General features: G+C 41.8%; 4 protein-coding genes across 6 annotated transcripts; 2 read left to right on the forward strand and 2 right to left on the reverse strand.

Annotated features, from left to right (window-relative positions):
- Positions 1 to 31,891: 31,891 nt before the first annotated feature.
- On the reverse strand, positions 31,892 to 41,774 carry NHLRC3 (NHL repeat containing 3). The gene is made up of 7 exons (XM_055803123.1): positions 41,622 to 41,774; positions 40,350 to 40,502; positions 39,346 to 39,493; positions 38,642 to 38,842; positions 36,746 to 36,837; positions 35,065 to 35,177; positions 31,892 to 34,559 (listed from the first exon to the last, which is right to left on the reverse strand). The coding sequence occupies exons 1-7, from the start codon at positions 41,706 to 41,708 to the stop codon at positions 34,331 to 34,333; spliced, it is 1,023 nt and encodes a 340-aa protein (XP_055659098.1). The 5' UTR covers positions 41,709 to 41,774; the 3' UTR covers positions 31,892 to 34,330.
- A 760-nt stretch (positions 41,775 to 42,534) lies between these two features.
- On the forward strand, positions 42,535 to 64,213 carry PROSER1 (proline and serine rich 1). Of its 2 annotated transcripts, none has more exons than XM_013301457.3 (13): positions 42,535 to 42,671; positions 45,775 to 45,840; positions 46,568 to 46,636; positions 47,087 to 47,181; positions 49,657 to 49,750; positions 50,251 to 50,361; positions 51,060 to 51,143; positions 52,107 to 52,185; positions 54,429 to 54,524; positions 54,646 to 54,690; positions 57,192 to 58,950; positions 59,604 to 59,751; positions 63,895 to 64,213. In XM_013301457.3, the coding sequence occupies exons 1-13, from the start codon at positions 42,627 to 42,629 to the stop codon at positions 63,898 to 63,900; spliced, it is 2,697 nt and encodes an 898-aa protein (XP_013156911.1). In that variant the 5' UTR covers positions 42,535 to 42,626; the 3' UTR covers positions 63,901 to 64,213. The 2 variants fall into 2 exon arrangements, with proteins under 2 accessions (XP_013156911.1, XP_005240286.1); XM_005240229.4 differs by lacking the exon at positions 63,895 to 64,213 and adding an exon at positions 61,096 to 62,777.
- Positions 64,214 to 64,344: 131 nt separating this feature from the next.
- Positions 64,345 to 78,794, forward strand: STOML3 (stomatin like 3). 2 transcript variants are annotated; one of them, XM_005240261.4, is made up of 7 exons: positions 64,345 to 67,477; positions 70,887 to 70,990; positions 71,819 to 71,891; positions 73,135 to 73,217; positions 74,757 to 74,960; positions 75,982 to 76,116; positions 76,266 to 78,794. In XM_005240261.4, the coding sequence occupies exons 1-7, from the start codon at positions 67,426 to 67,428 to the stop codon at positions 76,464 to 76,466; spliced, it is 852 nt and encodes a 283-aa protein (XP_005240318.3). In that variant the 5' UTR covers positions 64,345 to 67,425; the 3' UTR covers positions 76,467 to 78,794. The 2 variants fall into 2 exon arrangements, with proteins under 2 accessions (XP_005240318.3, XP_055659099.1); XM_055803124.1 differs by having other exon boundaries at positions 64,345 to 70,990.
- A 96-nt stretch (positions 78,795 to 78,890) lies between these two features.
- On the reverse strand, positions 78,891 to 121,516 carry LOC101924008 (complement C4; the record flags this gene model as incomplete). The annotated part of the gene is made up of 39 exons (XM_055803121.1): positions 78,891 to 79,230; positions 80,390 to 80,522; positions 83,892 to 83,975; positions 84,728 to 84,820; positions 85,176 to 85,265; positions 86,313 to 86,421; positions 87,458 to 87,532; positions 88,164 to 88,251; positions 89,923 to 90,091; positions 90,860 to 90,953; positions 91,418 to 91,477; positions 92,083 to 92,241; positions 92,687 to 92,853; positions 93,880 to 94,048; positions 94,367 to 94,462; positions 95,554 to 95,710; positions 96,132 to 96,207; positions 97,755 to 97,958; positions 98,983 to 99,063; positions 99,588 to 99,639; positions 100,957 to 101,169; positions 102,226 to 102,365; positions 103,302 to 103,372; positions 103,597 to 103,708; positions 104,619 to 104,828; positions 105,729 to 105,800; positions 106,159 to 106,285; positions 106,718 to 106,867; positions 108,414 to 108,605; positions 110,959 to 111,156; positions 111,908 to 112,075; positions 112,806 to 112,921; positions 114,514 to 114,637; positions 114,822 to 114,927; positions 117,669 to 117,756; positions 118,760 to 118,842; positions 120,089 to 120,174; positions 120,482 to 120,552; positions 121,309 to 121,516. Coding segments are annotated over 39 exons (4,830 nt in total), but the record flags the coding sequence as incomplete, so codon positions are not given.
- Between the last annotated feature and the right edge of the window lie 380 nt (positions 121,517 to 121,896).

The raw sequence follows: 121,896 nt of genomic DNA on the forward strand, positions 1-121,896 counted from the left end.
CCTGACTACCAGGTTTGTAGCCTCTGCCAGGACAGGAGATAGAGTTGTCCCCATCTTCAGTAAAACAAAATCGCTGATACCTAAAATAGTCACAGAGACCATAACTAGGGGACAAGAGATTCTAGCCTCTTAACTGCAGGCTATGGGGCCATACGTTAAAGCATCAAGTCGCGTATTGAAAAAGTGGAATTGTGTTGACCTGTTTTACACCAGGAACTTCTGATCTGTTATGACCCCAGAAAGCAAGACACCCAGACTCTGTAAAATACCATTTAAATGTCTTTTATTAGAGCTAACAGTATAAAGATGTAATTGCCAGTACCAAATGGGAGCTGGCTGTGGGCTCCTCTGTTATCATCACCCGATGAGTCTGTCCTGCACCAAGGGAGGTGTAGGGCATGGCACAGACCTGGGTCTATGCAGGTTCATTGCTATGTGGATCACTGACTCCTCGATGTACAATGGTCTTCCAGTGAGCATCACTACATTCCCCGCCTTGATCCACATACAGTTGAACTTTCTTAAAGTTATTAAATGTTATTGATTTTATCAGTCAACTGTTTGGCTACTAGAGAGATTCTTATATACAACGCGATTCTGTGAAAAATAATACAAGCATAATGACAAGTAAAACAAATACTAGTTGAATGAGTAAGTGCAGAACAGCAACAATTTTATGACTAGGACCACCAAAGATGTCCTGCCATTGGAGTCTACCTCTCACCCCATCTCCCGTAAGACAATGGTTGTGCAGATTTCACCACATAGACCAGTCGCTTGTGTGATGTAGTCAACAAAGAGCTTTGGTGCAGCTGGAGGGTAGGGGCATCTGGCACTTCACGTCTGTTGATACACAGGGAGCGAAAGCAGCAGTGTGGGGATTCACATAGAGGTTCTGCATGAGATATAACAAAGGCATTATTTTTAGCTACAGCTCAGGAGTTTGAGCCACCTCTAGTATCACTAATATAGCCGTTAGTTCTGCGTACTGACCACTGTCTTCCCCCTACCTTGCTTAGCTGGATTATAGGTGGCACCCTTCTACCACCTCTCCCTCTTAAAGTATTGGCTGACCCATCTGTGGACCAGGCATGCTGTCTCTACTCAGAGCCGAGATGTTCATCTGTTGGGGCTTCCTGAGCCCAGGCAGGGGTTAACGGTTCCAGGTGAGATTGAGTTGCATTTGACAGCCCTATATGGGCTATTTTTTCCTGCAAGACACTCATTTTGTGGGAAACTGGCTTTGCCTGCCCATTTTACAGTGTGGAATTGCTGTGCTCTCCATGGATTAGTTTTGCAGCCATGCTTTCTTGTAGTGTTGATGACACTCCCCCATCCCTCTCTAACATCCCGCTTGGTAGGTGCAGTCACCAGGGTCTTGCCAGCATAACAGGACATCCCATGCTTTGGGGACAGGCTGCCCTCCAAGGGCTGTGCCACAGTCCCCTGCCAAGGTGTGGGTCTGTTCCCACCTCCCTGAGGTACCACCAGTGCCCTCTCAGGAGAAGCCAGACTGGACCTGGGACTTCCCAGCACTAGGAATGTCAAAGCAGGCATTTGCCCAGTCAGTGACAGCAAGCCAGGTGCTCACCCCAGCCTCTGACCACTCTGGCAGGGTGACACTGCCGGGAATGACTGCAGCCTGGGGGGGCAGCTGTGCTACAAAGCCAGTAACCCACATTCCCATGCCAGGACCCAGACCCTCTTTATAGGCCAAATAGGACTATTAAAGGCAAATGTCTCCACTGGAGACTCCCTGCTTCTGACAGCTGTTCAATTGTCTGAGAGGAGCAGGACTAAGAGGCAGCCAACAGATAAAACAGTTCGTGCAACAGTGTCTGGGCTCTGCTTCTTTGAGACCTTCTTGAGCTTCTGGGCACTTTGTCTGGGACCTGGCAACTCCTGGGAACCCACAGAGGAACCTGAGGGTGCCTGCTGCTGCCAGGTAGAGGTAAGGACAAGGTAAGGGTGGCTCCAGAAGCTTCCAACAAACTCTGCCAGAGGTCCTTGATGAAGGGGCACCTCCAGCCTATGTTCTAGCTGAACCTCTGAGTAGGGATGGTCAAGCACCCTTTCAGCTGTTGTCAGGCAGAGGCCTGTAGAGGAATGAAGGCAGTGGGTTGATTGACATTGATAATATGCAGCTGTGGCCTTGCTGTGAAGGCAGTGGGTTGACTGACATGGATGATGTGCAGCTGTAGCTCATCCCCACAAAGTGGTTAAATAGCCCTGAGGAGTGTGGGAGAAGGAGGTCAGATGGAGGAGGAGCCTGGAGAAGGAAGAACCTGGATGTAGCAGAGACAAGGAGCAGTGTGGTCTGGCTTCTGGAGGATGGAGAAACAGTACGGACAGTAGAATCTGACCCATGGTAAAGCCTTGCTGCAGCTTGCTAGTTTTGCTTGTGCTGTGACAATTAGTGCCCAGTGTGAGGCAAACTGGCTTGGACTCAAACTACAACATGCAAGGTTGGTGGGGTTTTTATCTGATATTGTTCTGCTGAGGGAGTGACAGAGCAGCTTGGTGGGCACCTGGTGTCCAGGCAAGGTTAACCCACCACACAATGTAGCTTGGTGTACTTACTCCTCAGTGCTCCAAATTATCAACACCAGCCTCTTAATGCATGTTCTTATGACAGAGCCCCGCGGTGCATTAGAACACCCCAGAGCACAATCAAACCTGAGTGGGAAAAACAAGCAATTGTGATTACAGTTTGTATTACAATCAAACCCAAGGATCCTTAAAAGAACCAGCCTATCTCTGTAGCACAACATTGAGTGACAGGGTAATAGTCAGGGGCATGGAGGCTGTACTGAGCCTGACTGGGATGCAGTTAACTTTCTTCACAGCAGCCCCTAGGGCACTGTGCTTCACATTTGTTGCTAAAACACTGTGGGTAACACAGCAATGTTTGGGAATTGCTTGTCCTGGTTTTAGCTGCAATAGAGTTAATATTCTTCTTGGAGGCTAGTGCAGGGTTGTGTTTTGGATTTGGTGTGGGAACAGTGTTGATAAGGCACTGATGTTTTTTGGTTTTACTGGGTAGTGTCTGCACTGGTGTAAGGGCCCTTTCTGAGAAAAGGCTTTGTTCATTGCCTGGGTGCCAGGTGCTAGAGTGATTATGCCATGCCTGTCTGCAGTGAGGGATGTGCCCAAAGCCTCCCACATCTGAAGTGTATCAGGCAAGAAGAGACCTCCTCAGGTGAGCATGGAGGGATTAAATAGTTCAGTGGTGTGTGAACTGGCTGCAAAGGTGCTTTGCTGCATGTAGGCATATTCCTACTTGGTGGATAAGCAATTGTATATAACCAGCACTTAAATATGCAATAAAGGATCGCATTTGGGGTCCGTGCCTTCATATGCCACGTACTGGGTTGAGCACTTTTTAGTTTCTCAGGCCTTGCCAGCAGGAGGGCTGGAGGGACACAGGAAATGGAGGGGACGCAGCTGGGACAGCTGACTCAAACTAGCCAAAGGGATATTTCATACCATGGGATGTCATGCTTGGCATATAAACTGGAGGGCTTGCTGGGGTGGGCCGATCACTGCTCGGGGTCTGGCTGGGCATCGGTCAGCAGGGGGTGAGCAGCTGTGTTGTGTGTCACTTGTTTTCTCTTCTCCCCTTTGGATTTCATTCCTCTGCCCTTCCCCCAGCTTTTCATTATAACTGTTATTGTTATTACTATTCTTTTGGTTTTATTTTATTTCAACTAGTAAATTGTTCTTATCTCAACCCTTGAGGTTTACATTCATTTCTGATTCTCCTCCCCACCTCTCTCGGTGAGGGGGGAGTAAGTGGCTCTGTGGTACTTAATTACTTTCTGGGGTTAAACCATCACCTTGCTGAACAGGGCTTGCATAGTGCCAGGGCTGTCTCTCCAACGACCTCCCATTCCCAAAGACCAGTAGGCTGGGGGTAGGCAAGATGCTGGAATGGGACATAGCCAGTGCAGCTGACCCAAACTGACCAAAGGGATATCCCATTTCATATGATGTCAAGTTCAGCAATAAAAGCTCAGGGAAAGGGGAAGTAAATGGGAATATTTGTGGTTAGAGTATTTGTTTTCCCAAGAAACTGTTATGTGTGCTGAAGCCCTGCTTTCCTGGTAGTAGCTAGACATCTGTCTGCCAATGGGAAGTAATGAATTAATTCCTCAGTTTGCTTTGTTTGCCTGCACAGCTTTAGCTTTCCTTTTTAAACTGTCAACTGACAACAAGGTCTTCAAGTACATCAGCAGCAAAAGGATGACTAGGGAAAATGTGGGCCCACTGCCAAGTGAGGTGGGTGCCTCAGTGGCAAAGGACACAGAAAGCAGAGTTACTGAATGCCTTCTTTGCTTCAGTCATCACCACCAAGGCTGGTCCTCCAGTTTCCCAGATCCTGGAGGCAAGAAAGAAAGTCTGAAGAAAGGAACTTTTCTTTGGTTGAGGAGGATCACATTAGAGATCACTTAAGCAAACTGACACCCACAAATCCACAGGTCCCAATGGGATGCATCTCTGAGTGCTGAGGGAACTGGCAGATGTTATTGCCAATCCACGCTCCATCACCTTTGAAAGGTCATGGAGAACAAGAGAGGTGCCTGAGGAATGGAGCAAAGCCAATGTCACACTAGTCTTTAAAAAGGGCAAGAAGGAGGACCCTGAAAATTACGGGCCAGTCGGACTCACCTCCATCCCTGGGAAGATGAGGGAATAGCTCATCCCAGAGGTCATCTCAAAGCACGTGGAAGAAAAGATCATCAGGAGCTGTCAACATGGATTCACCAAGGGGAAATCATGCCTGACCTATCTGATAGACCTCTGTGATGAAATGGCTGGCTGGGTAGAGGAGGGGAGAGCAGTGGATGTTGTCTACCTTGACCTTAGCAAGGCTTTAGACACTGTCTCCCATAACATCCTTATACTTAAGCTCAGGCAGTGTGGGATAGATGATTAGACAGCAAGGTGGGCTGAGGGCTGGCTGAATGCAGAGCTCCGGGGGCTGTGATCAGAGGCGCAGAGTCCAGCAGGAGGCCTGTAGCCAGCAGTGCTCCCCAGGGGTCAGTGCTGGGTCCAGGCCTGTTCGATTTAGTCATCAATGACCTGGATGAAGGGACAGTGTGTCCCCTCAGCAAGTTGCTGATGCTACAAAACTGGGAGCAGTGGCTGATGCACCAGAAGGCTGCGCTGCCATTCAGTGAGACCTGGACAGGCTGGAAAGCTGGGTGGAGAGGAACCTCATGAAGTTCAACAAAGGCAAGTGTAGGGTCCTACACCTGGGGAGGGAAAACCCCATGCACCAGTACAGGCTGGGGCTGACCTGCTGGAAGGCAGCTCTGCGAAGGACCTGGTAGTTCTGGTGGACAGCAAGTTGCCCTTGAGCCAGCGGTGTGCCCTGGTGGCCAGGAAGGCCAATGAGACCCTGGGGTGCATTAGGAGGAGTGTGGCCAGCAGGTGGAGGGAGGTTCTCCTGCCCCTCTGCTCTGCCCTGGTGAGGCCGCACCTGGAGTGCTGTGTCCAGTGCTGGGCTCCCCAGATAAAGAGAGAACTACTGGAGAGGGTCCAGCGGGGGACTATGAAGGTGATGAAGGGGCTGGAGCATCTCCCTGGTGAGGAAAGGCTGAAAGGGTTGGGCCTGTGTAGCCTGGAGAAGAGAAGTCTGAGAGGGAACCTTATCAATGTCTAAAAATATCTTAAGGATGACTGTCAAGAAGAGGCAGCCAGGCTCTTTTCAGTGGTGTCCAGCAACAACATCAGAATAGAGACAGAAAGGAGAACAATGAACAAAACAATTGCTAATGCTGCAGTGGCTGCTTTATGCACCATAGGAGGCCAGGTGCCCTCTAGGAATCCATCAGAAAACAATATTAATGGAGGGATAGGGTCCACGAGAGGTGATATAAGTGCTTCACCTAGGGGAAGTCAAACACTCCTGAAAGATCAGTATGCTTATTGTAAGCAAATGGGGCATTAGAAAAAGGATTGCCCGAGACTAGGCAAGTTGGTGACGGTTACTTATGTGCAAGCTGATTGACGGGAACCAGGGGAATCTTCCCTAGCAGAGCCCCTGGTAAAAATTCAGCTAGGGAAAAAAGGGAAACCTGTAGAATTTCTAGTAGAAACAGGTGCCACATTTTCACTGCTAAATCGGACCTTATTGCTCAAAAGTGAATGAAATATTAATATCATGGGAGCAACTGGACAGTCTGAGAAAGCTTCCTTTTTGAAACCGTTAAGATTCAAAATTGGGAAGGGTGTGGGGATTCATAAGTTTCTCTACCTGCCTGAGGCTCCTAGACCACTTTTGGAAAGGGATTTACTAGAGCAAGTTTAAAGATGGGGAAACTGAATTTGAAATACCAGAAGAGAACTACATCGAAATTTCAAGTTTGACTCTTATTGAATCCCAAATTAAGGAAGAAGAAATTATACAAGAAATAAAAGACCAGGTATACCCAGGAGTACAGAATGGGTTGTTGTTAAACTTAAAGAAGGAGCATGACCTATTAGGGTAAAGCAATACCCCTTGAAATTGGAAGACAGGCAAGGAGTGAAAGGTATTATAAAAGAATTTATAAAATGTGGGCTATTGATCGAGTGCTCTTTAGATATAACACTCCTATTCTGCCTGTCAATAAGCCTGATGGCAAAACTTATCGATTAGTGCAGGATTTGCGGGCAATAAATCAGATAGTTGAAAACTTGTGTCTGGTAGCGGCAAATCCATATACTCTGCTGACTAGTTTGAAGGAAACCTATGGTTTATTGTATTAGACCTAAAGAATGCATTCTTTTGCCTCACCTTGGCCCCTGAAAACCATAATTTATTTGCCTTTGAATGGGAAAACCTCAATAGAGGATGGAAAGCCCAACTAACCTGGACAGTGTTACCTCAAGGATTTACAAATAACCCCACCATTTTTAGAAATCAATTACTCAAGGAATTTGGAAACCTGAGTGGGGCCTCTGGGAAATGGGATTCTTCTGCAGTATGTGGATGATACTTTGATAGCCACAGAGAAGAATGGAGAGTGTAAGGAATGGACTGTCAGTTTGCTTAATTTTCTTGGACTAGGTAGTTACTAAGTCTCATTACAGAAAGCCCAGATCTTGAAGGAATAAATAATATACCTGGAATTTGTGATTTCTAAGGGACAAAGATGGCTCAGAAACGACTGAAAAGAAGCAGTCTGCAGGGCCCTGGAACTGACCACAGTAAAAGAGCTTTGAACCTTATTGGGAATGACAGGCTGGTGCTGACAGTGGATTTGTAATTATGGACTTTCAGTGAAATCTCTATATGAACTTCTGAAAAAATAACCAGACACAATTAATATGGACTGATGAAGCTAGGAAGGCATTTAAAGAACTGAAACTGGAATTGATGAGGGCCCCAGCTTTAGGCCTGCCTGATATAACAAAGCCCTTATGGTTGTTCTCGTATGAAAGGTGAGGAGTGGCTCTGGGAATTTTGGCTCAGAAGCTGGGCCTTTATGAAGGATCTGTAGTATACTTCTCTAAACAACTGGATGAAGTAAGCAAAGGATGGCCAGGATGTCCTTGGGCAGTGGCCACCGTTGTTCAGATTATTCAGGAAGCTCAAAAATTTGCTCTGCAGCAGATGATTCTGCACACTTCCCACAATGTAACATTTGTTTTGGAGCAAAAAGGGGGACTCTATCTCTCACCATTGAGATTCTTGAAATATCAAGCAGTGTTAATTGAACAGGATGATACAGAAATGGTCACATCTACCCTTATAAGCCCTGCTTCCTTTTTGAGTGATAAACAGGAATTGGAAACTGTTGTGCATGATTGCATAGAAACTACTGAGATTGTGTATGCAAGCAGGCCAGGCTTGAAGAAGGAGCTGCTAGAGGAAGCTGGCCACATGTGGTAATACTGATGGAAGCAGTTTTGTAAAGAATGGAGTTGGCATGGCAGGATATCCTGTGACCACCACAGACCAGCTGGTGGAAGCAAAGTCACTCCCTAAGGGCATATCTGCACAACAGCTGAAATAACTGCTCTAGTGAGAATGTTGGAGCCTGCCGAAGGACGGCGAACAAATATTTGGACAGATTCAAAGTATGCATTTGGTCTAGTCCATGCCCATGGAGCAATTTGGAAAGAACAAGGACTCCTAACTAGTCAAGAGAACGGTATAAAACATGCTGATATAATTTTGCGACTTTTAGATGCTGTACAGCTTCCGTCAGAAGTGGTGATTATGCACTGCAAAGGACGTCAGAAAGGGAAGTGGGAAATAAATAGGCTGATCATGAGGCGAGACAAGGCTGCAGAACGAGGTGAGGTATTAAGTTTAATTCCTGAAAAGTCTTTGCCACTACCTGAGACAATTGGATGTGATGGAGAGGATCAGAAGTTAATTACTGATCTAGGGGTTGAGGTTGGCCCATCAGGATGGGCGGTGTTAAAAGATAACACAATAATTCTTTTTAGGATATTATGGAAACTTCTAAGAATAGAACATGATAAAACCCATTGGGGAACCAAAGCCTTGTATAACTCCCTTATCAAGCAAATAACAGCCAGAAGACTGTATCAAACTATAAAAAACAGTCAAAAAGTGTGAAGTATGCCTAAAGAATAATCCCAAGGTAGAAAAACATGTGAAATTTGGAAGTGTCAGTAAAGGGAATGTTCCAGGTCAAAATTGGCACATAGACTTTTCAGAAGTCCCTAGAAAAGGAGCTTATAGGTATCTGGTGATACTAACTGATACCTTTTCCAGACGGCCTGGAGCTTTCCCTTGCAGAATGAATAAAGCCTGAGAGGTAACAAAAATTTTATTGAAGGAAGTTATCCCCAGATTTTAAGTACCAGAAGTGATTGCTGATAGGGGACCACACTTTGTGTTCAACAAGTTAGTAAATTTTTAGAAATTAATTGGAAATTGCACAAGTCTTATCACCCACAAACAAGTAGGCAGGTGGAGAAAATGAATCATTTAATTAAGATGCAGTTGAGTAAAATTTGCCAGGAAACAGATTTATGATGGGATCAAGCCCTTCCTATTGCACTAATGAGGCTTCAAACCAAACCAAGAACTAAGGAGAAATGGAGTCCTTCTGAAATTGTGTATGGGAGACCATTTCAAACTGTATATCAAGGGTGGGATCTCACCCAAGTGGAAAAAACTGATTTACAGCAATATCTAGTTGCATTAGGTAAAGTATTACAAGAAGTGAACAAACTAGTCATATTTACAAGAGCATGGGATTTAGATTCCTCTGTACATTTGTTTCAACCTGGAGATTTGGCTTACAGTAAAATTATTTCAGGTGATCCTCTTGGAGAAAAGCAGAGCAGCCCTTTTCAAGTTCTGCTTGTGACTTATGCTGCAGTCAGGCTTGAGAACACTGTTTGGACCCACTATTGAAGAATTTAGAAAGCTCCTGGTGGACCATGGAACTCCCAATCTACAGGGCCTACATCTGTAAAGCTGACTCAAAACTGTTAAGATTTTATTGTGTGTTTGCTTCAGTATAGTAATGCCCTTCACTCCCAGTTGGCCCTTGAGAAAAAGGCCAACTACTTCAAATCTCATGTGGTGGTGGCACAAGGAGCCTACGACAAGGCAGCAAGACTATCTTATATGTGCAGCCTTGTCCATGCCCTTATGTGGATGTTTGGTTCACTGTAACTTGTTCTTCATAGACAGCCCTCTCTAAGCATGCAAGCTTGACTCTGGCTCAAGATCCTGTTCAATTTTTCTAGTCTCAGGAACTCAAAGAATAATTAAAGAGACAAAATAAGATGCTAGTTGAGTTTATCATTAAAACAGTAATAACTCAAGACAAACTTTTTGGACTGTCTAGTCAAATTAAAGATGACACTGCCCACCGTTGGTGGGATAACTTTTCAAGATACTTATCCTCTGCACAGAAAAGTTTGGATATCTCAGTACACCCACTTTTGATATTATTAGTGTTGTTATACTAACAGCTGTCAATTGCCTTTCGTGTTATAAGCTAAAGAAGCTGATGGTAAGGATTCGGGCTTTACCTAAGGTAATGAAGTATGATAACTTAGAAACTTTTTATTTACAAAGTGTATTACAAAGACCAAAGTATTTACAAAGCTTAAAGAAAAGGGAGGAATGAAAGAGCTGAGACCACAAGAACAAGGAAAGTGTCAAGTACTACACAGCTGAACAGAAGAGGCTTGGGATGGTTGTGAGATAAGGAGGTGCCTGGATAATCTCACTTTGCACAGATGTGCAGGACCATAAAGGTAAGAAAGTTTCAAGAGAATGGTAACAATGGCTTTGAAGGACATGGTCCACATGATCACAGATCTGAGTTTGTGCAGAAGTAAAGGTCAATCAGTGGGTGCAGTGAAGAAGACTACAAGCCTTCACCTGAAGACCCTGATGACCACCCAAAGACCACTAGGGAAGATGACTGCGCATGCAGATCAGACATTTAAATCTCATGTTTATGTAAATGAGTTATCAGATATCTTGTGAATATGTATAACTTTATGATACATAGTCTCTGAAAGCCTGCCAGATTGTTGGAGCACTTTGGGGCAGCACTGGGAATAGCTCCACCATGTGCTTCCAATAAAGGATGTCTTGCTTAATAACAGTCTTGCTGTTATTGGGTTTTATTATATTGGACTCCTTACCCAGCCGCAGCTAAATTCCCAATTTGGTGAGGAAAGTTAGAAAGCAAGGGGGGTTGGATCCTGCCGATCTTTGTATCACTTTCAGCCCTGACTATTCTGTGATTATAGTGATCCATGAGACTCACTTAGCCTCACTGACTGGGGCAAAGGCACCTTTGCCAGTAGAATGGTTGACCTGGTTAAGGAGGGCTTTAAACTGGGAAAAATGGTGAAAGGACAGACCAACCAGTAGCCCTGAGGGAGTGACGGACAATGTTGACAAGCAAAGGGCCTGGGTAATGTAAACAAAAGGGAACACAAAATCAAGAAAACAGGGTTTAAGTGGGGGCATCTTAATTTGCACTCTTATGTAAGCAAGGAATTGCCTACTAGAGCATAGCTAACAAGTAGCCAACAGATGCAACAGACTCTGGGTTCTGCTCTGGGATCTTCTGGATGTTCTGGGGACAAGGACCAGGGGCATAAAGTAATGCCTAGGAACCCTCTAAGAAACTTCGGGGTGTGCCTAATGCTGCCACATAAGGACAAAGTAAGAAGAGCAAATGTGTGTGCCTGAGGAAGCAGGGGCATCAGTAGCTGGTACAACGCTGTGTTTTGGGTTTAGTATGAGAATAATGCTGATAACGCACTGATGGTTTTACTGGTTGCTAAGTAAAGTTTCTACGAAGTCAAGGACTTTTCAGTTGTTTAGTCTCTGCCAGTGAGAGGCCTGGAGGGGCACAAGAAACTGTGAGGGGACACAGCCAGGACAGCTGACCTGAACTAGCCAAAGGGATATTCCATACCATAGAACAGCATGCTGAGTAGATCTGCTGGGGGAGCTGGCGGGGTTGGTGTATTGCTGCTCAGGCACAGGCTGGGCATCAGAGAGCAATTGTCAGCATCGGTGGTGAGCAATGGTATTGTGCATCACTTCTTGGTTTCTTTTTCTTTCCCTTTGGATTTTAGTTCTCTGCCCTTTTCTCTCCTTTTCAATACAATAGTTGTTGTTTTTTTTATTTCAATTATTAAATTGTTCTTGTCTTAACCTACAAGCTTTACCTTTTTCCTGGTTCTCCACCCTATCCTGCTGGTACTTAGTTGCCAGTGGGGGTTAAACCACCAATGGGCAACAAACAGGAGGAACTGGAAAACTATGTTCCCACCACAGAAACATGGTGGGATGACTTGCACAACTGGAGGGCTGTAATGGATGGCTATAAACTCTTCAGGAGGGATAGGCAAGGAAGGAGAGGCAGTGGGGTACCCCTGCCTGTTAGGGAGGTTTTGACTAGAGCTTGATGGTAGTGATGAAAGGGTCAAGTGATTATGGGTAAGAATCACGGGGAAGGTCAACAAGGCAGAGGTCCATGGTGGGACTCCATTATATATCACCCAACCAGGATGAAAAGGCAGACAAAAGATTCTATAAGCAGCTGGGAGAAGTCTCGCAAGTCTCCCACCTTGTTCTCGTGGGGGACTTCAACTTACCAGATGTCTGCTGAAAATACAATACAGCAAAGAGGAAACCGTCTCAGAGGCTCCTGGAGTCTGTGGAAGGCAACTTCCTGACACAGTGGGTGAGGGACCCAGCTGGGGAAGGCATCCTTCCATGCTGGAGGGATGTCTTCCAGAGGGACCTTGAGAGGTGGGGCCATGTGAACCTTGTGGAGTTCAAGCAGGTCAAGTGTAAGGTCCTGCACATGGGTCAGGGCAACTCCTATCCAACACAGGCTGGGAGGAGAATGAGGAGTATGGATTGAGAGCAGCCCTGAGGAGAAAGAGCTGGGGGGGGCGGGGAGCAGGGGGAAGTGGTGGTGGGCAAAAAGCTCAACATGACCTGGCAATGTGTGCTTGCAGCCCAGCCAGCCAGCCGAATCCTAGGCTGCTTCAAAAGAAGCGTGGCTGGCTGGCTGAGGGAGATATATCTCCCCCTCTACTGGGATCTCGTGAGACCCCACCTGCAGCACTGTGTTCAGCTCTGGAGCCCCCAGAATAAGAAGGACACGGACCTGTGAGTGCAGAGGAGGGCCAGGAAGCTGATCAGAGGGCTGGAGCACCTCTTCATAAAGACAGGCTGAGAGTTGGGGTTGTTCAGCCTGGAGAAGAGAAGGCTCCGGGGAGACCTTGCTGCTGCCTTTAAGGTCCCTTCCAACGCAAACGCTTCGGTGATTCTAGGACCCTGCCAGCCCCCAGTGCGTTCATATTGGTCCGCTCACTCCCGAAGGCGGGTTACAGGCGTTCGGGCCACCCCCGCCCCGCCGCCCGCCGGGCAGCGACCGGTCCCCCCCGCCAGCCCCCGCGCACGACGCGCCGAGCGGAGCCGGTGGGCGCCGGTGCCCCCGCAGTGTGCGCCGTGCGGGCGGGGCCGCCGCTCCACGGCCCGGCTGCGGGCAGAGGGGGTGGCCGGGGCAGCCGCACCTTCCCGGCGGCGGAGGGGTCCCCTTCGCCCCTTCCCCCCGCCTCGGTAAGTCACCGGCCCCCAGCCCCTCCGTACCCCGCCGCCCCGGAACCCCCGATCCGTCTCCCCCCCGCGCCTCCGCGGTGCCCTCCCCGGGCCGTCCCGCTGCCCGCCGCTCTGCGGGGCTGCCCGCGGTGGCTGCGCTTCACGCAGAAGCACACCCAGCGCAGGGCTCCCCCCGGCCTTGCCCTTCCCTGCCCCGTGGGTCCCGGGACACGCCAACGCCTGAGCCGGGGCGAGGAGCCCAGACAAGCCCTCTCTGCTTCCCCGGGCCACTGGGTCGGGCACCTTGCCGCTGCCCCCGGGCACTGCGTGCGGGCACCCAGCCTCCCTCTCCCTCGGGATCCTTCCTCCAGAAAGGCGTTTCCAACCAGGACTTTCCGACTGCAACAAGCGTTTTGCATTAGGAGGTTATCATCCCAGTAAGAATGGCACCCAGATTTTTAAAGTATCATTTAAAAAACCTACTTGTTAGAGCTAACAGTATAAAGAAAGAGAGTGGAATAGTTCATATAACATCCCTTTAGATGCTGGGAACCCCGAGTCGTGCAGGACCGGGCAGGTCTCTCATCCACAAGCGGCGTGTCATGCAGACCCCATCAGTAGAAAGGATTAGTCTATCCTGGTCGTTCCGAGCTCTTATAGGCTTTTCTTACAAGAAAACAACTCTATTCATCATTTCTACTGTCAAACAGAGAGGATGTTCTCATGAGAACTTGTTGCTGCACTGAGACAAAGGCAAGGCCACGCAGGTGTGTAATAGCTGGTGCCGTGTGGGAGCTGCCTGCGGGATCTTCCCTTTCCCCCACCCAGCTGCGTCTGCCCGGCACCGAATGAGATGCGCAGCCCAATGCAGGCCTGAAAGCAAAGCTGTGCGTGCAGCACAGTGCAGACCCGTGCCTCTGCAGTTCACTGTTACCTGGATCACTAATCCTCGACGTGCAATGGTCCTTCAGGCAGGATCACTGCAGGAGACCATAAAAGTAGTCCGAGATCTCCATTCGTCTGGATACATTTTGAAAGAGCCTCACGTTAGGAGCAGTTGTTCTCTGTAGGGGGGGATATAGGTTATTGGTGTGGAGTGTGTTGCTTATGCTGATGAGGCAACAGTCTGCAAGGAGTCCCTACGCTGACATTTTGACAGCATAGATGGATGGATCAATCAAAGTTTTATTATTTAAGAGAAAGGGATTGTAAAGAGAAAAGCTGAATGAAAACCAGTCAGCAAGTTTTAATGTTCAGAATGTTAGCTGGAGCTCTGCTGGAACATGATCGAGACCTGTCATGAAGGAGACTTTGGCCTGCCTTTCTGCATCCAGCTTCGAAATGAAAGAACTGCTGAGTATCTGTCATGCACAGTGTCTTCTCCCAGAGGATCTTAGTTACAAGACATACTTTGATAACAAGATTGCTATAGTCTGACTACTAATTCCACTAAAGTCTATTATAAACTCCAGAATGATACTGAAGTTTATTGAAATTCTCTACTGGCTACATAATAATTGTCTTCATTTATCAACAGCAAAAACATTTCTGTCTTTTAATTTTCTCCTCCATGGATATTCCTTATTTTATTATCCTTACCATTTCACTAGTTGCTTTGTAAAAGTTAATTTCCCTTATGAATAAAGCTATAGGAAAGACTCAGTTGTGTAGTGTTTTGGCTAATTTAAAGCTCCAGTGAGACACTCAGGGTCAACTCACAGGCCTTGCTGCAAAGCAGGCCTCTTTCAGCCCTACTGTTATGCCCCCCACCTCCTCCTGTCCCACAGGACCCTGGGATGCTAGCAGTGACTTACACAAAGCTCTTCTGCCAACACAACAAGCAACCTAATGCCTTTACAAAATCAGAGAAATAAACAGGGAAAGCCAAACAAAACTTTTCATGGGAAGTTCACGAATCAAACTTACTCCATACCGCAACATTCAAAGTCCTTGCTTTTCGAGGACAGCAAGTGTAACCTCTTAGGCCATCAGCATCGTGCTCTAAGGAGGATCCTTTTCACTGTTCTGCTACCCTTGAAGTAAACATGGCAGAAATTGTCATTCCCCTTGTCAGTCAGAAGGACCATCTGGCACTACATTAGAACAGTCTTCTATTAAATTCACCAGCATGCTAATTATAGGATGACTAGTGAATGGTTAAACTGCCAGATGCTATGAAGATATATCACTGTCTTTTTACCTGGTTAGGCAAATGCTTAATTAAGCCTGCAGCTGCTGTGTCTGCTTTACCTGTGAACATATCTGAATTGCATTCACCTGTGGGAAAGATGGAGCGGTTGTCTTTCAAGAAGAAAAGCAGCTTGAATGCAACTTTGCTGAAACATACAGCATGTATGCATATGATTTAATTATGCACGCTGGTAATTTCATCAAAACCAGTTACAGACTGTTCTATTTCAGTTCTCTGGATTGTGCTCCCTGATGCCCAAATAATCTTTTAGTGCCTTTGCAAGCTTTGATAGCTGAGTTGTTTAGAGCAAAGTGACATTAGAAATGGCAGTATACAGCCATGGCTATGTTAGACACCCTGCTACTGCTTCTGATTTTGAAATCCCTGTGTATGTGGAAACATTCTACAGCCTTTTAATTTTCCCCATTCTGAGGAGTCTTTCATTCAGAAAATACTGAAGAGGGTAAGTGACCTTCCAACTTGACACAATAAGCAATGTTGGTCCCAGGGTGTTTAGCATTCCCATGAGGCTGCTGCTTTACTGAAACACTGAAAGACAGAACCCCACAGTTCTCCCAGTTTGGGATGTGGTCAAGGCTGAAGCCCACAGAGGATGATTTTTCCTTTGCATTTGAAAGTGTTTGTATTTTGCTTTACTTAGTATTATAAGGTATAGGGGTCAGATTTGGAACAGTGAGGTTTAGACATCTAGCTAAAGTTTAGCTTCTGTTCAGTCAAGTTTTGATTACCCTTCCCTTTTTTGTGTTAGGAAACAAATTTCAGAAAGGTGCTTTATTCTCATTAGTCTGCCTGGGGTCTTAGAATCCATCCCAAGGCACAGCCATTGAGGTGACCAAAGACACAGGTGGGCAATAAGCCCAGATTCAGCCATAGAGCTCAAGACCTGTGAGTCAAGAGCTTTTTTGGATGGGCAGCATCCTCGACTGGACAGAGCATGTTGCTCTCTGCTGATTGCTGAAGGTGCTTCTTGCAGCTGAAATTGCCTAAACTGTGCTGCATTTTTGCAAACAGCCCTTGGCATGGTTTTGGCCTGGGCCCACAGACACTTTCCCGTTACATCACAGAGCACAGGAGTTATGTCACAGAGCAGTGCCAATAGGCAGACTGGACGTGGCCATGCAATTTGGAGAGTAACGGAATTTAATAGTATGAGCATAGGTCATTTTGTGCCAGTTGACTGTTTTGCCACAGCACTGTCAAAAGTAGAAAGAAATAGGATGCTGGGAGGTTATTTAGCAGATACCAGGGGCACAGGCTTTTGGGAGTTTAGAGCTTCTACAGAGGAAGTCATAGTTTAAATAATTTCACTGATTTTTAAGCCTGCTTTGTTTAATAATTTCTTCTTCCTTTGCAAGCATACTCTTTAGCCAGTTTTCATCACACGTATCTCATTAGACATGTGCAGCCTTCACTTCTGGGCACCAATAATGTGATCCGCATGATGGTTACCTCAGGGGTAGATGCAGTAATATGTCTCATGCAGCTTAACAGCTTAACATGCAGAATATTTGGGAGTATGTGGTAGGTTTCCTCCACCTCTGCCGTCATCACTGGCACGGGGGAACAGTTCATCACACATCTCTGCTGCTTCTTCCTCCTCACACTCCTCCCCTGCCCCAGCGTGGGGTCCCTCCCACAGGAGACAGTCCTCCTCAAACTTCTCCAGCGTGGGTCCTTCCCACGGGCTGCAGTCCTCACACCCTGCCCCAGCCGGGTCCCCCCACGGGTGCCGTCCCTCAGGCACAGCCGGCTCCAGCCTGGGTCCCCCCGGGGTCCCCAGCCCCGCCAGCAAACCTGCCCCAGCCCCGGCTCCTCTCCCCGCGGGGCCACAGGCCCTGCCAGGAGCTGCTCCAGCGTGGGCTGCCCACGGGTCACAGCCTCCCTCGGGCACCCACCTGCTCCGGCGTGGGGCCTCCAGGGGCTGCCGGTGGGGATCTGCTCCTCCGTGGGCCTCCCTGGGCTGAGGGGGACAGCCTGCCTCAGCGTGGGCTTCACCGCGGGCTGGGGGGAACCTCTGCTCCGGGCCTGGAGCCCCCTGCCCCTCCTGCCTGCCATGGCGGCTGCGGGGATGTGCCTCTCGTGCGTTCTCGCTCTTCTCTGGCTGAAGTTGTTGGGGTTTTTCCCCCTTTTCCTAAATATGCTATCCCAGAGGTGCTACCACCATTGCTGATGGGCTCGGCCTTGGCCAGCGGTGGGTCCATCTTGGAGCCGGCTGGCACTGGCTCTGTGGGACATGGGAGAAGCTTCTAGCAGCTTCTGACAGAAGCCACCCCTGTAGTCCCCCCGCTTCCAAAACCTTGCCATTCAAGCCCAACACAGAGTATAAGATATTGGTGTCTCAGGAGCTGTATTCAGTGCTTCACAGTCTGCCTGGAGTTGATAGTGTTTGCCTGGGAAAGCAGAGAGAATATAGCTGTGGTTGTCCCTTGCAATTTTACTTATTCTGCATGTTCATTAATTTGGATTAAGAGTGTCAGGTCCTCTCACACACTCAGTTTTTTGTGCACAGTAAAGTGTTCTGTGGACTGGGCCTGAAACACCAAGAAATGGCCTCTTTTCAGAAGCTCTAGCACCTAGAAACTGGGAAAAACACAGCACTTGCAAAGTGTTACATTTCATGACTCTGGAAATTGTTCCCCTTTTTCTCTTGAAGACATTGAATTTTCTGACTTCCTAGGCACAATGCAAAAGACATTTATGTGAGAATGTTTTCAGCAGAGGCAGAGACATGCTTTCCAGATGAGAATGGAGGTAGATAACTGGCTGACCAAACTGCTGAGGTTTAACTTAATGGTATTTTTGCATAATTTATTATGGCAGGTCCAAAGAGCCTTGGGAACTGATCTTGATTATTTTAAATTTAAATAAATAAATAAATAAGTGATGGATCGTTGAACAAACTGGCACTCAATTTCAGGAGATGAACCTGAGGCACATCAAAGGCAGGTTCTCAGTGCCAGAATCAACTGCAGTTTTACAACTATTTTAAGCTATGCAATTATCTTAAACCACAATGATCCTGCTGGATTTGCAGGGGGAAATTTAGCATCAGACTCGTTACACAAAACAAACAAACAAAATCAGCACTGCATTTTCATATTTACGCAGCACAAGACAGTGCCAGAAATGAATTATCATCTGCATTCAGAAGCACCGCTACTGTGCTGGTTGTCTCATAGATAAATAAAAATGTATAATTGTTAGTCTGAGGAGCTTGTGTCTATACAGCACAACAATGACCTGTAGAGACTGTGACCAGTAAGGTAACTTGGAAGACACTTTGATTGCCTAAAGCAGTGCTGGTTAAGTCAATGTTTTGCCCTGCTGGGGTATGCAGCCCTGCTACTTTCATTCGTAATTGTCCCTATTTTTCCATCCATTCACCCACCTCTAGAGAAAAAGGACCACAAGAGCTAACCCTAAGACAGATAATGGCAGAAAACTGTCCCCAAGGCTAAAAGACAGGAGACAACAACAACAACAATAAAACAGATGGGTGGCAAAAGCACCGGAAGGAAAAAAACAAAACCACAAAGTATAACTTTCCTTTTAAACCAATGGGGAGAGACAGCAGGCAGCAATGCAACAGAGATTAACAATGGCAAATCAGTGAATAACGAAATTGCCATTATATGTCGCTCAACAGCATTGATCATTGTCAGAGAGAGCAGAACTTCTCTGGAGTTTCCTTCCCTCTTATCTGGGCTGGAATCCAGTAGGAGAACAGTCAGGGGCAGCTTTCATTTGGAAGACAATTTATTTATTAGCCAGGCAGAAAATCCTATTTAAAAGAGAGGAATTTCCATGACTGTGCTGCAGTATTCATTTTCAAGTATTCTGTCCAAAAAATTGGGTGTTTTGCATAAGATGAAACCATAATTTTGGATGGGACCTTGAGCAGGAGGTGGGGCATGTGCTGAGTTCCCCAGGAGAACTCCCAGGAGGCACTTTGACTTGAGAGGGAAAAATTCCTTCTGTGTCAGATATATATATATATACATATACATGATCTTCTTTTTTTTTTTTTTCTGGATTAAACTAACAGCATCCGATGGGAATGTCTGCTTCTTGGCAGGGAGTGAATGTATGCAATGTTGGCTATGACTCGTGTCACTCCCTCTCTGTTCATTTGGTAACGGTATTCTGGCTAAAATAAGACACTGACTCCTGGTGTGCTAGTACAGCTAAATAAATGTGGGGCAGGGCATGGTGCTGAGCACTGGCCCCCAGCTCTGCTGATTTTTTTGTTTGCTCATGGGCTGGCATGACCACTCCCATGAGCTTTTCCAAGACAGAGCCCAGGCAGACTTCTGGGTTTTCCCCATCAACTCCTCCCAGAAGACACCATGGCTGAACCTGACCCCCCAACATTCACATATGTCCTCGTGTCACACACTGGTGTGACTAAAACACCTACTCGCAGGTTTATGCCATTCAGAGCAAACCTCGTATTATTTCAGAAAAAGAAAAGAAGATAAAGCTCCCTTCCCCTTCCTTCCCCCTCCCAAAATCATGACTCTTTCACTGGAGGGGCACAAGCAGGGTCTCAAAGGATATCCAGGGAGAGAGTGGGGTGGGAGCGCTACAGAAGGGACATGCTCTGGGCAATCTGTATGTGAGACAGTCCAAGTCACCCAAGGATAGGGACCAAACCCTCTGTTTTGTTATTTTTCATAGTGTAGACATAGCATAGCCTTTTCCATCTAGCCTTCCAACATGAGATACTGGAAATCAGACCCTACTCCAGGTGCCCAAAGAAAAGAGCAAACATTTTCCCACCACAGAGAGCATCGGGTGGGTGTAAATCAGGGCAGCTGCCGGGAGCTGCACATCCCAGGTCAGCACTGGCTCACACTGCTGTGCCTGCCCCTAACCACCTCTGGCAGGAGGGTTTTGCAAGAAAAATAGCTGACAGATCTATGAGACCCTTGCCTGCACAATGTGAAGGATGGATGAGATCTCATCTGGAAGCTCTCACCACTGAGAGGTTTTCTGTGTTGCGACGGAGGGAAGACACAGTCACTCAATATGAGTGATCAGCAGACTTCGTTTATTGTCTCTTACAGTCACCTTTTATGCCTTCTTATAATTAGCTCATACATATTACAAAAGTTAAGCTCATTATTGGTTAGTTGCCTAAATACCAAGCCCACCCCTAGTTTCTCTTCTGTAGTTTTCTGTTCCCACCTGCAACATTCTTTTCCCACCAAAATCTTCCTGTTATTGTGTAACAAGGACAGCCAAAGACAGTGTATTTTGCTTTACTTCAGATAAGCTGAGAGCGATGTGCATTTTTGTCCAGCCAGCTGGACTATGTCTATGTGACCCTTTTCAGCTAGCCAGTTATCCACATTTCTGCATTGTGGCATGTAACATTCATGTGAGCTGAAGGAAGGGTCAGTTCTGCAATGCAGTTGGACCAGACCCTTTTACCTTGAGCACCTTGCAGGGCTACAGCATGGCAGAACCCCTACAAATGTGCACCAACCCCATCGGTTAGGCTCTCCTGATTTGTACCTTCCTTTGCACCAGCATGCTGTCAGTTACTGCATCTCAGCTGCCGGGTGGAAAATTCCAGCCAAAGGGGATGTATCTTCTATAAATTGCTTAATTCAGTCATAAAGCACTCATATGACCATCTCACAAGATATTTTAACTGGAACAAACCCAGCAAGAATAGTCATGTAGAGATTATGAGGTTTTAACTTTGCGGTGCCATGACCTTTTAGCTGATGGGAAAGTGCCCAGAAAGATTTTCTTGGGAATTGATTTTCCTTTTTAACATTTCTAATAGCAGATATGGCTAATAAAGATTAACCTAGGTATCTCTAAAGAAAAATGGCATGCCCCTACTGTGGTTCACTTGCAGGGAAACTGATCCAAATACCTTTCTAGAGCTAAGGACTAAAATAAAAATACAATATGCAAAATAATTACTATAATTCATCAATTTCAGAGAAACAAAGCAGAGCAACAAACAATTATGACAGTAAATTGAATCATAAAATGGCAATACGCCAAGCTGTATATCAGCTGGGTCTTTTTACTTGTCTGTTGGCAAAATAAAGAGGATTAGGGGAATGACTCATCTGTTGATTGGAAAATCTACTTTAAAGTTGCAAGGAAATTTGAACAACATTTAATAACCAATAACTCGCTACACAAAAGCTTCTGTTCACTCACAGCTCTTCTCCCCAGTATGTAAACTGTGGATGCTCTGGAGCAGCAGAAGCAACCCAGCTCTGATTGTCAGTCCCTCATAACCAGGTTGTGTCTGCTTGTGTTTGTTGCAGTCCTAGTGAGTGAGGTCGTATTAGTGACAAGAAAAAAAAAGTGATGTATTTGCATAGGGGGAAATACTGTTTGTGCTGTACTGTCAGTGGCAATTTTATTCCTGGCTGCAGTGCAGTCAGGGTTTTAAACTTTCCTACAAGTTTTGTCTCCTCCTATATGAAGTTTGGATTCCTTCTGTATTGAGTTTGGATTCATAATGCATTTGAAGTTGTGGTTTTAAAACCATCTATGGCCATCAAAGTGATGTAGTAAGGGCAGTGGGCAGATCATGCTGTTCAAACTCAGACTTCAACAGCTCCCCATTACTGGAGCTGCCAGCAGCTCCCTGCCCCACAGGTGGCGTTGGGGGCTTCAAACCAGGCAGGACTTCTGGGCAAAGCCATCAGTGCTGAATGCTTCTGGCAAGCTGCCCGTCCATCATCTCATCTCTACCCTTGGCTCATTCAGCCCAAGCTGCTGCTTCATCTTCATCTCACAGAATCCCAGTGTCACCAGACACCTTAGCAAAACTCAGACTTCGCTCAGCAGTCTGGTGAGGATCTAGGTAACAGGTTTATATACGTGCTATGTGGTTATGCCTCCACTGCGCATAATTGCACTGTGTTGGTGTTTGGCAAGTGCCATCTGGTTTTCATTTTCTTTCACAGTATAATTCAACACCTCCACCCCCACAGATTTACAGTGCGACTGCCTTTCTGCTTTCAAGACAATTTCAGCTACACTGAGTGTGTTTTGATTTATTTTAACTGAACCCAGCAGACACTACCATCAAATCATTCTCCTTTAAATTAAAAGGAATTTGATTTGCAATTTTTAGCAAGATAGGACAACTCATAAAATCTTAACTGGTAAAGTAATAAGATACTAGGAAGACAAAAGGACCAACCGTAAAATAACTGTTCACCGAAATCTAGGAAAATGGAGAAACATCTTAGGCATATTAAAACCCATCAAAGCTATATAAAGCAATAAGAGTAATAGTAAGTAATTAGGTGTAGCATGGAAAACACCTATTGTAGCTCAGTACAGTAGATTGTTTAATGTTCTTGTGATTCAAATCAGTATTTCTGTTTGCAAAAGACTGGACACATCTTTCCTTAAAAGCTATTTTTTTGAATCTGATGCTGTGAGAGGGGACGCTGGCCTGTTCTGCCTGTGTATTTGTGTCCGGGTAAGGTGAGAAAAATAAAATTTAAAGTAAGGAGTAAAAGATAGAACTAATTACAGAAGTAACAAAAATGAGTAACTGTCAAACCAGGAAGAATGTTTTTGTTGTAGGTTCTTGAGACTTCCAGTGAACAGTTTTCTCCCCTCCACTTAAGCACATACACTGGAAACATCATCAGACATAGCTATAAGGAAAACTGTAAAGAGAATAAGATCTGAAGCAGCAGCCCACCTCTGGTGACACAGATTATTTCTTTTCTCAGTAACACCAAAAGCCCACTTTGCATTGTAATTTTATGTGCTCTTCAGCTATGTCTTAGGGTTCACTTTGCACAATGGTTATTCTCATTGAGTGATATTGTGTGCTGAGGTATTGTGAGTTGTGAACAGGATTACCAGGTTAAAGGGACGTCAAAAAACATTACATGCACATACACACATTAAAAACCTTATTAAGTCTACTAACTCAAGCAGGCAAAAGCCTAGGATGTGTCAGAATTAATGCTATCTGTGTTACCCTAAATCTGTCCTTTCCCCACACGCATCATGGCTACAATCTTTAATGCCATGATTGCAAATTTATTTTCTCCCCAGGGGCTCTTGTCTTATTCAGTGTCCTCTGCTGGATGCTCCTCCTTCAGCTCCCCATTCCTCGGACATCTCCAGGCTCACTGCACAGCCAAAACATCCACATATTTTTCACAGGAATAACAAATGGAAATTAGCTTATGCAGAGGACGTGCCCTTTGCTGAATTTAAAGCCATAATTAGTAGGAAGGTATTAGAGCTTCTCCATGTTTTCTAATTTTTCTAAACAAGTGGGGGAAAAATACTTTCCTAGAAGTCACTGATTTCAGCAAAAGATAATGAAAATCTGTTGCATGGATGATTTCAGCCTGGATAGTTTAACTGCAGAGGTTGAAAGCAAAAAACCCCAGTGTCTAACAAAGGCAAATGTTGGAAAGTTTCAGCTTGCTGACACCAATGGTTTTACCTGTCACACAGCTCATATTCTGATAAACCTGCTGTAGTCCCTGGGTATTTCTTCTGTGCTTGGTTGGAGAGGAACAGGATACTAGAGGCTAGTGTCTAACACTGATCCCCAAGTAAGACACCTGCAAAAAACTGGAGGAGAAGTTGTCCAGGAGGGTTGGTGCTGTTTCCTCTCCCCTTCTGTCCTCTTGGGGGGGGTCTGTGGGTGGGTAGGGTTGCTGCAAAGCAAAACCCATCCATGTTGGGCACCTGGAGACTTCTCCAGGCTATGTAGAGGCACCTGTGCTCCCAACGGGTGCAGAAGCAGCAGCCAGCTTCCCCTTTTGTTTCGTTCCTCTGGAAAACAAAAAGTAAGGGACCAATGGAAGGCTCTAGGTCTGCTTTCACCCACTTAAAAAACTAAGGCTAGGCAATTAAACCAACTGCAGCAGCCAAAATAGTCTCATCCCATAACAAGGATGAATCAACCCAACCCCATTTGTCCCACAGTTTCTGGGTTGCCAGTGTTGCTTCAGTTTTAACCTTCATCCCTTCCCCACTGCGTGTGATTATCTATATCAAAGGCTAACAAATTCTCTCTCCTGAATTTTAAAAAAGCAGCAGCATTTGCATTTTGAACACTGAGCCATTCAGGATTCAGCCCATTTAATTATTACGCTTCAGAGGATGCACCCAGTTTTGCCACTCACCCTCACTGAGGTGGCACGGGTAGCGAGGGATGAGCCGTGGGATTACTGGCCGCTCACCCTGCTGGTGTTTATTTAAATATCACCAATTGCATTTCCTGGTTTGGAGCCTAAAATAAACTTCAGGTCTGAAACCAGTATCCCAGGGATAGCTCCATCCTGGTGCTAGCTTTTAAAATGTATGCACCAGTAATCACATTTAATTTGACTAGGCTTGCATAAAGCTTTGTCTAAGAAAAAGGATACATTTCCAGCCTGTCTCATGGACTCATATTCTCATTAAATGCCACTATGGTCTTCTTAAATTTTGAATGCTTTGTTTATTTGGATTCACCTCTAACCACGTTCTAGTGACAAATAATTTTTCCACAACCTAAGAAGTATGTTCACAATAAAACTTTTTAGAAGGTGCTCAGAATTTCCTACTTCTTAATTTTTTCACTGTTTCCATTATCTGTAATGTGCTTATGTCAAACTCTCTTGACAAGGCACAGGCTTTTATCTCATGTATTGTATAGTGCCAAGCACTTTTTTTTTTTCCTTTTGAAATAATTACGGGGTTTGAGATTTTTAGATCAAGCTGCAAATGTTTCTTCTCTGATAAAGATTTGGGTCAAGCAGCTATTATTCCTTTCTTATCCCAGATGAAATTTCCCCCAAGCAGAACAGTGAGAACTGAGGATGTCATAAAATCCATTAAAACTCACACACTGGAATTAACACAATGAGTTAGACTGGTGCAATAACCTATCTTGGGACACCTGAGCTGATCTAATGGATCCCGAACACCAAAATGGACCTCCTTTCGAAAGCAGGGGGATTTCAGGTTAGCTCATTTGTCTTACTGAATATATATTGCTTTTCTTTTACACCAGCCCATTTCCTTGGCAGTGGCCTCCAGGGCAAAGACTGTCTCTGTTGCATGTATGTACAGTGCAAACACAGCAGGGAACTACGGCAGATATTGGGTGGCTTAGGCAGTTTCATTACAGAAGCATTTGTTACCGCTTTTCTCTCCCAGCATGCCTGTGACCCAGACTAGATGAATAAAAATTAAATAAAAATTACATACATATATACAAATGTTAGATTATATACACTGCATCTGCTACATACACCTCTTCTGATAATATTTATCTACATACATATGTGTGTGTGTTTGTGTTCAGGAGCTGCAATACATACAATCCGAAATTTGTTACATGACTTCTGTTTCTCGAGCAAGTTGAGATTTGCTGGGGGAAATTATAACCCTTATTACACCTAGTGAGATAGCTGTTTAAAACAAAATTACACAATTGCATGGTCAAAATCTTGTCTCCCATTTTAAACTGCCACAACCGTGCTAACAAGAAACACTATTCTTCCCTTGCAAATGTTGCCGAGCTTGTGTCTGCAGATCATTATGGGTTTTACGACAGTAGCGTGATTGCTTCCTCTGTTGGAGAAGGAAGGTGGTGCTCAGAGAGGAGCATCTGACTGAAGGGACCAAAGGGCCCTCGAGTTTGGTGCAGAACAGAAAGGGCACAATGAGCAGACGTCATGCATCAGACCTTACAGGACTTGCTCTGCAGAACCGTGCACGTTTCACAGCACCTGGCAGCCTTCCTAGGACTGCCTGGTGGCCAGTCCTGCTTTCGATGTGGCCTCTTCAAGACTGCCAGCAAGTCTGCCTTTTCAGATAAGCTGCATCTTTCTTTGCAACACTTCGTTAAGAAAAGAGACTTTTTTAACATAAGCCATTCCAGTGCTGTCAGGGATTCCTGACTTGCAACCCATTCTCCTCGCCCATGCATTGCTGGGGAGCTGCATAGAGGGATGAAGACTGTGCATTGCTAAAACTGCATGGAGATGGAGATTAGATGATCACCAGAGGTCCCTTCCAACCCTGATGGTTCTGGGATTCTATGAAACAGTGACCAGAAAGCAGCAGGCCAGAGAGAAGATCAGTACCTGCTGGGGGCTGCGTGGCAGCCCTGTGCAGCTGGGTGAGCTCTGGGCGTAGATCCCCATGGGTCAGCTGGGGACAAGGCTGGCTGGCCGTGCCTGCCCCGAGCAGTGGCTGGCAACTCGGCTGCATCCCAGGAGGCGATGGCTGCCGTGTGCACACAGAGATCGCAGGGTATGTAGGCACTGCACTGTACCCCCTGGGGGGGGGGGGTTCCTCGTCACTAGCACACCGGGGTGATCCTCTGCTCCTGGGAGAGCTGGGGTGGGTCTTCCAAATGGTGCTTTGGCAGGGTGGCTGGGTGCCTAAGTGCTTGGAGCAGGGAGGTGGAAGCTCTGTGAAATAGTTATCTGCTATGAGTAACAACAGCTTGACTCTATAAATAGCAACAGCTTAATTAATAAAAGGCATTTGATAAATATTGGCTGTGATCTGTATTTCCTCCTGACTCAATTGCCTATGAGAAAGAAGGAAATCTACATGGAGGTTGAGCAAAATGAAAATCGGGAGCTTTCTGCGGTACCATGCATCCCTGTAAGAACATGGGCCAGCAATTTCAAATTCTTTGAAAGGTGCCACCTTACGAGTTATCCCAAATATTTTTAATGCTTCCAGCTTGTTACCTGATGATACAAACTTTCTTTCTCCTGTTTTTGCCTGGTAGCATCATCCATCACAAAGCCCTGTTAAGAGAACACCCTGGAGGCACATTGTGGCAAGCCTTAGTTATGGTATAATCTCCCACTCTTACAACAGTTTCTACAGTTTTCATTCCTAAAAGCTCTGAAATTAGGCTGGGCATGAAGTAAGATGCTGCAAGACTTATTACAGAGCTAGTGTGGAATACACTAGGTAGAATCTCTCCTTCCTCCTCCCCCTGACCTCCAGGTCTCCTGCTTAATTGTTTAAAGACACATTTCCACTGTAAGATTTATACATGCTGAAGCACATGCCCCTAAAACGATGACACCTTCCTTCCTTTCTCGTTTACAGCATCCCTGTAGAGATAAATATAGGTATTTGCTTGCAGACCAGTCACCCGCTGCTATGAACATTGCAGCTGGGACATAGAAGGAGGCCCCACCTGGGAGCTAACAGTCCTCTCCTGCCAGCTGCACCCATGCACATGAGAATGAAACAGCACAACCATCAGCATCCTGTCTTGGCTGGGAGTTGTTAACACGTTTGAAAGAGCATCTTCATTTTAATTCCAAGATTTTTCAAGCGCTCTGATCTTTGAACAAAAATTAGCCTACGCTTTTGCTACCTCACATTTGTGTCAGACCATGGGTGATGATGTGTTACAGAATAACATAATATTTTTTGCAATTTTGTTACCTGATGGAGTGAATATAGTGATTCTCATCTTTGGGACAGTGGACAGGTGCCACAGGCAGCCAGGGCATGCCCCATGGGAAGAACATCAAAACTGACCAGACTGAAGTAAGGGCAACTCCAGCCTCCTTGCCAAAACTTTCAATTTTCAGCAAGAGCAATGAACTGACTTCATGACGGTAAGTTCTATCCAAAAGGTACCTTCAACACTAAAATCTTAGGATATTTGCAAACTCTTATCTTCTTCTCAAGCTAACTTCTACATAATAGACACTACATGTCTCTGCCCATCTTTATTCTCCACCCACTTCTGCATGCCAGCAGACTGTACATCCTTGCTGAGCTTTGAAGCCAAACTAGTTCAGAGCAGCAGCTATGGGGGAAAAGGCATGTTCCTGCAAATGCCTTAAACGATGAAATGCTGATGATACCAAACATAGTAGCTGGATACTCAAGGACTTCTAAGACTCTTCTTCCCCCTCTCTCTACTATTTCTAATTCCACTGTAGCCTTCCTGAGATTAGAAGGGGGAAGAGCCAGAATTGCCTACAGTATTCAAAACGAACATGCATCAGGAATTCACATAATTACGTTGCAAAGCATTGTTCGATCACCAGGTACTTTCCTAGTGCCGCCCATGACCTCTTTGTTTCCTGACTGCTGCTGAGTTTGGAAGCTGGTATTTTGATAGAACCATCTTCTACAAGCCTGAGATCATTTCCTACATGGCAATATATATCAAAGCTATCACAGTGTGTACATAAAATTAGACTTCTTTTTACTAATCATGCCTGTTTTTATATTTATCAATGTTACATTCTTTTTCCTATTTTATTGCCTAGTCATTCAATTAATGATAGCCTTCTGCAACTCTTTACAGCTTTCATCTACTCTCAAGCCTGAATAGTGTGGTGTTGTCAGTAAATTCTGTCCCTGACTTCCCAAATCCATTTCCAGATCATTTATCAATATACTTAGCAGCACAGAACGAGTTTTTTAAATACTTCATTTATAAACTTTTAATTAGCCTTCCCTAATTATTGCTTCATTCTTATTCCACACAGTTTCTTTACGGACACTTGGCAAGAGATGTTGCTGAAAACCTTTTGAAAATTTAAGCAAACTTTATTATTCAATTCATACTGACATCTATGCTCAGAGATTCTTCCAAAGACCTGTAATAGATTTCATGGTTGTGCATTCAATACATCTACCCTTTCATTAGGGTTTATGTCAATTGGCAAGGTATGGCCATCAGTTCTGTTGGATCTCTACAGGCTCCTCACACATAGGGGTGTGTGTGGAGCGTTTGGTTTGTTTCCTTCTTTCTTTAAACCATATTTGCCACTTTTTCTTTCTTCCAGTACTAAAGTAGTTCTAAGCAAAAGTTCATATTTCAGAAATCTTCTGAAAATACTGAATGACCTTAATGAAATGAACACCTGCTAGCAACTTACCAGTTTGTTTTAATAACCCATTTACTGACACTTCAGTTTGAGCCAGATCTTCCAATTACAATCCTGTCAAAAAACATTACCAGCATGGAAAGTTTGCTAAAGACTTCAACAACAAGCAGAGATAAAAAAACCCTCAGCATCTCTTCTGGTCTATTCTTCCAGAAGGGTTCCTATAACACCTTGACCACCTACTCACCCAAATCCTTCGACAGAATTGTCAAGAGACAGTACTGTACCAAGACCTAGTAGCAGAAATAAATTCAGCCACATCAAGTCATGGGGAGATAGCGTTACTCCAGTATGGCACACAGATAGGTTTAGTGCTGGCAGTTCTAATATCCAGACTTCTGTCACATGGTAAACATTCTTCTGGATTTGTTTGTTTTTAATAAAAAACACTATGAAAACATTTTGAAATTAAAGCCTTATGATTTTTTCACTGCAAGGCAAGTTTTCCAATCTATACAGTTTAGACAAGGAGCAGAGCAAGAGATGACTCAATCATCACAGGCATCATCTATAAACGACTCCATAGGGGATACGAAAAAAAATAATTTCCGTGTTAGGTCTCTAAGCCAGCTGAAAACAGAAAACATGAGGTTGAAGACAAATCAATCCAGACAAACATAAAGTCTTCCCTTTATAACGTTTATTGACTACTAGGAAGGACTAAAATATATAGAGCTTAGTTATTCAGATTTCTTAAACCTTAATTTGTTTGTAGGAGACCCCACCATAGCTCTGACAGAATTCTTACTCCTGATGTAACTGGGTGAAGTTTTTCACCTCTGTATTGCAGATCCAGTTACACAATTATATTTCCTCAGCCTTAACATATGAACTTACAATGTCTATTCAGTATCTCATTTGTCTCAGTGTTGCTTTGCCTTTAATGCAGTAACAAATAGTCCTGTGTGCATAAATTAAAATTCACACTCCTACTTTAAAATTTCATAGAAGCAACTTGACTTTGATGCTTTATGAACACTAAAAGACTGAAATATTTTGAATCATTCACCAGAAGAAAAGTCCACATCAAAACTTTTTTTATGGCAACTGCTGAGAAATACAATTTTTGCAGATGCAATCCCCCAAAAAGTAAAATATAATAATACAAAACTAGGGCAAGGTTTTTAGACAAAGGCTGAGAAAGGAGGGGTAGAACCACATTGGTGAATGAGATTCAGTAAGCTTAGCTCTATTCTCACTCAGGGTCACCTCTGTAGGGAAATATAATGGTATTGCTCTCTTGGTATAATTATGCTGCTACAGTTATATTATTATAAATTATTATGTTTCCAAAGCAACATATCAAGAGTAATTCCATAGCAATCAATGCCACAAGGACTAGAAGAATCAATTCACTCTACCCAGTTGTCTCTGGACAATGAATTACTGGTGCTTTTTTTTCTAGGAAAAACAATGGAAACAAGAGATGGACATAAATCCAGTAGTAACAAGCCAAAATGATTACAACACAATTACCTGCTTATGTTTAAACCAATCTATTTTGAAAAGAGAAGGAAGTCTGGAGCAGTTCATTATCTTTTTTGATTTACTCCAAATGTTCGGAAATTACCAGCTTTTTACATTTGCTAGTATATAGTTACATTATAGTTACACTGAGTATGTCAAGCATCAGCAGGGGTTTGATGCCCTCTTGTGTTTCACACAAGCAACATCAGTGACTGCAAACACCACTTGTGAAGGTTTCTCAGGTTACAAATTAAGAAAGTATCAACTAAAACAACTACCTACCTACTGCTTCAGAAAGGTTAATTACAGTACGAGCAGACCCACAGACATACCTGTGCACCTTCCACTTCAGCTTTTATAAAGACAGTTCAGGCTCACTAAACTGATCTTGCATGGCATAAATCTGATTCTGGTTTCTTTCGTTTTGGCCAGACATATATTGTTAATAAACTTCTGGCTACAACAACACTAAACCCCACCACCAGCCCCACCCCCCAAACACACCACACACAGAGCCCCCAAAAGTATCAAGATGAACTGTATTAATAGATTTTAGAATCAGAAGACTACATGACCTGGTCTTACCTCCTGGGAATGTCGTCCAGTTAACAATCTAGGTACTTACCCAAAGAAAAGCATAAATTAGGAAAAAAAATAATGCACAGTTGGAGATACCAAAACATGGAATATTCCTATTTTATTTACTTAAGATACTTCAGGGATAACTTCTGACACTTAAAAGTTGGCACTTGTTAACTGAAATTAGATTTTTAAGAGATTCTAGCATCACCTTAGGCTTTCTTTCTTGTCTAGTTAACACTGTAGTATGTTACTTTCTTCTTGTGCAAGTACTTCTAACCCATGGAGAAGTTCCTTCTTGATCTTCTAAAAACTAAACAGATTTCTCAGTAAATATTTTCTGAAAAGAAAACCTTATTCTGTATTAAGAAGTGTTTTTCTTGGTTTTAATTTACTTATTAGCATCAAAAGGGTATACAGATTTTTTTTTTTATACTTGGCACTTACAGAACTCACCATCCCGTTTTACTAAGTACTCAAAGGAAAACATGTGACACAAAACATGTGATACAAAAGAGATGGACCACAGAAGTAGTAATGTATAAAGATAATGTGGAATTTAAATTACATTTGAATGCTGGCATCAAAAGTTATTAAATATCTTATCCAAATACTGAGGACCCCATATTTAGAAAAGTAATCCATTGCAATGTTCTGATATTAGTACAGAAATAAAGCACCCAGGCCTTTCATAATGGGAAATTCTCGATTTATTTTATCAAATTATCTTACTATGCAATTTTTCAGAAATCCGTTTCAAGATGATACATAAGAAAACCTTCAGAGAATTAGCAAATTAGTGCACAAATCAATCGTTTTCTGTCTGGTCATAGACACAGAGGTAAAAAGGAGTCTAAGCATTTCATATTAATTAATAATAAGCATCCCTTCTTATCACAGATACCCAAATGTCTAGAGGCAAGGCACATTTTGGCACCATGACCTATTTCAGTAAAGCCAAACAAAACTGAATGAATGCTCCCCATTTCTAGGGGCTGCAAAAGCCCATGCAACCGAGTTGAGAGCAGATCCACACAGCAAACAAAGTTGTAGAAATAACTTATTTGTCAACATCCAAAAGTGCACTACTCCTTTACCGAACACAGAAGCATGCTCCCAGAGAGCTCTGGGTTCTATTTCAAATGGACGTGACAATGGAAAAAATAAATAAGGATAGGATGTGGTGAGGAAGGATGGATATGCCCGAACCCCTTACACCACCCAGATACTGTAACATCATTAACTATATTAAAGTGTAGTATTTTTAAAAAGGAATCCACCTTCTGTAGGTGAGAAATAGCTAAATCGCACACAGAGATCCCTGAGGTAGTGGAGAGCTAGTTAGAAAATCCACACAACACACTGCAAAGCAATGTGGACTTATACCTCCAGGTCTAGAGGAAGTACTGCTACTTTTTCAGGTAATACATATTGCTTACTAGCTCCCATTCAAGACCATGTGAATGATGGATCACGTTTGCTAGCGTATAACTCTGAAGTTCTGATTCTAAGGCTTGCATGAGGGCAGCCAAGTAAGAGCTGCTTTTGTTATCGTGGATGCAGCCAACAACAAAGCATTCACATTTAGTGCATTAATCTCAAATAATGCTGGACTCAGGCATCAGGGTTCACAGCTGAGTTTCCACAACAAATATGAATCTGACTTTTCTGGATAGATTTTTCCACCTGCTGACCCACAAATTTGTGATCATAGGTTGAAACCTGACAAATCAAGAAGCCCTTGCTTTTGGTAACAGTCACTGACATGGATATTTCCCGTCAGAATAATTCTATTTCCCATATTCCCTTTCTAAGGAAGCAGGAAAAGAATTGCTCATCTTCGTTGGTAATTAGCATTAAAATAGTCCACACAGCAGAATTAGCATGTGGAAACAGCAAAAATCCTCCAAAATGTTTTGAAGAGCTAGCAGATAAATATGGAAAGTGGGTCCACAGCTTTCCAGAGGTAATCAGTTATTCACGATCTCATTTCTGTCATGCCATTTTCTCCATCACATTTTCCTATATCCAGTTCCCTCTAAGCTATAGAGTGAATTAACTTAAAATCTTGTAGCTACATGTAAACAAAACAGAATCATTCTGGACTGGGAATGGAAAGAGACAGCATTTTGTAGGACAGAGCTTGGAGATACCTGCTAAGATACAGCATAAGAAACTCTAGACATTAACAGAGTTCATGAAGTCTAAGTTCTGGATAGAAAACAGTTAAAAATTCCCAAGTCAAAACAGATGCACTGCTATTAACTGACAGAGCTTCAATGAAATGTGAAGAAAATCATGTCTCTCCCAGTCCCTAATGGTGATTAAGACTTTCCTAGCAAATTGCAATGAGTTGAACTTCAATATGTTCCACTATAAAATATTATGGAATGGAAAACTCATGCTGATATAAATCAAATCAGGTTAAGAATTGATCTAGTTAAGAATCAGTACTTGGCTGCTGTGCACACACATTTAATTTAGTTTGAAGTGCCTGATATCAATTTAACTTAAGCTTATTACAGACTTTACCACTTTAGCTAGAGCTGAAAACTAAGATTTCAATGCTTATGTCATTAACCACCCAAGGCAGATGCCAGTTGTCAGTACTGACACCACTATTCAGCAGCACCTTACTCAACATCATAATGCATCCCTATATTCAGTGTTGGGCAGCATCAGCACAATGATTTAAAAAAAAAAGTGAAGAAACATTAAAATATGGTGCTCGCCTCCCAGGAAATCATTTATACACTTCTTTCAGGCAGTTCTGACCTTTGTTTAACGCACAGGCTAATTGGAGGTCCCTCAAGAAGACCCTATACATTTAAGAACAGCAGCTGTGTTTGTAAAATTTTATATAATAAAATCAAGATGCATAGGAAAGTCATTTTATAATTGCCAGCAACAAAAGCAAAAGCCACTATAGCATTACTAAAGTTAGTAACAGTTCAAGACCAAGTGCTTTTCCAGGACTGCAGGACAACTAGATTCTTAGCTCTAAAGTACTGCGAGCACAATGTTTCATGCTTGTCTAAGGAAACACAAGCTACAGAAAACTCAAGGAAATGTGGTCATAGGTGTTATATGTCACACAGCTTGTGCCACAGCAGTGGTGGGAAACCATCAACTTATGGGTATGTATTTTTGTACTTGCTGGGCTCCAATCTCCGCAACATAGACTGCTCCACTCTTCATGTCTACATCCACAAGGTGAGGTTTAGTTTCATCTGCCAGCTGGACCGTGTGGATCATAACACAGTCCCCAATAGAGCCAACCGGTGGTGCTGCCAAGATTGCCAACCGGTTGATATTCAGCTGAGCTACAATCAGGTATTTGTAATCGGCAGTAAATCTGTGAAAAACAGAAATACATTTTTGAACTGTGAACTCCATAGGACATCTCAATTTACCACAACCATGCACTTTTAAACAAACAAAACCTCCTTAATATTCAAGTTTTTGAAGGCTACAACAGACTAAATGCAGTGAAGCATTGAAAATTAACCTATAAACCTTGGTCTACATGTTGCTTCCTTGAGACAGATTAAGCTAAGGAAAACTCATTCAAGACAATCTCTCTTCCTCTAAAAGCTGCAACAGTAAGGTCACAAACACACAACTTTAAAATTAAGTTCCCAATCCTACACTCAGATCCACAGGGATCCTTATAAAGCCAGGATTTCCCTGTCAAGATACACCTGTGCATTATCTTTACATATGATTAGGGCCCAGCACCCTATTAGTTACATTCATCAACTCCTTGTCATCAGGCATTAAGTACCAACATTTTAATTCAACAGGAAGAGTACACCTTATTTATGTAATTGCATGCTTCTAGAAGAACTGTTCAACATCACCTGACAGAATAGGGTCCATCTTCTGAAAAACAGTTGTTCCAAGACCCGAGCCATTCCCCCGTGACTTTATCAAAGACTTGGATTCTTTTGTTGTCTCTGTCTGCAACCCATACCTGTTAAGAACAAAAATCATGGCTGTTCACAAACAGAACAAATCAAATGCATTAGTTTCTTCCATAAGCAAAGTATCAGTATCCTGTAGTAAAAGAGAAGTATACCTTGGAAGAATGCACCTCCCCATTCAAAACTATGTAAGTAGATATGCCTTCCAGATATAAAACAAAACAGAGTTAACATACACAAATTATTTTATACTACTTTAACAGAGAAATCATTGCCCCTGCTTCATTTTTGTGTCATATTTAGTAGGATTTTCTTCCCCCACCATGAGGACACATTCCCACCTATTCAATTCTAAAGATACTGGTCTGTCACCCGCTAACTATTTGTTTTATAACAGTAGTCTCATTTCATGATCCAGACCCGACTGCATCTGCAAACACTCTCGATATGCCTAACATTACTATAAACATGAAGCAACTTAAACACTAAGAGCTTTTTCTCAGCATGTTTTGCCTAATCAGTTTTGTGGAGCTTGTCTACGTCCCACCCTGTGCTAACTGGGTTCACAAACAACGCAAGCCAGCAATACCACTAGACAGTTCCAGTGAAGGCATCTCTTGTACTACAATCATTCAAGTTTCAGCTGCTGACGACCCATCAGCCTGGTAAGTAAACTTCATGACTTTTTTGGGATATCACCCAAAAGGGAGCAATAAACAAGCTGACTTGAAATCTTTCACCACTATTTTTAAATGAAACACTACTACAGCATTCTCTTAAGACTCCTTAGGAATTAATTATTTTTAACCTAGGCTGATGATCAACACTATGTTGGCAATAAAATCATAGCCCATCGCAACTGCTGTCTTTGAATGTATATACCCATGGTTACCCTTCAAAATAAAGGAACTGTGTCCCTCCCACCCTCCCTGTTTTGGCAGAGAAGCGATTTTTATATACGCTTCTCCTTCTGGTTCAGACAGCATTAGCAGAATTAGCTCAAACCAGTGATTTCAGACGTTTTAGTCAAGCAATCTTATTTTCCCAGAAACAGACTAAGAAGTGACCACAGAATTCCTCTACAAGGACAGCAGAGGAAAAGCCAGACTACAGTTAACACCTGGGAGAAGTAGACTCTTGAGTGCCTTGAGCTGTAGAAAAAGGACTGATGTCTACAAAAAACGTAGAAAAGGACTGATGTCTACAACCTAGCTAGAGCCTTTACTACCATCTTAAGCTTATTTGGAATTTCCAAATACAAAATTAAATTCCTCTGAAGAAACGTTAAGTGCTTGGGTAGATATTTATTACATAAGATAATTCTCCTGTACTCTCGCAATGGCAACCTGTTAGAAACTGCAGGGGGAACAGTCTGTTGTTGCACAGACACTGACAACGTAACCAGTCAGAACCCTTGCATCAACACTGGAGCCAGCTGCTTCAGTAGGATGTGCAGAATGAAACCTCAGCTCATGACCACTATCACTGCAAACTGCAACCCCCATAAAATCACCCAGATCACAGCTGTTCAATTAAAACAGAAATACAATTTGTTTTGTTCAAATACACATAAACAAGTCTGTTGAAAGATGAAAAAAATTTTCCCTTTATTCTTTACCCGTCCAAAAGGATCCACTGTTACACTGTGAGGAATCTTGAACTGGCCAATGCCGGTCCCGTTTGTTCCAGTCAGCCATATCTCCTTGTAATCTACACAGTGAGCATCATGAAAAATAAAAGTAAAAAAAAAAAAAATCACAGTAAGCAAACAACAAATACAACAGCTTTAAGACATTCCCTTGCACAGTTACTTTGAGTAATTTTAAAGGTGAAATTTCTAAACTCAGATCTTTTAAACACAGTACTCCTGGTACATAAACCCAAGAAATACTGGAATGACTACAGTGAATACTGGATTATTATTAGTGGTTTCAGGATTAAGGCTACAGAAACGTAGCCACTAGTACAAACAGCCATAGTCCAAGGCTCTGTTAAGCACTGTATTAAAAAAAAATGTTGGCTGATTATGATATTATTTTTACTAATTTTTTTTTGGTTGTTTTGGTTTTGTTTTTTTTTTACATTTGTTACCCAGCAGTTTTAACAATTTACCATTTTACAAACTAGATATTAGGAAACCGACCATTTCACAGAATCATTTAGGTCGGAAAAGAGGTTTAAGATCATCGAGTCCAACCATTAACCTAGCAATGCTAAGTCCACAGTGGACTTTCAGTGGATTCTGAGTCATACATGACAAGCTATACCTGGTCTCTGCTTTTCAGTGAAGATGAGACTGTTGGGAATATCCCCATCCCTACTGCACAAAGCAGCTGCCAGCACTCTTTCTGTATATGAAGGAAAATGGTGTGTGGAAGTAAACATGAGGACTGAGAACCTGCTTCAATACCGTCATAACCCACACCAGAAGGCTAGCACCAGAATTCTACCATTGTGTTTGCACCTTAACAGCTAGTTTTCTTACCCTTTCACTCCAGGTATGACCTGACATTCTCCAAGAAAGCAATGGTTCAAGAAATTAATCTGAATCTAGATACAAGGCTTGCTATAGTCTCTCATAAATTCATGACAAAATCATGCTTGGCCAAGTGACACAGACATGTGGTACCACAAATTCGCAGCCAGAAACTAATATTTTCAACTTCTCTGGAAGCTTCACATGAAGTGCAAGCCCAATCTTATGTAAAAAAAGAATGACTTCTCCCTGCAAGGAGGCAGAAGAATCAAACTCGTAGAATGAGATACAGTTCAAAAATTTAAACTACACTCAACTTCCGAAACATAACTAATTTTAGATACGACAAAGAAGAAATGGTAGCTCCTCCACTTTTTCCCAACTGTTGGCATGCACAGACTCCTCACTCACTGCCCTGACCAACACTGATGATTTAACCGAGGAATACGAGCAAGCTAATTAGAATCATGGAATAATTTAAGTACAAAAGATCTCCAGACATCGTCTGGTCCAATTTGCTTCTCAAAGCCGAACTAGACAACAAATCCAGCTCTGAAGTTAGATCAGGTTGCTCATAACTCGTCAAGTTTTGAGTAACTCTAGGAGTGGAGATTCCCACACCATCTCTGGGCAAGCTATTCATTGTCTGATCACCCTCACTGTGAATCTTTCCCTCCAAAAACGGAACTGGAATTCACCCCTCTTGCATCTTTTGCTCAGTGTTCTTCATTCTTGACTGTGCACCTCCAAGAAATGTGTGGTTCTGTCTTCTCTATACTCTCCCATTACAGAAGACGGCAATAAGAATCCCCCTAGCCTTCTCTCTTGAAGACTGAACTAATTCTCTCAGCCTCTTGTCATAAACAATTCGGAGAATTCTCCTGAAGTGACAAGCAACAAAACAGATCTGAGTCAACAAAGCTTTCAAACTAATGTTAAATGACAGCTCTACCTAGTCCTCACTTAAAAGTACTCTCAAGCTGTGTTATTTAACATTGAATTTTCAATGGTCAGCTGTTGCAGTTCATTTTTCCATACCGTTGGACAGTTTGAGCAATCTGTTATTCATTCCTCCGTCTCCATCCACAATGTACAGGTCTCCGCTCTCCTCTACAAAGATCTCTGCTGGTTGATCAAATTGTAGGGGAATCAAACTTGAACCAGCATTACCCGGCGTGCCCAAGATCTGCATAAGTTTACCCGAAGTGCTATATTGTTTCACGGTGTGTCCGTATTTCCCTGAATTAAGGGAAAAAAGTGCAAAAACACCTTAACAAAGCAAAATGTAAGTATTACAACTGATTGAAAAGATTAAAAAAGAAAATCCCCTGATACTCATAAGTGATATTAATAAATCAAATGGACAAAATTCTATAGTGAGAACATGACTATGGGTTAGTAAAACCATAGGCTACAACAGTACTCATCCATTGTGTTAAGGTCACCAAATCTAGGACAGACAGTAAGTTTAGCCAGAAGATTTATTTTTTTTCCTGATATTTCTCCTGGGCAAGGGGGCAGTGCTTACTGAGTTCAGAAGCTATAAGCAGACAGACAGCACACCTCATGAACCTTCAGGGTATTTTCTGCAGCACCTGAAGAAGTTTGTTCATGGTAAGAAAAACTCAAACAATTCTGAGACAGGTTTGTAAGACTTAAATAAATGAGTTGTTTAAAGCAATACCTGCAGTATCAGTGTTTTCTTTCCCACCTAATACTTCTTATATCACCACCATGCATACCTGTTCCAACATCTGTGATCCATACTGAACTATCTGTTGCAGTGTTCAATACAAAGATACCGTGAGGCATTTCAACTGTATTATTCCATGAGTAAAGAAAATAGCCTTCCTCTGAGAATACAAGTACCTTTGGCACATTGTCTCCCCTCTGAAAACGCAAAAAAAGGTCAATTAAGAAAACATATTAAGCAAGTAATTATATTTTTGAAAATTCCTCTTTGTAAAGTTTTTGCAACATTTCATGAATCATTAAGAACCTCCTGAGATTGTCGCTAGTTCTCATTTTTTCCAGTTAGAAAAGGGGAGAGACAGAAGAGTAAGTTCAACAGGCAAAACCTTCCACTCATTCTAGAGTTCCAACTTAAATCATATAACAGTCCAATTTTCAGAGCAGCCAAGTTCCTGCAGTTATCCTGGTCTTCATTTTGAATCATGTTTTTATGTTCTTGCTGAAAAATATGCCATGCATAAAACAGGCATGAAAAACTGTAACTGTACTTGTTAGCTGCATGGCAGTCAAGTACTCATGCTGTGCTTCGTAATTAAATCCCACCACTTTCCATGAAGAGAATGTCTTATTCGTGACCTGGAGATACCAATGCGTGGAACTGGGCAAAGTGAATAATGGAACTCAAATTACAGTAACTGGCCAAAAGAGTTGTGTGGTTTTGATTTCATGGGACAAAGGTTGAAAAAGTGGAAGATTCAGTTGCCCCAGAATCATGTTTTACCTTACAGCTAACAGAAGAAGGTACTGTAACTCAGTTATGTTGGATGACACAGAAATGCAAGGCTTTTAAGAGCACAAACAAGTGTGGTGCCTAAACCGCTTTAAAAAATGGATATAGCAGAGACATCTATACTTACATTTTCATCAGTTTTGATAATAATTATTCACATATATCTATACAGACACACACATATGTATCTTAATCTAAACCAGACACTTTAGAAGCAAAAATACATTAGAGCAACAAGGAAAGAAATATAGTATTCTCGCTCACCTGTCCCACATAGACCAAACCATGAAGAGAGTCAACAGCAACACAAAATGTTTGGCCAGTGAAGTATTCTGGAATTTTAGGCCAGCCTATGTCCAACTTGTACATCTGTTGCTGTTCCTTCCAAGGAGGGAAGTAATCAAATGCTTTTAAAACCTGAAAATACAAAACATACATCCAGTAATCGTTAAATTCCATTATGCTGGCATCAGAAGAACGAGCAATAGAAAGTAACTGTGTACTGAAGCATCATAAATTGATTTATTCGATCAAAATTAAGACGACAGATAAACAGAATAGGCTTGAAGCTAGGGTTTGGGGCTGCAAACGGGAAAATTTCTACAAACTGGAAATTAGCTAATGAAGTCCTTCAGATCGCGGAGCTCTGGAATTAGAAAGCAAAAAACACACCCTGAAATTTCTACATTGAAGTTGCAATTACTATACACAAGCCACACTCTAAAATGAGGAAAACAGTAGAGAAGGTTCCAAACGCAACAGACTCAATAACCTCTTCAAGATGATATGAAAATAAGAAAAAGAAATATCAGTATAAAGGGAAATTATGGGTCAAAAAAGAAAATGAAATTCTGGAAATGGGGAAGTGTAAGCTACCAGGAATGGCAAAACCCTGGGCAATGTATCCGTTGTAAAGGAGAATGGAAAAAAAAAACAACCTTCGGCCTTTCGGTTCTCTTTCCGGCAGCAGAAGGGAAGCTAAGCGCTGAAACAGAAAGATCAGGCTAGATCTAAGGAGCAACAAGCGCTGACCCTGAAGGCGCAAGGCCATTTAACATTTCTGTTAATTGCCTTGCCAGATGTAGGGCTAAGCTGATGCCACAGAACTAGGGACGTCTTAAGAAAGACCAGACAAGCACGAAGGGAAACCGTGAGCACTTAAGCAGGGAGAAAACCCGACAGTAGGGGATGCACAGCTATTCGCCCAGCGGTTCAGTCGCTCCTCTTTCAAGGGGAGCATAAGGCTCGGAACCCCCCGAAACACCGCCACCCCGCGCAGGCACCTGGCTGGAGGGGCAGGCAGGGCACACAGCCAAGCCTCCACCGCGAACGGCGTAAGGAGCCGAGGCGGGACGGCGCCGGGCCGGGCTGGGCCCAGGGAACCCGCCGGCACCCCCCGCCCCTCCGGGCCCCCGAGCACCGGCGGACGCTGCGCCCGCACCACGGCCCCATCCCCGCCGCCCCCGAGCGCGGCCCTGCCGGCACCCCGCCCGCCCCCCGCCTCACGCCCGCCCTCGGGCCGCGGCCACCGCCCACCTGCGAGCCCCAGAGCAGGGCCAGCAGCGCCAGCAGGACGCCGGCCATCACCGGCCACAGCAGCCCCGGCGGCCGCTTCCGCCTCATGCGGGCCGGGACGGGGAGGGGCCGCCGCGCGGGCGGGCCGCGTTGCCATGGCAGCCATGTGACCGACACGCGCCGCCCCCTCCCCACCCCCGCCACCGGAAAGGGGCGGCCTCGCCCTCCCGCCCCGCTTACTGCCAGCGCCGGGCTGCCCGCCGCCGTGCCGGCTCCGAGCCGAGCGGCCCGGCAGGCCAGAGGGGGCGCGGCGGCGCCTGGTGGCAGCTCCCGCCGCTTCGGTGCGACGCTTGAGAGCTGGGAGAGGGGCGCGGCCTCCCCGAGTTCCGCCGCCCCCGCGCAGGCGGCGTTGCGGCCCACCGGCACGGAGGGGGCCTCCGGCGCCGCGCTGTGATGCCGTAGGAGCGCGACGGCGAGGAGGGAGGGCCGGCGGAGCGCGGTACTCTGTCGGTGGCTGCGGGTTGTGCCCTCGCTTTCTGGGCCGCCTCGGCCCGCACCCGCGGCGGCCGCTCGTAAAGCGTCCTCGGCCTCTGCCCGCCGGGATCCCGGGGCGGCGGCGCAGCGAGCGATGGGGTGCGGGGGCGGCCCGCAGGTGGCCGCGGGCCGGCCGGGCCTGGGCGCCGCGTGCTGAGGGGAGCGGCGCTGCGGGGTCGCTGCGCCGAGGGGCTGCGGGGGCCGCCGCCCGCCTGCCGCCGCCCGGGCCCCGGCCCCGCCGCCTTCTTCGCTGGGCAGAGCGGGCGGCGAGCGGCGCCCGCCTGCCTTTGTCTCTTGCCTGGGGTCCGGCATTCTGAGGGCGTCAGCGCTGAACGCCCGGGGGCTGAGAGCATCCTAGGCTGCCTTTCTTCCCCTGCTTCTTCTTTTTTATATATATTTTTTTTTTCTGTATGTTTAAAAATTCTGAGTCTTTGGCCTGGATATTTTTTTTCCCTTCACGTTTAAGTAGCTGCATTGAATGAACTAATAAAGATGGATAAGAAATCATTTGAAACCGTGCTGGATGAAATTAGAAAGGTAACTTCTCGTTTTGCATGTTAGTTTTCACGATTTGATGACAGAATATTTCTTTTGATGAACACACCAGGTCAGGTGTTTTTGTTCTTTAATAATCACTTCAGCGTTCAATAAAGACTAAATTTCACCTGTATGAACTGTAATCCTGTGTTGCTGGTGTATCCTCGATTTTTTTATGTCCGATATTACAGGGTAAAGCTGCTGGGACATGCTTGTTCTCTTTGAGATGTTTGTATTTTCTCAGAAAACTGAGATTGAATGTCCAGACCGCTACCACTGAGCTGGGACCCCGTGCTTGAAGAGCACTCATTTGAAATAAGCACTTGAAGAAATTTTATCACAGCATTTTTATTATCAAGGAGGATGAGGAAGGAAAGCCAAAATAATTAAGTAGCTCTTATTTGGGCGGAGGGGCTGCGTTTGCTTGGCCTGACCGGAGACTGGGACTTTCGGTGCGAGGTATCTGCCTTTCATGTGATGGTTTAGGAGTTAGAGCACACGAATGTGACGCGAGAGGGCTGATTTCAAAGCTGTGCTCTGCTGTCCTTGTTCAAAGCCACATCTCACATTGCTCAGGAGTGTGTGCACACCTTCCTTCGAGGTGTGAAACCCTGGGGTTTGCTGTATGCTCTTGAACTGCGAAGCGGGCTGAGCAAAATACCTGCTATTTGTGGGAAGCCGGGGTACAAACCTGGGCTTCCCGATGTTTGGCATGTCGCTTGTTTCTTCCTGCACAGAGGCCTGCTTTTAACAGGAGAGCTAGACATTAGTGGTTGCAACAGTTCCCCAAATACTGGAAGTAGAAAAGGAGATAGTAAAACCAGAACCTCTGCGATTAATGGTTTCTTACCTTATGTGGGAGGTACAAACCTGGGATGTCACATTTTGCTGTAGTTAAGCAGAGGTGATTTAAGTGTCACAGCAGAACGCGATATATCCTGCTTAAGATGTCCTGGTGTGAAAGTGAAGGGCTTGTTCTGGATAAGATTGCCTTATGGCAGGAAAGGAATCCTTAGCATTTTTCTGATGGGTGTTTTTTGTTACGATGGGTTGTGTAGGTGAAGTAGATTCCTTTATTTCGACTTGGGTGCTACGGAGCTGAGTTTCAGTTCGGCTCCTTTTCAGCATGACATGCAGTGATGGCTGCAGTTGTAGTATTATAATTTTGGAATATATTGAGATACAAACAGCTGCGCTCAAAAGCCTCAGGTTTTTCTATCACAGCTGCACTTTCTGGCATTTTTTAATAAGGTCACGGTCATAAATTCTCCTTTATAAAACAGGTATGTGCCATGCTGCGTGACCAGCTGAAAACATGACAGCCTAAGATATTCAGGGTGTGGACTTCCTTCCCAACCTTAAGAATTTTTATGGAAAATCTGGGGGGCAAAAATCAAGGAACAACTTGCACAACAGTATTTTCCGTGAGAATTGATGGTGGGAGGGAGTAATATTTCAAATATTACTACTGCAGTGCGGCCTTTGAGACTACGCTCTGTGATTACTAAAGACTTCAAACAAAAGGGTATTGACATGTGATTTTAGGCAATTACATTTCCTTATGCTATCTGCCTGTATTCCTGTAAACATAACTTACTGTTGATATAAGGATCAGTGCTGTGCTGTGTTAATACTAGCTGTGCTATTGCAGTATAATGTTCATTTTCCAAATGCTTATTTTGTGTCTTTGTTGCTAGGTCTTTGTTTAAACTTAATTTCTAGCTCATTGGTAGAACCTTGTTTTATTATGTGATTCACAGGTCAGCTGTGTTGGTGTGTTCCATTTTCAGTCCTACAATTAGCAGGAACAATTATTTAGTTGTCTTAATGTGTAGCTTACTTCTATCTTTCCCTGCATATAGTTACAATTATTAACAGTCTGGGGCTTTGTTTGTTTTTCATAAATATACAGAGCAGTGCTTTCTGTTTGTGTTTTTATTATAAACTCATTCAGTTGTTGATTTAAGGATGAAGAGTGACATTTGTTTTGGTAAAGAAGTTGCTATAAGACATAGCAGGCTTTTTTCAGAAATATGTAAAGAGCAGGAAGGGAGAGGAGAAAAAATGAGCATGAAGAGGGAAGTTCTTTTTCCCCTGTGACTTCAACATTTCTGGTAACGTGTCTTAATGAGGTACAGGAAGGAATGGGTTGCAGTGATAGAGAGTTCACGTCTGTCTGTGTGGAAGTGCAAGAACAAAAAGAAAAGAAGGACTAGGGATAGGTTTTTAGGGCTATTGGGAAGAAGATAGAAATGGGTGTGTGGGTGAAGCTGGAGGTGAGTTGAGAAAAAGCATGAGAGCTAGCAATAGTTGGGGGCCTTGGAAATTGGGGAAGACAGGTGTTTGCACTAGTTTGGGGCAGGAATTCAGTTGTTAACCTGTATTTACATCTTGTACCTTTCTCAGTAAGCCGGGTATGAGAAGAGGGAGGAAGCCCTGGGTATTAGATAGCCCACGTGACTATCTAATTTTGTTAAGTTATTAACAAAATTGTCTTGCCATTGATTGAAAAGTGGTGGCCAGTACTGGGTTAAACTACTCTGCTTCCTTTGTTTTGTAGGATTGTGTATTAAGTTTTGAACTGTGGTAAGGTAATGATAAGACTACATCAGCCTCTGGAGGAAGCTTTGTTGTATACTTAATTCTGTCTGTAGAGACTTGTTCTCCAGTCTCTTCATAAATTCACTGAAATAAGGTGCTTTGCTAATTATTTTACAGGGGACATGCAGAGATTGTATGAATCATCAACTGTGTTATCTTGTTTAACGTAAAGTTGATGTAAACCTTCCAAGGCAAAAGGAAGAGGGATGATGGTCTTCTCTCAGTACAGTTTTAAACAAACAAAAAAAAAGAGCAAAATGAAATAAATCAGAAAACGAGTGGTTTTTTTAACAGAAGAATTAAATTGCATTTCTGCTTTTCATTGTACTCTCAATTATCTAAGGAGTATACTGTTACTTTAGAATATTGCAATGTAATTGATGCAAATGTCACTTCATAAGGTCAGATTTTTTTAGATTAATGGATTAGCCTAGCAGATGGTTGTACTATAATTACAATTTTTGAGGGACTAATTATACATCTTTTTTTCTGTATCTTCTAGGCTGTATTGACTGAGTACAAATTAAAAGCTATTGAATATGTTCATGGATACTTCTCTAGTGAACAGGTAAAAGTCAACAGTGTCACGGGTTTAGTGGGAGTTTTTAATTTGTGTATTCAGTAATTCAGAAAGACAGTGTCTGCAGTTATACTGAGGCTAATCATATTAGCTTTTTTATTAACTGAGGAGATCTAAGTTCTCATTATTATATCAGCATGAAACTGTTAAAAAATCTTCCAACTTGTTTTTATTATCAAAATGATTACATTTTCATCCTTGTCATGTGGGGAAAATCGGAAACATTTATTGTGATGGAATTTAGGATTATTTTGCATGTATTTTCTAAACTGGCATGTAGTTAAAAGTATCCAATTTTGATACTATGTAGATTTTTTTCCTGTTTCTTCTGGGTGGTTTTTTTTGTGGATGTTGGGTGAATATACTGTTTGAGATACTGAATGTTCATAAGCTTATTCAGAAAGACTTTTTTTTTTTTAATTCTAATACTGTGGCAATTATTGTGCACATATGCAAATATATAGAGAGGAGTAAGTATCTATTTTTCAATATTTCCATAGAAAAAACTGCATCTCATCACACTGAATTTTTAGGTGCATACTTAGCAATAAAAAGAACAGTAGATGCCTGTAGGCACTGATGATCAAACACTGCAGACAGACGTGGTTTTTAGCAGTATATCACTGTATTCCAGAAATGGAAAGGTCATACTGATGCTGTTAGCGTGATTTTTTTGATATATAAGAAAGATTGATCGGAGGTCTTTCTGTTGCAGGTTGTTGAGTTACTGAGGTACTTCTCCTGGGCTGAACCACAGCTCAAGGCAATAAAGGCTTTACAACATGTAAGTTCTTGTGACATAATTTTGTGGAGTAAGTTTGCCTTCTTAATCTCATTTTAGTTTTGTGATGTCTACTTTTGCAACTGATGGGTCAGTGTACCCTTTTATCTTCATCTCTTTCAGTGGTATGAAAATATAAAACTTCATACGTACAATCAGGGTATCTTTTCTGATTAAAGTACCTTTTACTTTCCTGTGTATCACAAGAATAGATGTAGCCCATTGTAACTATTGTTAACTTCCCTGATTTCTTTGCTTTTGGCAAGTGCTTTTTTGGAATTGCTTGTTCAGAATTTAGCATATAGAGTCTTCTTCCCAGTGGGAGGGAGAGAATATTAAATGGTTACTGAAAAATACATGATATGAAGCTGTTACTGAGTTGCATTGTGAGTTTGAAATAATTGTATTGCCTTATTCTATACACACGTTTTTTCTTTCTTGCATACTTGTCAGAAAATAGTGGCAGTTCCGGCATCGAAAATGGTTAACATTCTCAACTGCTTCACATTCAGTAAAGATAAACTTATTGCACTTGAAATCTTAGCTTCGTAAGTATCTCTCATGTTGCACTTCCTTAACTTGTATTGTTTTTACCAGTGTTTGAGTATATAAAACCTAAGATACTTCCAGAAGGAAGCACTGCGGCCAGTTAAGGTAAAGCACAAATCCATTATTGATGGGGCTGTAAAGAGAGGAATTAGAAGTAGACATTGTGGAAAATTCCATAGGTCATCTGAATCTTGAACATGCTGCTGTGTGGGCTTCTGCCTCTTGGAAAACTGCCACTTTGGCAGTGTTTTTACAGTGTTTTTCAGATCTTGTAGAGAATGAAGAGGGCCTTATATTTTTGCTCACTGAAATGTAAAAGGCTTGAGACCAGAGTATTCTGAGAATTGATCCTTTTGCATTTGAAAAGCCTTCTAAATATTAGATATGTAAAAATGAGATAAGTAGGTAGTTCTCTTAAATTGACGTACTTGATTTACACATCTAATGTCTGTAAAAGATGTATAGATATTCTAAATTTATGTTTACACGAAAGATTGTTTGTTTTACTAAACACAGCTGCTTAAAAATGCCATTTACATACATTTATATTGGAACTTTTCTGTCTGGTTTAGGGCTATGTGAAGTGTTCTGTTTTGGGTTGGGTTTTTTTTGCATTGAGTATGTCTGCCTTGCCTATGAATTATTATTACAGACTTATATTACAGCCAGCTTGAACATTTTGCAGCATATAAATTCATGACATATCTGTAAAACACGTAAGACTGAAGATATAGACATGATCTTGCTTTTTGAGTTGAGCTTTAAGAAACTGTATGAATGCTCTTTCAGACCAAAACAAAACAGGGTGGCTGTTGTGGTTTAACCCCAGCCAGAGACGAAGTAACACGCAGCTGCTTGCTTGCCTGCTCCCTCCCCCAAGGGATGGGGAGGAGAATCGGAAGGGAATGCAAAACTCAAAACCAATTTAATTATGACAATAAAATAAAATAGGAGAAGGGAAAAAAACCCAAACCAATGATGATACTGCTACTACTACTAATAATAACAGCAGCAACAATTATAATTAAAAGGAGGGAGAAGGAGAGAGGAATAACATCCAAAGGGAAGGGAGAAAAAGCAAGTGATGCAAAATACAATTGCTCACCACCTGCTGACTGATGTGCAGCAGTGATTGGGAGGCCCCGGCCAACTCTCTCTGATGTATATACTGAGGATGGTGTTCTATGGTACAGGATACCCCTTTGGCTACATTGGGTGAACTGTCCTGGCTGTGTCCCCTCCCAATTTCTTGTGCCCCTCCAGCCCTCTCACTGGCAAGGCCTGAGAAACTGAAAAGTCCTTGACTTAGTATAAACATTACCTGGCAACAACTAAAACCATCTGTTATCAACACTGTTCTGACACCAAATCTGAAACACAGCACTGCACCAGCTACTGAGAAGATTAACTCTTAATGCAGCTGAAACCAGGACAGCCTAAAGGAAGTTCAGCGGCCCATTAAACTAACCAGTTCTGCTTCTTGAAATGAGAATTGGAGCTCATAGACTCTTCAGTTGCTACACTTCGGCTGGTGTGGGGGCAAAGTGTGGTAACTTCTGTAGCTGTTGAATTTCTACAGTGCAAGAGCATAAGGGAGTCATGGTATAGAAATACTAACCCAAATCTGTGTACTACTTTGCTAATCAAAACTAGAGAACAAAGCTGAAAGATCATTCACATTTTAATACCATTCTTTGAGGCATTTTTCATGTCTTCATTCAACATTCTGCTGATTCCATTTCTTCTAGTATCCTCCTATGAGAAGTCCTCCTTTTTGGGATTATATTATTTTCAGCAGTTTGGATGGGGCAGGTAGTGTTTGACAGCAGTAAAGGTACTGTGGTCAAGGTTTTGGAAAAGGCAGGTAGAATCAGGCATTAGGGTCCTTGTACTTGCACATTTTGTTGTTGTCTTTGGTGTGTCTAGTGTTATTTTTGGGAGGGGAGCAAGGAGAAAGAAGGGTACTTTTTAGAACTATGTGAGAGGTTTCACTAGCTCTGCAGAGCATGGAGAGAATTGTCAGGAGTTCAATTAATCTTTTTCGTTCTAGAGCAAATAAGATGAAAATTTGTTTCTCTGCCAGTCTAGAAAGAAACAAGGGCAAACTGAGTAGCTGCAGGTTTTCTGCTGTGCTCGGAATTGTGTGCTAGTATCAAATTAAAGCTTTCTAGTGAACTGTTGTGATGCAAAATTAATTTTGTCAACATAGTAATTTTTGCCATAAAGTTTAGCCGTCATTGTCCATTGTTCTGTATTGGTACTTAATTCTAATATCATGCTTTATTTACAGGTATGAAGTTAATATTTAAGCCTGGGGGGTTTACTTTAATAATAATAATAGTATTATATGAACTAATAATGTTTTTTTAATGTACTGTTGGGTACTGGCTGAGTGTTGATCACTTTTCAGTAGTGCATTGTTTCTAATAGCATATAGAATGGCAGTAATCATCTGTCAATGTCTTTATTTATAGCAACATTGTTGATGCTCAGAATTATCGCCTTATTGAAGATCTGTTCAGAATTAATATGTCAGAGAAGAAAAGATGCAGAAGAATTCTTGAACAGGTAGTCAAGATACTCCTAGTGTCCTTGATTCTGTCAAATACAGTATTGTTTCCATTCTTATGGTCGTTATGGGGTCAGGACTTACCATGAAGACTTCTGGAAACTACTGGTGGAAGACAGAAAGAAGCAGCTGCAATAAGTGCTATGTGTAATACATGTGCAAAAAAAAGAAAAGTTTGTTAGGCATTGGGATCATATGGAAAAGGGTACAGGATTGCACCCGATGCTGAAAAAACCAGTAAATTTGTTTTGGAGAATACCAAGTGCTTAACCCCAAATTCAGTAGAATCAGAGGTGATCTGAACAGGGTTATTCAAAACATAGGTGACTTTGGCAGAACCTCATGCTGTTTGGACTATTTGGGAAGAAGCTTTGAGACAGAGCTCTGAATTGTTCCACGTAGGTTGATTCATGCAGTCTAAATGTTACGAAATAGTAATTAATTTCTTTAAAGCATTGAATTTGATAGCAAATAATGTCCTTTCTTGATTATTTTGCAGGCTTCAAAAACGGGCTGTAAGGCTCCTCATGCTATGATATCATCCTGTGGCATGATTCCTGGCAACCCTTATCCCAAGGGCAAACCAAGCCGCATAAATGGAATTTTCCCAGTAAGCATGATCCTATGGTATTGCTTTTCACAGCATCCTTGATTTAGGATACATTATAGTATAACCAAAACCAGGATTCATATATATAGAAGGAGGAGTGGAATTAAAATCAATGGGTTTTTTGTATTCACTCATTCCACATTTGTAGGGAACTTGCATTATTTCTATTTCCCCATTCTTTCTGTGTTGCTTCGAGTAAAAATTACTGCATAAATAAGACATTGTTCATATAAGGAAAACATTGTAAACTCCAGCAATATTTGGCAGAAATAGGAGAGGTGTAAAAAACCTTACTGGTAGGTTGATGAGATGAACTAATATGGTCACTACAGTACACTACTGCTAATCCTAGAGTAATTCTTGAACAAACATGTTAAGTATTTCCTGTGAACACTTAAGGGATTGCAAAATGTAAGTTATCATGTCCACAAATCAAAATGCAGAATTCTAATTATGTCAGAAACACGGACTGTTTAATATGTGTCTCTTTAGAAAAGCTCAGTGTTATAAATTAAGCTATTGGAATGCTCTTACGTAAAGTTTTACAAGTCTAGAACACAGTTTCTTTTTCCCAAGAAAAATCACTTTCAGAATATTCAAAAGCTTGAATGTAGTTTAGAAAAAAAAAAATCAAATATGTCAGAAATTCTATAGCAAGATTCCCTTCTAAATTAACAGTTTAATTTTCTGTGTTTCAGGGAACCCCTATCAAAAAGGACACAGAAGAATGTACGAATGAAGGAAAGGGAATAGCAGCTCGTATACTCGGACCATCCAAACCAGTATGTCTAATAAATGAATGAATAATTGAAACTTAAAAATAAATAAATAATACAATCACTAGCCAGTTCATACTAGCCAACTTCGATACAAAATGTTGGTTTGTTGCGAGAAGATGGTACAGCAGCAATTTAAACAAAGCTTAACTTCTGTAATGGAAGATAATATGACCTAGTATTTTTTTATTTAACTTGAAAAGAAGCTGTAATTTATATATCTGGGGGATAGGATTCTCTAGTGGATACAGTGTGTGTGCATTTGAAGGCAGAATTTAAATTGCAGTAGCAGAAGAGCAAACTAAAAGCATTTTTGGTAGTCCATGATGAGCTAGTGGCAGTTTTAGATACCAATATATGCAATTTTTTATTACAGTCTGAGGGTTTCCCACATGAACAATCAAAGATGCCTGCATCTTGGAAACTTGAATTACAGCAGTGCCTTAGAAGGAGGTTCTTGTTTCTTAACAACACAGCTGATCTGTATTTCAAGATTTTTAAGCATATGGGACAAACTTTCAATGGACCTGATAACACTTTGAAATATTGCCCAGATGTTGTATTTTCACTTTTATTATGAGATATTTCTCACTAAGATGTATTATTGTAAAGGGACAGGTATTTTCCTAACTCTTTGTTAGTTTTAAATGTGCTAAATCTTTAAAATGAGAAGTCACTCCAAGACTGCACAGTGTGAAAACTACAAGGCAGGAAGAAGTTCCCTTTCCCACCTCTGTTCAGTATTAAATCAAAATCTGAAGTTGTGCTGGTGATGTTTGTTTCATTCTTTTCAGAAAGAATGAAATATTTTCAGTCACTATTACAGATATTATGAAACAGTTTGCTCTAGCATAATTTTCCGGTGAAGAACAGCTGTCTGTACTAGTATCTGAATGTTAGCCTTTTGTCTGAGGAACATTAGGTAATGCTTTCACTATTGCTTCTTCCGTTTGTTTTTTGTTTATTTAGGCTCCATCAACCTACAATCCACACAAACCAGTTCCATACCCCATCCCACCATGTCGGCCACATGCAACTATTGCACCAAGTAAGGCTTCTATGTGTTTTTGCTTGATGCTATTGTTTCATCCATTTGCCTTTTAATTAAAAAGTGTCAAGTGTCAGTTTCACTGACCATGAACATATCTGGAATTGGCTTGTGCTCCCTAAGCCTGCTCTGGGTACTGGTTTCTACCTTTTCCTGTCATGACTGCAAGAGTTGATAAAAAGAGGAATTTATTGACTTCTTTTTCCAACATTCATCATAAGGAAAATTCACAATCCTGTTCTGATGACAGACTATTTCTTTTATGGGAGGCATTGTGCATGTTAGACAAGACTAGGGCTGTGTCATTGTTGTAATGTTTGACCAAGGTTTGGGTTGAGAAGTCTGTTGACTTGTTGCTGTTGTACCAAACTTAGGATATGGTCAGGCACAGACCTGCATTTGGGTGGAAATACGTAGGAACCATAATCTGTTCCTCAGTTGAAGGGGTAATCTGTTTCTTAGTTGCCTTCAGCTTTACTTTCTCTCCATCACTATGGAGAGAAAATAGTTTCCTAAAAGAAAAGTTTAAACATGTAGATTTCAGGCTCAGAAGGAACATAGTGATTACCTTTTCCTGTGTTTGGTGGTCTGACTGTTCCTATCCTTGTGCCTTAGGTAACATTGAGTCTTTCTTCATAAACTCCTTTCTCTTTGCTCTGCTGTGCATCAGTTATTTGATTCCAGGCATTGTTGGAAGGGAGCAAGGCAGTTGCCATTTCGTTGGAAGAAGCTGGAGTACTAATGTAGTCAGACTCTGGTCTTTCTGAGCAGCAACTGAAAGCTTTTTCTAATTGTGCAATTCTGTACTGCAAAACAAGGAGGGCTCTGTTTAGGAGGCTTGCTTCTCACTGATGTTAGGGGTTTCGGGGAGTTTTTAAGGTATTTGATAAGAAAGCATGGTAGAGCTCTTAGTGCATGTTGATGGGTGAGTCATCTAACCACCTTGATGCCTGCAAGTCTCTTTATAGTCAGTTCAGAAAAATGGGCACTATTGGTGGCTAAAGTAAGTCTGAAGATTTGCGCTTTAGAAATTACTTGCTCCCCAGAAAAACATACAGGAAATTTGCAGGCTAGCCCAAATTTATATTATACAAATCCTATCCAAAGTAAGTTAGGACGCAAAATTTGTCCTGTGACTGGATGTAATTATGAGTTCATTTTAGGATATGAAACAGCTTTTGAGGTTTAAAGGCCTTATTAGGCTGCATGTTTCTTTAACAAACTTGTGACAACGGAACTCATAATTGATAATATATATTTACATATATAAAAATGTGTTTAATGAGATTGCAGATGCTGACCTAAACTATTGAATGTGATTGTTTTCGAGTGATGGTCAGAATGATGTTTTGTTTTCAGCCACTTATATGTGTTGGTTTAACATTTCCTGGGTGACACAATGATTGATTTTCAGCCAAGAGTTGTCATGCAAGAAATCTTAACATTAGGTAGAACTATTATGAAAGTGTGAAATCAGAAAGGAGTTGTTTATGACAAATTACTGCACTTTAAGTATTGTTCAAGTGCTACCTTTTCCCATGAAATGTAAATTCTTATGCTCTTAGAATATTCATTCAGGACCACTGTGAAGTGTATATATGTTCCTGTGATTTCAATTCTGTGCTTCACCAGAACTGTATACTACAGCAATACAACAGTTTGAGTTGCCTCAAAGAATAAGGAAGGAAAATGGTGGGGTTTTATGTGTCAAGTAAAATAAGTATTTTATATTAAAATAATTTGCTAACCCACTTGAATTTCTTATCAGTTAAAGAAATATTGAAGAATGATAGGCTAAGTATTAGAGATTTTTTTCTCTGAATTTTCTGACTAGTGTTAGAGGGCTGGTTTTGGTCTTTTGTTTGTCAAGGCTTTAATGTTAAAGGGAGAGTTGCAACAGCCTTTAAGTTAGGAATAGAAAAAAACCAAAAAACACTGCAGACACTCTGAATCACTCTTCTCCTTTGAGTTTTTCAGGCAAAATGGAACTGAAAGCAATTGAAAGCTGACTTTTTCAGTCTTTTTCAAGAGAACTACCCTTACTAAAATTTGGATCACAATGCACGCCATTCAGGCAGACATAGGCAAAAGTCAGCATCCAGCCTGGATGATTAACTGATCTGGCTTTTTGGTGAAGGAATGTCTTACAATCTTGGAAATGTTCTTTTAAAGGAAAGGACACCGGTTCATTTAGATACAGTTTCTTCTGACAACTGAGATTTGTATTGCATTTGTTATTTTAGGTGCTTACAACAATGCTGGCTTAGTTCCAATGGCTAATGTCATAGCTCCAGGCTTACCAGCTCCTCCGCCATACACTGCTAATCAAGTGGTATCAGGTAAAGCATGCATACCTTTAAGAATGTTGATGGCGTTTTTTCTAATTCATTGTTGTGAATGGATCATTCACTGATGGAGTTTGATTTGCTTTTAAATAACAAGCTGTTATTCCGTGTTTAGAAAATGAGGACCTTTCTGGCCAGGCAAAACCTTCCCAAAATCAAGGTAAATTGCAAATCCACAGGGGGATTTTTTGTGTTGATTGTATCTTTGTTACTTGTTTAGAAAATGTAAAGAACTCAATTGTTTAGTGCGATTTTCATAAGCCTCTAAGTATTTAACTGCTGTTGGAATAGGACCCCTTGAGAGTGGAGGAAAAAATCATCTCAGGCATTTGGCACTTAGAAGCATTGAAATATTAAAATTCAGCCTGTTGGGTTAGCTCACTAAAGTTTTAACACCTTCAGCATATAAGTGTGTGAGAAATCATGTAAAAAACTAAAAATACGCTTTGCAATGTAGTGCACTGAAACACTTCAGTAATATCTTTTCAGTTAAAACTCTGGACATCTATTTGAAAACTCATTTGCATTTCAATTTCATATATTAGTTGCAATGGGAAGCTAGGAATACAGGAGAGACGGGTTATTATTGTTTGTTTAAATCCGTGTGTAGGGTGTCTTATCCCAGACTTGCATCCAACTATGTCTGCCTGCACTTTTGTCTTACCCTTTAAAATCCAGTTCTTTTTTCAGAAGAGAGAGTTGTGATTTATTTTTTTGTTGTCTCTATTTGTATGGTACTTCATATGCTTTGTACACTTCTTAGTACAAAATAATATTAATCCCATTATGAGCTATGTGTACAAAGACTTCTGTAATACTTTGTTAGGTTTGACAAATAGCAACTGAGAATCTACTGACCTTTTGAGTCAGGCATATTAACAAATACCCAAAACAGATAAAATGACTGTGATAAGTTTAGCTCCTCTAAATATTTCTAGTACTAAAAAAGTTAAGTTTTGTTTTTTCTCCTTGAGGCCCAGGGATGGTTCTACAGAAATGCTGCTGTTTCAAAGAATCACTTTATCCGTATATACCCCTTTTAGTGTGCATGTACTTACAAGGTAGTTTATGTAGTTAAATGAATACAGTGTAAGAAATAACATCTCTTAGGAGGAGAAATTCAGTAACAGCCCTGGGCTCTATTGCAGCTGTATTTCTCTGGTGATTATCTTGGCTGTCAGGATTAACAACTGTGATATTTAGGAGGGTCTTCAGCCTGGAAACAAGACGAGGAAAGAACAGAATCCGGAGCCAAGCAGTCTGGGTCTGGATCAGGGGTCCTCAAACTACGGCCCGCGGGCTGGATACGGCCCCCCAGGGTCCCCAGCCCGGCCCCCGGTATTTACAGAGCCCCCTGCGCCCCCCCGCCAGGGGCTGGGGGGGGAAACCAAGCAGCCGCAGATGACTGCCTGCCACTGCATCCGCGCGCCGGCCCCCTGGTTAAAAAGTTTGAGGACCCCTGGTCTAGATTTTTGGAAAAGAATATGTAAAATGAAATAGTTTTTTTGTAAAGTTACTGGGTTTTAGGCTTTCAAGATACACAGGAGTTTCTCATATCAGTTTAGGTCCAGGATTTGAAAGATTCTGGTTTGGGGTTTGTGTGTGTTTATGTAGAATTTGGGCAAGTGAGAAATTTAAGCTGTTACAGACTTATGGGTAATGAGTTTGACTGGTTGGATCAGTGATGTGCTTACAGTTGAACAGGTTATTTTAAAAGTAAAATAAAGCACAAGGGTTGTTTGCAAGGAATGATTAACACATTCATATTCCACATGTTTCACAGATAGAGGCATATCAAGGCTGTTGACATGACAGTGTTCATAAATGCAGCTTCTTTCCATTAACCTCCACATTCCCATTTGCGGTGTGCCTGCCTGTTTTTCCCTCTTTTCTTCCAGACTGACTGATGTCTCTGACTTAGCTTGTATCAGCCTTACAAAGTGATATTCCTAGTGGCAGGTGCTTGCCTCAGTTATAGACACCTCACTAAAGACTTACAGAAATATTTGTTGATAAAGTCAAGTGCCAATGTTAGTTTAATACTGTAGTGTGATACATGAATTTAAAAGTGTACCTTCTTAGAATCAAAATCTGAAGGAAACACAGTGAAGAGAATGACCTGATTTTGAAGGAAAGAAAAATACCAGCACCTGAAATCAGCTTTCTTCAGTTGTTGACTAAACTTCTTTGAAATCCTGATACATTGAATTAACTGGTTCTGAAGGAAATTCTGGCCTTCAGTGAGAGTGGATGCAGAGGAGCCCAGGTGATCTGATGCCGATGGAATATTAGGTCTGGTTTGGGTACTGCCAGATGTTAGTGACCAGAGGGAGGGTATTTACCTGTATCACGTAGACATTCTTATGGAGTGTATTTGAGTATCTAACTGTCTTGCATGAGATCATGAAGAGATGTAGCAGATGTCACAGAGTGTTTTCAAGAGGAGTGTTAGCCTACATGATGTGCAACTTGCGTGATGTGTTTGTATGTACCTTTTTGTTTTGTTTTCATAGACTTCAGTGTTCATTGTTTATATACAGACATTGTGTGTTAGCTGTTGCCTGTGTATCGTATTTTGAAATGCTGTATAAAATGTGTTTGTGTTGATTTCAAACATTTCTGACAGTTTCAAGTATTCTTACCAGTTTTGTTTCTTTGCAGCTTTTTCTGCACAAGCGAATCAGCTCTTTACTCCTCATGGTTCTAATCCTTCAACACCTGCTGCTACTCCAGTCCCTACCCCATCACCTGTCAAGGCAATAAGCCATCCATTAGCACCTGCAACTCCACTCATCTCTGGGATGAACATGTCTACCCCTGTCCTTCCTGTTTTCCCAGGACAGGTCTCTTCCATCCATACATCTCAGCCATCCACCCCAACCCCTACTGTCATCAAATCCCTTTCATTGCCTGGTGTTCCTGTCACATCTGTTCACAGTGCAACCTCTACCCCTATCCCTGCAGTTTTTTCTGGGCTGGCTTCTATACCCACTGCTACGCCAGCTCCGCAAGGTTCTTCCACACCGTGTGCCACACCTGCTCCTACTGAAGCTTTCGCATCTGCTACAGCACCATTTGCTGGCCTCCCATTTTCTGCAACCTCTTCAATCGCTTCCGCTAATAACCCCGCTCCATTGTCATCAGTTTTTGCCGGCCTCCCTTTGTCCTTGACGCCCAACGCCCAAGGGATTTCTAGTCCTGTTCCATCTACAATTGCTAATCCTCCTGCCACTACCATTCCTGGTTCGCTTAGCTTGCCTAACCCGATTTTGTCTGTCTTAAAGGGATTTCTGACATCAAATGACACTTCATTAATCAATTCATCTGCTTTACCTTCTGCTATGACAAGTGAGCTTGCTTCTTTATCTGCTCTTGCTAATCAAAGCTCTGACCCTCCCACTTCCTCTGTCAACAAATGTTACACCCCATCAGCCACCCCCACCTCACAGTGTTCCTCCACGCCCGGGCTGGCCATTTTTCCAGGTCTTCCATCCCCATCTGTAGCCAATTCTAGTTCCACTCCTCCAACATTGCCTGCACAGTCACCTTTAGCCACTTCGCCATCAATTATGCCAGTCAACTGTGGCTCATCAGCCTCCCTCTTGCATGGCGCAAGCCCTACTAATTCTGATCAGCAGCTCTCATCAGCCCCAGCTGCCACAAGTATCCCAGTTCTGGTCAAAACAGAACCCATGAGTCCTACCCTCTCGGCCTTCAAAGGTCCTTCTCATTCGGCTAGCCCTTCTCATGGCACTATAGGACTGTCAGCGCTCGGGCGTGCATACACCTCAGCAGCTTCTGTGCCAGTCAGTTTGCCCAGTTCGCTGAATCCGGCGCTATCGGGTCTCTCCTCTTTGAGTGCTCCCCTAAACAACTCCAGTTCTCTGGCTTCCATTTCCCTCGCCCCACATGGCTCCTCTGCTCCCATTGCCCCTGTGTTCAATGGACTTCCTCCTTTTACGTCTCTAACCAGTAACTTTGCTTTTACTGGTAATCCAGCACTTACACCACCCGTCACTCTGCCAGGGTCTTTGTTAGCTACTCCGTCTACAACCGCTTCAGCTGTGTCTGCCCCTCATGTGAATTCCACTGCCGCCGTACTCTCAGGACTCGCCGCCTCAGCAGCAGTCTCTGCTCCACCCTTCTCGCTTAACTTGTCCAGTGCCGTCCCTTCCCTTTTTTCTGTTGCCCAGGGACCTCTGGGATCATCAAACCCATCCTTCCCTGGTTTTCCTGTCTCTAACACACCCTCTGTCACTCCTGCTCTCCCTTCTTTCCCTGGCCTCCAGGCATCTTCTGCAGTAGCAGCAGTTGCACCGTTGCCGGCAGCTGCCACAGCCCCATCTCCGGCTCCGGTCCTGCCAGGGTTTGCCTCGGCCTTTAGCTCAAACTTCAACTCTGCACTTGTTGCACAGGCTGGGTATGTTTCTGTTTCTGAAGGAGGTCAGAACTGTTTCTTTTTCTCTTGAGCAAAACACTGATTTTACTGAGGCATAGACATTGTTTTCACCCATAGTTCATAATTACAGTTAATTTTTAAAGTTAGTTCACCAGCAGATTTCCACCTGTCTTTAGAAACTGATAGAGTAGTTACTAAATAGGTTGTCCTCGGTAGTCCCTGTTACAACAGTCTAATCCAGTGAGGTGCTGAGTGATCTTATTTCCCAGATAAGGATACTTGGCACCTCCTAGGCTTTCACAAGAATGGATTCCACGTGGGCATCCATTGACACATCCAGGTAATAGCAGACAATATCGTAGATGTTCCTATGTTTTAAGGAAGTACTCAGCATTGACTTTGTAAAGTTTTTTTCTGTGCAAATTGTAGGCACAGCCAAGGTACAGAAATTTGTGAGTTCCCTTCTTAATTGTGCTCCAGACAGTCTTGGTTTGTGTGTGCATGAATAATTTGTAGGTGGGTAGACACTGGGTTTCTGTTTGGAAATTCTGGCCCTTATGAGGTTTAGAAAAAGAGGTGGGTTTGTAACTTCTGTAGAGACAAGCTTGTAGAGAGAGAAACATAGGACAAAACATGATGTTCCTAATAATAGCCGCATCTTGCCGTTCTTTCAGCTTGACTTCTGGACTGCAGACACCAGGAAATGCAGTTTTTCCTGGCCTTTTATCTCTCCCTGGTATCCCTGGCTTTCCCCAAGGTGCCGCACAATCTTCCTTACAGGAATTGCAGCATAGTGCGGCAGCACAGTCAGCGCTACTACAGGTAACATGCCTATTTCTTAATACTGTTTTGCTTCCTGTGATCATTTGAGCACGTACTTGCGTGTTAACTTAGTGGGATTAGTTTAAGTCAGTAAATGATTAAAACTCCTAACCTGTTTGAGAACCGATTACAAGGGTGATAATAAAGAACAACTCATTAACTTCTTATTCAAGGCCAATGTGCCGTGCTTCTGGACATCATGAATGGGATTAAATGCTTTTTGAAAAGTCTTGTAAAATGGGAAGGAGTAAAAGAAAAAAGACTTGCAAGTGAAATTTTTGCTAGATTAAATCTAATGAGCTGACCATGTAGTTGCAAAATTTGTGCTCGTTTCCTGTCTGACTCTTTAATACTTAAAGTTCTACATGGAAAACCACTTTGTTGTGAGTTATATGTGCCTCTACATGCACAATCAGATTGTCTTGAATTTGTTTCTGCTGTGGTTGTGCCTTTCTGTTGATAGCTCCCACAATTGCAATTGTAATAGAAGCTTGAGGTGGCTTTAGGTGATGTGTAGTTTCATCATCTCTCTTGTCCATGAAACAACTTGTTTCAGTCATTGACTTACACAAGTTAACTGAAATTACCATCGGAGTTTGTATTTAGATGTTCAGTTTGCCTTTTGTTAAATATGGCCTCTGTATAGATTAAGGATTCTGTTAGGAAATTTGTCCTTCTTTACAAAATACTGAAAGAGGCAGTTGAGTGTCTTGACTTAATGTTTTCTTTCTTCTGTGACACAATAAGTTTGTGAAATGGAGCATGTGTCTTAAGTACTGTTCAATGTGCAGGATATTGTCAGGTATCTTTTGAATATCAGGGGAAATAGACTGGAAGAAGTAAATTACTTTGTCTAGGCTATGCTGCTTTTGCAGCTCAGGAATTTATGTAATTTGTAGAAATCTGTGTATGCAGATTGCATTAGGGAGACATCAGTTTTCTTGTTTACAAGTTCTGTTCACTAAAATTAACACTTGGCTTACTCAAGCAATGAAGAGAAGGTTTGAAGTCAGTGAAGTACTACAGCGCCTGATTAAGCTATGCCTTCCAAATCAGCTGGTGCTTACTCCACTGGAAAGTATGCTGTTAATGCTTCCTCATTTTCCCTCTTAATCCAACTGCTTTCCTCATTCTCTGGTATTTCAGAGCAATAGTTGCACTACATTTTAACATCTGCATACAGGTGCATCGCTCATCTCTGTTCTTTGCACACTTCAGATTATATTTTATTTGCTTTGGCTTGAGTAGGACTGGTATTATGCCTGAAATTTTGCCTAATACAGTTTTTTGTTTGTTTCTTTGTTTTTATCAATGCTGTTCCCTAACTTCTTCTCTTCCTTGAAGGCACATTCTGCTTCTGCTCTGGAGAACTATACAGCTCAGCCTGAAGGTTTTGCTAACTATCCGTCAACACCAGGAACACCATTTTCATTGCAGACAAGTCTGCCCCAGAGTGGATGGCAATAAATCCCAGACATTTTTAAAGACTGCAGTGGTTGCTTGACAGAGCATGATCCTATTCACTTTGAAGGCTATCTCCGCATTAGTGGGAGCATGGTCTGAATTGGGGAAAGAGGGGGAAAACATGAGGATAAAATGATTCCAGGAGATTGTGTCAGATGTCAAACCTGATTTGTGATTGCATTCAATTGATTCAGGGTCTGATCCTGTGGATTGCTGAGCATCCTTGACTCTCCTTTTAGCTTATGAGTTGAAAGTTCGGTGTTGTACAGGATCAGGAACATTCAGATGGACATTTATGTAAATAGAGCAAATGGCTGTTAAACTAAGTGGGGAGAACAAGTATACTTAATAGTGTGTATAAGAACCTATCCTGTTATGTTTTCTATGGTATATGTGGTTAATATAGAATGAGATCTAGACCAAAACTAGATACTTAAAGCTGTAGATGATCTTTTGTCCAGTTACACACTTCTTGTGTGTGCATAGATCAAGATCAGTTTATGGTTCTTCGGATCTTTTCTTAGGTGTGTGAGGATCTCCTGTTAGCATCAGCAGAATGTTAAGGGGAGGCTAGATCAGAGGGGTGTGGGGGGTTTCTTACATTTTGAGATACTGTCATGGGCTTGCTGCTGAATTGCATACTCCTTTGTCTGAATCTGACCAGGAGAGCTAGGAAATGATGCTTTACTGTATTTGGGTAGAAGTGGATTATGTTTTACTGGAGTATGGTTTAGCTAGCTGAGAATATGTATTTCTGAAGTAAATAAAAGCATTTTAATTTGCCTCTAAAATAATGTTCCATAACATTCTCCCTGCCCCCACACCTCTCTTCAAATGAAATAATTGTACTGCGGATAGGCTGCCCATCTGGCACTTTTGACTGCAGACTTTTGTGAATGTTTACAGACATGGGTCAAGTTCTTCTCTCCCTTATATTCAAAAATGAACTGGTTCTCTATATGCTTTTCACCTATAAACCACAACTTGATGGTGCTTATGTTACCCTGTGAATATAAATGGGAGCAGAATTTGGACCATGGATTTTTTAGTATTTTTCCTTGGAAAATGATTTTAAAGGCATAGAGCTAAATTAACTGTATTGGTTAGGAAGGATTATGACACAGCATATAGAAAGGTCTTGCTTTGTTAGTGAAATTGGGTTGTGCACTCTTCTAATAATGTTAGTACCTGTGGCAATGTGTAACACATTATTGAATATCATCTATTTAAGATAAACTCTTGATCGTGTTCTAGAGACAATAGAGATGAATGATATTCAATCCTGTGATTAAATTAAAACGTAGAGGATACTATACTGTAGAAAAGCTCTGCACCTAGAGTTTTACTTTTTTAAAGATTAATTCTGCTGGGAGATGTTGCTAATGTATTTTCTTTCAAGATGTGAACAAACTTTTTTAGAACATTAATGGAAATTCCTGTATTGGTTTTTAACACGATTTTTTTAAATAAAAAGTTTACAGTCATGTCAGAAAGGCTTTGCTGACTATTTACATATTTGTCTAAAATACAGATGAATAAACTTGTTTTTACTAAGACACTTACTAATGTTTGATCTTGCTTATGCTGTTTCTTTATGATGCAGGATTACATACTGAATTATAAAATTGGTTTCCTAAAAAGTGGCAATAGAAATATCCTATGAAGTGTTTAGATAAAAAAAAATAGTGTCCTTGGTACTTTGTCAGCAATTCAGTAGCCTTGCATTTTAATAGTCAAAAGTATGTATTACTTCGAAGATAAAGGTAGAAACGTATTGCACTTTTAAATTTTTTTATTTTGTGAAACCTGATGAATTCTAATGATTATTCTCCACTCTGAACTGCTTTTAAAATCTGTGCCTTATATCTTGATTCAAGGAATATGTGGAAAAATCTCTACCATCTTTCATTATGCTTTCCTTCTTGACTTGTTCTTTCTAGATTTGTAGATCAGTTGGAGAACGAGAAAATAAAAATATAGGTATCTTGGCAAGAACAAATTGGCTTTTGTCTCGTAGATGTGAATGTAAAGTAGTTCAAAGTCAGTAAGCGTTCTGTCACCTTACTGAGGTGCTGAGTTTGATCTCTGATTTGAGTCCTTGTTCCCCATCAAGCAATCCAAGTTTAAACTAATCTACATTACCTTGTTGTCAAAACCAAGTACCAGACATCAGCTGTTATGCAGGGTTTTATCAAAAAGTAAGCCGTTTTTAGTTGGTTTCTGAAAATGTCTGTGGAATGGTTGTGGGTTGTGGGTTGTTGTTTTCTGTCTGAACATTAGACAACTCAAAGACACCTAGGAGACTCTGAAGCCCTGTTTCTCCAAATGAAAACAGGTGAGAAGCAGTGAATATCCACTGCATTAAATGCTGTTCTCCTGAAACAATGCAGTTGCAAAGTGGTGTCTAGTCACTTTACCCAGAAAAGAGTCTTTCATGCACAGCTGATGTAGTTTTACGTAGAAGCTGATCATGCGTATTAGACAAGTGAACAAATAAGCTAAGAAGCATTGAACTGTCAAGTTTTGTTTGTCTAGAATGGGCTCTCTGGTTCTTAGTGAATCATATTGAGCAGGATTTTGTAAATTGAACTTCCCAGTGGTTAGGATTAAGGTACATTGCAACTTCTGAAATACTTCTCCTGATGTAAAATTGTTTTTTATTAATTTTTTTCTCTTCAGGAGTAAAGTCTGTGTTCTGCATTGCAGCAAACTCCTGTGACCCAGCCTTGGAATTTCTGAAGGGGGTGATTTGTCCTGAGCTCTTTCATGCTTACTTGAGCACCATTTTTAAAAAGCCAAGGAAGAATGTCTCCTGAGGCAAACCATGCTGGATCTTACACTGAGCCGGTGCTGGGAAAAGGCTGTTGCTGTAACTTCAATTCTGGACTATGATTTTTTTTGTTGTTCAAGTTGCCTATTACTGCTGTATTTCAGCTGTGTTGACAGACTGCAAAGATAAGGTGTAGTGTTCTTTGAAATAAAATCTTTATTCCAAACATCTAAACATACTGGGATTGTGTTTGCAAATGTAAGTTTCAATATTTCTTTCAAGTGCTTTAATTACAGTTGTAGAGAATACAGGAGAAACAGCAATTTTCTGTCCTACTCTTCCTCTGGTTTGCAAGTGAGTGTTGTGAGTTTGGCTGGGCCTGGAAGGAAACTCGTCATAGTACAGAATAATAGAATTGTTCAGGTTATGAATGATCCTACTTCCTTGCAAATTGCCTTCCTTTCTGGGTTGAGATGGGAGCTATCCCTTTGACTGTCTCATATTTGCTCATGCTCTAGCGAAGTGTAGCTGAAGGGGTGCCTCCTGTCGTCTCCCCATCTTCAGCTATTGAAAGTTGATGCCGTTTTCATGAGGAGGAGCAATATGGGGATGTTCCTACAAGCAATAGGATGGTACTGTTAATCAGCTCTGTGTCCTGTCCCTTCTAAATTTTGATCTGAGGGAAATGAATGATGGGCCTGAAGCAAATAAGCTGGTGTCTGGGGGACAGAATTCAGGGCCAGGAAAGGAGAAGGCTGAGAAATCTTTAGGAAGTGGCCAAAGTCCAGTGTGTGGGAAGGAATGTGGTGTGGGCCTAAAAAGGTCAGAAAAGGCGTAACTGAAACTTGTAACTTTTTGTTATATGCAAATCTCATGTGTAGACTCTGATGACTTTCAATACCGTTGGGATTGGCACTGTTTAGAAATGGCTGTGTGTAAAAATTGCCATTCTGGTTTTAACAAACTTTGAAGTGGGTGCTTGGTCTGTGGGATTTAGTTACTGCAGCTGGGTGATGAGATAAGCGGGAGCAACTGGACACTTCAGGGAAATTGTAAAGGACTGGTGCCGTTTGCAAGTGTAGCAGCTGGTGCAGAGAAACTGAGAGTGGTCTGCTGCCAGGTAAGCACCTTATCATCACGCCTGACCTGAGCCTTTGTGCTGTTTGCAGAATAGAAGGCTTTATCTACGTTAGCACGCTGCAGAAGGAGTTGGACTGCCACTGACCTGAACATTGATCTAATGTTGCTTATGAATCCTGCTAAAGTGACTGTGGACTCAAACTGGGTTTCTTTGTGGTACTGCTCTGCGATACAGGGCTGTCAGGCTGTTCAGCACCCATGAGCTTGCAGCTTGTAAACTGTTTTGCCCCTGAGTGCTCAAGTATTTTTTTTTTTTTCCTGTGTGTTTTATAGCACTCTGGGACATGAGTTATCCATGTGTCCCAGTATAGCCCCAGGGAGAAAGGATTAAGATTGCTCTGCCTTTGACTTCAGATTTTTGAAATGGGGAATAAAAGTACAGCTGAAGTTACGTAACAGGGAGAAACTTACACAGTGATGGTGATGTTCCTGAATATAAAAGAAAAACACCATCTGCTTTAGTCACCTTTCAAGGGATATGTTTACAGGCACCTCGGGGACTTAGCAATAAACAGTAGGGAGCAATTATTTTTGTTAGATTTTATTATGTTTTGCTCCTCCATGATGGTAGAAGCAGCTGTGTAGGTTGTGGTGTTCAAATGGCTTGGAATAAAGTTATTTTCAGTAAAACCCGAGTTGCTCTAAAATGGAAAAAAAATATGTTGGGTAGTTTTACATATTATGTTCTGAAATAATTTGAAGCGCGTTGTTCTTATAAGTGTTCACTCTTCCCACCCTGCTAGCAGGCATCTGTCCTGAACAGGCTGATCTTACAGCTCAGCTTGATGTGCCAAACAATGAAGAAAATGTTACAAATGACTTGAAATAGATGTTGTCACATATTTGGGAGGGTTTTGCAATAAGCATGTCAAGCCCAGTTTTGCAAGCTGTTTGTGCTTATGGTTTTCACTGTGATTTAAAATACCCATTCAGTGGTGCAGTTTCCTCTCTGTGAAGCTGAGAAAGGATTCTCTGGGGAGCCATCAGTGTTGAATGACCCACCTGGGGCCAGTGTGATTACTGGCAGGGAGGAAGACTTAAGCGAGATGCAGCTGGAGCCAGATCTTCAAAGGTATTGTAGATGATAGATGCCACGGAAAACAGCCATATAATTAATGCAGCTATATGTCAAAACTCATAAATCACATATGAAAAGCCACCTCTCATTTTTTCTCAAATAAGAACAGGTTTGCATCCTTCGAGAAGGCTGCTTTCTGCTGCTGCAGCCTGCAGAAGTGGCTTAGTCTGAAATGCTATGCTTGATGGGATTGTTGATATTACAATGTGTTTTGTGAAAAATATTTTGGGGAAAGTTTTAAGACTTTGGAGCTGAAATGCTTCTGCTGTGGTATTTAGGTTATCTAGCACAACAGGGTTTAACCTGTAGCGATGGACAGTATCAAGAAGTGTATGATGAGCTATTCTACACAGCATGGGGACCTCACCTGGAGGATTATTTGTGTTGCTGGTGTTTGAGATGTGAACAGCAGCTGAGTAAGGTGTACAGCAGAGGAGCAGTACTCGATCCGTACCCTCTGGCTTTATAGAATCATACAGTTGTTTAGATTGGAAAAGACCTTCAGATCATCGAGTCCAGCCGCTAACCTAGCACTCCCAAGAACCATGCCTATGTGTCTTTTAGATACTTCCAGGGATGGTGACTCAACTGTGTCCCTGGGCAGCCTGTTCCAATGCTTGACCACCCTTTTGGTGAAGAAATTTTTCCTCATATCCAATCTTAACCTCCCCTGGCTCAACTTGAGGCTGTTGCTTCTCATCCTATTGCTTGTTACCTGGGAAAAGAGACTGACACCCTCCTTGCTACACCCTCCTTTCAGGTAGTTGTAGAGAGCGACATGGTCTCCCCTGAACCTCCTCCAGGCTAAACAGCCCCAGTTCCCTCAGCTGCTCCTCACAGGACTTGTTTTCTCCTTATCTTCTCTTTCTGTTTTGTCTTGTTCTTGTTTTTTCTCTGTGGTGACGGATACTACTCATTCACAGGAATTAATTTCCAGCTTGGATTTTGTGGGGTCTAAAACCAGCTGGGCCAAGTGCATCCCCAGCCAGAAGATGGCTACAGAAGACCATGGAGTTACACCAGGGACAACTCTGACCCACAAGACTTTGTTTTTGTAAACATCCCTGCCTCACCAGGGTAACTAGCTCCCAGAGGGCTCTCGTACAAGTGGGGATTTCTCCTTTTCTCAACCTGCCTCTCAGTGCTGTGCGGGAGCGCTGTACAGTTTCAAGGTGTGCTGCTGTCTCATCTGTGAGGGGGATCAGAGCTTCCCCCAAATGGGATGGATCCCCAGAGGGAGACGCCCAAGAAAAACAACATGGAGCATCTAATTGGTAAGCCTTACTTTGTGTGTCTGTGTGGGTTTTTTTCTCAGTATTAGTATAAAGGAGCAAAACTAACCAAGCAAAAAAAAAGTACATTTGATCCCAGGCATTCACCATGTCTCCCACATAGGCTGGAGCTGAAAATTCAGTATGTGCCACTGTGAGTGATGGAGCAAACTGCCTCATACTGCCCTGCCAGCATGTGTCAGCATCTGCCTTCCAGCAAAATAACCCCAGGGACTAAAATGGCCAGTTCAGCTATTGATACACTTTTGTATGTAGGGATGGGATGGAAAGGGAAAAAGATGAGTTAGTTCAGGAAGGTAGAAGAATTTTTCAGCTCCAAAAGGACACTTGATGAGTTTGGACTTCTGTGATGAACACCTGGTGCTCTCTTTTAAGCAAGGAAACTGATGCCAAACCAAGTTGTTACGGGCAATGTGTGCTGTTTTCACTGTTGTGTCTGGCTGTAAGTACGGATGCTGTGGTGGGACAAGCATAATTCTAGGCAGGACTGATCTGGGTGCTTGTCGAAAGCAGGGCGGTACATAGTGGTTACAAGAAGCTGAGGCTACTCCGTCTCTTTGTTGCTGTAGGAGACTTAGGAGATTTTTGCCTGCAGCACTTTATGTTCACAGGGCGACTTGGACAGCAGCTTTTCATTTGTTTTTCAAGTTTGATACACACATCATGATTTTGTGTATCAAGTGTGTTCATGATGTACCATCATGATGAGAGTATTAAAAAAATGCAAAGTGAATCTTATGATTATCCTGGAGCTTTTCCACAGCTGCTCGTTGATGAGCTCTGACATTTTGCAGTGCATTACAGCTCGTGGTTTGCTCTGGACTGTAGACCCAAGTGAGTGAGGTTTTTTGGTGTTTACAACTATTGTAATCCATATATGAGTGTGGCAAAACCAGGTCACTGATAGTTTGGGTTGTGAGTGATCCTTATTCTTCACTACTTTTTTAGAGTCTTCCATTTGTCACGTGGTAAAATGGTTTGAAACTTCAGGGTAATTTGAGAACATTTGTGGTGTGTTTGGGGGAGCTAGGTCTGGATTCACTATTAAGAAGGCAAACTTTCATATCCTCCTTATTGGAATCTATGTTTTTAGTTGGCATGAGGATCTCTAGGACAGTTCTCATGGAGAAGGATTCCATTGTACTTTGTCGAGTTTTGGATGTGTGCTTTTTGCCCATAGTGGTGATAGGTGTTATCTTGACCCCCTACTTCTTCTCAGCTGCTTGAATATCAGTCTGCAAACTGTAGGCATTTGTTCCCAGCCATTCCCCCTGTCTGTGGATTATGTCATTCCTGCCAGGTATCTTCACAGTGGTTTCAGGTGGGTGATGGTAGATGATGCTACAATCCAAAATTGCTTTTAAGGAGGTTCTTCATAACCATGTTTGGCACTGGAGAAATAGATCTGCAGACGTTTTTCTGTAAGCTAATCGTTTAAATGAAATAGAGGGAGTGCAGAATGTTGAGTTCTGCTGAATACAATATCCCTTCATGATTGATTTCCCCAAGTTTTGGATGAAGAATTATGAATGTTGCCCATTCCATGAGTTTCCTTGACCTCCCTCCACTGATTAAAAGGCACTTGACTGCTGGTACATCATGTACCTGTTGTAGCCTGACTAGTTCAACCTGAAGTACACTGTGTGGCAAACAAGCAGCAGTGAAAGCGTTAAAGATTTTCACATTAAAGCAAAAGCCCTGTCTCCATACACATGGCCTTAAGGTCTTCCTGGTAATTTACTCAGGGGAGCTCCTCCTACCATTCCTACCACTGATTGCAGAATGGCTGATGATACCTCACAAAACAGCCAGGGGTTTCAAATTACTGTTTTTTGGAAAGGGTCGGGAGGAAAGCTGGGCTCCCAGTGCACCAGTTCTGTGCTCAACTCTCAGGAAGGCTTGAAACTTGGCCTTCTTGGATGCAAACATATTTATGTGCAAGTAATTAAACCTGCAGTGGGGACCTCAGAATTAGGACGGGCAAGACTGCAAGCAGCAAAGGGCTTGGCTGGAACACCCAGGCTTGCAGTTTGCATTGCCAGAGCTGCACGGATGGATGCTGGAGGGAGGAAGGAGCTGCAGGAGCGATGTGTTGTGCCTCCTCCTCCATGGTTGCTGGGTTTTTTTCTGACAAACCTGTCAGTCCTGCTCTGCTGGTCTGTTAACTTGTGTGTTACAGATCAGGTAGCCTCATGCTGTTTCGCTGTGGTGACAAGTTTTTTCTCACAATGTATAAAATGAATCATTTTCTTTTCTATTTATCAGTTTCTGTCTGCATATGAATTGAATTTGATGTCAGAATTTCCCAGTGCAACCCTGTAACATCCAAATCATGCTGCATCTTTCCATCAGGATGGGGGACATTCTTTAGAAGACCTCTGAGCCTTCATCCGTCTCTCCTGCCTCTTCCTCTTGGGCTGGGAAACAGGGTGTGGTGTTCAGCTTCTTGTCTGCTGATACTCATGCCTGCAAAGATTTTCTTCTGGCCCAAACCTGACAGTCGGGCAGCCCTTGGGGCCAGCCCAGCCCACATCCCTGCAGCTTCTGCTTTTCTTGTGACTCTCCTGAGCCAGGGCATTTCTACATTTAGCAAAATTCAGTTGACCTTGCAGCACTCCATCCTGGTGGCACGACTGTCCTGTTCCACTCCTCACTCTCTTCTTTGAGGACCTCAGTGGCTCCAGCTGCTTTTCAAAGAGCAGCTGCTCCTTGGTCACCTTTTCCTTACAAAGAGACTCCCAAACTTCTAGTACTTGAACAACAACTCACCATTGCCTTCCCTTCAGGCACTAAAATGATGAAAGTATTTTGATGTGTTTTTATGATAATGAAATAATGAAATTTCATTATCATTACGTTCTGGGATGAGACGAGCTGCATCCAGTGAGAGAATTGCTCAAAATGCAGGGGCGTGCACTTTGACAAGCACTGGTTTTTAAGCTTATGGTCCAGTGGATGAACTGGTCCATAAATATTCCTCAAAATGTTCATCTAAAGGCAGCAGGAGTTCCACTCATTTTCATTATTAGCTGTTTCATATGAACTAAATCTTTTGCCCCACTCATGGCACACTGACAGAGATTCATATCCATGGATACTCCACCCAATGTTTTATTTCTCCTTCACAGCCCTCAGCTTTGGCAATGCTTTTCATTTTTCCTCTTTCTTTCCTCTTGCAAAATGTACTTTCTGACCCTTTTAACGTTTTGGGCAAAAGGGCAATATAGCTGGATATTTGCTTAGGTGTTTTTATGACTTTCTATGAGGGATAGGAGGGAGGAAGAGGGAGTGAGTTTGCAGTCCCTCATGATTGCACTGGGCTAGATCTACATGCCTCAGATAACTTTTCAAAATTTGCATTCATTGCTCTTATTCCTTATTTTTGTTATAGCTGACAGACGGGAAGGCATTGGCGTCTGTGGCTGGATCCTGGTTTCGCTTTCATTCCTCCTGGTGCTTGTTACCTTTCCTATTTCCATCTGGACATGTATCAAGGTAAGCTAGTGGGATCTGAGGCACATAAATTATCATCACTGTTACTTACATTTATTGATTTCTTGATTTTGTTAAGACAAGGCACTTCACGTTTACTCTTTGGAAATCATAGGTGCTTGTAGTGAAGATGCAGTCTGGGACCGAGAGTCGTGTTCTTCCACTGACTTTCTGTATCACCACAAGTTACTCTTTTAATTTCTTCCATTCTCAATCAACAGTTAAATTTCCCTGCTTTGCAACACTGGGAGAATAAATCTACAAACTTTTCTGAAGAACTCTTATTTGATGCTGCCAGCAATAGTGATTAACATGAGCACATGGGAACATGGCTCCCTGCATTGAGCTGCTATATAACCTAAACCCACAAAATGCCCCATCAAGACATGGGCAGAATATGATTAATTTAAAGCAGTTTTTAGGGGTGAGTTACCAGGGTGATTGCCCTGAACACCAGGCCTTGAGTAGTCCTGCTACAGTAACCACAGTAGTTAGCTAGATTATCTCAAGCAAGACATCCTTTGCCTATAGCTCCTCTGAGTGTAGTATTGATGTTGAGGGGGTTGTGGGTAGCCTTGTTAGATCAGTGACAATTCTTTCATATTTGATCTGTTTAGTACTCCATTTGCAGGACCAGGGGGGCTGAGTTTTCGCAGAAAAGCATGAGGTGAGGGGAAGACTTGAAATGCCTCGTGATTTGCAGCTTTGTTGGTTCCTATGTTATTGTACATTTATTTACATTTAATATAGATGCCAAAGATTTAAAAAAATCAAACCAGAGAGCAGGGATAGAATTAATGGTAACACTCTAAATTTAAAATATTTTCCTAGGTTATCAGAGAATATGAACGTGCTGTTGTATTTCGGCTGGGACGTATACTGTCTAAGAAAGCAAAGGGACCAGGTGAATGCATGCAGTTTTACTCCTGTTATGATGCACTGCTTTTATTTAAGTATGATGCACTCTAACCACATAGAGAATTGCACAGGTCCATGAAATAAATCCTTCTTCGTAGCACGAGGGGGATGAGATGGTCCTCTCCACTGCAGCTCTTTTACCTGCAGGGTGTTTGTTTTTCTGAAGAGAAGATAAAGCCCACCGCTTGTCACAGCACAACACAGAAGGTTGAGGACCTTGATACCAGGTGTGGATTTGCTGCTGAGTAGATTGGACAACAACAGGTTAAGCTCATGCTGCAGACACTGGTGCAGGACAGGAAGGTTTAAATTCAGTCTTCAGGTCTGCCACAGACTTTTTGGAGTGACTGTGGCCACTTTCCCTCTACCTCACTTCCAACACTACCTGTTGCTGCCAGTTCTTTAGCTGTCTGCGGCTCTGAAAGTGGTAAATGCGCCAGGGCAGGGACACTCAGCATCTATCCAGAGTTTGTTACCGTCACCTAGGATCAGGCTGCAAATCACAAATACAAGCCAAACCCAACAGCATGAGGTATTTGCACTGGTGCAGTTACCACCTCTGTGCAATGAAACTGGGGACACTGGAAGTCGAAATAAGAGGAAAAAGTCCTTTTCAGGTACTGTCCTTCCTCTTGAGTAACAGCCATGTGGTCCCAAAAGCGGCTAGGGCAGGTGCAGAGCTCTTCTGTGTGGCTCTGGGCACCTGAGCAAGGTGCTGAGATTAGAGGAATAGTTATGTCAAGTGTCCGTCTCTTATGTCGGGGACTCCTTCACAGGATGTATCAGACCCTGGGACAACGTTCCTCATGTGGGAGCCTACAGGTGGTGCAGGAATCTGGACCTCAGCGGTGTCTTTCCTGGGGACCCACATACGGTACCACAGATGGCTTATGATTTAATAAGGGGAAACTAAAGAAAGGCATGGAAGGAGTTTTTGCCAAAAGTCTCATGGTAGATTTGAGACCAGACCTGCAATCTGCCCATTACCAGTCCGGAGCCCAAGGTCATTAAGCTCTAATAAATTCAGATTGTTTGCAGATATCTGCATTTCCCTGTTATTTGAAAAAGCAAAACCTTACTGTTGTCACCTCCTGTAGCAGAAAGGACAGCTGTAGTAATAAGGTGGGTTCATTCCCCACCCTGTGGGTATTTCTGATTGCTTTGTACAGGATACCTGGTTCTAGACTTAGCTTTCAGAGGTTTTTCATCTAATTATTTTTATTTTTCAGGTATGATCCTCATACTTCCGTGTACAGATACGTTTATCAAGGTTGATCTTAGAATGGTTACCTGTAACATTCCTCCACAAGAGGTAACTATTCTCTGGCAACCATCTAAGAAATAAAAGGTAGAGTGGATTCATGGCACGATCAAAAACAATGCAGGTGTTTTATAGCCTTGCAGCTGTGAGCTACAATATAGAATTTAGCTTACTTGCTGTATCTTCTGGCTTCCAAACTGTTTACAAAACTTCTGCTTATGAAAACCTGCAGACACATCATTGCAGGCCAAGCAAACTCCTTTTGCTAATATTCAGAACTGTGAGATAAATGATAAGGGGGAGGGGAGGCAGAATTGCAAATGGGAAACAGAGAGGACAAGAGAGGAGAGGCTAAAAAATTTCAGAAATTAATGTCCTAATAGAATTGGGTCTGACGTGCAGCTCACCATTCCAAAAAGCCTTCACTGATGTAGCTGCTGCTTGAAGGTACACGTACTCTGTGCTTCTGAGAAGGCAAATTACATAGGGGTAACAAATCTCCTTAAATTAACATGAATTAGCAGGCAACCATCCACTGAACTCAGATCCAAGCAGGAATGGAGGGGCGTATCTGTAGGCATGATACTGACAGACATTGACTGAAGAATTTAATCTGAAGAATCAGTTGCTGAGCAGTTCCCATCCTCCTGATCAACTTTTCACTCCGTGTTGCCCCAGCCCCACTGCAGTACAATGCTTCTACTCATGGAGCTGGCACTGCTGTCCCCATCCTTACACGAAGAGCAGAGAGGGAAGAGATGGCCCCAGGACCCCTTTGGCCCCCAGGGTTGCCCCTTGCGATTGCCTCCAGAGCTGTTCCCTGGACCATTACCTTTCCGTAATCACAAAGAGCCTTTCCTCAGAGTGCAGGTTGCACGGGTGCATGTTGTGGAATGAAAAATGGCTCCCCTGAAACAGGAGTCTGGAAGGAAGACGGTTGCAGTACTTGTGCTGTACAAGGTCTAGCAGCTTTTGCTGTGGCTTCTGCAGCTGCTGGCAGGGCTCCCGTGAAACATTGGTTTGCAGGCGGCAGATGCTAAGGAGGGAAGAGACAGTGGAACATCATCAGTGCTCCACTGAGGCCAGCTGCCTGCTGAGGCATGGGGACTTGTCTGGCAAAAGATAACACAACTCCTCTATGAATACTTAAAATATTTTTTCAGAGTTTCTTCTCACAATTTCTTGCACTTTGCTTTTCATTTTTGTTTTGATTTGCTGGTGTTTCTTAGAAATACATTGTTTAGGGGGAAGTAGTGCAGATCTTCCAAACTGCATGCAGTGTATAAAATTATTAATGGCCCTTTCTACAAGAAAGGAAAAGGGTAATCATAATCTATTATTACAGAAGAAATTAATTCAAGTTATGATATTCACTTACCATTGAAACAGTTTGTTTAAAGGCCATGTACGCTATTTTGCCTCAGTTTAAACTGTAGTGATGCTGTATAGCTTCTTTGAAGTAATTTCTCAGGGGAATGTCAAAGAAACCAAAAGAAATTCTTAGCTTCCTTGATTTACCAGGGCCTTTGTTTCACTAAGGGGAAAACAAATTATTTCCCTTCTTTAATTCTATATGTTTCTGGAATGCAGATTCTCACGAAAGATGCCGTTACTGCCCAGGTCGATGGGGTGGTATGCTACAGGATCCACAGTGCTGTCAGCGCAGTCGCCAACGTCACTGATGTCCACTCAGCTACCTTCCTCGTGGCACAGAGCACCCTGAGAGGTGTGTTGGGTACACAGAGCTTGGCTCAGCTCCTGGCAGGTCGTGAGGAGATCGCGCACAGTATTCAGGTAAATCTGGCTCTCAAAATTCACTGAGCAGCATGGAGACATGTTCTGAGGAGTAGCAAATTAGGAATAATCTCTTTTTTTTCTTCAACAACGATAACAAAATTTTCCTTCATGTTTTCTTTTCACTTATCGTCTTAATTTTTAAAGTCAGAAAGAGTTATTCTAAAGGTATTTCCCCAGGTTCTTGTAGAAAGGTTATTTCCTACCAAAAGGCAATTAAGATTCTGAAATTATCCAGTTACTTGAATAAATTACTTTAATCTTTCCACAGAGGCCACTGCAAGTGGTGAGGAAGCCTGCTGTTCATGGGAAGCTCTGTCTTGAGCAGACCCTTGACTGAGGTTTAATGGAGGCAAGGCTTGTATCTCCTGTCATAACAACTAAGAGTGCAGAACTGAGTTCCTTTACACTTTGAAATGCCATCTGTCTGGGGGTTTTATTTCACAGCCAAGGAGGGAGCAGAGAAGAAGTCCAACAACTGATTTACTCTTGTCAGTCAGAGACGAGGCGTAGTGGAATCCAGGAGAGACTGTGCCCCTCTGCAGCCAGGAGAGCGGCTGCGGGGCATGGTGGTGACGTGAATTGCAGTAGTGCCCAGGAGCCTGAGCACAGAGGAGCGTGCAGCGCTGTGCGCTGTCTTTCACCCACGGTGTGCTCTGACGTGCTTTCACAGTGTCGCGCTGTTGTAGGAAGTTCCCTTTGTTTACTTTGTAAAGTTTACTTTGTAAAAGGGTGAAGTGTGGAAAGTGGCCCCCTAAAGAAAAGGCAGGGATCGTTGCTTAGGAGGCAGTAGAGAAGCCACACAGGAGAACACCAGTGTTGATCGACAGGAGTTTCACAAGGCTGCGGTACCCGCTGTACGCGCAGCGCGTTGGGTGTTAGTGCCCCTGGACGGCCCCGTCTTTCTCTGGGGCAGGTCTGCGTGCTGCCCTTCCTTCTGCCCAAGCAGCAGGGTGCGGCGCGGGGTTTTCTCTCTGCCAGCACTGTGCTCTTCCTGGTGGGTTGTGTGTTTGTCCCTAAGGCTATCCTCAACAGCGCTACGGAGCAGTGGGGAATCAGAGTGGCCCGTGTGGAGATCAAAGATGTCAGGATTCCTGTGGCCATGCAGAGGGCAATGGCAGCTGAAGCAGAGGCTGCTCGAGAGACAAGAGCTAAGGTGAGACCCATGGCAATGTCAGCCCCCAAGCTCTTGTATTCTTGTCCCAGGCATCCAAGTGCCTGTTTGTTTTCTCCTCATTGTAAAGATGAATTTTCCCCCACTATGGACACCATCACAGTGCCATTTCCATGTCTCTTACTTTGCAGGTCGTGGCAGCACAGGGCGAGAGGAATGCTTCTGAAGCACTCAGGCAGGCCTCCGTGGTGCTGGCTGAGTCTCCAGCAGGTCTTCAGCTGCGCTACCTACAAACACTAACAACCTTGGCAGCAAAGAATAATTCCACCATTGTCTTCCCTTTCCCTATAAATATGCTTAAGAGTTCGGGGCAGAGAAGTAAGGAGGGATAGAGACTGTTCTACACTAGCTCCTTGGGCAGAGACATTTCCCAGGCTTCCTGGGAAGCAAGAGGTTCCGGATTACCAGAATTAAAGGAGAAGCATGCTTGGGTCCTCTGTACCAAAAATAAAAGTAAAAATAGTTTAATAATCACACATAGTTTCCACATTTGGAGACTGCATTTGCAAGGTTCAGGCACTAAGCAGTTTCAGTTTAGACTCATCTCCAAGTTAAATGGAAGAAAATATATAAAAATGGAATAAAATATGTAAAATGCATGTTAGACTTAAAATTAAATTTTAATGATGCTTTCACCACATTTTACAGTCTTGAGTGTAGCAATTATTTGGTGATTTGTCTGCTAAGCAAGAACCTCTGAGCTCTTGATGTATGCAACACAGCAAAAGTGTCAGGTACTGGTATTTAATTTAAGTCCTGTGGAGCAGAAAGAAGAATTTGGCCCCTAACCTTAGAGGTATTCCTTATAACTATTAGCAGAATTACTGGATAATTGGTATATCAGTGGAACAGCCTATTCTTTACCTTATATGAGTAGAAATCAGCGCTTGCTTTACTGACCTCAGCTGGATTTTGCCATATAACTGACATTTCTACAAGCTCTGTAACAAAAGGAGGAGAATATATGTCCAGATATTACAGTCATATTTCCTAGATCTGAAAGCTGGGGCAATCCTCAAGGGAAAAATTTTTTTCTATATTAATCAAAGTATCTGTCTTGCACCATCAGGAAGTTTCTTATCCTCCTTTGCAGATGTCATTATGCGGCGGTGCAGGTCTTATATACAATAAGCATCTCCCTTCTTCTGAGGAAAGGCGGGGAGAGCTGGGCTTGCTTGATCTAGAGGAGAGAAGACTGAGAGGGGGCCTTCTCAATGCACACAAACATCTTAAGGGTGAGTGTAGGAAGGATGGGGCCAGGCTCTTTTCCGTGGTGCCCAGCAACAGGACAAGGGGCAATGGGCACAAACTGCAACATGGGAAGTGCCATCTGAATGTGAGGAAGAACTTCTTTACCTTGAGGATGACAGAGCACTGGAAGAGACTGCCCAGAGAGGCTCTGGAGTTTCCTCTGGAGACATTCAAAATCCACCTGGATGTGATCCTGTGCAACCTGCTCTAGGAGAACCTGTTTTAGCAGGGGATTGGACTAGATGATCTCCAGAGGTCCCTTCCAACCCTGACCATTCTAGGATTCTGTGATTCTATTTTCCAGCTGCCTGCTATGAATCTGAAGGCTCTCGTGGTGTAGCTGTTCTGGTAGGTGCTGCTGCTGTCTAGTGTCTTGTCCCCACAAGGCTCACTGCTCTCCCTCCTATCCAGTACACATTTGATTCCAAATTAAGCAGATCAGGATGGACCTATTAATTATCATATTGTTGATACAACCTCTTCTTATTTTTACTGCAGTGTAACATAAGCAGTCGAGGTGGCCAATTTTTGTGCTCAGTAGCTGCTGGCAGGAAGACAATGGTATGGGCATCTGAGGATAGTGACCTGTTCAGCTTTTCGTTGTAGCTCGTCTGCTTCAGACATGACGGCCAACTGGCATTTCGCTGGCAAATGAAAGATGTAAAACCTGTATTTGCAGGTGATCTACTTATCAGTGTTATCAAAACGTTTTCTACAGACTTTTTCCTATCCTAAGAAAAGAGAGGGTTTGAGTTTTAGGGTCATGTTTCATCATCAACTTAGTTTACCATTTGTGGAAGCCTTTCTAACCGTGACAGCAAACCCCCCTACCTTTCCCTGACAAATATTGCATCTCCACTACAGAGCTGTTTGCATACCTGCAGAAGCAGCAGCGCTTTAGAAAAATGCAGCTACAGGTTGCGTCCGGTTTTTTGTTTTGGTTTGTTTTTAAGTAATGCAAAGTAATTAAACTCTAAAAAAAAGAAAAGCTTGAAAGACTTGTGATTACAGGGTGCAGTTAAAAAGCACTTCTATGTCCTGAGTGAGCTGTCAGCACTAACTAGCCTGTGCACGGCTCCTGGATCAGGCACAGGACACATCCAGTCCTGTTGTGGGCCAGTTCCTTTTCCAGCTTCAGAAGCACGTATGGGAGTCCTGCTGTGGTACGAGTGGGATCATCTGTTCCCCTACCTGAGGACTCACAATGAAAATAAGAAATTAACTGATGTGCTGAAGCATGAGTGTATCTCTTTTCACTCAGCAGCAGTGTAAGACTGGCTGTACTCGCTAATCTCATGAATGCCCAGTCTTGTTTCTGACCCATGCAGACTTCTTGGCCTCTTTTTGTGTCCAGTGACAATGACTGCAAGAATTAATCACCTCTGCAAGCCCAATGATTTTTCATTTGATCCTCTGCAGGATAATTGCACTGTTGTATAATGGATCAGGGAAACAGAAATTCCTGCTGTCGCTTCACCAGTGACAGGGACAATAAACGCAATAACTAGTAGAGTAACTGCCATTTTTATTGTATTACCCCCACACATACATCTACAAGAAGATACTCCAATCAGTGAAACAGATAGCAACAGAAGCAACTCTGCAATGTTTCAGGTGCCATTCTGATGCACAGGTTTTGCAAGAAAAAATTCGGGAAGAAGCTGAGTCACAGTCATACAGCTACGCTGTGGGATCAGAGCGATCGTTCAGAAGAGGCAGAGGCCATCAGGCATGTTCATGAAGTCCTGCAGGTGAGCACAGGCTTCCCGGCGCAGAGTGGTGCGGCACTCGCTGGCACTCGGAATTTTCTCTACCCAGGCTTGTGCATCAAGGAAGTACTGCATCCTGGGTGCAAGTGGGACAGGCAAAGGAGGTGAGTTGTTACTGCTGACATGGAGCAATGGGAAAGGTAATCCCCGTGACATCCCTCCACCGAGGCACCTCTGAGATCAGGCAGAGTTATACTAGCCAAGAAGCTTGCCTGAAACCTAGTTTCATCAGTAGGTTAACTGAGCTTATAACTCGATAAAGTTTGGGAAGTATCAGTGCTAATCTGGGACAAATCTGGCTGTACGTGTATTTTGAGTGACACCAGGTAAGCTTGGACTAAGTTTAGAGTTTTCTGGAGTGGTACAAAATGCCCCAGTGCATGCCAATGGGACACAGCGAAGGGGAGTTTAGCTTCAGCAGACTACTCCAGAATGTTTCCTAATTTTCTGTGATCAGAAGCTGTGTAGCTTCTGGCATTTTATGACTGGAATGGAGAGGACTTCAGAGGTTACACCTCTGCTGGGAGCCTTCAGTCTTTAGCATGTCTTTGTTGAAGCAGGTCCCTGGCTTAAGCACTCACTTTGGTGTCATGTAGAGATGGGGAGAGGGAACTTTTCAAGGTTTTAGGAAGTGGCGCTCACAATTTGATTGAAAACGTCTCCCTCCTAGAAGCTCTCAGAGGCACTAACTTTCTCCAGTTCGGTGCAGGGAAATGAATCATATAAGATGCCTTCCTCACTGAATATTTGATGGTGTCAGACTAAATTCCTCTTCAGATAAATTCCCGTTTTTTCATTAGTGTGCCAGTGAGAAATGAGAAGAATATGCTATTTGCATGCATGATATAACAGAAAACTTGAGAGCTGCTCTTAGCCATGGTCCCACCGATTTCTTTTGCAAACACAGGAGTTGTGTAAGGCATCTGCAGTAGATGGAATTGTGTAGCATTTGCCTTTCTCTTTTTCTAGCTGTGCGTTTTTAACCCAGTGGAGTCAGGGCCAGATTTTGATTCTGAAAAGTGTGGGAACCAGGCTCTGCACAGATGCATGAGCCAATAGATTTGGGTGGCTCAGATGTTCCCCACAGCTACTCTTTTGCCACCAAAGAGTGGTACTCTTTGCACGCTAGAAAAGCCAGCAGAATCAATCCCTAAGAAATCTGTTCCTCCCTTTGCTTTCTGGAGGTTCATGCTCCATGATAGCAGCCACTGCTGCTCAGGAACCATTGCACTTACTTGTTGTTGGAATCAACAGTTTCCCCATCTTTCCCCATGAGGAGGTACCGTTTGCCAGCGACCATGTTTAACTTGCACGTGGAGCGTGTTAGGAACTGTCGGTGGGAACCTATTTGGATGCTTTCATCAGTAGCTGTGACAGGAGAAGAAAAAAACCCACAAATTTTTCTAATAAAGAATAGAACCGTAGCCCACAGGACACATCAGCCCCTTGTGATCGTTTATGCCACTGCTAAGGCAAGGTAATACTTCACTTGGGGGTTCTGGCTTGACATGGGAATAAATGACCATGCTACGGTAGGATATCTTTACCTTAACATTACCTGACAAAAAGTAAGCCATTTCTGTCTCAGCTGGTTGTCTTGGCCTCCTCAGTAGTTATTAAAGGAGCTGTTTTGCTATAGAGAACTTTCAGTCAGGCCTTATGGAGTTTGTTTAAATCTCAAAGATTGGAGGAAAAGCCGAAGGAAAAAGAAAACATGCTATCATATATTTCAGATTGCTCAAGCTCATAGTGGTCTTAAGAGCTAGCAAACTAAATTCAAGCATCTGGAGGCTCAACAATGCAACAGGTAGTATTAAAAACTCACTCTCCTTAGCACACCTGACCTGAACTTCACCGATACAGCCTTTATGCTATTCCTCTGAAGCTGATATGTAGGACATGCACTTGGTGATCTCCACATTAAAATAACTTAGCAAGATTCTGGTCTGGATTCTGGCCCAGAAGATTTTCCATTCAAGAGCTGCACTTCCATTACAGAACTGGATATCCAAGGCAGAAGAGAAAGCTACTCAGGTACTGCAATGACATGAGAGCTGGAGAGATGCTTATTCATCAGGCTAGCCACGTATCATGAGGATACTGTGTTGTTTGGCTAGAACAATGGTTTTCAAAGTCCATTTGGAAAAAAAAAAATCAAATAACAGCAATGTTCTAATTGCTTACTCTCTAACTATAATGTGAATTGTCATGCACAACTGTGGTGACAAATTCAACGTTAAACCAGCCTAAATTACAAGTAAGATACCACAGTCTTCCTACAGCTTCCACAGTTAGAAGTTTGTGCAGCTTCTGCTCTCTAAAGTATTATATTACAAGTGTGGAAAGTCTAGTTTTTAAAATTAAACCCTAGGAGTAGAATAAAAACCTGAAGTAGAATATTTTAACAGTAATAAAATTCAAGAGAATTTGATGTCGAGTGCTAATCTGTGAAACCTAGCACTAAGAACCTTATGCTATTCCTTAAAACTTGCTTTAATTTTACATACGGTACTTACAGACCAGGGAAAAGTCAGTCTTCAGTATTGTATGCTGTTTTACATGTGCATTTTTCCAAAGAATAATACAATACTGAAGGTTTTCTCATATAACCCAAGACTTTTCTATTGTTCCTATGCTATATGGTGTACTGCATTTTCATTTTGTTCAAGGAATGTAAAGAAGAGTCAGAACTACTTGACAAAACGATGATGTTATGGCTCGGGTTTGTTGTGCTTAAATTACCATGGTGTTTCTTGGTTCATATGCTTCACAAATGGCCTAATACAGTTCAGACTGTGAGGATCATGAGCATTTGAGTTATTACCTTAACAGGTTATTATGTAATTTCCAATTCTAAAGCTCCAATTAAAAAAAAAAATAATGTTCCAAAGCATCCAAGCAGAATTTAAGGGAAACAATTACTTCAGATTTTAGAATATATAACAGGAAATAAAAAAAAAACTGTGGGGGGGGAGGAGGGGAAGGATTCTGTGCTGGTTTTCACAGGCCATACTATTCCCCTAAAGGAATCGTAAGACAGCATATATGTTAGCCATACAAAACACATGCACTAATTCTATTAATAATCAAAGTAATCTGAGGAGTGAACATCTGCGATATTCTCTTTTGCTGACTTCCAAGCACAAATAAGTGTTTCCATCTGTCTTCTGAAGGATTGATACTGAAATGATGCCATGGGTCCAGAGAACGAGAATTTATCCTGCTAATTCTCACCTACCCTTGGTGACAGCAACAGAGACCAACTTCACTCAAAACACCCACAAAAAGTACAAAAGATAACTTTAGTTCAGTCATGAGCTGATATGGATGCACTGTCTTGCTTTTTCTTCATCATCATGGCTTCATGCCTCTTCCCAGCCTTTCCCAAGCCTGCTGAAAGCCTACCATCATATAGCACAAACCAAAGGGGATTTTAAAGGGATCAAAAAGAAGGAGGTAGCAGTGGGAGAAGTCATCTCTTCTTTTCAACTTTATGTTGAAAGGATGTTTCTCTCAGCTGCCAAGAAACAAAATTTTTCTAGTTGTGAGTACAAATGCACAGGGGCCTAGATCTAAATCCTGTAGGTTTTCTGGGGGGATTAATGAAACTTTCAATCATGGTACTGTAATCACTAGGTAGCATGGTACTGTAATCACTAGGTATCATTAACCCTGCATACAGAAAGCCCTGGGTGTGACAGATGCTGTCTCTGGACTCACGAAGTGTGGACATGATTTTCCAACAGGAACTGAACATTGGGCCCAGATCACAAGTTGTGTGCCATAAAGTACTGTGTGACATTGCCAGTCCCCTGGGCAAAGTCTGAGGGAGTTAATTCTTCTGTTTCAGACAGGGAAGATTTCAAAATCTTTGAAGTTGCTTTTTAAAGGCAATCTCTGGCTGCCAAACTCAAAACTGTCAACCGCATGATACCACAGCGGCTGAAGACTGAGAACTCACCTGACATCCTCTCCAGAAATTACTTTGAAGAGTGTCAGTTTTCACTGATGCTGCTGATAAAGTTCACCTGGGGACAGCTGGGATGGCAGGCCTGAAAAAGGTCTGAGAGCAGTGCAAATCTTTACACTGCACCTAAAGAAATAGCAACAAAGAAGCCTTTCTATCACCATTACTAAACTGAAGTTCTTGAGGTTTTCCTGTGTTCACCTGACTTCAGACAAGTCATCGTGGACAACTTTTAGCCTGTTCCATAAGGATTGCAAGTGCTTGATAATTTACTAGAGTAACAAGCACTTCAGAGCTTCATCTAGTATCAAAACAGAGGTCAGTGCATATGTGTACAGTAGAAAAAAATTGTGGATCAATAACAGTAGTCTTTTATAGACTTTATGTGAACTATATGATACAGAAAATCTAATATTCACTCTATGCATGTTTTTGGAGAGTTTTACCTTAGACTAGCTCCAGTTCAGAGCCATAGACCAAATGCAGCTGGAATAAGTCTTCTGGTTTAGTTTAGTCTGAAAGGATTGATGCTCCTGTGCTCTGAATGTGAACCAAAGCCAACAACTACCCCTGAGCTGAACTGAACAGTGAGGTAGCTGCACAAAATGAGCCTTGCAAGAAATCAGGCTTCTTGCAAGCCTAGTATAGAAGTATCTCTGACCCTACTTTCTACAGCAAGAGAAGGCATCTGCATGTTCATACCGGCTAACGTTCAATCAACCCAGTTTTCCTACAGGTCCATGAAAGGAGCCAAACATTTGGATACTTACTGGCTTTAAGGATTCTGTGGATTTTAGCCTCATAGTAATCAAAAACATTCTTCTGTGTACTATTGAGGACCTCCACCTCGTACACTGCAACAGACAACAACTGTGTGAAGTCAGATGGAAATAAAAGATTTCATCCCAAACCTGAAAAATAGGTATGCTTTTACCAGATGTTTATGCAGATGCTGGTGTACCATCTATTCATAAATTACGAGGGTATGAAAGATAACAGGGTAGTAATCCTGTATTCCTGATATGCTTTTAGAAACTCGGGTATTGATCAACGACCTCTAGATTTTTATTCCTGTTTGTATTTTTCTTAAAAGAAGATCCTATATGATTAGGTTTTCATTTTTTTCCCTGTCCTTCTGTTAGCATCTCACCTAGCAAAGCTGCTGAATCAGTTTTCCTTCAGTAGCTCTTCCAACTTCCCATTCAAAGAGGAGGCCAGGAAGGCAAATTAACAAAGGGGAAAATTGTTGCCTGGCTCTGCAGAAGGAGCTGCTGAGCGATGGCGTAGCATGCAGAGCCTGATCTTTATCTCCGTCCTGTAACATTAGGGATGGTGGGGATGGTGGCACTCACACCCCTGGTCTAAACCATGTGACATTATGTTGTCTGCGCTTCCTTCCCCCAGCATCCCCCAGCATCTTTCTGAGGCCTTTATTTTTCCCTTTGATGACTGCGATAGCACACGGCTTTGTTTCATCTCAGCCTCCAGGCCAGATAGAGAAACCCTACCCATTTCAGGAGAGGTCTGGCCATATAAATCTACAAATGTATCCTTGTTAAAAAGAACTATGTTTAAACAAAATCAACAGTTGTCTTTCATGCCTTACCATAATCTGAAACAGGGTAGTAGCAGACAAAACTGAGGCGTGTGGTTTGTGTTACGGCTTTACTGAAAGTTGATCTTTGTTTTGGGCAGGGACCTAGAGTGAGGAAAATAAATGATATATCTGTCTCTGAATGAATGGATATTTAGGAAATTAGGAAATATTTACAGAGAATAGAATAAAACAGCAGAACAACTTTCTTAGGGGTATGGTGGAGGTCTTTTATGTATGTATGCACATGTATATATACATTGCACTCAACTATAAAATAAATCCTGGATATCTTAAATTTTTTTTCAGTTCAGTACTGAACATACTAGAGGATGCTTTGTGTCCTGTATTATGCATTAGAATAATTGTAATGGTCCTTCCTGGGCTTCACAGTTCTTATGTTAATTGTTTGTAGAAGTAACTGTCTTCTTTTAGACCAGTCTATTTAATCATTTCTTACCTTCTGCACACTGGCAAACACTGGCGTGGCACAACTTTGAAAGCATGGCGCTATGCATGGGAGCACTGTAGGACACGCTGCACTTTCTGTCTGTGAAGAAGAAATAAAATGGCTTGTCTCAGAAAACTCAGGTGGGAAAGCCTATGCAGTGGAAACAACATTTGCAGCTTAACTTTTGCCTGGTCCAGGGAAATCAGAGCACTAAGGGGCGCATCAGCAGTCCACAAAGACCTATAGCCTAGGCACTTAGAGTATGGGCATCACCTTGCCTTTCAGCTGGGCAACAACCTGTGTTGTTGCTTTTGGTTTATTTGGGGTTTGGTTGTTTTTTTGTTTTGTTTTGTTTTTTGGTTCTCACCACCCCCCACCCCCCTTCCTGTTTCTTTGTTTTGCTCAGTTTGGGTTTTGGGTTTTTTTGTCTGGAAATTTTCTTTTAAAGTTGTACTCTCCCCTTGTTTTGGTTTTGGTTTTTTGGGTGAGGGTTTTTTGTTGTTGTTTCCTCTGAAAAGCATTCATCTTAAAAGCATCTTTAGACCATAGAGCTGCAAGTGAGAACTGTGCTATTTCAGAAGAGAGAGATAGGATCACCAATAGTTAGTGGTTTAAACAAACCTAGTTTAAACTGTCTTGGATCTCTCAGCTTCAGGAAAAGTAGAGACTTGACCTAATTTTCAAATACTGCTTATATAACTCTGACAAATGGGGATGATTTTCATTTAACTTCCTTTGAATGGAGGAGAGACTGGTTCCTCCAGCAAGCACAGTACATAACCCAAACCTCTAAGGTTTTCTGTCTTAGATGCCTAGAAAGACAGCCTGACCAAAAAGACAATGTGAGTGGAACATGCTTAAAAGCGCCATGAGAAACAGGAACTCGGAAAACCTGATTTAAAAATCCACAAGTGTTAAAGTTTTTGTTTTCAGTCCATTTGCAGTAACAGACCTTTCCTGAGAGGATCTCTATTTAGATGGTCTTAAGCCATGGTAGTAGAAGACAGTATTAGAGGCAGGTTATTTTAACACTCAACAAAATAATGTCATTTCACACACTACATCCAAACCATCATTCTGTAGACTAGAGCTGTTCTTGAGTGTCTATTTTTCAATCGGCTACATATCATTTTCCTGTGCCCTTACCAGGGTTGTAAAAATCATAAAGGATGGCATTTCCTGGCTGAACCAATCCCATGGGATTGATTTGCTTTGCCCCAAATGATATACAATCCGGGTCTGGTCCGCTTGTGAGCTGGAGGAAAAAGGAACAATAGTTATGTTGAGTAAACTAACTCTCCCCAGTCAGTTCCTTATTCATTTGTGCCTGTACTAGCTATTGAATCCTTGTTTCTGATGGCATAGGTGAGTTAATCCTGATAGCTGTAGCCTCAACTTGAAGAAGGCATTTCCTTCCATGATTTTATCGGGAGATGTTGTGGACGAGCTAAGCCTGGTAAAGGCAGTTCTGTGAGATGTGTGCAGGTCTTTTCTGCCTGAGACTTTCTGATCCAGACTCATGTCATCACTACTTTGGGGTTTACTTTTCAGCTTTTGCCTAAAGCCACCTGCACGGGTATAATTAAAGGGTGTAATATATGCTCACAGCCTACGCTGTACCAGTGGCTGCCAGTGTATACACTTTCCTTAGTAAAATGCTAAAGTCTGGGGCAGTTTTTGACCTATGTTACATATACAGATTATCTAGGACACACATAGCGGCAATAACGTTTACATTTTTTCATTTGCCTATAGCCTTATATTTTAAAAAGTCATTGCCCTATGTGTGCTTTCCACAGGGACACTCCTGCTTTGCCTGTGGAGGTGAAGCAACTCGGGTGGGTGTAGGGTGCAGTCATTATACAAAATATGGGGAAATGCACAAAGAAACTAGGGGTTTCAATGTTTACATTTGTTTGTCCCTATATGGATCTTGGTTCAGAAATACTGAACTTCACATACAAGGTGTCCATGTGGAATTTACAGGACCAGCAGTTAACATTTTGTTAATCTTGGATGAAAAACATCTTCTGGCTAGAGAGGATTTCTCTTTTTAGGGGGGAGCCAAAGCCCAAACATGGAATACATCTCCTGGAACTCAGAAAGGTCGAGGATGAAGGTGCATGTTTCCCTTCTTCCCCTCTGCCCTCTTTCATCTGAGGTGTTCAACAACATATGACATAAATCACAGGAAGGCAACTGAGTGTGAAAAACTATGACTAGGTTTAAAAGGAAGTCTATATATGCTGTCTGAAATGACAGAGACTGGAAAAATGGTTGGGTTCACTTACCTCACCAAAATAGAGCAAAACCCTTCCTTTCTTGTACTCATAGTGCTCAATGTACTGGTCTGAAGACATCACCAACTGCAGGAAAGCAAACAAAAAAAAATCAGAACAAAACCCTAGCCGAACAGGAACACCTTTGTTACCACCCTCTATATTCTCATTTACTTTGTTCAGCTGTTTGCTTTGTTCTGGCCTCTTTCTTCTTGCCTAAAGCAGACAGTCCCTGAGAGCATCAACCTGGGCAAACCTCCCCCAGCTAAGCAGGTTCCAGAACCCAAAACTCTGTAGCCACCTTTGCAGAGAGGTGCGACCCATCTCCTTGTCATGGTGCCCTGCCAGCAACTACCTCTGAAAGATGTGCTTGCCTTCCCCCCTGCAAGCACAGGGGACACTGTCCCGGCATGTTGCAAGACAACAGTGCCAGTGGGGATAGCAACATGTATTAAGGGCAGGCACGGATTTAAGTGCCGTGCTGAGCCTTGCCCTGATTTCTATTACAAGAGACTAAGAAGGCTAAGCTCTGTTCACCACAAGCTTTCCATTTCTTGTATATAGTCAGCAAATATTTTATCAGAACAAGAATAATGAAAATATATTTATCCAAAATATGTTTTCTCTTTTTTATTCTGTAGACTTTGGAAAGATTTCAAAAGACAAATTTTCTATAGAAAAGGCTATAAAAGATTACACAGAAAAGTGGGTTTCTAACCTGATCGAGTTCCTTTGTGTCAGGCTCCAAGCCACTCAGCAGAGTGAGATCAACCAGGGACATCTTTGGTGCATTGGAACCTGTGGACCTTTATAGGGGAGACCGTCAGCAGTGAACATCTGCACTGAACTGCCAGCTTGCTTTGAAAAGTTTGGCTCTTCAGGCTTGCTAATGGTGAAACAAAACATTCCGCTCCATTTAACTTAACAAAGTGGATTTTAATTTCAAAATTGGCTGCTAACCTCATTAAGAATCATGAGGCAAAATTAGTAATCTAAACTAGTCAAATGGTGATCCAAACCCCAGCTGTCTTGCCTGAGCTTGTCATCTAGGCTTGCTTTATAGGCAGAAGCAATCACCTTCAAAGGGCAGTTCATTCCACCATAAAAAAACTGTTGAAGATAGGGAAGGTAAACAGCACTGACAAAGCGTCTGTTCTGTATTACCTGGAGAGTGGAGACAGGAAATGAGTTTATCATCTAAATTCTTCATGGAGAAAGTCAAGTTTACATCACCTTTGCTGTCCAAGACAAAAGTCCTCATTGCTCTAACTATCCATTATTAGCCATATATTTTGGACTTCCAGTCTTTTCTGCTTCTACCTTCTCAAAAATCAGGTAGTTGTGTCATTGCTGGAAAATGAAGTTGTTCTGCACTCACATAGGGTGGCTTGCCATAAGATATTCTGCATACACTTAGTGATACTTCAGAAATTTTTAATTTGACACCCTCCTTTACCCATAAGGGAGGTACCATGGTGCAGGAAAGAAGTATGATGATGTAGGCAGTACCTTCAGTTTTTCTCCTGTGTCTTAACTACAAGAAAGCAAGCTTCTCACATTATTGTTTAAACTTCACCCTAACACTCAGCAATATTCTGCAGAACAGTGGATATGATAGTTGATAAATGTTACAGAGCAATTAGTGGGGAAAATGGTGCTTCAGCCAGCACACAATTCACAGAATACATGTTTGACTAGGGGGAGTGAAATCTGGGAGTTAGGGTAGCTCCAGCCCTCCCCTGCTATTGTTCATGCTGCTGCCTGGGAGTGGGGATAAAGACCACTGCCTCGGAGGCTTTGTCAGAAGTCAGTGGGAAGGCTAAATTCTGTTGGGGAGCATGACCTGCCTCTGCCACCCAGCACCTTTCTAGAAGGAGAACTCTGGGCAGCCACCACTTTGTGCATCTGCAACCCTTGCCAGATTGTGAAAGAGAGCACAAGCAGTTTCAGCATTATTCTGCATGGGAGGATTTCTTTCTCACTAGCTCTACCCTTGCCTGCTTCTTGATCATCACAACAAGATGTCCCTTCTGCCTCCTCTCTTCCCCACAAGAGTAGTAGACTTTTTTCTTTTTTATGAGGCCAGAACATGACTATGAAGAAAGTAATAGCGTATCTCCAGTAAGCAATGAAACTCTAAATGTGTTGTTACTGTGTTCCAATTGTATTTACTTTCTTTAATGAAAGACTCCTTTCAAAGCATTAGCCATCCAGGTGCTTCAGAGTCTGCCCAGAGTTTGATGGGGCAGAATGTGCAATAGCTGTATGAGGTCTGTGTGAACCACCTAAACCTAATACATTCTGTGGAAACCTTTTCTCTTGCCACGGTACAGAGCTCGCAGGCTTACAGTGTATGCATACTCAGAGAAGATCACCAGGCTGTGTGCCAACCTTGTGGATATAAGGAAGGTGGCCGAGAAGAATTACAAACAAAAAAGAATGCATTTTCTAGTGAAGAGCTGATCTTGCAGACTTACCTGACACAGACTTTGTACTGCAGCAATTCTGCTTTATTGGGAGAGACCACATCCCTTTTCCTTCTGCTGTGGATATCAAACCACTCTATTTCAGACAGTGGCTCAAATGTGCTTTTTTCTGCAGCAATTATCTCCTCATAATCATCGATTTCGTCAGAGTATGCAGCTTCTGGAGATGACAGACATGATCAGCCATGCACAGATTTGACTGAGGACTTGGTAATTTGGCATTTTACCCTCATTTGTAAATTTGGGAATTTATCTTTTTTTTGTATGTTGGTAAGTACCAGTGGGTAGTCATGCCATCTATGGATTTTATGAAAGTTTGTGGTACACCACTGCAGTATTTCTAATTCATTCAGAGTTAACATTTTAGAGTTAATTATAGTAAGAACAACCAACAGATCTAGCTAAGAATGGGGTTTAGGCTGTGCATAAATATGTAAAGGACAATCCCTGCTTCCAAAAGTTGGGTATTCAAACAGACATCAGCAGAGAGGGTGATGAATGCACACTTTGGGGGATGGAAAACACAGTCTTGCTCGCATGAAAAACCTGTGGCAGATCTGTCCCAAAGAATTTTTAAGGACACATAGTAGGTCCCTTATTAGCCAGGTAATTGAGCTGGGCTTTCCCCTTATGGCAGCCAGGAACACCGTGAAGGGAGTTTACCTTGCTCTCCAGTAACAGAGTTACTAATGGTACCTGTGTATCTGTTAGGTACCCGCTGTACCTACAGTCACTTGCATAGTCATTAAACTATTCAAAAATATTAATGAGCTGAATGAAACAATAGCTGGGCAGAGTTCAAAGGCCTCTCTCTTGCCTTGTTTCATTCATCTATTCCCGCTTTCCAAGGCTGGAAAGCCATTAAGTATCATTAGCAGCTGGCCAAACCTGCCACCTTTGAGACCCAGCCACTTCCCTTCTCACTCACCGGCATACTTAATGCTCCCTTCCATTTCCACCGTCAAAGTCAAATCATTGCACATGTTGTTCTTCAGCTCAGAAGACTGGTACACTTTCAATATCTAAGATGAGCACACAAACGGCAAACTACTGAAACCATCATTTAAATGACAAGGGATTTATACATACAGGAATTCAGCAAATGCTGATGGCACATGAGTGTGTGGAGAGCAACACCGGTCTCCCAGAGGCACAAACTCCAGTTGCATAGGGGTCATGGGTACAAGCAGGAGAAGTCCCATGTGCAAATCATAAATGGTGAGGGACCTTAGAGGTAACTCTCCATTCCCAACCACAAAGCAGTCTTACAAACTCCAGCTGCTTCTATCAGCACTGACATTTCATGGACTTAAAGTTAAACCCAGGAAAACTTGACTACCCACCAGGGCAGTCTGTAGGCCTCAAATTTCAGAAATCTGGGGGTAGGAACACAAAGGATGAAGGCATGGTAAATGATTTCTCACTGTTTTCAAAAAAGGATTAAAAAAAGTCCAGTTGGACTCTGATTTTCTGATTTATAGCTTACGCTCATTGTCCCATTTCCTCTGCCGTGTACAGACACTTCAAGTTTTCTTCCAAGTTCAAACTGGAAACCAAGGAGGGGGAGGGAAAGAAAAAGAGATTTAGTCTTTGCTCAGCATTTGATTTATTGTTTTCCTGTGATCTTGACAGTATTCTATGCCTTTACCTCTCCGAACTGGGGTAGGGAAAACCTTTAGCTACGGGAGGAGTTACAAAACCTCAGGTCTCAGAAGACTTTTAATGTGCTGGGCTGGTGCATCTTACTCTGCCATTCTGGGGCCCAGGATACATATTTTCCCAACTTCACTCTCTCCTCTGCAGTTTGGACTTGACATTTTCATAGGTCCCAAACACACTGGGAAATATTTCCCTTCTTTCTTATTCCTTAGCAAGATTCGGGGTCCTGGCTGTTATTCACTACTGGGGGAGACTCCTGTCACCAAAGTCCCTGAAGAGGCACAAAAGCACCTCTAAAGTGTACTGCTAAGCATCTGTTGTGGGTTTTTTTTTTTCTTTAAAAAGATTATTTTGTTTTAGAGATTAAATTATTAGAAAAATACTATAAACCAGCTACGTCATGTTTGGTTAACATGAGAAAACCTTGGCCGGATGATGCAATGTTTGTCCTGTTTGAAGAAACAAAGCCTGAAACAATGGATGGTTGTGTACCTCTAGCTGCTTCTGAACCGCGTCATCAGTACCAGTCAGAGTAATACTGAAGTCTTTTTGTCTTCCAGGTGTTCCCAGTTGTACAGTCAGGTTTGTGGAAGCAGTGTTCAATGTCTGTATGCTATAGGCTGACAGAGCTTCCAAGGCCACCACTGTGTCCTAGGTGAGAAAGAAATACAAAAAACCTAACAATTATGACAGGATATTTCAACAATATGTAAGATGACATGATCGGTCACCTGGAGCTATTCTTCAGTTTTATCTTTTTTTGCTGCTTTGTAGTTCTCCTGTATCTGCCTATTCCTAACTGTATGGACTATTCCGTTAATTTCCCAGCTTCTTTTAACATTAAAATCCTAAAACCACTGCAGCTCTGACCTTCGATTATAATAAGTTTTCATAAACACAAACAATCCTTGCTGGCTTATAACCATTTTATTTGGGCACATTTTTCATTAATGAGCCAAAATCTTTAGTGCTTCTTACATCGCAGAAGTTCAACATTAACTGTTCTGATGCTTTCAAATCTGAAGTAGTAAGCTTTTATGGGGTTTCCATTTTCTTCCCTCCCCCTGAAGCTCTACCCAGACTGTTGGTCAGGCACCTGTGTAGAGCAGTATCCTCCACCGTAGTTCCTTTTTTCTGTCAGCCATGTAGCAATTGGCCTTGCGTACTCTATGTCTTCCAGGAGCAAAGTTTGAAGCAATGCATAAGCAGTGGTTTCCACTGAGACTGCATTGTTGCCATTTCCCCAGGAGCGCTGCTGCTTTGCTGCAAGAATAACTCAGTCTTGAATCCCCTTGGTAAAGACATTTTCCAAAAAAGACTATTGTTCTACACAGTAGATATTTCATGTCATAGTGCTGAGGAACCACAAGACACAGATGTTGTCATGAGAGCAACAAATCAGTTGGGAAGCAGAGATAATGGAAAATGAAAACCACAATTTTCAATTTTGACTTATACAACCATCGTAGTCTAATGATCCCATTGCACAGCCATGTCCATCTGATGGAGTGGTATCATTGTGCCTGGTGGTCCCCAAGAGACAAAAGTATTAATTATGCCTATAAGTTCAGCCATGATTAAGGAGAAGCATATTCTCTATGCTTAAACTATGGCTATTAACCTATAACTTATTTATCAAACAAATCGGGAGAAATTAATAATGTGGCAGTGCAGCCACACAACCAGCTGACTTAGCATTGACCATGGCCACACACTGGGTTGGGGGAAAGATGTGATTGATGTGGAGCTGGAACAAAGCACTTGGAACTGGCAGGGGGCTTTGAAAGCAGGTGGGCTGGAAAAGGCACCTTCCCTCTTGATCACAAAACCAGCCTGGACTACTCCCATATGTAGTTGTTCATTCCTATTTACCCATCAAAAGTTTCTTTCTCAGCTAGCTTGGGCTTTTTATTTTTAATGCACTTTAGGGATGTGGAAACTTTGGTAGGCAGCAAGGGAAGCAAAGAAGTTAAATGGCTATTTACCATAGTTTTGTTCCAATTCTAACAGCTGATAAGATCACGATCCAAACTCCACAAAGCTAAGATGTTACTTTATAGTGATAATAATTAATTAGATATTAATTAACCAAATTATATATTAAATTTTCAGCATTAAAATATTTACTTAATTTAAATAATTAAGTACATTGCACATATACAGATATGCTTCTATAAAATTAAATTGTCATAATTTACTTGAATTTGTTTTGTTCATATAAGAGTGCTCAAAGTGCTTCAATTAGGCAAAGTGCCTTCTAACTGAATTTGGAAAAATGGTTACCAGTACCTGCATCAAAAATAGAACAGCCTCTTAATTTTTCTTTTGCAAACCGGGCTTCTTCACTATCAGATTGCACAAGCGTCAGACTATAAGCAGTGATGGCTATAGAATAACAGTTGGTATTTCTTGAGAGTTGTTTTTTCATGTAAGCCACTGCTCCTCTAATCGCTTGTACCTGTGAAAACAGAATGGATCCATGTGAAAAGGTCAGTCAGTCCTATTAACTGTTACCACTGTAGTACTAGGAAATTAGAATACTTCACTGTAGTGAGTAGAGAGGCATTTTTAAATAATTTTTGCTTAGTGATTAAAGCCATTGATGATAGACTGCATAGCCTGAAACACCTTGTCATACATTAGGCCGTGGCATCTTTTCCTATCCACCACAAATATAAACAGACTTTTACCTCCTCCTTTGCAGTACTTGCAGATAATAGGGTGGACATGCCATCATGTAATAGCCTTTAGACTTAAAGATAGACAGGCTTCCTACCACATCAGGTGACTTGTAGACCTGTAAAGTCTGTTGCAGTGCTATCGTTACAAAAGCTGTCAAAGCCAAATCCTCTTCTGCTAACCCAATGCCACCCTGAAAGATTAAACATGAAAAGGAAAAGTTAAATGTACATGTATATTCCTATGAATAAGTTTAGAAAATTACTTTTCATGAAGTCAAGGACCTTCATCTGACCACAGACTATGTAGTTTTACCCTTAATTTTGCTCACTAACTTGCGTCCACCTAAAGTATATCTTCTACAATGGCAGTTTGCATCATACTATGTTAAGAGATTAGGAAACCACTACATCCTTCAGCTGGTAATCAAATATTTAGTTCTATTAACTTATAGTTAAAAACCTACGGTTTCTCATTAGAATATTCATAGCTTCAATTTCCAAGTGCTAGTAGATTGGTTCTTTTGTTTCTCTGCTACTCCCTATAGTCTAAAGAGCCCTCTAACACATAGAACTTTTCTCCTGTAAAGGTATTTATAAACCATTACTAGATAAGTTCTTATTCCTCATCTTGATAAACTAAACTACAAAGTGTACTCAGCTTTTTTCCCTGAAGGTCTGCATTTTCATTCCTATTCTTCTTTGTGATATTTTTTTTTTTTGCTCATGCTCTACTTTAACAATAACCTTAGGATCATCAACAACCTCTGATAACAACTTTCTCCTTCACTCAGCCCCAAATGTTTATCATTAGGAGAAGCTAGGTTGTTTGCTTGTGAAGACTGAAGTCTCTGTACAAAGTTACCACGCACAGCTCCTGAAGCAAATGTGAAATAGAAGTATCTCAGAATGAACACAGGTCAGAAAACTTTTTTGGCTGGTTCTTGAGCTGCTTCTTAGGGTAAAAGCCTCACTAGTGATTTGATAAAGATCATTAATAAAATTAATACTTTTTTTTTTGTATAAGATCCCTCAGAATTAATTCTCCAAGTGCTCTAGAGGCATAGGTCAGCTGCAAAATTATCTAAGACTGGGTGAAAAGATGAAGGTGGTCAAGTGCTAACTATGCATCTCTGACCTTAACAGACCTTTTAACAAATTCATTTTACAACACAGATTTCTTTTCTTTACATACATTTCTTGGTACTCAACAACTCACGATATTCCTTCCAATCCCTAGGAGCCCTAAATGTGCAAAAGATTCTTCTAAATACAGATGACCTACCTGCATTTTCCTGTCAAATACTGGGTGATAGTCGTGGAATGAATCATCTGCCTGCTGTTGATTAATCAAGTAGGAAATTGAATTGCGTATGTGACTGTCTTGGATACTAATGTATTCTCTGCTCCTTGTCAGTACCTTAACAACAAATGCAGTTAACCTGCACAAAAAAAAAAAAAAAAATAATCCAAACTTGTGCTGGCATATATTTATAGAAGAGTATATTGACAGGAAAAGAAACATACTAATTTTGTACATGGATTCATATTCAATACAGTGCACTGGAATTAGTGAGACATCATTCAACATCAGCATTAACATTTCTACTCTGTGGCAAATGCAAAACAATCAGTGGCCCGCTATAAATCTCCTTCATCAAGGACTAAACGTGCTCAGAGACTTACATGGCTGACATCCATGACAAAATCACATAGGCAACACCATACCCACCAGATTTTGAAAATCCATCTCCCCCAAAAAAACTCCTGATGCATCAAATGATACTAGAGGTATCTGAGAAACAAATAAACAAACAAACAAAAAACCTAAACAAAAATCAGAAGTGTGAAATATACACTTACCATACGCTACTAGGGGTTTTTTTAAATGCTCCATAGGAACCATCCACCTTCTGAAACTCAAGCAGTCTAGTATAACCTGCGTGAATGGGACAGCACATAACTGTTCAGAGAATACACATATTTCTTGGGCATTTTCATATATCACTTGTATTAACGTGTACATGTTTGGTATTGACTAGTGGAAGAGTAGATGGAGGTGTTGATGGGTACATTCAGGAGGAAGTGACTGGGTCAGCAGGCTTTTGGCACAGAAAAAGCACTAGGCTTAGAAGGCAATCTGTCTTGTTTGACTTAATTGAGCCATGACAATAACCTGAAAACTGCGGGTATCTAGTTACAAAGCATTTTCTGTATAATGAATCTTGGGAAAGGTATTTCCCATTGCTGACAACTTTTCAAACCATTGACTTTATGGTGCATGGAATCAAAAAATATACAAGACCGTATCTCTTGGGTCAGACATAGGCTTAGAAATCATGAGTTGTGGCCTCTGTACTTGACTGCTATTATCTTGACAAAGTCTATACCATAGCCACACAACTCATTTTCTATCCTGGTGAACTTCGATAAGAATTGATAAAAGCATAATACAGGCACTAAATGCTGCTGATAACACCAAATACTTGTCAGCAGGATCTCATGTCACTTGAGGCAATTTTAGACAAATAGGCAAAGACTTCCAATTCAGCAACTGGTAGCATGTTTTAAATATTTATACCCTTACTGTTCACTGAGGAAATGTGTGTCACGTTGTCTGACAATCGTGAAGACGGGTGCATTACATTGCTTTACGCCATGCACACACCACTACAGTCAGAAAGGTCAGCTGCGCCTGCTACAGCACTGGTAACTCTTGGGCTCTGTGTTAGTGCCTGTGAGCTGGACCACCTCCACTTCTGTGCTGCAGCACTGGCTTTGCTGGACATCTAACGCCAGGTTTGGGTCACATCTTGGAGTGGGCTTTTTAAGAAGCAGCCTCGCAGCTCTCCTCTCCCTAAGGGAACTCACTCCCTGGGTTGGTCCAAGGCTGTTGGAGTCATTCTAGCTCATGTAATGAATATAGGAATGTGGAGGAGAGAGTGTCAATATCATGATTACCATTGGGAGTTTCCTTAGTGATACGCCTCTTGCCAACTACAGACATCTCCAGCAGAGATGTCTACATCCCAGCTGGCCATCCTAAGCACTGTCTAGGAACTATGAGGAGAAATAAGCATTTTTAGGACATTATTACTCTACTTTGCATATCTGCGTTAGGAGGAGATGAACAACTGGCCTTTGCTGCCCATTTACTCTGAAGAGCAACATTGATCAGCTCAGATTTTACTTTCTGCTTCTAAATCAGGCAAGAGAGAGGGTGAACTGGGAATGTCAGTCCCGTACAATGTCAGATGTAAGCAATTAGTCTCCTAAATCCTCCTCACCAGTTCTCTGTCTGTCTGCAGATTGTCAGAGGCATTTCTGCACGGCTGTGTCAAGACAATACTCGCTCCTTTGGCAAATAGCAACGATTAGTGTGCAGTGCAAAAGGATAACAAAGACCATGTGGATTGGTCTTTGGTTTTGGTTTGGTTTTGTTTTTTGGGTTTTTTCTTCTTTTTTTTCTTTCTTTTTCCTGCATACCTTTTTCAATCATGTTAATGGCTTCCTGCTTCCGTTCAGGATTAAAGTTCACCCACTGCTCACTGGCATCCAAGTACTCAATAGCGTAGACCGCAGGGGCCATTTTCACCATTGTTTGCTCTGCACAGCCTGTGGGCACTTGAATAAGTTTCTCAACTCCAGTGAGGCTAAGACAATTTTCAACAGACTCGTCCATAATATTCCCTGTTGTAAAAACACAAGCCACAGTATGTACCGTATTTAAAGCTGGTTAGTATAACGTGAAGAAAGGTGATAGTAACTATAGGTTGACATTCCAGCATGGCCTCATACTTCTGATTATTAAACACTGTTTTCAGCTACTTAAGACTTTGTAAAGCTGGAGAAGAACAAGGATGAGGTGCCAAGCCCTGAGAAAGCTTCAGAAAGGAGGCTAGGGCAGTGAAGAAGAAAGAGTCCTGAGGCTCTGGAGGCAGGGAAGCAAGGACAGGGGGAAAGACCGGTGCTTCAGGTTTGGGCTGGTAAAGTCTTGTCAAACCAGACCTAATCCTCCCACAGAGGGCAAAAAGATCATGCCTTAATCGTGCCAAACATTTTGTGCAGGGGGGTTTGTTTTTTTTTCCTCTCTACAATTTTCTCATTTGATGAATTCAAGCAACCCCATACTTTAGAAGAGGGATTTCAAATGGAATGCTTTGTTTTAAGTATGCATTAGTTTACATTGTCTGTGAAAAAAATGTTTTTATCATTAATAACAGTACTTGCTAGATTTTTTAAAAATACATATACTTGAGTATATATATGTATACAACTATTTGATTAAATGAATATAAGATTGTATATATCTTCTCTTTAGAAAAACAGAACTTACATATCAGAGACTGACATTCTTATTTATGAAGGCTAAAGCAGATTTCTACAGACTTACATGCAATGTGGAGTTATTAGAGAAGGTGAACTCTTCCTTCTCTGGCCTTCCCATAATGTTAGCCTGGGCACAGTGAGGCAGGGTTGACCCTATAAAGCTATTATATCTAATAGAAGTGCGAAGTAGTAATTAGAAAGAGGAAAGATATTGAATCAGCCTTGGGGCTGTTTTGTTTTATAACCTGGGCATGTAGCACAGAGCATATGAGTCATAGCAGAAAAAAATAGAGTGAGTGGAGACTTGACATCCAGGAGTGAGCAGCACAAAGGGGTGTATGTCTTGTCACCTATTCAGAAGTTATTGACGGAAAATTACACTTACCTTTCAGGCTAACAAACACGTGACTATCAGAACCTGGTATCATATCAGCTGGTCTGTTCAGGTCCAGTGTATGGGACTTCACTGCAAATAAATAGTAAATAGAGATCTACATCCAGACCCTTTAAACATAAAAAAAATCCAGTGTGATTTTAGAACATGCTTTTCATTAAACATCTCACATTTGATGGAAATTATGGCAGAAATGTAATCAGAAAGGTTAAATGGAAATTTATGAAAAGAAATATGCTTACTTTTCTTAAATTGATTTAATTTTCAATCATAAGCGATATTTTTCTACTTGAAATGAGGCTTTAAGACCCTTTAGCAAATGAAATACATGCCTACCTAATATTTAAAGAATGCTATCTTGAAACTCAGAAGTAATACAAAGCCATTCTAAACATTCAAAATTAAATTATTTTTCTTTCCAGAGTCTATTGCTATGTATTGGATGAAGAGATCTGTGACATGTTCTGGTCAACCAAGGCAACATTCATATATTAAGAAGTATTTCACATCACCCATCAGATATTTACATCAGGCTTTACACACACACCCTCCCTACCCCAAACCTCATCTGTATCTAGTTCTGTCGTGTAACTTACAGGCACTGTTAATAAAAATGGTCTCTTCTTCTCTTTGTAGAACACCTTCAGCCTGTACAATTGAGGAAAAAAAAGTCAAAAGTTTTGCAAGCGCTCTCACCTGAAATTAAGCTGCATGGAAGCTGCGATCTCCGCCCTTGCACTAGACCAGCAGGTGGCAGAAATAAGTTATTTTGGAGTGAGATTTCTCTCCAGGTAAAACTGAAGCTTCGAATCGATTTTCAGTCTCCCAGCTGAAATGCCAATGAACTCTACTGACTTTTTTTCGTTATTATTGACATATTTCCCTGGGTGAAATTCTTTTAGCCAAGACTACCCCAGAAAAATTAAACTTTAAATAGAGGAATTAAATAAAGTTTGTTCTCAGCTTTATAAGATGTCCAAGTCAATTTTACAGTGGGACTCTCTTTTATAAACCTCTCAACTATGAAATCCACCAATTTCTGAGTTCATCTTGTTGATAAAGCTTAAAATTATTTTTTTTTCTGATTTCCACACATCCCTCTTCCTACAGTTTCTATTTTAATAAGACTATTCTTACAGACCCTTTTAGTGTTTTGGTGTAGCATTGAGCTCTGAGACGAGACTGTGTCTATCTCCAGAAAAGTTATGGCCTGTAACAACAGCAGATTCCCAGCATCCCATGTTTTGTCTTTACCTACATGGCTATTCCCTGACATCAATGGTGCAAAGATTCATTTATATTTTGCACTTTTTCATTGGATTGAAAGTAGTCCTCAGTGGGTTACTCGGGTGCTGTAATGGGTCTGTGCCAATCAATGTTGACCCTTGAAAAGTAGTCTTTTCTAAAAGGCTCCTCCTTTTCCTAATTTTGAAAGAGAACTAAGGTATTAAATAATCAATGCAACATCTTCGCCTGTATGTGTTTTACCTATGCAATTGTTAAGACTGGAGATCCATTAACTAAAAAGAATAAAATGGGGTTTAGCTTTATGACCAGCAGAGAGTATTGCCTTCTCAAATATTGCTAGATGGACATCTTCCATTTTGGCTTCATAAGGAAAAAATATTTTTTATTAATATTGATGAAGCAGTTAACTTAGAAGTTAAAGGTTGTAAGATGGGCACTAACTGCATGAAGGAAGTGGTTGCTATGTCATGGTTAGAAGGATACTTTTTTGCCATAGGGAGCAATCCTTTCCATATACACTACACACAAGCCACTACAGGGTTAAATTTCTTCCCCATGCTATAGCTCAGTCCTTGCTGAGAAACAGGTTTCCTGAGATTGCTTTCAGCTTTGTTTCAATGATTTTACTCCTTCCACAAGAGCTCCACACACAGTGAAGGTATGTTTGAGGAGAAACACATATTTGTGAAGTGTCTGCCCGCAACTAGTTATACCTACCACAACATTGAGGATCTTCCTAATGCTGTCACCGTGCCCAGAAACTCTGTCAAAAACAGTAATAGTAATTGGAATTTCTCCCACAGTCAGAGGGACAACCGAGAAGTAGGCTGGTGTTGCAGAGTTTCCTTTAGCCACCAGCTTCTGCTGCACAGCCTTCTCTGTCGCCTCTGCAGTGCACAGCTCATTTACTGCGTCCATTGTCACTGTAACCTGCGGGGACAAAGCAATGCCTGTGATCAGGCTTAGTGCATCACTGCACAGGAAATACATTCCAGCTCCACCATGTCTGGATAAGAATGGGAAATGAGAAACAAGTGTAACAGGAGATTAGCTTTTGCTTAAAAAGGAAAGAGCAGTGCAGGCAGTTTGCAAAGACAGAAAGTGGTTTTCACTTCACTCCCCTGAATTCTATTTTCCATTTATAAAATGGGAGAACTTTTTCACTAAGAAGTGATGAAATACTGGCACAGATTGTCCAAAGAGTTTGTGGAATCTCCTTCCTTAAAGATATTTAATATCTCACTGCACAAGGCCCTGAACAACCTGCTCTAACTGAGCAGCAGGTTGGACTAGAGACCTCTGGAGGTCCCTTCCAGCCTAAATTGTTCTATGACCCTACAGTCTGTTAACATTCACCTACGCTAAGGCTGTGAAAGTAAATCAGCTAGTATCCCTTCTTTACACTGAATCTGCAGTATAGTTTTGGCCTATGCCTGAACCACAGGGAGATGTGGTTCATCTGGCTGAGAGATGGGAAGGGATAAAAAAAGAGCAACGTCAGTCTGAGGATAATGGAGGCCCCAAGTCCAGTGACAACTGTGGCCATATGCAGGGCTGGATAGGTATCACCTGCAGGCAAAAAAGTGCCTTTGCTTTATGTGCACAATGAATTTTGTGGCTAACATTGGATTATGTGCTCCTCTGGATCTTGTGTAATTTGCCTCTGGATCTTGTGTACCATCTGCGGTCGCCCAGATTGGCAGGCAGCAAAAAAGTAGCTGGTTGCTTCAGCGAAGGGGGAGAAGACATACCCAAAGACAAGGAATTTGACTGTGTAATATGGCAAATAAAATCTATTTTATGCAGTAAGTTTGATTAGCAGGTAGAACTTGATCCTGTTCTTGGGGATGCTTTCCAAATGGGAGCACAATGTCTGGGCTGTAGGAGGGCACTGCAAGGTGTCTGGGTTGCTTACATTAAGTTATTCCATAGCTATACATCTAGCTAGATAGATGTGTATAGCGCAGCAGTTGGTGGTAATACTACCTGAAAATCAGTGGACTGATAGTTGTAAATCACTGCTTTTATTTCCAGTTGTTCTTGTCGTCTGACTGAGTATGGTAATCTCAGGGACACAAAAAAGTCTTTGAAAACTGCAAAGGTGTGGGGTTCAGCTATGCAAAACCCTGGGATGAGAAAAAAAAGCAAAACAAAAAACACAAACAGAGTTGAGAATTACACCCTTAACATCAGCTGATAAAAAGTTAAATGTCTAATCAAACTCATTGCTTGGGCTCCTCCAAGGTCAAGAGTGGGAGAGGGACACAGGCACATCCAGAAAACATTTCAACTCACCTGTACTAGAGATCTGTCTCAGGGGCAGATGCCTTGCCCTCTGGAGTCACTGCCATGGTTTTTGATAGGTAAAATTTGGCAGGAGTGTGTGTAGCTTTTGTGAGGGAAATGTGACCAAGCTTTCTTGCGAAGGCCATTTTTTAAACACAATGACCTTTCCTTGGTTTCTTTAACTGAACTCCATGGCCATCACTGCACTCCTGGATAAGCCTCCCTTTCTGAAGGGCGTGGGTTGTACCAGGCGGACCCTTCATCCCTCCTGCATGGTCCTGGTCAACCCCCAGGAGATCCCAGAGAGCAGCACCTGGGAACCTGGGGTCTCTGGTGTCCAGCCCTTGCTAATCCTCTGTTCTTCTCTCCTCTGACTTTCTAGAGACCACAGACCTTTGTGGTTCTCTGAGATGGCCAGAACTTGCTCCCAAAAATATCAAAATAAAAGCTACCTTTCTTGTGGCTTCCTGGCCATGTGGAAGCTAAAATGAGATGTTTTATAGATTGGAAAGAATAAGAGACAGGTTTGATTGTATAAATCCACCCTCCAGAGCCCACTTCATGTTGTTTTTGTAAATATGTATCTATCCCTTAAATTCTAGCTGGGCTTTAGTAAGACATAAAAGAGAAGAGTAAATGTAACGATCAGAACACTTTGTGTTCCTCAGTACAATTGTCTCACTATGTCAGCATAATATTGTATCTGTGTTTTAAAGAAATACGTATTTTTTATTTATCTGTACAACGAAACCCAATAAAATATCCAATACTTGTACCTTTATGGGGAGATATGCTTATGGCTTGAACTTCCCAGGTAGTTATAGAGTCAGGAACAAAGTTTTCTACACTAAGAAACAGAAAATAAAATGTATTAGGAAGGATGTATAAAACATAAACATTATAATTTACTGAAGTTTGAGTATTGTAAGGGAAAAAGTATTCCCATTTGTGGAGACAAAGTACTTGCAAATATTCTGAAGTCCTCTGTATCAGATAACACATAAAGCTGGTACTTACATAGATTTTACTCTACAAATTCAGACATATTCAACTAATGAAGTAATGCACTACCTATGTTTTCCGGGCTTTTTCACTTCTTCAAAATTCCACCACCAGCTCTCGGGAAAATAACTGCGCAAGTTGACAGAGCTTTCATCAAACATTTCTTCATGGTCATCATAGTCTGTAAAAAAAGAGTGGGGTTTCTATTCTGAAGTTTTTGGCTACTGACTTTTGGCTACTTGCAGGGAATCAGTTTGTCAAAGTGAAAGCAGAATGAAAACTACTCTGAATGAAAAGACTTCATTTGGGTTTCATCTTGTGTATTAAAAATCAAAAATGCTGAAAAAAGAGGAGCGATGACTAAAGATTGTCATTGAACAACAGGATAATTCTTTCCAAGTTAAATAACTATACACTACCAAACAAGAAAACATTCCCCTTTAGTAATGCATAGCAAAGATGTTACCACTGTCTTATATCTGTGACAGACAAGAGCATGAAAGGGGAACTCTAAGAAAAACGGTAGCAGAAATTACACGCAGAACAGGGTCATTTATATATTATTTTTTTTTGTAACATGAGCTCTTGTGTGATCAGATAAACTTTGGGGAGAAGAAAGGAAGAAAGACAAAATTGCCCCTGGCTGAAGTGGCCTCTTCTCATGAGGTTGTGTTTTGGAGGTACTTGGGCGTAACAACAGTAGTACCACTACTAAAATAGTCATGAATCTGGGAATCACTCAGAGCCCTGAATGCAGGCAACCACCCACTTCTCTGCCCCACTGTCTGCAGCCTCCTGGGTTGTGGGCAGGGACCAACAGCTCCTCCATAAGGCTGTTCTGGGCTCAACAGTGGCTAAAGCAATTCCTGCCTTTTCTCACCCCAAGAAGTCACCTCATCCCACTCCCACCTTCACAGTGTACAGTTCTGAAGATGCAATGGCACGTGGGTGCTGCACTACACCGGGGCTCACTGAAATGTTGATGTGAAAACTTCCTCCCCAGACCCACAGCATTAAATGCCCCTTGGCCCTCCCTTGCCACTATATGAAGGGTATTTTTCTGTGGACAGTTGCATGCCACTGTTCTTTACGTCGTGCCAAGCCCACTCGGATCATCTGCTTCGCCTGCTTCGCCTGCTTTCTGAGGGCTGTGGCTTTTTCACAGCAGTCCTGGAAGGCACGTCTGCATTCAGGGGAGCCAGCCACCTTTGTTAGCCTCTTTGCACAAGAAAACTTCATGGGATTTAATTTCATTCCATCTTCACAGCATATTTGTATATCAGTGTTTTGATATTTGCTGGCTGCAATAAAATTAAAGCCCAGAATTAGTTCTGCGGAGTTAGCAATAAGTGTAAAGGCGTTCGTTGTGCTCGTTCCTGTCATTCTTTGCAGTTAACATCAGTTGCTATTGCAACAGTCTGCCTCCAGCTGGGGACTTGTTTTCTGTCCTAGAAACAGTCCGCAAACACAGGAGGAAAGTATGGCCCTATAGCATCCTAGATATTCTATTCTAAGCTTTCTCTTCAAATTTAAACTGTGAATTAAAACCACCTCCTTGGCAGACTGGAATTAGATATCTTGATAGAAGTAGCCATGTCAGTGTTCTCATTCTTGAATAAAGAGACCGATTTCAAAAGTAAGGACAATGCCAGCTTCAAGCTTTTGTCTTCTGGCAAGGAAATATAAATTTCTGTAATTTTTTTTTTTTTTTTTAAAGTTTAGACCAAATATTTTACTAGCTTTTTTCTTAATGGAAGCACATGGTACCAAAGCCAGCGCAACTTCAGAGCAGAATGTCAAGGAAAAAATAAATACGATCTATAAAATATTTTCTGGCCATACAAATAATTAGAAAAAGAAAAGAAAAACTTTAAAGCCATGACTGATTCCATGATATGTTACCTAGTAGAAGTATCTCACAATTTGGATTATAAACCAGTGAATTATTTTCCATTTGCAGCTGGGCCACACACGGTTTTGTTTTGATAAATTGTTTTGGAGTTGTTTTGATAAATGATGTATCAGGTCACATGGCATAGCATACACACTTGTGCTGGGTTATGGCACTTCATGCAAGAACTGGGCCTGTAAATGTCTTGGTATCCTTTACTATCCCATCACTTCGTGACTCCTAGATCCCAGCCAGATCCCTTTACCTCCCCTTGCTAAGCCTTTCAGGCCACCCACATGAGCAGACATACCAATTCCTGACATTCTCTTGTGAAAATCAAAAGATCTCTTCTGCCTTCTGGTAACCTGAGGGCATTTATAGCCTGGGAAAGCAGAAAAGAAGAGCTTGGTCATGATACTATGACAGTAACAGCCTGGTGACTTGGGTCACTTGTGGAAGATTGACCTGAGGACCCATCTCGTTCACAGAAGACCCATGGTTCGATGAGTTACCTTACAGCCCTAACCAGCTGCTGCCTGCCCCAGCTGAGCTGGACACCCAAGGACCAGCAATCAGAATCTGGGCTACCTGAGCTGCAGGCATTCAGTGGAAGAACAGAAGAAGGTAAGGGAGATTTTACAACATCATGATAAAATGTTTCTGACTTTTAAGCAGTCAGCCTCCCCAGACCTATAGTGGTCTTGTACAAACATCTAAAGTAAAGGGCAGATTGCACTTACCTTCCCGAACATTGGATTTAATTGTATCTGATAAAAAGGCCAGACCAACGTCAGTAAAAACTTGAACACTATCTGCACCACCACCTGGAGAACATCCAAGATCATACGAATTCATAGCATTAAATACCTGCCAAATAAAATAGCATAGGTGGACTGTATACGCTTCCAAAATGTTGGGGTTTTTTTAATATATATTTAAAAAATTATTGTAGCCTTTGACCTGCAGAAGCAAAACAAACTGGTGGTCTGGTGGTACAAACTGCATTTAGAAACTGGGATTAAAACTGAGACATATTTTAGTTGGGGAGTGCTTTCAAGTAAAGCTTTTTTAATTTACTAATTTCTGCTTACTAAAGTCTGCTGTAGCATGGATATCCCATCTTAAATATATTGTTCATCTTAAATAGATCCTAAATGGCAAAAGCAAAAACATTTCTGAGTTTAGTAAAGTTGTGATTAAGCAATTAATAGGCATTAACTACATTTTGATCACCCCATTAGTAACTGAAAATTTTGCTTGACTAGTAGATATGCTATTTTCCTCTTACAGATATCTTACCTTTTTGGCTGTAAGCTTATTTTTCTTGTTCAAAATAAAAACTGCTTTATCAACCACAGCTAAGGCAACTGTTCCCGCGTGGTCCGTTTCAATCACTAAGTTGACAACATCTGTTGGTTCATATGTCTCTTGTCTTGTTCTCACTTTAATCTAAACAGAAAAGATTGGAACAAAAAGATAAAATAATGATATAATAATAAAAATAATGATAAAAATAATGATAAAAATAATGATAAAAATAATGATAAAAATAATGATAAAAATAATGATAAAAATAATGATAAAAATAATGATAAAAATAATGATAAAAATAATGATAAAAATAAAAATAAAAATAAAAATAAAAATAAAAATAAAAATAAAAATAAAAATAAAAAAAGTGAAGACTCTTTGGGCCAGGGCACTGTCAAATGTGACAGCTGTGACTGTCAGTAGTCAGAAGCTGGGGGGTGTTCCCTTTTTGTGGTGTTTCTGCCTGGGATCCTGTGTTTTGGAAGATGTAGATGCAGGTATCTCCCACTGGAGGATGACAAGGGGGGAGGGTTAAAAGATGTGTCTGTGCAGGGTATCGGACACTGCCTTTCAATGACACTTAGACACCAATGGGAATTGAAAGTATGTATAAGGGGTTTGCTGAACTAGGTCCTTCAGTGTAATTTTTTTTATTTTCTAGTGGAAACAAAACGGCCATGCAATAGGGCAAAGGACTTATTAACCTTTGTACAAAATTAAATTGCCTAAGTCTGTGATAGTAGTACCTCCTTTCTATCTCACACTTGAATTTTTCAATATGACTGGGTTCAGATCTGGCTCATGTCTGATGCAGACACTTCTGTAATTTAGGAGGAAATAGCCATGGTGATTATGAAATTAATAGGGGATTATTAATAGAAATGCTAACTTGAACATGACTGGGTTTTGACATTTTATGAATGAATAACTGGCTTCTGTTAAAGAAGGGTAACTTTTCTTGAAAACTTTTTTTCCCAATGGACTATCACATTCTTTTTCCAAAAATAAACATTTTTTTTTGGAAAAAGTAATTTTAGACAGCTAATACTTTTCCTCAGTTGTGTTTCATGCTATCGGGAAAAAATCCCATGTCTTTTTTTCCCCCCACTTTAAATTACGGTGCCAAAAAGGAGGAGGAAGAAGGTGGAGGAAAGGCTTAGAAAGACTCCTATTCTGCCCACACTTGATTTTTTTAATGTAAACTTATTTTTTTTAAACAGCTTTTGAAGTGCTACACAGTCTCAGAAAATTACTTTTAGCAGGAATGAAAAAGCTTGAAAAATTACTTTAAATTATTTTTTCCCCTAATAAATTGCTTCACTTTCTTTCTGACTACAAAAAGACAAAAATATAAAGGAATTCTCCATCTCAATGATTCTGTTGACGTTTCCCTGCAGATTTCTAACATATAGACATTTGCAGATGAGGATGTATCTCTATGAAATTATATTTTTCATCTCCGCGATGCACAGCCTCTCCCAGGGAAGGCAGCTGTCTCCACCACCATTTTTGGGAGCCTTTCCCAGCTATACTCTTTAGCAAGAATCCTGATGGCTGCCTTTTTCAATGAAAATGAAATGCCTTTCGCCTCTTAACCCCAGACCTGCACTTGCTCTGCTGATACCCCATGTTTTTGTTTTCATTTTTTGAACACAACAACAGAAGCTACTTGCTTTGAAAGTACCTTTCCTTCACAGACATCCGCGACATCCACCCATACAGAATCAGCGACAATCTCTTGATGTCCCTTGTTTGCAATGAAGTAGTAAGCTAAAAAGCGAAAGGCAGGCACCATTTTCTGGGTGATTTCAATGTTTATTATTTTGTTTGACGATGGCACCCTTCCCAGAAGCTCAGCTTGTCCCTTTGCTACAACCTGCAAGGCAGAAACAAACAGAAATAAAATACTGTGAATACACACCAAACTGAGCACTATGTTCCGTGATTTTATGTACATATATAGAATTTTATGAGAATTTTCTGTTTAAAATTTATTCTCTTCTAATGGCACTTAATAGTTTTAATTCCCAACCTGCATGCCAGTAGCCTGGAGGAGACCAGCAGGCAGTGCCTCTAGCACAGGAGAGTGTGGGGGTAAACCTCTGCTGCACTGGTCCTGTGGTGGGGGGTTGAATGCAAATCTACCACCCTCCACTCAGTCTTACAGCCTGAAAAGGGGGTCCCAGATGGGAGTCTCATTTCTGTCTTCTAAAATCACAAGTCATAAGCCCCGGGAGGATCTCAGCTTTATTTAATCTGAAAGCAGTACTGAATCTTTTAGACAGCGTGGAAAGATTGGAGCTGGTGGTTTCACACAAAAAGTATTATTCAGGATAAAGTATCACAGATTGGCCCTTAACTGATTTCAGCCCATCTTTTACTATTTAATTCCTTTCTTCTTGTGTTATGTTAATTCTACTCATGGGTCATCAGGGGAGTAGAAAACAGACACAGTGGGAGGACCGATAGTGCTCTTCCCAGAAGAAAATACATGCAGCTTTCCTAAACATGCAATGAAAGGGCTTCAGGAGGAAACAACGACATGCTGCAGCCTGGTCTGAAATCCTCACTGCCTCTGTTTAGGTGACTGAAATTTGGGAGAGAGCCTCACCGCTGAGCTCCAGCCGTGTCTCCCCCACCCCTCCCATGCACCTGCCTGCCCAGCACTGCACCTTCCCAGGGCCTGGCAGCAGCAGTTCCAACCCTGTGCTAAGCCATCCAATGAAAATAACCCCCCAAAACATAAATTTAACTCCTAGGAATAGAATTATTCCAATATATCAGAGTTCTGTTAAAAATAAGTGGGAACTGGTGCCTGTAGTGCTTATCAACCTGGGAAATTTAAGCTGTCAAGGGAAATTAAGATGAAGAGAGGGAGAAAGGGATTAAACCCATTTGACATTCAACAGATTCACTCCTGGAATGTATCCATGAACACATTTGTCTCCTTCAGCAAAATAAATGCTTTGCATTCCTGTCCCAGGCTGAGCAGGATTGTTTCCTCGCTTTCCCATCTATAGAACTGCTTTTCAGACCCAATTTCAGGATGCTATTTAGGGCCATAATAGCCAATGCCTTCAGTGATCCTTCATAACATCTGTTGGAAATAACACTGACCTACCTGTTAACTAACATTGGGTGCAGGTCATATGGAACCATGGTAATATAAGAATCATGTGTTATTCATGAAATAAACAATAGTTAACTATAAAAGGCATTTTCTGAGATATTTAAGGTCCCCTAGAATACGACTAGTTTTTCTGGTTGCTGGAACAGAATCTTATGCATATGTATGATCTGCCCAAAACAAGGTGGAGAGTTCTGTAATAGCTGAAAAAAGCTATTTATGGGACTCAGAACAATAAAAGTAATATTTAATATTGGCTTATTACAAGGAAAGAATACAGATTGGAAGGAGTAGGAAAGAACGAGATCTGGATTAAGAAAAATCAAACTGTCACAGGCATCATAAAAGTTATCTGTCTAGAATTTCAGCTTTAAAGGCTGTCAGTTTAATATCTTTCAAAAATATCCACGTAATTATGCAGATAAACATTACCCCTTATGGACCTCTTTGCTCTAGACTGTATTAGAAAGTACAGACTAAAATTTCTACTTATGTGTCTTTCTTCAGAAGAAAAATTTACAAAGATTTGTATATTACGAGCCCCCAGACATATAAAAATAGCAGAATTATACAGTTTCTGGAAGGGACCTATGGAGATCTCTAGTCCAGCTACCTGCTGTAAGATGAGCCATCACCAGTGTGAGATCCGGTCGGATGTTGTTTTCTCTAGTTGAGTGTTGAATGTTTCTGAGGATGACAATTCCCTAAGCTCTCTGGGAAGCCTCTTCCAGTATTGCCTTCATGACTAGTGAAAATGTTTTTCCAAAACGAACCTTTCAGGTTCATACCCTTATTCATGTACCCTTCAACATACCCTAACTACATCACTTGGCACCACCTAGGAAATTTTTTCTCCATTATGTCTGTAATTCCTCTTCAAGTAATTTTAGGTTGCTATTAAAGTCACTCTTAGCTTCTTCACCAAACTGAACAAGCCCAGCTCCCTCAGCCTGTCTTGGTAGGTCAGGTGTGTTAGGACACTCATCATCTCTGTTGGCCTCTTTTGGACGCCCTCTGGTTTCCCACGCATTAGTAACTAGACAGATGTTCTGGATTGTATGATTTCTAGAAGAAATTACTGATAGTCTGGTATTTTGTTTACCATATAATAGAAATAGTCAATCTTTCCACTGCCAGACTGATGAACATCATTCAAGGTGATGTGCAAGTTATCTCCAGGTGCCACAACAGTATGTGGGATGCTGATGCTGAGATAGTTCTGAGAAGCAGACTGGTATCTTTCAGCTCTGATGCTGGTTTCAGGTGATTCTAATTTTTCTTTTCCCTCTTCAGCCTTTACCTATCAGGGAAAAAAAAAAAAAAAAGGACAGCGTGGGTAAAGTGTCCCTCAGGAGACAGTATAAAGTGTCACCTTTACTTTATATCTTGCCAAGTTATCCAGAAGATGCTGGGAAATGAGATGAATCACTGCTGAGACGTCATCAGCAGAACCTGGCATTAAACACCAGGATTTTATTACTTTATTCTCTCACCCTATTTTGTCGCTTGATACATTTGCACCTGATATTTTTGAGCCTTGGCTCTTTCTGAATGAGAATCAATAGCTCAAAATCATGGTGATTTTGTACTTAGGCAGCTTTTCCTCCTTTTTATATATGCATGTAATTGAACCCTCTGAGTGTCCAGATGTAGCCTACTGTCTGCAATGCTCAAGGATCTTTTCCTTCACCTGCTTCTCATCATTTTCTGTCACTTTTCATGGTGATATTCCTTACACTCCTATTTCCATCCTTCACGCCAGGAAAATGCACATCTGAACCACAAAAAAAGCACCACCATCACCCATGTATGTACTCCCAATGCTCCAATGTACAAGTGTCCTTCATTTCAGTGAGACATCCCTCAGGCCCCTGGTCTCTCTGACATACCTTACACAATCTGGACAAAGCTGTGCAGGTGGTGTAAGAAATCACATTCCACCCTCTGTGCTAATTTAATGAATACTGATCATCTTCACAGTCATTTGTAATTGACTTACAAGCTTTTCTCAGTGGTGTATTTTTAAACATGGATGTTTGGGTTTTCTTTACCATTATTTGAAGCATCTGAGCATCTCCAGGGATGTTGAAGGCCAAGGGGACTAGACCCTCTTTATTAGAAAGTGCAGTCATCTTCATTGGGGATTTTCCAGGCACGGTAACAGTAGCAGTGACAGGTACAGAGGCAGCAGGAGAGCCATCAACCAAAGTGACAGATGCCTATTGGAAAAAAAGTGGTTTTCTGTTGTTACTTCAAGGAAATGCCTGGGTTTAAAAAGTGCCCACAAACAAGAAGCAATTATTTTTATAAAGTGAGAAGAAATACAAACATTAGCGTTTGAAAATTTGAGCTTTGAGAGAAAAGAATAGCAATTGATTCAGCTAGACTCCAGCTAAAGTAAAAATCTGTGAACACAGGTTAACAGCTGCCCCGGATTTTCACTTAGCGTCTTTTGGATCTCAGAGGATCCCAGAGATACTTGTCCTTAAGTACTACAAGGTAAATTTCTAACTTTAACTCTTGGTGTGCAGTTTAAAACCTCAAAAACTTCAATACATTTTTTTTAAAAAAGATAATACTCTGTTTTAGTTTTCAGAATTTTAACTTGATATGGGATTAACTTGATACATTATTATTTTAATCTTTTGATTTTGAGGTGAGGAAGAGACTGCTACATGTTTTATTAAACTTTGTAGCACACAAATGACTTCCAGACCAGAAAACCTGTATTTTCTGGCTTTAGTTTCCCTGCTCAGGCTCTGTGTGTACAGAAATGAGACAAGCCAGACACTCAAACAGTAGCTCTGTGTTGGACCTATTCCTGTTGGGCTTCTTCCTGAAGGTCTGTGTCCTACAGAGCTCCCACTGGATTAGATAAGAAATTTATAAACAGGGCAGATATAAATCCTTTGTTATGGAGGCAGATGGACACGGCTAAGTACTACATACCACAACAGAGAAGGGGGCTCCAGGCACAAAATACTTTTTGGTGTTAGACAGATCAACAGTGTAAGGAGACTTCACAAACTTCACATTGTTGAGTTCTTCTTCCCTTATCTCACCACCTGTTAATATCAAACAGTATGTGTTGCTATGGGAGCAATAACTATGTACTTGCTCATTACTTTAGCATCCATCATTTCTGTTTTCAAGATTAATTGCATTTTTACCAGCACATATAAAGAAAACCAAAATATGATCCCTCCCCAAAGAGTCCTGAGAAGAGGAAGAGATGGGTGCAGGCAGATGGGGAACACAGAGACAGGCCAGTGCAAGGACAGGGCAACCTGTGCGGTGCTCCAGCAAGCTGGCAGTGGCAGGTGTGTGCTCTTGACAGCTCAGGCATCGAGACCTGCAAAACTCACAACATGAAAAACTCCCTCTAACACACTGATTGGAACAAGGTGTCTGCAGACACAGAGCACACTGGTACCACAGGAACCACTGTGGTGGTGCACCTCCCTTTCCAAGCCATCGGGGCTTCATTCTTTGGGAAAGGCTACATCAAAGCACAATGTAAAAGTCACTCAGAATCAGTAGGAAGGGTTGGATGTAAAAATTTTAATTTCCTGAAAGAGCTTTTTTTTTTTTTCTTTTCCTTTCTGAGTGCTGATGAGAGCTAATATTAGCTGATACCATCTTCTGCAACTTTGCACCTACAAGACAGCTTGAGCATCTGCTTCCCATCTAAGATTCTTCTAGTTAAACTGCTCATTCTTCTAGTTAACTTCTAGTTAAACCACTACCCGTAATCACCTCTAAAAAAAAAGTTACATGGCTTGCTTTAAACTGAGTGCATTTAGAGATATACTTTCAATGTCCTTATTTTCCACTTTAATACTCCCATCTTGAGAAGTGTCAGTAAAGCCCACCAGCCTTGTCCTGTTATGCATATAATTAATACCAAACCCAGCAAGTACACAAGTGTGGAGGCAGCCTACCCGTGGCAGAAAGAGGAAGCATGCACAGGGTGGTAGAGACCACGCCACACCATAAGATCTTATGTCCATTATGCTGGTGTGGTAACAGGAGGTCTTAGAGTCTCCTTTGCTCTTGTGATAAATTTTGCAGCATAAGTACCTATAGTAGATTATACTACAGAACCACACAGCTGCAATACATTTGACTTAATTTTAGGATTCCAAGGAATCCTACTTAATACTTTGGATTTTTAGTAATTTTTAGAATTCTAGTAATTCTAGGCTAAGTGACTAGACTCCTTCTATAGTCAATGGGAACAGACACCTCTGGAGTGCAGTCTAACCTATCCATTCTTTACAGTGACTATATAAAGTGCCTGGGCTCTGAATAGATACCTTACTTTCAGATATCTAAAATAAAAGGGATCAGTGTCCCTACGAACAACAAGAAAAGTCTTGCCGATTTTGGAAAGGCCATCTTCATCACAGATTCAGCTTCAGAGGTCAGCACTGAAGTTATGAGGTAAGGTGAGAGGTACAAGACTAGCACTAAATACTTACTACAACCAAAATCACCCACTGACTACTGCGTCTAATTGCATGCAGTGCTCATCTGTGGGTAGCTCTAAGGTGCCTGGGAGCATACTCAACATGCTTAGCCCTGCTGTGAGCAAATACCTAGAGAACGATCAATGTAAATACTACAGACTGTATCAGTTAAGGCATAATGTACTCACTTGCTGTTTCTACAGTGGTAACAGCAACATATAAATGAAAACCTTCCAGAGTTGAAATACTCTTTCTTAATTTCTCTTCCAAATGTGTTGTATTTAAAGTAACTCTTCCTTTTCCATTTTGAATCTAAATCGAAAGTAAAAAAAAAAAAAAATAGACAACCCTTTACTGGTTTGTTGCCATTAGAATAAAAAAAATTGCTGCTTATAGCATGACTATGGTATTACAGGGATCTGTATTCTGATATTTCTGACAATATTCAGCTCACGTGGGATAAATCAGAATAGCTCCACCGAACTCCACTACTTACAGATAGCTGTTGTTCCAGGCCTGGAATAAAGATTTTTTTCTCATTTTCATCAATTATGCCAAATCGCACATATGCAACACCTTGAATCCCTTTCCCATAAGAGTGTCTTTGAAAAGAAGAAAAGTGAGCAGATGGATCATTACATTAATAAAAGGCAATCATAAATCAGACAAATAATTTTATGCTGAAATAAAATTGGGATGTCTTTAGGCACCCCATCTGTAACTAGTAGCTTGGAAACAAAAACTTGTCCCGCTCACTGATAACTCAAACATGAAGACTTTTACTGGACTGTATAAAGTGATGATTTCAAGTGCAGAGAAATATAGGGTGTAAATTACATCGGCAGAATCGCATGTGAAGACATCAGCTGACAAAATTTACACCACAGTAACATCACATTTTTTTTATTTTTACAAATTAATGAGAACTTTAGTTGCACAGTGAAGTCTCACACAGCTCAGCCCTTTCATAGGGAACAAGAGCGGTATCCAGTCTCTTTAGCTTGGATGAGCAGCTAACTCTTTTGTATGAGACACCTCACAAGCACAACATTTAAAATAGGGGGCCAGAGAACCATCTCAGGGACTAATATAAAGTATTTGGTACCTCTGAAGACCTCCAGAGACACATCGTCCCTGCATTAGGCAGGCTGCCCTCCCCCTGCATCTCTCCTACGGATTTAGGCAGTATAGCACAGGGACCTCTTGTAAGTTAAATATTTGCCAGGTAGGTATCTGGCCAGAGCACCCTTGAACTCTCCACACAGGTCATGGGGAGATAGGAGAGAGCATGTTGTTGCACCTGGCAGGTTCCTTATTCAAGGAAACCCTGGCAGATGGCACCCTCCTGCAGCATGGCATGTAACGTGCTACATGAGACGTGTCACAGCCATGCTGTTATCTTTTGCTTGTGAAAATCCTGCTATATCTCAGATCTGTAATACTTTTGTTTAAGCAAAGCTGCTTTCAAACTGACCTGATCAGCACTGATCTATACCAATGAAACTGACTCAGAGGCAGTTCTTATGAAAACTGATTAAAATGCCAGAACTAGTAACTGCAGGAAACAACAGTCAATATACCAAATAACTGTTCATTACATGCATGGCTAGCTCAGAGATGGAAGTTCAGTTATCAGGAATTTCCTATGTTGATTTTGATGAAAGTCAGGCAGGCCTGTGCAGCAGCTCTAGGACCTTTTCCAATAGACAAAAGAAGAGTATCCAGTCATTCAACCCCATTTTTTCCTCTTAAATAATTATGGTGTTAATGAGTAGTGAGGTATATACAAAGGAGTTGCACAGTCCATAAAGTAAAAACTGAGTGCTGCAATAACATGCAGAGAAAGCTTTAGAAAGAATTAAAATATTAAAGCCTGATAAAAATATTAAATCTGATATCACTTCATATCACAATATCAACTAATCATGATTAAATCTAGTAATTATTCAATAGAAACAAACAAAGGAAGGTGATCAAGAGAAGATTAGAAGAGCTGTGTTTGTTCAGCCCAGCAGAAGGCGGTGGGTACTGGGCTTTGCCTGCTCTCTCAGGGTGTGCTGGGGGTGGGAAGGACCAGCATGGTCAAGGTGAGGAGCAAAAGAACAGCGGACAGAAGGCTGACATGGTATAAGCTGGCCAGCGTTGAAATCAGACCAGAAACAAAACCTACTAGAACTGAGGCTGTGGAGGATCAGGCTTCCAGCTGGATACAGTGCCACAGGCTATGTAGCAAATCTAGGATAACCTGCTTAGGCCAGGTTAATTAAACGAGTACAGTGCTGTCTTGGAGGCTGTGGCTGGCTGGCACCGCTCTATTAATCCCCCTGTCTTCCACAGCAGGGTGGCCACATGCAGACCTGGGTGGACCTTGGTCCATGCATCCTCCCAGGGAGTTTTCTGGAACTGTCCAGGGATTGCTGCACGGCTGAGGCCAAGCCTGTGCCATGCACCAGCTGAGCCACCGGCAGCCAAGTTCTGGGGCTCAGGAACCTTTCCTGGAACTGTTTAATTTACTACCCAGATGGCTTAAATATCTTTTCTGGTATCACGTTCAAATGTAGACAAAGCTCCTACTGTATGAGAATAATTCCTCATATAAGGAAAGAATCTGAAAAATAATATCTCAAAAGATACTAAATAGTGCTTGAGTGTAATAATAATTTGTTTGCTGCTCTCAGTTTGGAAGATTTTTCAGAATCAAACATAAAATGAAACACAAATGATTATGGTGTTTACTAAACATCACTAGATGATGCTTTAGTCACATGCACTCATACAGCTAAATGCTAACATTTAATGCCTATTTAACTAAAGGTTACTGTAAGCCAAATTAATTACCAGGCTATTTACTGTCAGTGCTTAATAAAGGCACAAGCTTTGGTTGTACAGACCAGGCTATTTTATTCTTGTTTGTTTATATAAGCAATTTCTATACCTAGATCTTTCCTCCCTTCTGTATTGACTGTTTCCTCTCCGCCATCCCCATCAGCTACTGGGACAGACACAAACGATCCAATGGTGACTTATCAGTAAGATACTCTTACACTATTAGTTATGTGTATGTTTGTAAAAGGCAACACTCTTATTTAAATAAAATTTAGTTTTGCTAGCAAACTGAAATATTTGGAAAACCTTGTTCCATTTTGATCACCACTACTTGGACCCAGGTAGGATTTTACACCAGTGTCTCAAGTTAGTAGTGGAAACAGAGAGTATATAAAATTAACATCAGATTCAAGAAAAGCCAGAAGCTGGCTGTTAGTGAGAAGAAAAAAGAATAAATGGCAAAGTTCATTATCTACTTATCCACCTCCTAAAACAGTCTTGCTGCAAGCACACCTACTTTGCCTCGATATCAAACACAAAGTTTTCATTCCAGATGTGGTAGTATGACTGAACTGGGATGAGTTTGACTTCAAAAGATGGAAGTTCTGCATGAAAAAAAAGAAGACAAAAGGTCATGACATACAAGTCTCAAACATACCTTAAACTCCTGGCATGTGGCAACACCCACTGAGAGGATGCAGCTGCACTGAGAGAAGGTTTTGGTTTGAACCAGCAGTGCACTTCTGAAGCAAATCCCCTGCTCATTTTCCCTTTTTCTACTTTGCTTCACATAGTGGAACAGTCTTCAAGCACACAAAAATCAATTATTTACAACATAAATAAGCCAGAAGATAAATTCTAACTGCTCATGGGCATTAAGTGTGCTGGACTACAAGCAGTGTGAAGTAAACCCACCCTGAAATGGCTTGAGGGCAAACATGAGCTGTGACACTCTGCAATTTACTCCTATAAAGCCAAACTATTTGCCACTGCAGATGTAGCCAGAGCAATTGATTCCTGGATGCAGGTGTTTGCAGAGGATGCAGTAGTCTCTGCTATTCTGTTACATCCACTAGCTAGGGCAAAACCAGGTGTGTTAAACTGAGATTATTATATAATCCTCAGGCTTTCTCTTGCTTTTAAGAAGAAAAAACAACCAACACAGCACCCACACTAAATTTTATAAGAATGCATAATTTCAGTGGAAATAAATCGAGACATTTCTTACCTCAGATTGTTAAATTTCTACGTTTTTACTTTTTCCACAGTACACTTAGAGAAGCTTTTTTAAAGAAAAGTATAGGAACAACTCTAACCAACTTCCAAACTGAAGTCTACTGAGATAAAATAGGTAGCTTTTTTTTTTTTCATTCGTTTTAGTCTTCGCTGAAAACTTTAGTCAGAATTGCAATGATTTTTTCAAATGTAAGTGGAAGGCACAGGCACCCAAACCCAGAGTTCTTCTGTGCATCAGAGAGTAATGAGGCACTGTAACCCTGTAAATCTTGTCCTTAGTACTTAACTACAGCCAGGTATAACCACTGCAGTATAGCTTCTATCACAGTGATGACTTCCCATATTTATAATGCAAATTAAATATTCTCTTACCGTATTTTTTAACTTCAAATTCAGCAGAAACGTTAGACATTTCATGTTGATGAAACCAAGCTTTGATTTTCCAATTTCCAGGCCTAAAGTTCAGATTCAGCAGAGAATAGTTAATTGGGACTCCTCAGATAATTTATGATGCTAATATATTTAAATTATCACTAAATGCTGATATTTTCCTTGCTTTGATCTCATTCTGAACTAATTCATTAAAGGATTTCTCTTTGCTGGGGGGACCCAGCAACATATTTTCAAACGTCTTGGGAAACACCCAAGAAGATTTTATGAGCAACTGTAGGATAACATAGTTGCAAACCACGTGTAACATGCACTGCCTCTGAAAAGCCCTCAGAAACAGAGAACTCATCTTGTATTTCCTATAGCTTATCTTCGCTGTGACGTCAAAATCAATCTAGCATGCAAGAACACATTGTATATTAAGTAAAAGTCTGACTGTTTGAGATCAGAGGTAATTAATTACACTCTGCAAACTTAGCCCTTACAGATTTACTCTCCTAAATGTGGTCATACAGTTGAACAGATACTGAAGGAGTTTGCTAAACTGTTCCTTACCAGGATAAACGTTGCTAACTGCAGCATATTAACTTTAAATTCTGGACTCACCTCTCCAAGGTGAGGTGCTTAAAGGTAAAAAGTTATTAACCATAGGCTCAGTCTCTGCTCCATGGTGAAAGACAGTTTTGAAAGATAATTCAAGCAGTTCTGCAGTTAAAAATCTTAAGTACTTCAGCAGGTAAGGGGGATGAATCTGGATGGTTTGATCCTGCTAATAGGAGGTGGAGTTAATCCTCCTCACTTTAGACATTAGCCCACGAGGTCTTTCACCTGCCTGGGTGCCCTCAGGCTCCTCTAACAGCCATGGAGAGAAACAGGCAGTGCTGGGACATGGTACCTCTCATCCTGACACAGGCATCTAAAACGGGCCGGATGAATCACAGCCCAAATGTGTGACTGACTTCCCAGTGTCAGAGAAGGGAGTGTGGGGTGACCAGCTCAGGTGTAGACCCTGCACGGCAGGAGGCTCCAGAGCAGGACTATGCTGGGTTCCCTGCTGTCATGCACTGACAGTGTGCCGTGGTGCTTCCCAGGTGTGAACAGAGCAAAACTGTCTACCTCAGTGCACCTCCTCTTCTAAAAAAGTGGTAAAGCAGACAATACACAAGAAAGAAAGAGAAGAGAGAAAAACAAGGGAGCGGAACAGAGAGAAGGGAAGGACTCTTGCTTTTAGCTTGAAGATAGTTTAGCTTGAAGATAGCGACATTTTGAGATGCGAACTGCTTTAACGCACAAGGCACAGGGGTAACATACTCGGCAATGTCAGGTATTTCAAAGCTTTCACTCAACACTGTTTTGATTTTCCGGTCTGACTTTTTCACGACCATTCCTTTTGAGTTCTGTTGAGAGAGAGAAAACAAGCATAACATTATATTCCAGGTGTCAAACATTTACATCCAAAAGCTCAAGTTCCTATACTAGTCCTAAGGAAGAGAAAATGCTCTGCTTACTTTCCTACTTTAATAGTCAAATGTTACGTGTCCCTCTGTGCTCCTGATGTTGGCCAAAAATGACTAGTTGTATCTCACAACATGTAAATACTGTTTCTGGAGAGGAGTCATAGCTATAGTTTTACTCTTGGATCTTTTGTGGAAGTTTATCATAGTTTGTGCAAGCACTCATTGACAGTGTTTTTTGTATACTTACTAGCACAGCAACTGTAACTGTATCATCTATTGGCCTCATAGTATTGTCCAGAACGAAGATCCTGTATTTTACTGTTTAACAGAAGAAAAAAATGTACTCACATATATATATATTTCTGACCTGTCCAGACAGTAATTATTACAAGCTCTAAACTGAGTTACTGAATTTAGAAAAAAAAACAATTTCTTTTGATGAAAACAACTCTAAAAAAAATAAATAAAAATGAAAAAATAAATTTGCATTCTTCCACAGGCTTTGTATATTACATGACCAAACAGATACCTTTTTGAAGCAAATTCTAAAAAATGCTCAGGGAGCTTCACTCACTTTTGTATTCTTTCTGCAGTCAAGGCATGCAACCAAATGCAAGAACTTTTTTTACTTCCCTCTTATTATTTAATTAGAGTGTTAAGTAACAAAACAGCTGTGGTCTTGAAGTGCAAAGGATACTTATTGCAGGTGTTGCAAGTAGAAGTAATTGGGGTTTTTTTGCAGGTTTCTCACAATTTTGTTTTCCAAAGGAAAGTTGCTATAAAGCTTTTTGAACAAAAATGAGTAGATATTGTCTGGCTCCTGTTAGAAGAGAGAATGACTTTCTGACTCCAGTGGCATTTCCACACGGGCCGCTGCAATGTGCAGTGTAGACCCTGAAGAAGCCCTGGCTGAAGAATGCAAGTTTAAAAGCTGAACTGGCTAGTAAGCACAGAGACAGCTGGAGTTAAATGAGAAGGATTTACACTAGGGAGGATCAAGTCAATATCACTTTTTCTAATCAAGCCCTTGTGACATCTATATTTAACATCTAAGTGCAACATTTGTATTTTAACCTTTGGAATTTGGTGTGTATATAGGCTTATCTGTCTGAATAAAAATGTAGCCTTTCTTGGAAGACAGGAGGATGCGAGTTGTTTGAGTGATGTCCTTATGAAGCTCCCTGCTTTCGGTGACTAACAGAACATATGGCTGATTACTCTTCTTGAACAAATCCTGTTGCTGAGTCCCCCAGCTTGATCTGAAAAGGACAAAAGGAAAAACCCCACAGAGTCAGATATGAACCTTGCTAACTTTGGAACCACACAGCTGAGGCCCAAAGACAGCTAAAGTGCTTAAATGTTTTTATTATCACCATTAAACAGAAGATACTCAATTACATCTTTCTTCCTAGATGAGTATTTCTTTTTAAGTAGAAATACTATCTAATACCCGATTTTCCACCATGGAAAGACATGTTCTTCTGCCCGATGGCAGTAATTCCAGCTCAGTGCTTTTCTTCAGTCTACATGCATGTTAAATTCCAGTTACCATGTCATTTGATAGCTTGAGCAGCATCCTGTAATCCTTCATTTGCTAAAATCTTGGCTGTGAAATTAGAGATTTACTTCATGCAGGTTAATATAATGTTTCTAAACATCATG

The sequence above is a fragment of the Falco peregrinus genome, chromosome 4 (genome assembly GCF_023634155.1).
Source record: "Falco peregrinus isolate bFalPer1 chromosome 4, bFalPer1.pri, whole genome shotgun sequence".
Classification (NCBI taxonomy): domain Eukaryota; kingdom Metazoa; phylum Chordata; class Aves; order Falconiformes; family Falconidae; genus Falco; species Falco peregrinus.

Coding starts and splice junctions, on each gene's coding strand:
- NHLRC3 (XM_055803123.1), bottom strand. CDS start 41,708: ATGAGGCGGAAGCGGCCGCCGGGGCTGCTGTGGCCGGTGATGGCCGGC. Junction 40,503..41,621: donor CCCTGCTCTGGGGCTCGCAG/GTGGGCGGTGGC, acceptor TTGTATTTTCAG/GTTTTAAAAGCATTTGATTA. Junction 35,178..36,745: donor CAGTGGATCCTTTTGGACGG/GTAAAGAATAAA, acceptor TGTTCTTAACAG/GTATGGGTTGCAGACAGAGA.
- PROSER1 (XM_005240229.4), top strand. CDS start 42,627: ATGGATAAGAAATCATTTGAAACCGTGCTGGATGAAATTAGAAAG. Junction 58,951..59,603: donor GCACTTGTTGCACAGGCTGG/GTATGTTTCTGT, acceptor CCGTTCTTTCAG/CTTGACTTCTGGACTGCAGA. Junction 59,752..61,095: donor CACAGTCAGCGCTACTACAG/GTAACATGCCTA, acceptor TCTTCCTTGAAG/GCACATTCTGCTTCTGCTCT.
- STOML3 (XM_055803124.1), top strand. CDS start 70,826: ATGCCTCAGATAACTTTTCAAAATTTGCATTCATTGCTCTTATTCCTT. Junction 70,991..71,818: donor CCATCTGGACATGTATCAAG/GTAAGCTAGTGG, acceptor ATATTTTCCTAG/GTTATCAGAGAATATGAACG. Junction 71,892..73,134: donor TAAGAAAGCAAAGGGACCAG/GTGAATGCATGC, acceptor TTTATTTTTCAG/GTATGATCCTCATACTTCCG.